Genomic DNA, 104,581 nt, shown 5'->3' on the forward strand with positions numbered 1-104,581 from the left:
TGGCCCCTTGTACAAGGTCTTCTTAGAGGGAAGAGTCCTGGAGAAGCAGTTGCTCGATCACATAGTGCTGACACGGTTCGTATATGCTTCCAGTTCCGCTCCTTTGCTGGCTTATTAGGTCTCACTCTTTCTTTTCTTATTTTAGCGACTGCTTGAGGCTTTATAACAGACTTCTGTAACTTACCACAGTCTGCCTTCAAGCGATGCCACACCTCTTTGCATTTCTTCCCTGCCGGCCATTGTGCTATTGTCATCATGCATCTTACTTTGCATGTGTCCTAAACCCCACAATCCACCGTTATTACTTTAGAAAAATCGGTCCCATGTTTCTAAAGAGACTTAAATAATAAGAAAAATCTTACATACTTTCCCAGGCAGATACCTTTTCTGTTGTCCTTCGCCCCTTTGTGTACCTCCAGATTTCCATCTGGTGGCAGTGGACTCCTTTAACATTCCTTATAGTGTGGGTCAGCGGGTGACGAATTCTTTCAGCATTTGTTTGTCTGTAGATGTCATTATTCACTTTCATTTTTGAAAGACATTTCTTGGGGAGGAGGCATAGAATTCCATGTTCTTTAAAGATGTAGCTCCACTGTCTTCTCACTGCTCCTGATGAGAAATCTGACATAGTCTTTATTTTTGTTTTATGTATATACTGTGTCTTTTCCCTCTGCTTTGAAGATATTGTTCTATTTCAATGGAGTCATGCGCAGTTTAATTACGATGTGGCTAAGTGTGTTTTGCTTCGTGTTTCTTGCACTCATAGTGTTCATTTGGCTCTTTGGAAATTTTTCTGTCAATGTTTCTTTAAAAATTGTTCCTTCTCTTCTGGTCTTTTCAGGGACTCCAACTTACTCCTATATTGGGCCTTTTAAACATACCTCACCAGTCAGTGATGCTATGTTCATTAAAAAACTTTTTTTGTATGTAGTTTCATTTTAGGATACCATCAGTCGTTCATGGCTTTATGTTCCCCGATCCTTTTTTTTTTCTTTTTTTTTAAATTCCCCCTTCAATGTCTAATCTGCTATTAATTCTATCTGGTGAATTACATAATATCAGATGTTATCATTTCCATGTCTACAGTTTGATTCTGGCCATTTGTATGTGTTCTACATTTCTACTTAACTCTTGGGACATATGCGACACAGTCATAATAACTGTCTTAACGTCCTCTCTGCTAATTTTAACATCAGGTCAGTTGTGGCTCAGTTTTGATTGATTAGTCTCCTCCTCACACCTCAAGTTTTCCTGCCTCTTTGCATGCCTGGCATTCTTTGATTGGATGCCAGACATTGTCAGAGTTTCCCTTCTTGGGCACTGGCTATTGTGGTATTCCTCTAAATCTTCTTGAGTTTTGTTCTGGGGTACAGTTAAGCGACTTGTAAACAGTTGGATCCCTTTGGATCTTGCTTTCATGATTTTGGGGGTCGGTCATTCTAGGGCTCATTATTCCCTCTACTGAAACAAGAGTTTCCTGAATGTCCTTCCCAATGACCCACGAATTATGAGTAGTCCAAGTCCAGTCTGGCTGGGGGAAGCGAGTACAATTGCCTGTCCTGTGTGAGCACCAGGCACTCTTCCATGATCTTTTTAATAGTTTCTTTCCTTGGCCTCAGGCCGTTTCTTCAGAAGCATACCCCAATCATTACTCTGCGGAGTGCTCCAGGGAGACACTTTCATAACCCTGGATTCTCTGTCTATCTCTCTTATCACTGGATCTTTGTTCTGTGAACTCTCGCTTCCTTGCTGTCCTACCAACACTCAGCTTCATCTCCACCATCCAAGGAGTTGGCCTCAGATGCCCCTCCTGGTGCCCACCCAGCCTGGAAACTCTCTGAAAGCAGTAAGCTGGGCCAGTGGCAGGCCTCACCTTGTTTGTGTCTCATCTCTCCGGGGTTGCTGTTCTTTGCTGCCTGGTTTACAGTGTCTGGAAAACTGGTATTTCATGTCTTTTATCTTTTTCATTTCTTGGGGATGGTGGTTTGGGCGGCGGTGAGATTTCAGGCAGGAGGTAAATCTGATTTCTATCACTCCGCCTTTGCCAGAAGCTGAAGGCATTCTTTATGTGTTCCTAGCTTGACTTAAATAGGAGGTGGGCTGATTTGTATCCCAATGTATTTTTCTAATGCAGAGTAAGAGCCTTTTCTTCATACTCTTGCCATCACAACAAAGTTTCTGCATCGCTAACTGACATGTCACAAGCAGAGTGCTGCCCTCCTGACTCACGTAAACCAGAGGTACAGTAGAAGGACGATGTGGGCACTGCTCAGAGATACCCTATTGCATACGTTCAGCACCTAAACTACCAAGATGTTTAGGAGGTCTTCCAACAACTGTAATTGTTTCCGGTGGTGACCTACTTAATGGGGTCCAGAGTAGACTGGCGAGAATGACCCCAGATATCTTCCTGCCAAGCAGCTTATGGACTGGAGCGGGGAGAAGCCGCTGGTCCCAGACATTTCTTCCTCTTCCCTTATCTTCTGAATTGTATTTTTGCTTTCGTTGGATGCACACAATCTAATGACTGGCCTCCCTGCTATATCACCAGCGTGCATGAACATGACCGTGACTGTCTCTGTATGATTCCTTGACAGTGTTGGGCTATTTGTACAAAAATTATCCTATTTGAGACAAACTGTTGGAACACAGGATCTTGCTCCTGGTAATGCATCTTGTGCAGACCTGGGTTCTTAGTGTTTTTGCCTTCCCTTCCCTTCCCATGGTTGTTCTGTTGAAGCTCATGAGCAAAAATCCGAGCTCTTCAGCTTTTACATGCTAAATGTGATAGGACATTTTCTCCCCACCCCCCTTGCTCTCACTCACTCTCTGTCTTGGTGTGCCTGTGTCTCTCTGTCTCTCTCTGTCCCTCATACTCTAGGCTGCCCCCAATCTTACCCACTGTCTTCTGCTGTTCAGCGTGTCAGGACCTTGCATTAGAATGCCTTCAATTGCCAAGCACTTAATTCGGTGCTTATGAGGTGCCAGGCCCCTTTCCAGGAGAGATGTTGAATTGTGAACAAACCCAAAGTCCCTGCGCCACTGCACCTGCACCTGAGGCATCCAAATGGGGCAGTCCAGTGGGAACACAGTCAGGCTCGTCCACCTGCCAGAGCCTAAGGGCAGGAGCAGTGAGTGAAACACGGGAAGCATAGGAAGGAATGGGAAAATGGATGACTTCATTTCTAGCAGGCAGGTGACCAAGAACCAGGAATTTAAAAAATAATAATAGTAAACAAACACCTCAGGAACACAGCAGGTCTCCAGTGACAGCTGCTTACTTCCTGGAGCACTTATGCCATGGGTTTTACTCTTCCTCAGGGGACATGATGGCTGCATTCACCATCATCCCCTAAAGATGCCCACAACTCCTCCTAACCTGTGAAACTTTGACCACTCTGCAGTCTATAAAAATATGCGGCTGCATTATACCGAGTTGGACAGTGTTTTGTTTTTCCTGTCTTAATTAGACAAATTAAGCAAAGATTATACATTAATTAACTCAATTTAATAATATCAGCCAGAGAATTAAAGGGAACAATAGATCTTAAAATGGCAACTCGAACCGAATCCTAATAGAAAAATGCATGTTAGAATCATATATTGGGTGACGCCTAAAACGGTTTACTCCCAAATTGTAACTGACATAATTAAGTCGCTATGATTTTACAGAATTCTGCGACATAATCTTTATTTAAAAGATATTCTAGGGCACATGTATTTTACTGGAACACATAGTCCTAAATTTTACGAACTTCAATCGCTATTGGAATTAAACTTTGCTTATTGGATCAGTAAAACCAGAAGAGGAAATTTAGGCCGTTCAGTGCCATAAGCATTTTGAAGAGAAAATAAATCCTAGACGTGTACACGCTAGAATACTGTGCCAGCAATGCTTTCCACATCATTAGAAATCCGGAAGACAACATAAAGTAGTGTTTAGACAGAAGTTCTTAAACTCTTGTGATGCACACAAAATTGTCTACCCGTGCAGACAATTCTGGGAAGCTCTTGAGAACTTTCCCCCTCCCTTTAACGCAGTTCCCACCTGCTCCCTTCATCCTCCCACCACACGTAAGATCCTTCACCTTTCTGCCCTCTGCAGGGCCCGGGGAGCCAGGCAACAGCCAAGGGGCAGCTGCACTTCCCTGAAGGGCCTTTCCCCAGGTAGGCGGTTCCAGCGCTCAGGCTGACCCAAGACCCCACTGCCCGCCAAGGCAACCGGGAGGAGACCAGAGGGCAGCCGGTCCTACTAGCGAACGTGCCTGGCCTGCACTTGGGGGACAGCCGAATCAAACACCGCCTGAAGCTTCTCTACAAGCCTGGAGAGAACGGATTCCAGGTTACTCCAAAGGCGTCGCAGTTCATATATATGGAGAGAGAGTGAGAAAGCAAACGTGGGAAAATGTTAACTCTGCGCGGTTAGGTCCAGAATATACGTTTGTATTTCAAGTGTTCTGTATGTTTCAAATGTCTTAATGAGTTTTTGGAACTCAAATCGCAGGTTGTCTTTGGATGAAAACTCTGTGAAACCATCAGGTTTCTGAGATGAAGGAAGAAAAGAGAGTCGGATTCTTCTTCCACGAAAGGAGGTTTCCCTGAGCGGGAATTGAACCCGGCCGCGGTGGTGAAAGCGCCGAATCCTAGGCACTAGACCACCAGGGAGCCGCGCAGGAGACAGATTCTCAAATTTGGCCTCTCCACTTGAAAATTGTGACGGTAAAGGTTGAATTTCTGAGAAGGGCCGAGCAGAAAAGAAGGCGATTCCCAGTGCCCCTTAGGTTGAACGCAGTAGTGCGCGGCGCCCAAGTCGCTGCCCCGCTGCCCATCACCCTTCAGCTCTCCCGACCTGGGCGACTCTGGACTCTGAGGTCAGGCCACAAGGTAACTGGCTGGGTTTCATCCTAGTCTAACTTTAGCTCTACGTGCGGCCGACCCAAAGACATGCTCTCTTTCTGAACCTCAGTGTCCTTTTAAATTAGGGGCCCATTTGGGCTCTCAGCGGGTGATGAGCGGATCCGTCTACTTCGTGATCTGTGACCCGGCTCTGGGGGGTCCCCTGATAACTGCACGTTACCGGCTCCTTTGCCTCCCCGACCCGCTCAGTTCGTGGAGCGTGACATTCTTCATCTACGTGTCTTTGGGTCGAGCACCCGGGGCGGCGTCGGGTTCGTGCTCTTTTGGCCTGTCACGCAACGTGCTCCGCGCGTGTGCTGAGGTGTGGGAAAGCCAAGGGTGCTTCGCAGGAGTGAACTCCTTGGTTTTCAGACATGATAGGTGTCAGCGTGTACAGGAGATTTAGGCGCCTGCTTAGGAGGTGAGGGGATTTCCGGATGTAAAAATGAGCCGAAGTCAGCCTTGTCCTTTGCGCACTTGGGTCAGCTGGCTGTGGCCTGGACTCCGCAGTGACTCAGAGCGGAGAAAGGAGGGCTGGCTCCTAGCGCTGAGCAGGCTCTCAGGCAGCAACGGAACTCCTGGCCTGTCCCTTGGGGATGGAAAATGCAGCTGCGCCCGCTGCCTCAGCCCCTGCCTTTCGGCCGTTTCGCTTTTTTGAAAGGGAAGGTAAAAGTTTCAGAAAGGAAGAACATTTGTTTCCGCTCGGTTTCGAACCGGGGACCTTTCGCGTGTGAGGCGAACGCGATAACCACTACACTACGGAAACGGCGCTGGGGGCTATCAGCTGCATCCATGAAAACCTAGGTCCTGCCACCAGTATCCTGGTCACCAACGTTTTAAAGCAAACAATAAACCGGGAAGCACCAGCGACCCCTCAAGCGAGAAGACTGAACTCCTGAGAGGCCCTCGCTTAACTTCGGGATCCCGCATCCAACGCAGTGTCTCCAGTTCCACAACTAAGCACCTGAGGGCAGGAGTCGCCCCCGCTGACGCCCCAGCTCCTGGAATTTCCACTGGTTCTTTAAGATTCTCTACCGTTGGTGAAAAAGACTGATCCTGTCATCTATTTTCTGAACAGTTAAAACATATCACTTTAGGTTCCTACCTGTTAACTTCAATATCTCAATCATCTGTTGAGTCAACTTCCACCTTTCCTTGCTTCTGTTCCTTTATAATCCTAGAATATTGTGACTGAAGGATGAACCTGTTGTGTGAAAAATGATAGAGTCATGATGTTATCTTTCTCTGAAGATTGTGCACCCTCTCCCCCAGCAGGCAGCAGAGGGGAAGATCACCTCAATCCAGTCCTTGACTGAGCTGATTTGCAGGGAAGTCTCAGCCCAGGGCTAGTTTTCTCACAGTGCCATGCTCTAGACGGCTAGGGCTCCCACCTGAGACCCTGAGGTGTTTCCTTGGGTCCTGCCCCTTGAGGAATTCTGAACTTCCATTTTTATCTCCTTCGTACCACGATACTGGTGGAAATTCCACTCTCCTTCAGCCACACTCTGCTTGCCCTCATAGCGTCATACATGCGCATGGCTTAATTTGCAAATGTCTTAAGGGGAAATCCTGAAGCAAGCATCCAACACACTCATCAAGCCACTCCAGGATATTGGCTCCTTAAGTCTGAATACGTGGACAGCCCACATTACTTTCTTTCTTCTTCTTCTTCTCATCTCCCTTCCCTTCTTCCTGCCCCATCTTCTCCTCCTCCCTTTCCCCTTCCCTCCACTCCTCCACCCCTCCTTTCTTCCTGGCCCTCCTCCCCCTCCTTTTTTTTTTTTTTTTTTACCAGATTTCTGACACTACTTAGAGTGTTGCTGTTTTCCCTGACCCTCAGCAGCTGCCCTGTCCCTGTCGCTTGTGCCTTGCCAAGAACTGGCAAATGCGCTAAGAGGAAAAGGTAGAGAATCAGTTTCATTCCAATAAGCTTCTTTCTCTCTCTCTCTCTTTCTCTCTCTCTCTCTCTCTCTCTCTCTCTCTCTCTCTCTCTCTCTCTCTCGCTATTCCTGGGGGTCCTAGGTGCATAGGTATTTCTCCAACGACCTCAAACAGAATTTCTTTAAGCCAGCCTGCATTTGGTTGTTTTCAGGGTCAATGCTGCTTTGCTACAAGCACTGCACCATAACCGAGAGAGGAAATCTTCTACAACTTCCAGATAAATTGTATTTCCCTCCTTTGATTTCTTACAAACAAAACAAACAAACAAACAAAAGCAACCAAAAAGGCTGGGTCACTGGTACATACTTGGACTTTTCTTATAATACTTAACCAACTGTATATTGAAAATTCTTGCTGGAAGCATGTGCAAAATATTGTCTACCGTGAGCTGAACAATCATCATGCCTGTCCAAGGTCCAAGAAATTGATGAAGTTGGATCCAGTCCCCCATTGCAGTTAGATCACCACTTAGATCAACATCAAAACCAACCACTTTTCCAGATGCAGGTCACTAATATGAGGCAGAAGAGATCAGGTAAACCATTAAACACTAATTTATCTGGGGAATGTTGAAAGTCAGCAGTGGTACAGTTAGAAGTGGAAATAATACCAGATTTCTCGGAGCTTCACTGTGTGACCAGCACTGTTCCTCGGGGCTTTACTGTGCAAGAACTTATTAAGTCCACATAACAACCCTAAAAGATAATGTAGGATATCACCACCCCCTTGTTGCAGAGAACACTGAGGCACTGAAAAGCTGAGCTAACCTTTTCAGGGTCTCACCCCCGTGACAGTGAGAGCCAGCACTCAGACCCAGGCACTTTGCCTCCAGAGCCCTTCCCCTTGGCCATCATGCTCACGGGTAACTGAGAAAACTTCAGTGAGATTTGCATCCCCTCCTTCTTGTTCAACCTCCAAGATTTCAAAGAGAAAAAGAAGATTGAAAGGAAGGCCTACAAAACACTCAGAACCAATTAATGCAATGAAGAAGAAGAGAGAGACTAAACAGAACCATTTAGTCTTCCCAAAGAAACAGACTCTATGCCTCTGGAGAGGATGCAATCACATCTCCAACCAGATGACTTTACGGGCCTTGATTTTCCTGATCTGAACTAGGGAGTTCCCAGAGGGGCTCCCAGAAAAAGGTGACAGTGCCTTCTGTGTTCAAGTTTAGAGGGAACAGCTAAGCATTCCTGCCTCCTTGACTTCAGGCGAGAGGAAGCGCTCCTCGAGGGAAAAGAGGTAGGGAGCACATCCCATAGAAATCAGACAAAAGCATGCTTTCTTAAGTTCATTAATGAACAGATCACTTTCATATTTAGCCATATCCATGTACCTTTATCATTGATTACCTGACATTTTTCATGCTTTGATTCACATTTTTATTTGGAAAATTTATTTTTAAAACTAATTACCTCTCACTACCACAACTGAAATACCACTATGAATTGCCACAAGCAGGATGTAATTCTAAAATTAAATAAAAAGAAAACAGGTGTTATTATGGCTTATAGCAGAGTTAATAAGCAAAGCTCGTGAGTTTGCACAAACATTCCTTGGAGGTCTGGGCAGGGGCGGCCTTTAGGGCAATCTAGAGCAGCACTGGGGCTGGAGTGACCGATGTGAGAAAACCCTGGTTGTGCCTGGTTTACCACTGCCCTATAGTAGCCCTTAGGGTATGGAATGCTTCTTCTTTTCCAGCCTGGGAACCATTAAGTTCCTTCTCTTAATCAGAGCTCAGAGACCACATAGAGATCAGTATAGACCCAGAAGCTACTGGTACTAGGGATGAACCAAATGGACTAGAATGAATATAATGTTGAGTGAGAAGTCAGGACCTTGAAATTTAAAAATCTTATGTGTACTGACTCGCTAGATGAATGACCTTGATCTGCATTACCTAATACAGTGGCCACTAGACACACGTGGCAACTGAGTGCTTGAAATGCCTGCCACTAGTGAGGAGATGTTGAATATTTCTTTTTTTACTTCATAATATGTAATTAATTTCAATTTAAATACTCTCATGTGGCTATTGGCTACACTACAGGACAGCACAGGTTAGAGAATAACCATTATACCATAATATCATCTGCTTTATTTCCCTGTAGCGATAAACAGATTTCATAAGATCTCACATCTAATAACAATTCTGAATGCCTTTTTCCCTCTGCTGAGATACAGTTGAATGTCAATTCAGCCGCGGGTACTCCAGGGTGGGGCCGGCTGTGCAGCTGACTTTGCTTCCTCATCAGATCCCGACACCTTCACCAAGGGAATAAGAGCCTCGGCCAGTCCTGCTCTCCCACAGAGGGGTCTCAGCCGCCTTGGCTAGTCACACAGCTCTACCCAGGTGGTAGAGCTTTCCTCCTTTCCTTCCACGTTTGATTATTATCGCTGCAGCACTGTGCAGGCGCCTATGCTGTATACTGCAGGGATTTCCTTGTTTTGGAAGGCAGCTGGGACGAGAGTAAGGCAGTCATGTCAGCAATTGCGGGACAGTGGTCGAATTTTTGTCCCATCCCCAGGACACTGCTTTTGATTCCCCAAAATGGAGATTTACTGAATTTTGCAAAGCTAATTTCTCTATTGCACAGACAAGACTGAAGAAATAGTATTATTCCTGAGCAGTCCATTGCAGAGATATTTTCCAATTTCTTTATCATTCTCCTGCTATTGGACATTTGGGTTGTTTCCAGTTTGGGCTGTTATGAATAAGCTTATATGAACATTCTTATTATACGTGTCTTTGTGAGCACATTCCCCCCCCCAGCCCCCTCGCCCCACTTCCATTTCTGTTGGTTGAATACTTAAGGAAGTAGTTGATGGAACCTAAGAGGCAGGGTGGAGATTTAATTTTATAAGAAACTGCCTAAAGTTTCCAAAGTGGTTGTACCACTTTATAGTTACATCAACATGTATGAGAGCTCTGATTGTTGACACATATTCTCTCCTGGACCAAACTGTAGGTCAGGCTCCTCTGAACTCTCTTCTCAACTAGGTCTTGATTCTCAGACTTCAGGGTTTGTGTTTGCATTGTCCAATTTTAGCAAGAATCCTGCTAAGTCATTTTAAACAGACCCCTGCCATGATAGTCTCCTCCTCCTCCACCCCGGTACCCCAGCTGATGCTTGATCACTTTGTCCGGCATTCAGCAAGAATCCCTTAGCTTGGTTTAGCCATAATCTCCCCTTACTCCTGATGTTTCCTCTTAGTAATGTTCCATTCACTAACCCTCACCGTGCTTCTTGGCTATAAATTCCCCACTTTGCTTTGTTGTATTCAGCGTAGAGCCTGATCTCTCTCGCTGTCTTACTACAAAACCGCATTGCAGTCGTCCCCCTCCGACATATAACGCATATTTCAGTGAGTTCCACAAACAATGCGTTGAAAGTAAAATGGGCCCAATCTGGGGGTCACACCAAGCCGGCTGAGGTGCCCCTGAGTGTGTGACATTCTCGACAGTATATGGTTGTTTTGTCTAGTTTCCCCACACCCAAAAATCCTCACTTTAAAACCTCTGGGCAATTGTTTTCTTTGCTAAAACTTTTAAAGTGGTCTTAACGCTAAGTGTATTAAAAAGAAACCTATCTGTTGCATCCTTGGAATCCATCAAAAGCCAACGGAGAGACGTTCAAGTGCTACAAGTTCAAGTATTGCCCATCTGGGGAGGCGGAGGGGCTGCTTATTCGCTGGTCGCCTGGCCAAGGTTGTCTGCGTGGGTGCCAACTGCTCAGGGGAACTCGACTCACCTTCACCAGCGCCGGGAGGACAGGGTCCCTGCGGACGCTGACCTCATCTTCAGGCGTTTAGATGAGGAATTCGCATAGGATTTCTTCTTTTCCCTTAATCTGTTTCCACCTCTCCCTCTGTCTCTTCAAGACCGTTTTTGGATCCTGAGTGGACAGGACTTAAAGGAGAGGCTGCCCTTCTGCTACCTGTGTCTTCCTGTCCAGACGTTACTGCCCGCGAGGGAGAACGAGAGGAGCCGGAAGGGCAGCGGGAGCCCGAGAACCACAAAGTCGCCGTGTGCGCCCGCGCGCACCGCGCCCCTGCGTCTCGCGGGCCGCGGGCAAATTGAATCAACACCGCCGGAAGCTTCTCCTCCGGCGCCACGCCAGGTGCGGGGCTCCCGACCCGGCGAGAGGGGCCCCGCTGAGGCGGCCAGGCCCTGCCCCCGGCCCTCGAGGACAGGCCCGGAAGAGGCCGATTTGGACCGGCGGAGCCAAGAAAAGTCTCAAGCGCGGCCCGGCCCCACGCTCCCGAGGTTAAAGGTCTCAAACCCTGAACCCTGGGCTGACCGAGGGTCGCGAGTTGAATCGATCTCCACGCCTTTCTCAGGAGAGTCGAGGGCCAAAATCAGACCAAGAAAAATATGTGTGGATCAAAGTGCTCAATTAATCAAAGAAAAAATACGATTTTCTGACAAATTGGAAGTGTGGTGTGAGAGAAAGACCGGCGTAAAAGAGATGTGTGTTTGGCCTGAGCATACGGATCATCAACTAAGGCGGGAAAGCTGCAATTGCCGCAGGTTTTAGGGGAAAGACCCGGAGTTTCGTTCAGAGCCCTGGGGCCTTCCTTGAAAGCCTTTTCCACCCAGGCCGTCCCCGTTCCCACATCCGTCGTCCTTTATGATACTGGGTCTCACTCTGGGAGCCTCCCGTCCCCTGCCTCCTTTTTTGGAAGACAAAATTCCAAAGGTTTGCACCACTCGAATGTTTGCTTTTCAGCTATCAGCCAAGGTCCTGAAAGCATCTGGACCACACTAATCAAAGGAGTAACTGACCAACAGCAGTCCTCTGATGTGCCTGAACTTCTGAATTCATTCAACTCAGTTCTCTGGCAGCTGGGATGGAGGCCCCTGAAGATCCCTCTAGGGAAACTCGCTAGAGGAACGTTATGGAACTTAGGCTTGGGGAATTCTTAGCAGTCAAGTCTCAGAGGTGTCATTGGAGCACCCTGACCTTTGTACAGGCACAGCTTTGGATTCCAGACCCCAGGTGGGAATTTGTAGCCTTGAGGAGGAACTGGATCCTAGTTGCAGTTCTGGTCCAGTTGGTTCTTTCCACACCACGCTCCCAAACCACAAGGGCTGTCAGTGTAGTTGGGAGCTGTGGTGTCCCCAAGTCCAGATATGGTGGTTGCAGAACGTGAACTATTGGGAGTGTTATGAGCTTGCACCCAACCTTGAATTTAGAACATCCGTAGTTCAATGGCAGTATCTGCGGTTTCATGTGCAGTACCCAGTGTTGACTCCTGGCCAAGGTATGTGTTTGCCATTCACTCTGCCACAGTTTATTTTCTGCCTCTGCAGAGCATGTGTGGGAATCTTCATTGTGCATGCAAGATTAGAAGAGTCACCCTTTTTACTACCTCTGCTGGACTGTTTATTGCACAGGTAAGTCTGTTCCATGTAGAGATCTAGCAGCCAGGAGCAATGACGCTGTCAACTGAAGAAACTGTGGAGAACCCAGCCGTGATTTGGGAATAAAAGATATTCAAGAGTTTGTCTAAACAGTAGCTTGGCAGCCTTGGGGGCCAGGTTGTGATCCTGGAGGGATTAGTGCTTGGCCTGAGGTGAAACAACCGCTGCTCCAGGTTGTATATTCCATGGGAAGTCGGTTCTGGGGTGTTTCTGTAGTGTAGAACATTTGGAACTAATCTCCTTGGCATATTCACCTACACCTCTGGCTGATCTAGACAAAGCATCCTCAGGTCACTATTTAACCCTGATTTGCAAGCTGGCCCTTGGGCTGGTCACCAGTAGCTTCTCAATGTGCTGTAGGGATGAAGGAAGTGAACCTCCAGGAAGGAGAGTAGCCCTGGGGTGGGACATATCCATCCAAAAGTGGCTGAGATGTTAGAGGCCATGGCCTCAGGGGTGTACAGAAGGGCAAGGCTTGAATGTACTAATCTATTTATTGCTGACAGGAAGCTTGAGGAGGGTACTGGGCTTTCCAGGTGAGTGGTGTTCAGAGTCTAGATGTATCAGGAGCCTGTGGCTTCCAAGCACACCAGGAGCCTGTGCTCAGCACCCCGCCCTCAACAGTGTCATTGGCTCCAGAGAGCCATACACACGTGAGAGAAGAGAAGAGGCTGAACAAAGCCCTGGCAGTTGTGTCCCCGAATTTCGACAGATGCAGTAACCTGAAAGAAGACAAGGGTGGTCAGAGGCAGTGGGAATCCGTCTGAATCTGTACAGCACGCATTCTAAATGCATTTTTAAAGTTGCCAGTGAATGTATGTAGGTAGCAGTAATTATGAAGCTGTAGGACTGAGGAATTTGTTTCTTTGCCTGTGGCTCCCCCAACCTTCAAAGCCAGCAAAGCCTCACTGAATCCCTCACAAGCTTGGACTCTCTCCAACTCCCTAGTTCTGACCTCTTGACCCAGATTTAAATGGTTCCTGTGATTAGATCAGTCCACCTGGATAATCTCCCCATTTTAAGGTCAACTGCAAAGTGCCTTTTGCCATGTAATGTAATATAATTCTGCAAATAATAGCCATAAAGAAGCTGGAGTGGCTATACTAACACCAGACAAAATAGATAGGAGACTTTACAACAATAAAATGTCACCAGAGATAAAGAGGGATATTTTATAACAATAAAAGGGTTAATCCATCAGGATGATGTAATAGATTTAAACACAGTGCATCTAACAGCGTCCCAAAATACATGAAGAAGAAACTGACAGAATCAAAGGGAGAAACAGACAATTCAACAATAATTATTGGAGACTTCAATACCACACTTTCAGCAGTGGATACAACAACCAGGCAGAAGAGCAGAAGGAGACAGAAGATTTAAATAATATGACCTAACAGACACCTATAGACACTCCACCCAACAAGAGTAGAATAGAATTTCTCTCAAGTGCACTGAGAACATTCTCCAGGAGACTAGACACTAAGACATAAAATAAGCTAAAATACATTTACAGGGATGGAAGTCATATAAAATTTGGGACATCTCACACACCAACACTACAGGCTAGAAGCAGGGTGGCGAGCGGGTTGGGTAGTCTGTCCTCCTTCCTTCACTTTGTCATGAATGTTCAGTAGAACTTATGGAGGTGGCCGTGGTCCCACATGTGTAGGCCATCAGCCTGGAAAAGCTAGGCAGCTGACGAGAAGAGATAGATATTTCAGGGGAGTTGCCCTAGTCTCAGGCTCACAAAACCAGGGACGAATTGATATCTAGGAAGTAAGCAGAGGTCAGGAGATCACTTTCTGTCCTGCCTGTCTGTGCCCCTCTTTAAAACCTCAGCTTCTATGTCACTAGATCCCACTGCTCAGGAGTGCTGTGGCCACCACCAACAACCATAGACCCATGATCTTGATGTTTACTGTGCTCTGGCTGAGAATACAACCACAGGTCAATAGCTTTGGGTCAACACAAGCTATCAGTCAGAGTTCTATGAAAACTGCTCTGGGCATAAGGAACAGCGGTCATTTCCAAGTCATCCCAAATTAGGTGGCCACTGCGTGTTTCAAAGAAACATAAAAAAAGTATTTCAGTGACTTTGACAAGTTGGAAAGAAACCCTGTGGCGCTAGGACGACATTTACAAGTGACAAGCACGACATCTTATATACAGATTAAAACACAAAGCAACCTACAGGAGAAGAAGAGCGTGGGACTGGAGGCAGGGAGGTCAAACCTGATTTCAAGTTTAATGAGAAGCCTCCATGCTTCCCTAGTGAGTGAAAAGAAGCCACCATAACATTGGTCTCCAGCAAGAAGGTAAATAAGACACAATCTGGCTGGTAATACTTATAAATTAATTATGCACACACAGAGCACAGTATTATACTCAGGATTTTTTTCCCACAATATTAAAATGGTGTGGAGAAAACTAGAGAATCAAAGAAGAGCACCAAGACTATCTAAAAGTTTTCAATTTTCCTATTTCTTTTTTTGAAATTTTAAAATTTGTGTAAGGGTTGACATGTAGTATTCATTTATAATTTAAGTTGTTTTCATATTTATTTTATCCCTTTTCCTTTTTAAAGTTTCTTTTTCTCTCCTTTTTCTTTGATTAAATTTTCCAGAAAGTTGCCAATTTTACTATATTTCATTATTTTTTTTCTCAAAAGAACCAGATTTTAAAGTGTATTTCATTCTACTGCTTTTGTCTTTACTGACTCCTTCTTTTTATTAGAGCTTTCAGATATAATTTACATATACCAAAAAGTCACCATTTTACAGTATGTAGTTAAGTGATTTTTAGTATATTCACAACATTTTGCAACCATTCGATTCATCATTTAAAAATTTTTTGCTTTATTATTTTCTTTTCTCTGCTTTCTTTGAAGTTGCACATTTTTGTTCCTTTCCTTGATAGTTAGGCTAATACTTCATTTTTATTCCTTTAAAAATAATAATATAATTTTGACTGTGTAGTTACCCCCTTAATATAACTAAAAGTTTTCAATTTTTCTGTAAGAAAAGTGTCTTCATGACAGTCCTTAAGACAATGAAAGAATTTGGGAAAATCTCGATTCCTTGGTGTTTTCTATGCTTGCAAGAATAAACAGTACAAAAATGTATTAAAGTTTTGAAAGAGACAGACCTGTGGTTTCAGTACAAGATACTGAGAGTAGCTGCTGAGCGGGTGTCCGCATCAGGGGTGACCTTCAGAACAGACCCGGTGTCCTTGAGTCTCAGTGTGGCCTAGGCAACTAGAAGACAGGGGCTCCCAAGGTTCCATGACAGCGCCACCTTCCATTTCTGTTACTGTGACGCCGCATGGTTACCTGCACACTGGGTCCTCCCTCGGGCACTCTTGTCAGAGCCTGACCTCTGAGCTTTGGCATCTTGTGCCTTATTTTTGTGGTTAAGGATTCTCAGTTGTGGAATGCTGACAAAGTCTGGCCTGAACTAAGTAATGAATTACATTTGCATTCTTTGCACCTGTTTAAATACATTTTTTCACTTAATGAAATCTTATTGAGGTATAATTTACATACTATAAAACTCACCCAATATAATTGTATGCTTCAGTGATTTTAGTAATTTACCAGGCAGTGCGGCCATCACCAGAATCCATCACTTGTTTTTAATTTATTATTTGTTTGGGTTTCTTCTCCCCAGGTTTTGGCTCTACTTCTTCCACCATAAGCTTCAGCATGGCAGTATCTCTCACCACTTTCTCTGGTCAGAGAAGTGAAATGAGCATCCTGGAAACCAACCAGTACTTGCGCTCCCAGCTGGAAAAAAGCAAACAGGACTTTCAAGACCTCACAGAGAAATTCCTCATGTCCCAAGCTACTGCCTACTCCCTGGCCAAACAGCTGCAGAAATACAGTAAGTCCTATGTGTTCACAGTCACCAAAGTGATAAATGATTGTCCATCTTCCCTCTAAGCACCTAAACACCCTCCAGACTTTCTTTTCTCTTCATCATCCAATCAAATCAAATAAATCTCATCCTTACTATACTCCTAGAATGGTGGAAGTGGGTAGTTTACCCTCATTTTGCAGAGGATGGAAACACTGAGGCACAAAGGAGTAAAGTTTGCAGTGGGAGTGTATGGAGGAATAGAGGCTGAGATCTCGGTTCAGGCGCTAAACTTTCTTTTCTCTGCCAGGAATACATGTCAGATCCTTGTTGGCTTAAACATGTCAGGATTTAATTCAAACTTTTATGAGCACCCATTTGCAAAGCACAGTTCTAGCTGCACTCAGGGAGAAAGAAGTGATAGGAGACCCCACCTACCTTAAAGGAGTTTAAAGCTCTCTGTTCCCGAGTGAACCACAGATATCTGGAGATGAGAACATCAATAACAGAGAGTGGAGGGATGGAGTTGTAGTGACTGAGGAACAGGGGAGCGAGGGCACGAGAGGGACAGGGATATAAGGGGAGGATTCTTACTGACACTGAAATTGAGTTTGCTTTCAAATTTCTACCATTATTTTTCAATAAACCAATGGGGGATAAAATTTGCTATCCAACTTACTAACATGGGCTGAAAAGTAGAAATTAAAGCCTACTTGTCAACGATGTGAAAAGACAAGCTTTGGGGTTTGGGAATGTTAGGTTTTTTAGTATCAGTTATTATAATCATAACGCAGCTTTTTTTGAAACTGCAGAAGAAAGATATCATCCAACGTCTTCTTGTAAAGGTAACACAGTGCAGTGATTAAGAGCATGTACCCTGGCGCCAGACTTCCTGGATTTAAACCCAAGTTGTTTATCTTCTCTCTGCCTCAATTTCCACATCTGTAATGGTAATAGGACTAGTGTCTACCTCCTCAGGTAGTGGTGATGATTACAGGATGATAATTCTCTAAAATCTACTAGAACAGGGCCTCGGCAAACACTGTGTATTAGTTCTGCCTCCAGACTAACACACAGCACCGTTAGCTTTTGAGCATATGTCTTTCAGACTTTTTCCCTTCATACACATTTTTACACAGTTTGTCTCCAGATAAACTTTAAAATCTTTGAGGGACTTCCCTGGTGGTGCAGTGGTTAAGAACAGGTTCGAGCGCTCGTCCAGGAAGATCCCACATGCTGCGGAGCAACTAAGCTCGTGTGTCACAACTACTGAGCCCGCTGGCCTAGAGCCCATGTTCAGCAATCAGAGAAGCCACCGCAATGAGAAGCCCGCGCAATGAAGCGTAGCTCCCGCTCACTACAACTAGAGAAACCCCGCACACAGTGACGAAGACCCAACACAGCCAAAAATAAATGAATAAATAATTTTTTTTAAATCTTTGAAATATTGGGGGATTACGGAAACTCTCAGTGTGGGACAACTGTCAGCCCTACAGTCCTTGGAGCCTTCCCCAAAACACGGGAAATTCCTACTCCATGCCCCAGGTTAATATTCTACTTAAGAGGCTGCAAGGCTTGGTAAAGCTTTGGAGTCAGAACTCAGGGTATGTGAATTCTGACTCTGCTTCATTCCAGTTGAATCATCTTGAGAAAGTTATTATACCTGCCTGTGAGCTTCTCTTTCCTCAGCTCTAACATGGGGAGGCTGAGGAATCAGATGTGGAAATCCCTGCGTAGAGCCTGCTACCGAGGTTACATCAGTCCCCGGGATGGACCCTGCCTCCTCCCTTGAAGACAGTGACCCAGCAGCCTGTCCAGCTTTCCCCTGAGGCAGCGTCTCTGTTTCCCCAGAGTGTGAAGAGTATAAAGACCTCATTGAATCTGTGCTGGAGGAGGAAGTGCTGTTTGAGGAGGGGGAGCTGGCAGAGAAGATGAGACCGGCTGCAAGGCTTGGGTAAGGAGGAAGCTGTGTGGGAAAGTGTGTGAAGTGGGGAAGCCCAGGCTGATAGAATAAAGAGCAAATCTGTGCAAGGAGAAGGGCAGAAATGTACACGGCAGGCCCAGAACTAGACAAAGACAGCCTGCGGGGCTGTGGGAACTGGATGGTGGACTAGTTAGGCCTCTGGATTCTCCCTCAAATACTATATGAATCAAATGGAGACACATGCCTGGGTTGGAATACTAGCAATGTGGCTTCTAGCTGTGTGACCTTGGGCAAATGTACTTAACTTTCCAGTGTCTGAGTTACCTCAGCTACCTCAACTGTAAAATGGGGCGGGGGGTGGGGTGGGGTGAGGAACCCTAAAGCTGAGCCTCTCGGGAGCCGCAGTTTCCTCCGCTGAGAGAGCACTGGTGGTTCCAGGTTCATTCTTTAGTTTACAAGGTTGGTGACTAGGAGAGTGGTGGCAGGACCTGAGCTTTTCACGGACATAGGTTTGAACCCACACATAGGCGATTGTTTCCATAGTGTAGCGGTTATCACATTCGCCTCATACGCGGGTGGGAACATATTTCTTTTCCCTGACATTTATATTCCCATTCAACAAACTAAAAAGGGGGGCAGAAGGTGTGTGGCAGCGGGCGGACCTGCATTTTCCCTGGCCCAAGATACTTGGGAGGAGTTTCGTTACTACCTGAAAGCCTAATCTGCACTAGGAACCAGCCCTCCTTTCTCTGCTTAGTCATATTGTAGACCAAGCCACAGCCAGTTAATCCAAGGAGCGCGCAGGACAAGACGGACTTCGGGGTACCTTTACATTCGGAAATCCCCTCACCTCCTCCTCTGGCGCCTAAATCTCCGCTACACGCTGACACGTATTATGTCTCTGAAAACCAGGTAGTAGTACATCCCTGTGAAGCACACTTGGCTTTCCCTCACCCCAGCACATGTGAGGAACAATTTGATTTGCGTGACAGAACAAAAGAGAATGAATTCAACTCTGCACCAGGGGCTCGAGCCAAAGACCCAAAGATGAAGAATGTCAGGCTCTGCGAACTGAGCTGGCCGCGGAGGAAACGGAGCCGGTAAACGTGCCATTATCAGGAGACCCTCCAGCGTCAGGTCAGAGATCAGGAAGTAGATGGACCCGCTCATCCCCCGCTGAGAACCAAGTCTGCCCCTGACTCATAAAGAATCTGAGGTTCAGAAAGAGAGCATGACCTCTCCCCAGACCTGGATTCCGGGTCTTCCCCTCACTACCTGCGGCGCCTGCCGTTCTCCCGCCTTAGATGACGCCAACTCCAGGTCCTAAGGCTCCGACCAAGAGTTGTCTCTGACGCAGCGTTTTCCTCAGACCCCACATGCAGTTAGTTAGGACTTCGTGTTTGCTTCTCAGTCCAGGTGGACTTTGGCCTACACAGTCCCTCCTTTTCACGACTCTGGACTTGGGCAAACGACTCTCATGATAAAGGCGGGGAAATCAGTGTAACGCTCGGCTCCCTCACCCTGAACTTCGGATGGGGGGTGGTGGTGGGCGACCCTTGCGTTTTTTCCTGGGCTGTGTCCCTCTTCCGGGCCAGTCCTCGAGGCCAGGGCTGGGGCCGGGTGCCCTCAGCGTGCTCCTCTCGCCGGCTCTGGAGCCCCGCGCCTTCCCTTGCGGCTGCAGGGAGGCTCCAGGGGCCGCCTGATCGGGTTTGCGGGCCCCAGCAGCGCGGGTGTGTATTTGTGGTCCCTCGGGGGCCCGCTGTCCCTCCTCCCCTGTCGGGAAAAGGACGACCGCCCCCTCGTCCTGTCCACGTGGCACGGCAGCGCGCCGGACGCGACCGAAAGACGGTGAATCCGTTCCTCTGGCTGCGCGTGGGAGGTGAAAACTGGAACCTGGAGGGGAGGGAAAAGGGGGAAAACCTCATGAAATGTCCTGATCTGAAGCTATTTTCAAGTCCGCCTCTTTGGGGACTCAGCCCTCCAGCGCTGGCGAGGATGCTGCAGTCCGGTCGCACCCTCGACGGCACTGGGAGTCGACGCGCAACAAGGCAGAGCCCCGCGGCTTGGGGGTCAGTGCGCACGCTGCCCGCGCCTTCCTCGGGGTCGCAGCACTTGAACCTCACGTGTGAAGGAAACGCGATGACCGCCACAATAAGAAAGAAGAAAAACAACGACTGGAGAAAATGGCACAAGCTTCCCCAAACTTGTAAAGCTTTACTTTTAAAGGAAACCAGACAGGGAGACACAGACACACAGACAGACGACCTTGCATTAAAGTCTTTCAGCAAAAAGAAAGTCGTCTGCCTGCTGGCCGTGTGCTGTGAGGTGAACACGAAACCCCCTCCAGACACCGGCTTTCTGGGAAAACCGCCTTTACTTCTTTGTCTTACTAGGTTAAAATTCGCTGTCCATGACCTGTTGAACCGGAAAATTGTAAAAGGCAAATAAAAGACGTTTCAGACATTGTAAAAGGTAAAACAAAACTGTTGCTCAAGAAGAATGTCACGTACGACGAGGGAGGAATGAACAGTCGTGAGATCGGCGTGGACCGTGCCTGTGTCCTCCGCGGCTGGCCCCGGTCTTCAAACGAAGTCAATACAGGCCTGCGTTGATGTTCGATGTTTTTCCAACAGCCAAATGACCTGAGACGTCAGCCTTTGCTACGGTTCCTGCTAAACGTGAAAGTGTGATTAAAGTACTGGACTTCAGCTAGACGACTAGAATAAGCCACAGCGGCAGGAACCTGAGGAAGCCCCTTTGCCGGGAGACGCCGGAGAAGGGCTGCTACGAAAGGGCTTTCGAGGAAGGAGCAGAGGGGAGGGAGGGGAGGGCGGGTCCTATGGTTCCCGGGTGGATTCGAAGCATCGATCATTTCCGAGAGCCCAGAGCACTGACCGCCTGCGCCGTGAAAAGGGCCACCGAGGCGCGGGTCCGTAGCCTTGGAGGGGTGGTGTCCCCGCTGCTGGGATGCGAGGTTGCCTGGGGCTCAGGCTCACCTAACCGCCGGCTCCTGGGGCTTCCGGGAGCTGGAGAGTCCGCGGGGACGATCCCTGCACTCGGTGCATAGCTGTGTATTGGATGCGGGATCGGGAAGTGAAGCTGTGGGGGCCCCAGGGACCTCGCTTCGGGGGAGGCGAGGAACCCTAAACTAGGGCCTCTCGGGAGCTGCAGTCTCCTTACCTGAGGGCTCGCCTGTGCTCCCAGGGTCCTTTGCTTTCGAAAATATTTGTGGCCAGTCGTGGCTAGAGATACAGTTCTTGGATGTGTCATTGGGGGCCTGAGGAAGAGTTGTTTCCGTAGTGTAGTAGTTATCACGTTCGCCTAACACGCGAAAGGTCCCTGGTTCGAAACCAGGCGGAAACACGTCGATTCTTTTTCTGAAACTTAACATTCACGTTTAAACACCAAAAAACGGGGCGAGTGGGATGGATTGAGGTAGCGCGTGCAGCTGTACTTTTATCCCCCCGAAATACATGGGGAGTTCCCTTATTGCCTGAAAGCCCGCTCAGCACTAGCAACCATCCCTCCTTTGTCTGCTCTGTGTCACTTTGAAGACAAGGCCACAGACAGACCAAGAAGGGCCCAGGACAAAGCCAAGTTAAGGTTATCTTTACATTCGGAAATCCCCTCACCTCCTCATGTGGCACCTAAATCTCCTCTACACGCTGACACGTATTTTGTCTCTGGAAACAAGAAGTTTATCCCTGTGAAGCTCACTTGCTTACCTCACCTCAGCACGCTTGCGGAACACGCTGATTTGCGTGACAGAACAAGAGAGACCGACCCAACTCCGCACCGGGTGCTCGACCCAAAGACACGTAGACGAAATTCAGCCTCCAGAATTGCAGCTGGTAGGGGCACGTAAAGGAGTCCTTACACGTGCCATTATCAGGAGAGCCCCTGTAGTGAGCTCAGAGATGAGGAAGTAGATGGAATCGCTCATCAGCCGCCGAGAGCCAAGTCAGCACCTGACACATAAGGAAACCGAGGTTCAGAAAGAGAGCATGACCTTGGCTCTGCCACACACAGCGCTAAAGCTAGACCAGGATGGAACCCAGCCAGTTACCTTGCGGCCTGGCCTCAGAGCCCAAAGCGTCACCCAGAACAGGAGAGGTGAAAAGTGATGAGCAGCGGCGCCAAGGCTGGGAGCCCTGCACAGCTGCCTTCAGCCCTGGGCCACTGGGAATCACCTCCTTTCCTGCTCTAGGCGTCTCAGGAATTTAATTTTTACTTTCACAGTTTCCACCTGAAGACACTAAGTTGGTCGTTTTGCGTGGTTCCCTGGTGGTCTAATAGTTAGGATTCGGTGCTTTCACCGCCATGACCTGGATTCAATTCCCGGTCAGGGAAGTGTCCTTTTGCTGGCATCCTGATTTTGTAGTTATGTATTCATTCTGCTGTGTCACTTCCCAAAGTGGGGCTCTGATAGAGCCTCTATACTTTAAGGATTCCAGTGGATAGCATCCAAGGTGCTTTTTACTGAACTTTCTTTCTGAAATGTAACTCCGAAGAAAAACCAAAAAGTTTAGCTTTACTGTATCATAGAGATAAATTAGTATGTACCCAGTGTGCTAGGTACAAGAAAAAAAATTCAAGTTGATAGTAAGGATAAATCTCGAATACTTTTAACACTCTAGAGAATTCTAATAATTAACATATGATTGTACAGAAAATGTTATATTTCTAGAGATGACTCCTTGTATGCATCACAACAGTTTAATAATATCAGTCTAAAAACTACTTTATGTTGTTTTACAAATATTACAATAATATGAAACATATGGGTAGCATAGTACTCTAGTTTCACAAGTCCTGGATTTATTTATTTTTTTTCCTGGATTTATTTTCTCTTCAAAATTCTAATAACATTGAACTGCCTAAATTTTTATACTGGTTTTACTTGTTTAACAAGAAATTTCTAATCCAATAAATATTTAAGTTTATGAAATTTAAAATCATGTTTTCCAGTAAATTAAATATACCATATAATATATTTTAAATGGAGATTTACTATTATAAGTCTAGAAATCAGAGTAACTTAATTATTCCACTTACAATTTGGGGTATCATTTACTGTATGATTCCAACATGCATTTCTCTATTATGTGTCAGCTCAACTTTTGATTTTAAGGTCTATTTTTATCTTTAAGTTCTTTGATATTAAATTAATTGATTTGTGGTCTTTGCCTGTATAATTGAGATAGAAATGAGAAACACTGTTCTACTATGACGCTGCCTCGTATTTTTATAGACTAGAGAATGGCCATATGTGAACAGGTTGAGAGGAGGCTCAGGTAACTTTTATGGGAGGTTGGTAACTGTGGCCATCAATGTAATTGCAAGAATTGTAGAACACATGGAATATCTGCTCCAGGAAGTAGGGAGCTGTCACTGAAAGCCTCCTGTTTTCCTAAAGTGCTTGTTTATTTAATAAAACAATGTTTCTGGTTCTAGGTTACCTACCTCTAGGCCTGAAGTCATCCATCTTACTGTTCTTCATTATGCTTCTCTTGTCTCTATCACTTCTAGAGCGCCTAGGCCAAGGTGGGCAGATAAGCCTGGGAAAAACTGCCAGGAACCAATTATGTTCCCGCTGCACTGCCTTTTTCGATGCTTCCAGATGTGGGCTCCACAGAGCAGAGACCTTGAGTTGGCTCATGATGCAGCATCTCTCTCCCCCTCCCCCCATAGCAAGGCCTGGCATCTAGTAAGTGCCTAATAAGTGCTCAGTGATTGAAGGCAATCTAGTGCAATGTCCTGAAAAGGAGAAGAAAGTAGGTATGTTGGTGGAGGCCTAGAGTATGAGGGACAGAGAAAGACAGACAAGGACACACACTAAGAGAGTAGAGAGAATGTCCAAGAACTAGATTTAGTGTGTAAAAGCCTCATGAGATTCAACAGAAGAACCCAGGGAAGGTCAACCAGTAACTCTTGGCAACCAGGTCTGCACAAGATGGATTGTCAGGTACAGAATCCTGTTTGTCACGGTGATTTGTCTCAAATTGGATAATTTTTGCAGAAACAGCCAAACACTGTCAAGGAATCATATAGAGACAGTCATTAGCATGCTAACACAGCCTTGAATAAGAGGGTGACCAATCATTAGATGTGTGCATCCAAGATGGCAAAAATATATTCATGAAGAAAAGGGAAGAAGAATAAATGTCTGAGACCAGTGTTTTTTCCCCCTCCTATCCATAAACTGTTTAGTATGAAGCAATTGGAAGTCATTCTGGTCAGTCTTCTCTGCACCTGAATAAGTAGGTCACCACCAAAAATAATTACAATTATTGGAAGACTTTCTAAACATCTTGCAAGTTTAGCTGCTGAACATGTGCAATAAGGTATCTCTGAGTAATGTCCACACTGGACTTTTGTTGTACCTCGGGCTTAGTTGAATCAGGAGGGCGCCACTCCCCTTGTTAGAGTATCATATAGATGTATACAAAGTTTGTTGTGATGGCAAGAATATGAAGAAAAAAGCTCTTTCATGGAGCTGGAAAAATAGGAATACAAATTGGCACACCTGCTACTGAAATCAAAGTAGGAACACATAAGGAGATGCCTTCAGCCTCTGACAAAGGTGGAATGACAAAAACCAGATTTACCCTCCTGCCTGAAATTTCACCCTCCCCTTCTTGCCTGCCCCCAAAGGGGAAAAAGAGGCAAATACATAATGTCAGTTTTCTAGACACAGAAAATCAGGCAACAGAGGACAGCAATCTCTGAGAGATGAGAAACAAGCTGAGTCCTGCCATTGGCCCACATTAATGCTTTCAGAGAGTTTCCAGGTTGGGCATGAGGAGGGCTATCTGAGACCAACTCCTTAGATTGTGGAGATGAAGCTGAGTGTTGGTGGAGGGCAAAGCATCTAGAGTTCACAGAACAAAGGTCCAGTGATGAGAGAGAGAGAATCCAAGAATATGAAAGTCTCCCTCAAGTACTAAGCAGAGTTCTGACAAGAGCATGCTTGTGAAGAAATGCCTGAGACCAAGAAAAGAAATTTTTGAAAAGATCATGGAACAGTGCCGGTGTTCACACAGGACAGGCAATTGTACTCACCACCACCAGCCAGACTAGACTACTCATATAATTCATGAGCCTTTGGGAAGAACACTCAGCCCTAGAATAATCAGCCCTAGACTGACCTACCTAAAAAATCATAAAGCAAGATCCAAAGAGATCAAACCATTTACAAGTCACCTAACTGTACTCCAAAACAAAACTCAAGATAATTCATAGGAATACCAAAGTAGTTAGTATCCAGAAGGGAAATTTTGACAATGTCCAGCATCCAAGCAAAAAAATGCAGGGCATGCAAAGAGCCAGGAAAATATGATGCGAAAGGAAGAATGTAATCAATCAAAATTGCACCAGAACTGAAACGATGTAAAAATCAGCGGAGAGGAGTTTAAACAGTTATCATGACTATGTTACATATGTCCAAAGAGTTCATTAGAAGTGTGGAACATACAAAAATGGCAAAAAGCAAACTTTAGAGATGAAAACTATAACATGTGTGAATCAACAACAGATTAGACATTGCAGGAAAAAAGATTAGGGAACACAAAGCCTTGAACAACTGAAAATATCCAAAATGAAACTCCAGTTAAAATTTTTTTTTTTTTTTTTTTTACTGAACATAGCATAATTGAATCGTAGAGCAACTTTAAAAGGCCTAATATAGGAGTGTTTGGAGTCTCTGAAAATACCAGGAGAAATTTTTTGAAGAAACAATTTTGAAGAAACATGACAGAAAATATTCCAATCATAATGAAAATTATAAACCTGCCAGTCCAGGGAGCCAAATGAACCCTGAGCACAAGGAACATAAAGAAAACCATACCTAGTCACATTATAATTAAACTGCTCAAATCCATTGAAAAAGAAAATGAAATTCCCCAGTGCAGCCAGAGAGAAAAGACACAGTACATACAGAAAACAAAAAGATTATGTCACATTTCTCATCAAAAGCAGTGGAACTGAGAAGACAGTGAAGCAACATTTTTAAAGGACTGAAGGAAAAATAAAGTCAAGGTGGAATTCTATGCCTCCCCCCCGCCAAAAAAAAAAGTCTTTGAAAAATGAAGGTGAATGACAACATTTACAGACATACAAATGCTGAAAGACTTCATCACCAGCAAATCCATAATGCAAGAAATGTTAAAGGAGTCCTCCAAGAAGAAGAGAGTTCACATCAGATGGAATTCTGGATGTACACAGAGGAATGAAGTCCTACTCTATAGCACAGGGACCTATATTCAATATCCTGAGATAAACCATAATGGAAAAGAATATGAAAAAGCATATATATATATATATATATTTGTATATATACATACATATGTATATATATATATAAACTGAATCACTTTACTGTACAGCAGAAATTAACACAACATTGTAAATCAACCACACTTCAATAAAAATAATTTAAATAAAAAAAGCAAAGGAATGAAAGGACAAGAGACATAGTATCTGCATGGGAAAATATATGATTTTTTATTATCAATTAAATCTCTTTAAAAACATGGGAGAGTTTAAGGAAAAGTAATAACCTTGGATCTGTGGTTCATAACATATGCTAAGTAAAATGCATGACAACAAAAGCTTGAAGGCAGGCTGTGGTAAGTTACAGATGTCTGCTCTAAAGCCTAAAGCAATCAATGAAATAACAAGAGAAAGAGTTATAACTAGTAAGCCAACAAAGGCGAGAAAATGGAACTATATGCAAAACCATGTATAAGCTATGATAGAATAATTGCTCTTCCAAGATTCTACCCTATAGCCATGTGTACAAGAATGATGACTGTAGCATTACTCTTAATAGGAAAAGCATAGTACCAAATTAATTGCAAAAGTATATGGAAAGGGTTAAATAAAGACTAGTACAAACAGTGTAAGAAACTTCATTGGTAAAAGGAGTTTACAGGGTAAAGATGATGAGTCTACTCTTTCGTGAATTCCGGGATTCCCAGTGCTTTCCTCCAGAGATCCTCTCTGAGGCTCAGTGATTATCTGGACTTAGGTCCTCCTGTGTCAGGGGGCAGGAGCCTAGTAGTGGAGCATGGGAGAGGATGCGCAGACTAGAAACCTTGGTACATCCTTTACATTCTAAAAGGATGAGACGCGTCCCTGGGTGGGCTTGAACCACCAACCTTTCGGTTAACAGCCGAACGCGCTAACCGATTGCGCCACAGAGACACGAGGAGTCCCTTGTCCTCAGGCCCACAGAGAGCAAGCAGGCCTACCAAGCTAGGCGGAGCCTCTCGCCTTTCCCAGGACAGCGGCGCCGGCTCCAAGCCTCGGACGACAGGAGAGGTGGAGTCCACGTAGCGTGTTTGTCCCATGGGGAAGCCGTGCGTTGGGCAATTCCGAAGGCAGAAGGGCAGCCAAGCGTCCCCACTGCGCCTTGCTCCACACCCGCCGATGCCAGCGCCCCGGAGACGGCCGGGGCCTGAGCCGAGTGGGGCCCAAGGGAAGCTGAACGCCCGGTGGGCTCTGTCACGGCTCCCGGCTTGCTCCGACTTCACCCGACCATCTGCCCCGCAGGTTTAGTAGGTGTGCTCGGTATGGCAGCAGCGGGAAAGAGATCAGGTCCAAAGAGAAAAGGTGAAAAGCAGCGAAAGCAAGCAGAGGCATAGATGAGACAGCGAGACCTCCCAGGAAGCCTGTGAGGAGGTTCGGGCCAGATTCTGAGATGAGAGTTGTTTTTATTAAGTAGCAGAATGGGGAGGGAGAATCGGAGAAGAGCATGAAAGAGAGAAAAGCACGAACATCTATAGGTGTCCAAGAATAAAACAGCAAAAGCAGTGTGAATATATTTATGTCAAGAAAGTCACCTGCAGGCCTGTGGTGCATTGTGATTGTATAGTGGATAACACTGCATTGTGGCTGCAGCAACCTCAGTTCAAATCCAAGCTATAGCAAGGTAGTGTCTATGACCTGTCTTTCCATTTGCTTTTTTTTTTTAATTGACTATAGTCGATTTACACTGTTGTGTTCATTTCAGGTGTACAGCAAAGTGATTCAGTTATACATACATATCTATTTTTTTCATATTCTTTTTCCTTATAGGTTATTCCAAAATATGGAGTATAGGTCCCTGTGTTATACAGTAGATCCTTGTTGGTTATCTATTTTATATATAGCACTGTGTATATCCCAAACTCCTATTTATCCCTCCCCCCTTTCCCCTTTGGTAACCGTAAGTTTGTTTTCTACCTCTGTGGGTCTACCTCTGTTTTTTATATAAGTTCATTTGTATCGTTTTTGTTTTGTTTTGTTTAGATTCCACATATAAGCGATATCATATGATGTTTGTCTTTGTCTGGTTTACTTCACTTAGTATGATAATCCCTAGGTCATCCATGCTGCTACAAATGGCCATATCTCCTTTTCTATGGCTGAATAATATTCCATCCATTTGCTTTTAATGCCAGCACCAGCTATGCCCCTTAGCAGTGGTTGGAGAGCAGAGTTTGGCACTGGCCGCAGAGCACGATGCGGTGAGGAGTAAATCCCACAGTGCACAAACCCGCGGGTACCAGTCAAAGTGAAACCTAGGATGGTTCCTTGTCTCACTGTTGAGCAGAACATATCCCCAAAGTTGAAATACCGCCTCTCAAGGATCCTTGTCTATAGCTTGCACTAACGAAATGACATGGTGATTGCCCTCTTTTCCGGTAAAGATATTTCAAATATCAGTGGGATTTTTTACACTAAAGGAGAACGAGTTTTTAATGAGTTTACAATAAAATGCAAACTAGTTGTCATGGTCTACACCAACCTGCCTTCATCCACCATGCACTGATTTTTATGGGAACAGTAAATCATTGAACTATATAGTTCACATAGTGTAAAAAGCACAAATCTTTAGGGCATAGGCACATTTTGTTGAAATTTGGCAAATGTAATCGCCACCCAGATCAAGTTATAGAAAATTGCCATCATCCTAAAAATGTCACTTGAGCCCCTTTCTAGGCAATTCCTACACTAGATCACTTAGTTAATTACTATTCTGAAGTTTATTGCAATAGATTACTATTGCCTGCTCTTGAAATTCAGATGAATGAATGTACATTTTTGGTAACTGACTTTTGTTTCATGCAACATTTTGTTCATTAAACATATTCATATTATGTATATCACTTATTAATTTTGGTATTATTGGAGTAATTTTGGTGGGGGGGGTGTTAATTAGTGTTCTTGATGAATATTCTTGGTGTTTTGATGAATATTCCATATCAATCTTTTTGTATACTTGTGCATTCATAGAAGTGTTGCAACTGCTGGGTCATGGAGTAGGTACAAGATGAACTTTATCAGAAAGTGCCAACAGTATTTTAGAATGATTTCAAACCAGCTATACTACAGATGCAATTGCTCCACACTTGTGTCAGCATTTGGAGCACGAATTCTTTTAAGTTATAGCCATGCTGGAGGGTGTGTAATGATACCTCCTTATAGTGTTAATGCTTATTTCCCTGATGAGTAAAAATGTCAATAATATTTTCTTATAACTTTTGGTCATTAAAATATCTACCTTTGTGATCCAGGAAGATCCCGGCTTAGCCTCAGAAAAAGGAAACAGGGTGGTGTGGTCGGTCGCTGCCATGCAGATGGATCCTCCAAAGCATCTCTCAGAGACAGAGACCCAGGCTCCAGGTGTTCCGAGTAGCAACAGGTTCAGATCCAATGACTGGCCCAGCATCAGCGGACATGCTGGGCCTCCCAGGCCTTTGCCATCTCCATGCACTCGTCAGTTGAGGGAGGGCGGAATATATTTTTTAAATATTCTCTTTCAATCCATTCATTCACATTCATTTCCCTGAGTAATTTGAGTTTCCAATTCATCTCACTACCACAAGGGAAAGCTGTTATCTGCGACACAAGCAGAAGGTAGGTGTAAAAATCAACACCAGAATATCAATAGGATGGTGATCTAGGTAAATGCCCCAACTTCTCCAGCTGCAGTTGTTTTGAATCCCCGTGGTCTCTACCAGGCAATGGGCACGTTTTCCCTTCTCCCTTGGACACTCACTCAGAAGACCTGTTAGGATAAATGTAAGGCAAGAGGAGGGGGAGCAGGGTGGACCAAGCCAGCAGAGGCAACAGTAGATGAGACAGCACGGTGGCTGCGGGTGTCTGTGATTCTGGAGCCGCTGCCGAAAGGCGGTCAGTCTGGTGGGCGGGCGCGTATGTTCTGCGTGTGTGGGGAGGGGCGGGGGGATTGGGAGATCTTCGCTAGAATTTCTTTGTGGAGAGTGGTTCGGTTCAGGTGGAGGGGAGGATGATGACCCTGAGTGAAAGATGGTGGCCTGTGGGGTATGTACTTAGAGTTACCTAGCAGGAGAAGTACCATGATCTTGAAGGTGCTTTCTCCAGGGCAAAGTCTTGTCCATTGCCTTCATGATGTGCTGACCTCTGTGATTCCCCTACTAGTGAGAAACTCGACTTCAGAATCTCTGCTTGATAATACCTAGATAGTAAAAAGTATATATTCGTTTATGTGAATTTGAAGAAAGAACAAGCTTAACCTGAGGGGTGGACATCAGAATAGTTTCAAGTAGCAGCAGGTGGATAGGCATTACCTGGAAAGTGTGTCAAAGGGCTTCATCCATGTATCAAAGTGTTTCATCCATACTTGGTTGGTAAAAATTTTCTATGTCGTAATCCTCATGATGATTTCACATCAAATAGCTATTCGTTAATGATTTGTGCGTTTCGTTCTGTTAATACACCTAAATAATTTCCTTTTTGGATAAAAATTAGCGGTCACATGTCTGAGAACCCAGTGTAGACCACTACCAGGTGTAAGAAAAGGGAAAGCAGACGCCAGGTGTAAAGGTAATGCCGTGACTCGGATTTGAACCGAGGTTGCTGCGGCCACAACGCAGAGTACTAACCACTATACGATCACGGCGCGCTATATTCCAAGTGACAACAACTACCCTTGATGTATGTCATATGACGTAAAAGGATTCCAGTCACTGCGCCGCTTTATTCTTGGAAATTGCAGGTATTCCTATTCTCTCTCTCATGCCCGAGCACCGGTTTCCCCTCTTTTCCTTTCAATTCTGATACAGGATGATAGAACAAAAGAAAACCAAAAACCAATTCTCATCTCCCTAAATCCGGCACGTGCTTTCTGGGAAGTCTCATTGTCCTCGTCCCCACCTCGCTGGCTTCTTTCCCGCCTCTTGCGTTTGCCCCTTTGGACCAACCCTCCCCACCCCCTGGTTCAGGCTCCCGCCCCACCGATCGCGGCCGAGCGGAGGGAGGGCAGCGCCCCCCGCGCAGAAGATCGGATGAAGGCGGAGCAAAGAACAGAAAGAACCATTACGAGCCCCTCGGGCACTCAGCTTCCCTTGGGCCCCACTCGGCTCAGGCCCGGGGGCGTCTCCGGGGCACTGGCATCTGCGGCGGGGACGTTCGGCTCCCCTTCTGCCTTCAGAATCGCCCGACGCACGGCTTTCCCACGGGACGAACGCGCTGCGTGGACTCCACCTCTCCTGTTGTCCGAGGCTTTGGAGCCGGCGCTGCTGTCCTGGAAAAGCCGAGAGGCTCCGCCCAGCGCGGAAGGAGTGATTGTTCATCCCGGGGGAAGCGGGGAAAATAATGTTCCTTTGTCTCTGTGGCGCATGGGTTAGCGTGTCACGGTTAATCGAAAGGCTACTCCTTTTTAGGAAATACTCAAAGGCATTGTGGTTTTTTCCTACACGGAACATACTTTCCGGAAAAGGCTCCGCCACTAGGACTCCTGTATGTGTCTGGTGCGTAAGAGGAGAGCCTAAGCCAAGAGCATCGAAGAAGAGATTGCCAGGACAAGTCACTGGGAGTCCAGAATTTCCTGAAAGAGTGCAACTAGTAACTGTATCTCTTCACATTTCTCTTCTGCCTGTTTTTATGGCTATTGTTGTCATGCATTTTACTTTGCATATGTTATAAACCCCACAATCCATCGTTATTTTAAAAAAATCTGTCCCACATTTCTAAAGAGATTTAAATAAGAAAAAATCTTATATTTTTCCCATGCTGATACCATTTCTGTTTTCCTTCATCCCTTTGTGCACGTCCAGGTTTCCGTCTGGTGTCCGTGTTGTTCTTCCTGGAGGACTCCTTTAACATTTCTTGTGATGTGGGTCTGCTGGTTATGATGTGTTTCAGCATTTGTATGTCTGTAAATGTCATTATTCACCTTCATTTTGGAAAGACTTTGTGGGGGGGAGTCATAAAATTCCACCTTGCCTTTTTTGCCTTCAGTCCTTTAAAGAGGTTGTTCCACTGTCTTCTCACTTTCATTGCTTCTGATGAGAAATCTGACATTTATTTTTGTTTCTGTATGTACCCTATCTTTTTCCTCTGGTCCCTTTGGGGATTTTATTCTTTTTCAATGGATTTGAGCAATTTAATTATGATGTGACTAGATGTGGTTTTTTCATGTTTCTTGTGCTCATTCATTTTGTTCATTTGGCTCATTGGATTGGTGGGTTTATAATCTTTACTATGACTGGAATTTTCTGATATTGTTTCTTCAAAGATTGTTTCTTCTCCCTATGTATTTTCAGGGACATCAGTCACGCGTGTATCAAGTCTTTTAATGTTGCCCTACCACTCAATGACACTATGTTCATTAAAAACATTTTTTTTGACAGTGAGTTTCATTTTGGATCTTGTCAGTTGTTCATGGCTTTGTGTTCCCTAATCTTTTTTTTTTTCCTGCAATGTCTAATCTGCTGTTCAACCTGGTGAATTTATTGTCTTAGATGTTATAGTTTTCATCTCTAGAGTTTAATTTTGGCCATGTTCCATATTTCTAGTTAACTTTTTGGACATATGTAACAGTCATGATAACTGTTTGAAGTCCTCTCTGCTGATTTTTACATCATGTCAGTTGTGGTTCAGTTTTGATTGATTGATTAGTCTCCTCCTTATGCATCATATTTTCCTGCCTCTTTGCATGCCTGGCATTCTTTGATTGGATACCAGACATTGTCAAAGTTTTCCTTCTTGGGCACTGGCTATTTTGGTATTCCTATAAAACTTCTTGTGTTTTGTTCTGGGGTACAGTTAAGTGCCTTGTAAACAGTTTGATCCCTTTGGATCTTGCTTTGATGATTTTTTAGGTAGGTCAGTCCAGGGCTGATTATTCCCACCACTGAAACAAGAGTTTCCTGGGTGTTCTTCCCAATAGCCCATGAATTATGTGTAGTCCAGTCTGGCTGGGGGGAGCAAGTACAATTGCCTGTCCTGAGTAAGCACCAGGCATTGTTCCATGATCTTTTTAAAAGTTTCTTTCCTTAGCCTCAGGCAGTTTCTTCATAAGTATACCCTGCTCATTACTCTGCTGAGTACTTGAGGGAGCCCCTGTCATATCCCTGCATTCTCTCTCTCCCTCTCTCTCTTATCACTGGATCTTTGTCCCGTGAACTCTAGCTGCCTTGCTCTCCACCGACACTCAGCTTCATCCCCACAGTCCAAGGAATAGACCTCAGATCCCCCTCCTGGGGCCCAGCCTGGAAACTCTCTGAAAGCAGTAAGCTGGGCCAATGGCAGGGCTCATCTTGTTTGTTTCTCATCTCTCAGGGGTTGCTGTCCTTTGCTGCCTGATTTCCAGTGTCTTGAAAACCAGTATTTCATGTCTTTTATCCTTTTTTTTCCCTTTAGGGGTGGGGAAAAGGGGAGAGTGAGATTTAGGCAGGAAGGTAAATCTGATTTCTGTCACTCCACCTTTGTCAGAAGCTGAAGGCATCTCTTTATGTTCTTATTTTTACTGCAATAGGTGGGCTAATTTATATTCCAGTGTATTTTTCCAACTCAGGGAAAGAGCCTTTTTCTTCATAGTCTTGCCATCACAACAAACTTTCTGTACATCTACCTGTTACTCTAACAAGGGGAGTGGTGCCCTACTGACTCAACTAAGTGGGAGGTACAACAGAAGGACAATGTGGGCATTACCCAGAGATACCATATTGCATATGTTCAGCAGCTATATTCTCAAGATGTTTGGAAAGTCTTCCAATAATTATAATTGTTTTCAGTGGTGACCTACTTAACTGAATCCAGAGAAGACCAGCCAGAATGCCTATGGATTGCTTCCTGTCAAGCAGCTTATCAGTTAGAGAGGAAAAAAACAAACAAACAAACAAAAAACACTGGTCCCAGACATTTATTCCTTTTCCCTTTTCTGTATAAGTTTCATTTTTGCTTTGGTTGGATGCATACGATCTAATGACTGGTCTCCCTCCTATACCAGGGTGCATTTGCATGCCCATGACTGTCTTTATCTGATTTCTTGACAGTATGTGGCTATTTGTGCAAAAATTATCCCATTTGAGACAGGTTGTAGCAACCTACAGAATTCTGCACCCAATAATGCCTCTTGTGCAAACCTGGATCCTTAAAGTTATTGATTCAACTTCCATTGATTCCTCTGTTGAATCTCATGAGCAAACAAGAGGTCTTTGGTTTTCACATACTAAATCTAGGATGTTTCTAGGTTCTAGGATATTTCCCTGGCTCTCTCTTTGAGTGTTTGCCTATCTGTCCCTTATACTCTAGGCAGCTGTGGATCTTATCCACTTTCTTCTCCTCCTCTTCAGCTTTCCAGGACCTTGCAGTAGGTTGCCTTCAATCAGCAAGCACTTATTAGGTGCTTACGGTACCAGACCCCTCTCCAGGAGAGATGCTGCATCAGGAGCAAACTCAAGGTCCCTGCCCCTACTGCATCCATATCTGGATGACTCCACATCTGGAGTCATCAAAAATAAGAATCACAGCGGGACCAAACCCCGTGATGTCTTTCCCAGGCTTATCCACCTTCCAGAGCCTAAGGGCACCAGCAGTGAGTGAAACAAGAGATGCATAGCACAGGGGGAAACGGGTGACTTCAGATCTAGAAGGCAAGTAACCAAGAATCAGGATTTTAAAAAAATAAACAAGGACCTCAGGTAAACAACAGGTCCTTACTTCCTGGCTTAGACAGTCCATGTGTTTTACACTTCTTCAAGTGACATGATGGCTGCATTCACCAACATCTCCTAAAGGTTCCCACACATCTTAATCTTTTAACCTATGGCCACTCTATAATCTATAAGAATATGAGGCAGCATATTAAAACAGTGTTTTGTTATTTCTACCTTAATTAGAAATTCTCCAGGCAAAGATTACACATTAATTAACCCGATTTAGTATCAGTCAAAGAACTTAAAGATAATGATAGATCTTAAAATCGCAAATTGAGCTGAATTGTAACACAGAAATGCAAGTTGGAATCACATATTAGATGATACCTAAAAACATTTACCCCAAAATTGTAAGTGGAATAATTAAGTCACTATGATTTCTAGAATTATAAGAGTTAATCTTCATTTAAAAGATATTATATGAGGGGCTTCCCTGGTGGTGCAGTGGTTGAGAGTCTGCCTGCCAATGCAGGGGACACGGGTTCGTGCCCCGGTCCAGGAAGATCCCACATGCCGTGGAGCAGCTAGGGCCGTGAGCCATCACCCCTGAGCCTGTGCGTCCGGAGCATGTGCTGCGCAACGGGAGAGGCTGCAACAGTGAGAGGACCGCGTACCACAAAAAAAAAAAAAAAAAGATATTATATGGTATATTTAATATACTGGAACATAATTTTTTTAAACTTTTATTGGAGTATAGTTGACTTACAATGTTGTGTTAGTTTCAGGTGTACAGCAAAATGAATCAGTTATACATATACATATATCCACTCTTTATTAGATTCTTTCCCCATATATGTCATTACACAGTATTGAGTAGAGTGGAACACATAATTTTAAATTTTGAAAACATAAATATTTATTGGAATTAAAGTTTGCTTAAGGGATACTAAAACCAATACAGGAAATTTAGGGAGTTCACTTTCATTAGGATTTTGAATAGAAAATAAATGCAAGACTTATACAAACTAGAATACTGTACCACCCATATTTTCCACATTGTTAGAAAATCTGGAAGACAACATAAAGTAGATTTTAGACCAAAATTATTAAACCGCTGTGATGCATACAAGCAGTTCTCTCTGGAACTATGATAGGACATAAATATTTTCTATGCAGTTATACATCAATTATTAGAATTCTCTAGTGTGTTAAAAGTATTCGAGATTCATCCTAATTATCAACCTGAATTTGTTTTCTTGTACCTAGCATGGAGAGCACTAATTTATCTAAAGCGAAACCTTTTTTCTTTTCCTGACGTACATTTCAGCAAAACAGAAAGTTCAAGGAAAAAAAAAAACCCATGGTTGCTATCCACTGGGATCCTGGAAATAGAAGTTGGATCACTACCTCACTTTGGAGGGAGGCACAATGGAATATGTACAGTAAACCGAGATGCCTCTGAGCTTGGATTCAGACTGGACCTGGGACTGGGTCAAGGCCAGGACAAGACACGATTAAGCACTATTATCATAGGGCAGACAACCACCTGACAGCGCCCATGCAGGCAATTCTGGAAAGCTCTTGAGAATACTCCCCCTCCCTTTGACTCATTTCCCATCTGGTCTTCTCATCCTCCCACCACAGGGAAGGATTTTTCACCTTTGTGTTATGTCAGAAAACTTTACGTTTCCTGCAGGGCAACGAGAGCCAGGCAAGAGCCAGAGGGGCAGCTGCACTTCCCTGAAGGGCCTTTCCCGAGGTAGGCGGTTCCAGCGCTCAGGCTGACCCAAGACCCCACTGCCCGCCAAGGCAACCGGGAGGAGACTGGAGGGCAGCCGGTCCGGGGTGACTCCTACTAGCACAGGGCGTGCCTGGCCTGCACTTGGGGGAGAGCCGAATAAAACACGACCTAAAGCTTCTCTACAGCCTGAAGAGAACAGATCCCAGGTTCCTGAAAGGGCAACGGGGCGTCCCTGCGAGGACAAAAGCTTCCCCTGGTCTTGGAGGACAAGTCCCACAGAAACTGGCTTTGAGAGACACGCCAAACGAGAGGAGCAATCTTGAGTGGAGATGTCTGCAAGGAACTCTCAAGTGGTGTCGCCATTCTTATATACGGAGAGAGAGTGAGAAACCCAACGTGGGAAAATGTTTACTGTGTACTTACGTATAGAATATACGATGTTATTACTCTTGCAACTTTTTTGTATGTTTCAAAGGGTTTTGGTTTTGGTTTTAATGAATTTTTGGAACTCGAGTCCCCGATGCTCTTGGGATGAAAAGTCTGTAAATAAGTCTCCGGGTTTGTAACATGCAGGGAGAAAAGAGCCGAGGTGAGAGCTGGCCAGCGCAGGCTGTTCTTTACATCTCACCTCCTCAGCCTGCGCGATGTCAAGGACCCTGAGGCCGGGACTCACCGGCATTTGGGGACTCAGTGCAGAAGCTCTACTGCATCTGAACCTTGAAATAAAACACAGCTCTGGTCGGGGCAGGAAGAGGAAGACTCCTGCCAGTGGAGATACTGAAGGGGAAAAAAAAGGAAAAAGAAAAAATAGGCTTCCCTGACCGGGAATCGAACCCGGGCCGCAGCGGTGAAAGCGCCGAATCCTAGCCACTAGACCACCAGGGAACCATTGAGGGGCCTCGACTTCGACTCTCCAGATGAAAACTGTAAAAGTAAAGATTACACTTCAGAGACCCGGAGAGCAGGAACGGAGATTTCCCAGAAGCCCAGGGCTGAATGCAGCTGTGCAAGGCTCCCAGCCCTTGCCCGGCTGCTCATCACCCTTCACATCTGCAGTCTTGGGCGACGCTGTGGGCTCTGACACAGGACACAAGGTCCGTCCTGGTCTAGCTTCAGTGCTGTGTGCTGCCGAGCCAAGGTCATGCTCTCTTTCTGAAGCTCGGTTTTCTCTTGATCAGGTGCCGACTGGGATGTCAGCAGGTGATGGGCGGATCCGTCCACTTCCTGATGTCTGCCCTGGCTCTGGGGGCTCTCCTGGTTAACGGCACCGGTACGGGCTCCTTCCCCTCCGCGACCAGCTCAGATACGGGAGCCTGACATTGTTCATTTCCGTGTCTTTGGCTCGAGTCCCCGGTGCACAGTTGGGTTCGGTCTCTTTTGTTCCGTCACGCAAATCAAACTGTTGCTAAGTGTGCCGAGGTGGGGGAAAGCCAAGTGTGAAGGGATGAACTTATGTGCAGCCAAGCCAGGGATGAACTCCTTGGTTTCCAGAGACATAACTCGCGTGAACATGTGCAAGAGATTTAGGCGCCTGCTTAGGAGGTGAGGGGATTTCCGGATGTAAAAATGAGCCGAAGTCAGCCTTGTCCTTTGCGCACTTGGGTCAGCTGGCTGTGGCCTGGACTCCGCAGTGACTCAGAGCGGAGAAAGGAGGGCTGGCTCCTAGCGCTGAGCAGGCTCTCAGGCAGCAACGGAACTCCTGGCCTGTCCCTTGGGGATGGAAAATGCAGCTGCGCCCGCTGCCTCAGCCCCTGCCTTTCGGCCGTTTTGCTTTTTTGAAAGGGAAGGTAAAAGTTTCAGAAAGGAATAACGTTTGTTTCCGCCCGGTTTCGAACCGGGGACCTTTCGCGTGTGAGGCGAACGTGATAACCACTACACTACGGAAACACGGCGCGCGCTACAGCTCAGTGACACATCCCTGAAATCCGTAGGTCCTGCCACCACTGCCCTACTCGCCAACTTTTTAAACTGAAGAATGAACCTTGAAGCCCCAACACCTCTCAGGCAAGGAGTCTGCGGCTTCCAAGAGGCCCTGTTTTTCGGGTTCCGAGCCTGCCCCGAAGGGAGAACCCCCGAGCCTCCCACAGTCGGCCTTTGGGCTCCCGCAACGACCGCAGAGTCCTCGGATCCACAGCTATGCCCCCGAGTGCAGGGGTCGCACCCGCTGACTCCTCAGCTCCCAGAAGCCGCGGGAGCCGGGGGTTCGCGCATGTGCCCTTTGGGCCTAAGGGGGAAAAGTAGAGAATTAGGTTCATTCGAGTGAGCTTCTCTCTCTCTGGAGCTGATCCTGTGGGTCCCAGCTGCATTTCTCCAAAGCCTTCAAACAAAATTCCTTTAATCCACACTTGACTTAGTCGTTTTCAGGGTGAATGCTAGCTTGCTACAAACACCCCATCATAACTGAAGGAGGAAATCTACAACTTCCAGGTAAATTCTATTATCTTCCTTTGATTTCTTCAAACAACAACAACCAAAGAGACATGTCACTGGTACATACTTGCACTTTTCTTATAATACTTAAGGTATGTCTGACTATCTATGGAAAGCTCTTGCTATAGATACATGTGCAAGAGATTGTCTACCATGAGCTAAACAATCGTCATGCCTGCCCAGGGTCCAAGAATCTGATGAAGCTGGATGCAGCGCCCCACTGTCTTTAGATCACCAGTTAGATCACCATCCAAACCAGCCAGTTTTCCAGATGCAGGTCACTAATATGAGGGACAAGAGGTCAGCTAAACATTTAAACAATCGTAATTTGTTCTGGGGAATGTTGAAGGTCAGCAGTGGTACAGTTAGAAGGGGAAATAAAAGACTTCATAATAAGGATAATAGCAGCTTTCTCGAGCTTTACTGAGTGACCAGCACTGTTCCTCAGTGCTTTACTGTGGAATTTACTAAGTCCACATAACAGCCCTGGAAGATAGTGTAGGACTTTACTACCCCTTGTTGCAGATGAGAACACCGAGGCACTGAAAAGCTGAGCTAACCTTTTCACGGTCTCACCCCCGTGACAGTGAGAGCCAGCACTCAGACCCAGGCACTTTGCCTCCAGAGCCCTTCCCCTTGGCCACCATGCTCACGGGTAACTGAGAAAACTTCACTGAGATTTGCATCCCTTCCTTGTTCAACCTCCAAGATTTCAAAAGGAAAAGAAGTTTGAAGGGTAGGCCTACAAAACTCCCCAAACTAATTAATGAAATGAAGAAGAAGAAGAGGAGATAGAGGAAATGGGCCCTTTGGAGAAGCAACGACGTTAGACGCAGAGAGAATGACAATGAGCTTGTTAAAGACATACTAACTGGAAACTATTTAAAGACTAAGAAGGACCTATCTTCCAACAATTGAAGGCCTAAACTGTCCCTTTCCGTGGCAGTCTCCACCCAACAATACATTTCAAAGCTACCAATATAATATATACAGTTGTGCATATGAAAATCATACTTCAACATTAGTAGTAAAGAAGATTATTTTTGAATTTTCTTTATTTTTATACAGCAGGTTCTTATTAGTAATTTTATACATATTAGTGTATATATGTCAATCCCAATCTCCCAGTTCACCCCACCACCACGAACCCGTCTGCCACTTTCCCCGCGTTGGTGTCCGATGTTTGTTCTCTACAGCTGTGTCTCTCTTTCTGCGCTACAAACCGGTTCATCTGAACCATTTTTCGACTTTCCACATATATGCGTTAATATACGATATTTGTTTTCCTCTTTCTGACTTACTTCAAGTACTAAAGAGACTTTGAATGAGTTAGCTCACATGGATCCTAATAAAAATGGGAAACAGTTATTAGGATGTTGTCATTAAAAAAAGACAGGATTTATAAAAGAGCCAGAAGTGAGAAGGGAGGAAACACACACACACACACACACACACACACACACACACTCACACACACACACACAAAGCCTGAGAAAGGGGAGTTTTCCCTTTCCTTGAGGAACAGATAGCTGAAAGCCATCAAACACCTAGTCTGGACGGGTTAATCTCGTGACGTTCCGAACTAATCAGGTAAACGCTTTTGGCTATGTGTGGAGGCTCCAAAACTTCTTCAGAGTTTAGTGGTGACGTGAATGTGGCGGCTTTTCTTTGTGGACGACCTGCCGGTGTCCTCCCTTTGGCACCTCTGAGTTACTTAAGCCTAATTGAACTACTTTCCTCATCAGAATTTCTCAATTTCATATACCCTCCCCCTTCCTTGACTCATATTGATTCTTAACAGAGCAAGATTTGATCATGAACTCTTGCTTCTCTCTTTGCCGCAGTATGAACAGTGGAATGTCAGCTTAGGGTCATGGTTGTGAGCAACATACAAGTAAGTAGTCAGACATCCGATACTGAAGGGAAGCCAGAAATCTGAGGACAACAAAAGTATCCCAGTAAGTACTTTGAACTTACTTTTCCTCCTAGCCCAGGATAAAGCAGAAGAAAAAGTATCAACATCACTTTAACAATAACCAAGTGGGATTAAACTTTTAAAAATGAGGCATAATATGCATAAAGTACAAAGAGTGTACAGTTCCCAAACCATTACCTGTGTACACCAACGTGAATAACTGATGAAGCAACCTGAATAACTAAGGTATGGAAATTACCAGACCACAAGAGGCTTCCTCATGACTCTTCCCATGCAGGAGCTCAGAGGACTCACGCACATACCCCTCCCAACCTCTCTGCCTGTCACTTTCACATAAATTGCATCACAGGGCATGCACTGGGGTTGGGGGCCTGGGGGGGCATGGGTCTGACTTCTTTCACTCAGCATCATGTCTATGAAATTTAACCCTATTTTTCACGTAGTTCTTTGTCTCTGTGTAGTCGTTGTAAGAATATAACTCTCCATAGATTTCTACTGTTGGACATTTCAGTTGTTTCCAGTTGAGGATATTCTGAAATGGTACAAAAATTTTTTTGTGTGTGACTTTTGGTGGACATACACATTTTTCTATGGCACCCCATTCCAGCAGAATAGTGCCAGTGTTGATTTTAAAAATAATACTTTTGGGGGCTTCCCTGGTTGCGCATTGCTTAAGAATCCGCCTGCGAAGGGAGGGGACATGGGGTCGAGGTCTGGTCCGGGAAGACCCCACATGTTGTGCAGCAACTAAGCCCGTGCACCCCAGCTACTGAGCCTACACTCTAGAGCCCGTGAGCCACAACTACTGAGCCCTCATGCCACAACTACTGATGCCTGTATGCCGACAGCCCATGCTCCACAACAAGAGAAGCTACCACGATGAAGAGTAGGCCCCAATCATTGCAACTACAGAAAGCACTCCCCCAGCAAAGGAGACCCAACGCAGCCAAAAACAAAGAAGCAAAATAAATGTAAAAACTTTATAAATATAAAAATATATAAAAGTTGGGGGTTTTTTTGTTTTTTGTTTTTTTCCAGCAAAAAGGGTTTATGCAGGAATAGCAGAAGAATTGCAATTCAGGACAAGCAAGCTATAGCAAAAGCCATAGGCAAGTCCCACAAACAAAGGACAGGAAGGAAACTTACTTTACACAGAAAGAGGAGGAAGCTGAGGGAGGTTGTTGTGAACCCAAGCCCATTGGAGAAAAGTGAAAGTTCAGGGTGATGACGGTTTCTCATTGCCAAACTGCTGATTTCTTGCAGGAGATGCAACGTACATGTTTTTCTGTTGGGGCCTGTAATCGATGATTCTTTCCTATTGATGCTTCTTCTGTTTGGGTCTGTAATTGATGATACTTCCTGTCTTTGGACTTGAGTGGTACCCCATGGGAGCTCCCACTTCTGGTCTCCCGACTTCATTTTAGCAACGTTTCCCTTTTTAGTTTTCAAACCCGTTACAAGGAATTTTGAATTTTCTAGTTTAATCTACTTTAATATTTTAGGAGACTTACTACATCAAAATATTAGCATTACAACCTGTGGCCCTAGCAACTTTCAAGTGTTTAGTAGCTACATGTGGCTTGTACCTATCATATTGGAGAGCACAGGTCAAAGGTGTAGCACAGCTAAAAGTACGATTTCTGGGCCACAGCATATAACTGTGTATGTATGACCCTCAGCTGATGCTGCCAAATTTTTTCCAACCTGTTGAACTTTTTTATACCCTTTCCAGAAATGAATAAGAATTTCCAGTGCTCTCCATCCTGTCAACATTTGGTTTTGTTTGTCCTTTTTTGTTAAAAGTAAGCTTTAGGGCTTCCCTGGTGGCGCAGTGGTTGAGAGTCTGCCTGCCAATGCAGGGGACACGGGTTTGTGCCCCGGTCCGGGAAGATCCCACATGCTGCAGTGGCTGGGCCCGTGAGCCATGGTCGCTGAGCGTGCGCGTTCAGAGCCTGTGCTCCGCAACGGGAGAGGCCGAAACAGTGAGAGGCCTACGTACCACAAAAAAAAAAAAAAAAGTAAGCTTTATTGAGGTGTAATTTACATAGTAAAATCTGCCAACATTAGATTATCCTACATTCTTTTCAATGATATCATTTCTGTGCAAAGCTGGATTTTGGTGCTTGCTGTGATAAAAAGCAAGGACCATGCAAAAATGAATGTGTAACGAGAAGCAAGGAGGCGACTGAGAAGGTTTCAGAGGTTGTGCAGTGCGCAGCATTAAGGTTATGATTCTGCCGTGTCACAGCAGTGAAAACACAAGCCACGCTACTGAACTTTTGTCAAGCGAACACATAAGAATAGCCACAGCACCAGCCAGAAACCTACAAAATATAGAAACATATGTGAACCCAGAAAACAACAGCATTCCCCAAAGAAAGCGCTCTTGTCAGCCAACCTATCAGGAAATCAGGGCAAACGGGAAGCACAAAGACAGAGAGAATTTGCAGGCAACCAAAGATGATTCGTTAATTAAATCAATTTAATGTTAGTCAAAGGATTAAAGTTAACTCTAGGTCTTGAATTTGTAATTTAAGCTGACACATGATGGAACATGAGAATGTTGGAATCATATATTCGTATATATGGAATCACATATTAGATGACACCTAAAAATGTTTGCCAGAAATTGTAAGCGGAATAATTGAGTCGTCTGGTTTCTAGAATTACAAGTATTCATTCCTCTTTAAAGATATTAGTATATTTAATCTACTTGGCTAGTATATTTAATATACTTCAACACATAAATTTAAATGATTTTTTCAATGACATTGAAATCTTCCTGAATGTTTCCTTATTTAACTGGTACAACCAGTATAAGAAATTTAGGAAGTCCAACTTAACTCAGATGTTCAAGCTAAAATAAAGCCAAGACTTACATTCCAGAATATTATACCACCATTATTTTCTACATTATAAGATAATCTGAAAAAAAATATGTAGTCATTTTTAGACCAAAATTATTAAACCAATCTAAGTTTTATGAATAACCTTGATAAAAACACACCACATGACATAAACATTTTAAATTTCGTTATATATAAAATGTATAAATTATTTAAATTGCTTAAAAGTATTAAGGGTCGTCTTTGTAATCAATTTCATTTCATTTCTCACTGTTCTTCCCAGTAATCAAGACCATTAATTTACTCTACAGCTAAATCTGTTATAGTTCCTTGTCACCAATTCAACAACAAAATTTTTCTTCATATAAATACCACATTGAAAGCATAATTAGTAATGCATTTTTCCCAGAAATTCTTAATTCTCTTATTTTATATTTACATAAGTGATTATTACTTTTCTGAAATTAATTGGGAAATTAATTTTTAATTAATTTAAATTTTTAGAGGCCAAATTTGTCTATTCTATCCTAAGGAATAGAAAGTATATTGTTTTGTTTCTGAGAAAATATATTTAAAGGTAAAAAAATTTATCAAACTAGTGGGCATTATTTAAGGTGAAAGCAGAGGCAATGATATGTATTAACAGCAACAGACAGTGAGGGAAACAAAATGAAATAAGTAAGCCACATTAGGTCCTTGAAGGAAGCTCATTAGTGAAAATCGGAGTACTTCTGTGATATGCTTTTGAGTCTCCAGGGTATGTATCTGTGCATGACGTCATTGCTCCTCATCCATCTGTATTAAGGACTGAACTGGCTTACAGTTCTGGAAGGTTTAAACTTGACTTGTAGGGTTGCCACAAGTGCTCATGTTGCTGACTTGGTTGCTTGTTTGTAATGATGTGTCTTTCCTCTGCTTACTGTAGTCTGAAGTAAGCAATCCCTAAAGGACATTTGTTTGAATTTTTTCAGTTATTTAGAAACTTGAGTATACCAATGAAAAGAAACCTGCGTATTCCAAGCTAAAAATTCAATACTCTTCCTGTAATAATCCCCTTATTACTGTGGAGCTCCATTTGAGGGAAACATTGCATATTAAGATCATCCTTATTGTAGCTACTATACTTTTGCAGTTATTGACAAGGATTGCCTTGGCCCACGCGGTTTTTACCAAATAGTGGAAAGACAAGAGGTGGACAGCTTCTCACTGCTGCGGTGTCACATACCAGGAAATACCAGAATCCTCAGGACAAGCATCAGACAAAAAAGACTCATGGTCCAGATTAGCTGTCATCTTCTACCTAACAGGGAATGGATCCCTGTCAACCACCACCAAACAGGGATTATCCCCAGAAGTTCACTTCCTAGGATTAAAACCAGAATCCTGCACTGAGAGGAGAAATTAGTGATGCACAAATGAGACGGAGAGAGAGAAAATACCCTTGTCCAGTAACCACACAGTATGTAAAAGCCAAAATACTCAATTTCTGCACATGAGATTTAACAGAACAGAGGAAACATGAGCTAATAACTCTAAGGGTCCAGGTCTGAAGCAGGAACCTGTGGGGGGCAGGATTCTGTTGGCTCCCACAATGTGTCTTACATGGGCTAATTTTTATAGTCACAGCCAAAAAACACAGAAACAAACAAACAAACAAAAAAGCTGACAAGGAATAACATAGAAACACTTATTCCCATGCTAATTCCCCTTTTTATACGAGGAAGGACAGGCATTAGATTGTTTTCATCAAATTAAAATTATAAGCAAAATTTATAAATAAAAGAGAAAAGGGGAGAAGGAAAAAACCTCTGGGATCAGTGAGATTCTTCTCTTTGGATAAGTTGCTTGGCAGGACGTTATCAAAGAGGTCATTCTGGGCAGTCTTCTCTGGACCCTGTTGGCTAGGTCAGCAGAGAAAACAATTACAGTTCTTGGAGAATTTTAAAAATAATCAATGTTGAGCTTTTGAACATATGCAATAGAATATCTCTGTGTAATGCCCACAATGTCCCTCTGTTGTCCTTCCCCTTAGTTATGTCGGGAGGGCACTGCTCCCTTTATTAGTTAGACTATCATAGAGAGATGTATAGAAAGATTTCCGTGTTGGCAAGTAAATGAAGAAAGGGACATTGAAAGACTGGAAAATAAAATGGAATATGATTTAGTCCCAATTCTGTGGAAGGAAAATTTGAAGGATTTACCAACATTAGAAACACTAAAGGTAGCACTTGGACTTCCAGGTCCCTACGCTATGGAAACACATGCTCGAGTGGTCAGAGCTGTGTGTACGATAATGAGGGTTGCAGCATATTCGTCATCGTGAAACCATGAAACCAAGTAATACACAACCATGGAAGAAAGGCCTTTATCAAAAATAATGCAGAGGAGAATTATGATGATGAGTTCACTGCTAACATCATTCATAGAACAATTACTAACGTTCACACATGAAAAGTTTAAGACACATAAAATATGGCTTTCTTGTCCAAGTCTATAGACTTGGCCGAATAAAGACTATCCCACCAGACCGTGGATTCCTGAATCTCTTTCAGGAGGCCGTAAATTAGGCAAGTATAGAGGCCAATAGAGACGATAGACAATAGAGCTGGGAAGGGGAGTGTGGCCCAAGACTGGCAGCAGTCAGGAGGTGGACAGGACCCCAAACTGCATTCGGTAAATTTTGTGGGAGCAGATGTACAGGTAATAATCAGCATGGAACACCGGGAATGGTAATCAACACGGAAAACGCTGAATGAGTTCTAAAACTTCTCCCACCGTCCCTGGGTGGGCTCGAACCACCAACCTTCCCATTAACAGCCGTTCGCGCTAACCCACTGCACCACAGAGACAGCAGCACGTGACTCTTCCGGACTCTCTGTGGAGTAGACACTTACGAATTCCCAGGATGTGCCGCCTTTCTCGCAGGAAAATTGTACCAGTTCCACAGCCTCAGAAAAAAGGACGGTTTAGAGCAGTTAATCACACTGGACCTGAGACTGGGTCAAGGTCAGGAAAAGACAACACTAAGCCCTATTATCATAGGGCAGCCACCCAGGCAGACAATTCTGACAAGCACTTGAGAATACTCCCCCTGCCTTTGCCGCATTTCCCATCTGCTCCTCTCATCCTCCCACTCACTACAGGGAAGGATTCGTCCTCACCTTTGTGTCCTGTCAGAACCCTTTACGCTCCCTGCAGGGCACAGAGACCCAGGCAACAGCCAAGGGGCAGCTGCACTTACCTGAAGGGCCTTTCCCCAGGTAGGCGGTTCCAGCGCTCAGGCTGACCCAAGACCCCACTGCCCGCCAAGGCAACCGGGAGGAGACCGGAGGGCAGCCGGTCCGGGGGGATTCCTACTAGCACAGAACGTGCCTGGCCTGCACTTCGGGGGGAGCTGAATAAAACTCCTCCTGAAGCTTCTCTACAGCCTGAAGAGAACGGATTTCAGGTTCCTGAAAGGGCAAGGGGGCGTCTCTGCGAGGACAAAGGCTTCCCCTGGTCTTGGAGGACAAGTCCCGCAGAAGCTGGCTTTGAGAGACACGCCAAACGAAAGGAGCAATCTTGAGTGGAGATGTCTGCAAGGAACTCTCAAGTGGTGTCGCCATTCTTATAGACGGAGAGAGAGTGAGAAACCCAACGTGGGAAAATGTTTACTGTGCACTTACGTATAGAATATACGATGTTATTACTCTTGCAACTTTTTTGTATGTTTCAAAGGGTTTTGGTTTTGGTTTTTCATGAATTTTTGGAACTCGAGTCCCCGATGCTCTTGGGATGAAAACTGTGTAAATAAGTCTTCGGGTTTGTAACATGCAGGGAGAAAAGAGCCGAGGAGAGAGCTGGCCAGCCCAGGCTGTTCATTACATCTCACCTCCTCCAGCCTGCGCGATGTCAAGGACCCTGAGGCCGGGACTCACCGGCATTTGGGGACTCAGTGCAGAAACTCTTCTGCATCTGAACCTTGAAGTAAACACAGCTCTAGTCGGGGCAGGAAGAGGAAGACTCCTGCCAGTGGAGATACTGAAGGGGAAAAAAAAGGAAAAAAAAAAAAAAAAGGAAAAAAGTCTTCCCTGACCGGGAATCGAACCCGGGCCGCAGCGGTGAAAGCGCCGAATCCTAGCCACTAGACCACCAGGGAACCATTGAAGGGCCTTAATTAGCGTTTCCGGTTGAAAGTTGTAAAAGTAAAGATTACACTTCAGAGACCCGGAGAGCAGGAACGAAGATTTCCCAGAAGCCCAGGGCTGAATGCAGCTGTGCAAGGCTCCCAGCCCTTGCCCGGCTGCTCATCACCCTTCACATCTGCAGTCTTGGGCGACGCTGTGGGCTCTGAACCAGGACACAAGGTCCGTCCTGGTCTATCTTCAGCGCTGTGTGCTGCGAGCCAAGGTCATGCTCTCTTTCTGAACCTCGGTTTTCTCTTGAGTCAGGTGCCGACTGGGATGTCAATAGGTGATGGGCGGATCCGTCCACTTCCTGATGTCTGCCCTGGCTCTGGGGGCTCTCCTGGTTAACGGCACGGGTACGGGCTCCTTCCCCTCCGCGACCAGCTCAGTTCGTGGAGCCTGACATTGTTCATTTCCGTGTCTTTGGCTCGAGTCCCCGGTGCACAGTTGGGTTCGGTCTCTTTTGTTCCGTCACGCAAATCAAACTGTTGCGTAAGCGTGCCGAGGTGGGGGAAAGCCAAGTGTGAGGGATGAACTTGTGTGAAGCCAAGCCAGGGATGAACTCCTTGGTTTCCAGAGACATAACCCGCGTGCACATGTGCAAGAGATTTAGGCGCCTGCTTAGGAGGTGAGGGGATTTCCGGATGTAAAAATGAGCCGAAGTCAGCCTTGTCCTTTGCGCACTTGGGTCAGCTGGCTGTGGCCTGGACTCCGCAGTGACTCACGGAGAAAGAAGGGCTGGCTCCTAGCGCTGAGCGGGCTCTCAGGCAGCAACGGAACTCCTGGCCTGTCCCTTGGGGATGGAAAATGCAGCTGCGCCCGCTGCCTCAGCCCCTGCCTTTCGGCCGTTTTGCTTTTTTGAAAGGGAAGGTAAAAGTTTCAGAAAGGAAGAACGTCTGTTTCCGCCCGGTTTCGAACCGGGGACCTTTCGCGTGTGAGGCGAACGTGATAACCGCTACACTACGGAAACACGGCGCGTGCTACAGCTCAGTGACACATCCCTGAAATCCGTAGGTCCTGCCACCACTGCCCTACTCGCCAACTTTTTAAACTGAAGAATGAAACTTGAAGCCCCAAGACCTCTCATGAAAGGAGACTGCGGCTTCCGAGAGGCCCTGCTTTTAGGGCTCCGAGCCTGCCCAGAAGGGAGGACCCCCGAGCCTCCCCCACAGTCGGCCTTTGGGCTCCCGCACCGACCGCAGAGTCCTCGGATCCACAGCTATGCCCCCGAGTGCAGGGGTCGCCCCCGCTGACTCCTCAGCTCCCAGAAGCCGCGGGAGCCGGGGGTTCGCGCAAGTGCCCTTTGGGCCTAAGGGGAAAAGGTAGAGAATTAGGTTCATTCGAATCAGCTTCTCTCTCTCTGGAGCTGAAACTGTGGGTCCTAGCTGCATTTCGCCGAAGCCTTCAAACAGAATTCCTTTAATCCACACTTGACTTAGTCGTTTTCAGGGTGAATGCTACCTTTCTAGAAACACCCCGTCATAACTGAAGGAGGAAATCTACAACTTCCAGGTAAATTCTATTTTCTTCCTTTGATTTCTTCAAACAAGAACAACCAAAAAGACAGGTCACTGGTACATACTTGCACTTTTCTTCTAATGCTTAAGATATGTCTATCTATGAAAAGCTCTTGCTATAGAAACATGTGCAAGAGATGGTCTACCATGAGCTAAACAATCGTCATGCCTGCCCAGGGTCCAAGAAGCTGATGAAGTTGGATCCAGTCCCCCACTGCCTTTAGATCACCAGTTAGATCACCATCCAAACCAACCAGTTTTCCAGATGCAGGTCACTAATATGAGGGAGAAGAGGTCAGCTAAACAATCGTAATTTGTTCTGGGGAATGTTGAAGGTCAGCAGTGGTACAGTTAGAAGGGGAAATAAAAGACTTCACAATAAGGATAATAGCAGCTTTCTCGAGCTTTACTGAGTGACCAGCACTGTTCCTCAGTGCTTTACTGTGGAATAACTTCCTAAGTCCACATAACAACCCTGGAAGATAGTGTAGGACTTTACTACCCTTGTTGCAGATGAGAACACTGAGGCACTGAAAAGCTGAGCTAACCTTTTCACGGTCTCACCCCCGTGACAGTGAGAGCCAGCACTCAGACCCAGGCACTTTGCCTCCAGAGCCCTTCCCCTTGGCCACCATGCTCATGGGTAACTGAGAAAACTTCACTGAGATTTGCATCCCTTCCTTGTTCAACCTCCAAGATTTCAAAGGAAAAGAAAATTGAAAGGTAGGCCTACAAAACTCCCCAAACTAATTAATGAAATGAAGAAGAAGAAGAGGAGAAAGAGGAAAGAGGACCTTTGGAGAAGCAACGACGTTAGACGCAGAGAGAATGACGATGAGCTTGTTAAACACATACTAACTGGAAACTGTCTATTTAAAGACTAAGAAAGACCTATCTTTCAACAATTTAAGGCCTAAACTTTCCTTTTCCATGGCAGTCTCTACCCAAGAATACATTTCAAAGCTCCCAATATAGTGTATACACATGTTAGTATGAAAATCATACTTCAACATTAGTGGTAAAGAGATTATTTTTGAATTTTGTTTATTTTTTATACAGCAGGTTCTTATTAGCAGTTTTATACATATTAGTGTATATATGTCAATCCCAATCTCCCAATTCACCCCACCACCACAAACCCCTCTGCCGCTTTCCCCGCGTTGGTGTCCATACGTTTGTTCTCTACAGCTGTGTCTCTCTTTCTGCCCTGCAAACTGGTTCATCTGTACCATTTTGCTAGGTTCCACATATATGCGTTAATATACGATATTTCTTTCCCTCTTTCTGACTTACTTCAAGTAGTAAAGAGATTTTGATTGGGTTAGCTCACATGGTTCCTAATAAAAATGGGAGACAGTTATTAGGATGTTGTCATTAAAAAAGACAGGATTTATAAAAGAGCCAGAAAAGAGAAGAGAGGAAACACACACACACACACACACACGCACACGCACACGCACACACACACACACAAAGCCTGAGAAAGGGGAGTTTTCCCTTTCCTTGAGGAACAGATAGCGGAAAGCCATCAAACACCTAGTCTGGACGGGTTAATCTCGTGACCTTCCGAACTAATCAGGTAAACGCTTTTGGCTATGTGTGGAGGCTCCAAAAATTCTTCAGAGTTTAGTGGTGACGTGAATGTGGCGGCTTTTCTTAGTGTACGACCTGCCAGTGTCCTCCCTTTGGCACCTCTGAGTTACTTAAGCCTAATTGAACTACTTTCCTCATCAGAATTTCTCAATTTCATATACCCTCCCTCTACCTTGACTCATATTGATTCTTAACAGAGCAAGATTTGATCATGAACACTTGCTTCTCTCTTTGCCGCAGTATGAACAGTGGAATGTCAGCTTAGGGTCATGGTTGTGAGCAGCATATAAGTAAGTAGTCAGACAACCAATACTGAAGGGAAGCCAAAAATCTGAGAACAACAACAATATCCCAGTAAGTACTTTGAACTTACTTTTCCTCCTAGCCCAGGATAAAGCCGAAGAAAAAGTATCAACATCACTTTAACAATAACCAAGTGGCATTAAATTTTTTAAAAATGAGGCATAATATGCATAAAGTACAAAGAGTGTACAGTTCCCAAACCATTACCTGTGTACAGCAACGTGAATAACTGATGAAGCAACCTGAATAACTAAGGTATGGAAAATGACCAGACCACAAGAGGCTTCCTCATGACTCTTCCCATGCAAGAGCTCAGAGGACTCACGCACATACCCCTCCCAACCTCTCTGCCTGTCACTTTCACATAAATTGCATCACAGGGCATGCACTGGGGTTGGGGGCCTGGGGGGGCATGGGTCTGACTTCTTTCACTCAGCATCATGTCTATGAAATTTAACCCTATTTTTCACGTAGTTCTTTGTCTCTGTGTAGTCGTTGTAAGAATATAACTCTCCATAGATTTCTACTGTTGGACATTTCACTTGTTTCCAGTTGAGGATATTCTGAAAAGGTACGAACATTTTTTTTTTGACTTTTGGTGGACATACACATTTTTCTAGGGCACCCCATTCCAGCAGAATAATGCCAGTGTTGACTTTAAAAATAATACTTTTGGGGGCTTCCCCGGTTGCACATTGGTTAAGAATCCGCATTGGTTAAGAATCCGCCTGCCAAGGCAGGGGACACGGGGTCAAGCCCTGGTCTGGGAAGATCCCACGTGTTGTGGAGCAACTAAGCCCGTGCACCCCAGCCACTGAGCCTATGCTCTAGAGCCCGTGAGCCACAACTATTGAGCCGTCATGCCACAACTACTGACGCCTGCGCGCCAAGATCCCATGCTCCGCCACAAAAGAAGCCACCACGATGAAGAGTAGGCCCCAATCACTGCAACTAGAGAAAGCCATAGCCGAGCAACGGAGACCCAACGCAGCCAAAAACAAAGAAGCAAAATAAATGTAAAAACTTTACAAATGTAAAAATATATAAAAGTTGGGATTTTTTTTGTTTTTTTCCAGCAAAAACGGTTTATTCAGGAATAGCGGAAGAATTGCAATTCAGGACAAGCAAGCTATAGCAAAAGCCATAGGGAAGTCCCACAAACAAAAGACAGGAAGGAACTTTACTTAACAGAAAGAGGAGGAAGCTGAGGGAGGTTGTTTTGAAACCAAGCCCTTTGAAGAAAAGTGAAAGTTCAGGGTGATGATTGTTTCTCATTGCCAAGTTGCTGGTTTCCTGCAGGAGATGCAAGGTACATGTTTTTCTGTTGGGGCCTGTGATCCATGATTCTTTCCTATTGATGCTTCTTCTGTCTGGGTCTGTAATTGACGATACTTCCTGTCTTTGAACTTGAGTGGTACCCCATGAGAGCTCCCACTTCTGGTCTCCCGACTTCATTTTAGTGACGTTTCACTTTATTAGTTTTCAAACTTGTCACAAGGAATTTTGATTTTTCTAGTTTAATCTATTTTAATGCTTTAAGAGACTTAGTACATCAGACTAGTATCATTACACCTTGTGGCCCTAGCAACTTTCAAGTGTTCAGTAGCTACATGTGGCTTGTCCCTATCATATTGGAGAGCACAGGTCAAAGGTGTAGCACAGCTAAAAGTACGATTTCTGGGCCACAGCATATAACTGTGTATGTATGACCCTCAGTTGATGCTGCCAAATTTTTTTCCAACCTGTTGAACATTTTTATACACTTTCCAGAAATGAATAAGAATTTCCAGTGCTGTCCATCCTGTCAACATTTGGTTGTGTTTGCCCTTTTTTGTTAAAAGTAAGCTTTATTGAGGTGTAATTTACATAGTAAAATCTGCCAACATTAGATTCTCCTACAATCTTTTCAATGATATCATTTCTGTGCAAAGCTGGATTTTGGTGCTTGCTGTGATAAAAAGCAAGGGCCATGGAAAAATGAATGTGTAACGAGAAGCAAGGAGGCGATTGAGAAGGTTTCAGAGGCTGTGCAGTGCGCAGCATTAAGGTTATGATTCTGCTGTGTCAGAGCAGTGAAAACACAAGCCACGCTACTGAATTTTTGTCAAGGGGACACATAAGAATAGCCACAGCACCAGCCACAAACCTACAAAATAGGTGAGCCCAGAAATCTGTGAACCCAGAAAACAACAGCATTCCGCAACGAAAGCACTGTTGTCAGCCAACCTATCAGGAAATCAGGGCAAACGGGAAGCACAAAGACAGAGAGAATTTGCAGGCAACCAAAGATGATTCGTTAATTAAATCAATTTAATGTTAGTCAAAGTTTTAAATTTAACTCTAGATGTTGAATTTGTAATTTAAGCTGACACATGATGGAACATGAGAATGTTGGAATCATATATTCGTATATATGGAATTACATATTAGATGACACCTAAAAATATTTACCAGAAATTGTAAGCGGAATAATTGAGTTGTCTGGTTTCTAGAATTACAAGTATTCATTCCTCTTTAAAGATATTAGTATATTTAATGTACTTGGCTAGTATATTTAATATACTTCAACACATAAATTTAAATGATTTTTTCAATGACATTGAAATCTTCCTGAATATGTTTCCTTATTTAGCTGCTACAACCAGTAGAAGAGATTTAAGAAGTCCAACATAACTCAGATGTTTAAGCCAAAATAAAGCCAAGACTTACATACCAGAATATTATACAACCATTATTTTCTACATTATAAGATAATCTGAAAAAATATATATAGTTATTTTTAGACCAAAATTATTAAACCAATCTAAGTGTTCTGAGTAACGTCGATAAAAACACACCACATGACATAAACATTTTAAATGTCATTATATATAAAATGTATAAATTATTTAAATTGCTTAAAAGTATTAAGGGTTGTCTTTGTAATCAATTTCATTTCATTTCTCACTGTTCTTCCCAGTAATCAAGACCATTAATTTAATCTACAGCTGAATCTCTTATAGTTCCTTGTCACCAATTCAACAACAAAAATTTTCCTCATATAAATACCACATTGAAAGCATAAGTAGTAATGCATTTTTCCCAGAAATTCTTAATTTTCTTATTTTATATTTACCTAAGTGATTATTACTTTTCTGAAATTAATTGGGAAATTAATTTTTAATTAATTTAAACTTTTAGAGGCCCAATTTGTCTATTCTATCCCAAGGAATATAAAATATATTGTTTTGTTTCTGAGAAAATATATTTAAAGGGAAAAAAATTTATCAAACTAGTGCTCATTATTTAAGGTGAAAGCAGAGGCAACGACATGTATTAACAGCAACTGACAGTGAGGGAAACAAAATGAAATAAGTCAGCCACATTAGGTCCTTGAAGGAAGCTCATCAGTGAAAATCGGAGTGCTTCTGTGATATGCTTTTGAGTCTCCAGGGTATGTATCTGTGCATGACGTCATTGCTCCTCATCCATCTGTCTTAAGGACTGAACTGGCTTACAGTTCTGGAAGGTTTAAATCTTGACTTGTAGGGTTGCCACAAGTGCTCATGTTGCTGACTTGGTTGCTTGTTTGTAATGATGTGTCTTTCCTCTGCTTTCTGTAGTCTGATGTAAGGAATCCCTAAATGACATTTGTTTGAATTTTTTCAGTTATTTAGAAACTTGAGTATACCAATGAAAAGAAAGCTGCGTATTCCACGCTAAAAATTCAATATTCTTTCTGTATTAATCCCCCTCATTACTCTGGAGCTCCATTTGAGGGAACCATTGCATATTAAGATCATCCTTATTGTAGCTACTACACTTTTGGAGAAATTAGTGATGCAAAAATGAGAGGGAGAGAGAGAGAGAGAGAGAGAGATAATACCCTTGTCCAGTAACCACACAGTATGTAAAAGCCAAAATACTCAATTTCTGCACATGAGATTTAACAGAACAGAGGAAACATGAGCTAATAACTCTAGGGGTCCAGGTCTGAAGCAGGAACCTGTGGGGGGGCAGGATTCTGTTGGCTCCCACGATGTGTCTTAGATGGGCTAATTTTTATAGTCACAGCCAAAAAACACAGAAACAAAGAAAAAAACAAACAACTGACAAGGAATAACATAGAAACACTTATTCACATGCTAATTCCCCTTTTTATACGGGGAAGGACAGGCATTAGATTGTTTTCATCAATTTAAAAGTATAAGCAAAATTTATAAATAACAGAGAAAACGGGAGAAGGAAAAAACCTCTGGGATCAGTGAGATTCTTCTCTTTGGATAAGTTGCTTGGCAGGACGTTATCAAAGAGGTCATTCTGGGCAGTCTTCTCTGGACCCTGTTGACTAGGTCAGCAGAGAAAACAATTACAGTTATTGGAGGATTTTAAAAATATTCAATGTTGAGCTTTCGAACAAATGCAATAGAATATCTCTGTGTAATGCCCACAATGTCCCTCTGTTGTCCTTCCCCTTAGTTATGACAGGAGGGCACTGCTCCCTTTATTAGTTAGACTATCATAGAGAGATGTATAGAAAGATTTCCGTGTTGGCAAGTAAATGAAGAAAGGGACATTGAAAGACTGGAAAATAAAATGGAATATGATTTAGTCCCAGTTCTGTGGAAGGAAAATTTGAAGGATTTACCAACATTAGAAACACTAAAGGTAGCACTTGCACTTCCAGTTCCCTATGCTATGGAAACACTTTCATGAGTGGTCAGAGGTGTGTGTACGATAATGATGGTTGCAGCATATTTGTCATCGTGAAACCATGAAAGCAAGTAATACACAACCATGGAAGAAAGGCCTTTATCAAAAATAATGCAGAGGAGAATTATGATGATGAGTTCACTGCTAACATCATTCATAGAACAATTACTAACGTTCACACATGAAAAGTTTAAGACACATAAAATATGACTTTCAGTCCAAGTCTATAGACTTGCCGAATAAAGACTATCCCACCAGACCGTGGATTCCTGGATCTCTTTCAGGAGGCCGTAAATTAGGCAAGTATAGAGTCCAATAGAGACGACAGACAATAGAGCTGGGAAGGGGAGTGTAGCCCAAGACTGGCAGCAGTCGGGAGGTGGACAGGACCCCGAACTGCATTCGGTAAATTTTGTGGGAGCAAATGTACAGCTAATAATCAGCATGGAACACCGGGAATGGTAATCAACACGGAAAACGCTGAATGAGTTCTAAAACCTCTCCCACCGTCCCTGGGTGGGCTCGAACCACCAACCCTTCTATTAACAGGCGATCGCACTAACCCACTGCACCACAGAGACAGCAACACGTGACTCTTCTGGACTCTCTGTGGAGTAGACACTTACGAATTCCCAGAATGTGCCGCCTTTCTCACCGGAAAATTGTACCAGTTCCACAGCCTCAGAAAAACGGACGGTTTAGAGCACTTAATCACACTGGACCTAGACTGGGTCAAGGTCAGGAAAAGACAACACTAAGCACTAGTATCACAGGGCAGCCACCCATGCAGACAATTCTGACAAGCACTTGAGAATACTCCCCTGCCTTTGACGCATTTCCCATCTGCTCCTCTCATCCTCCCACTCACTACAGGGAAGGATTCGTCACCTTTGTGTCCTGTCAGAACACTTTACGCTCCCTGCAGGGCACAGAGATCCAGGCAACAGCCAAGGGGCAGCTGCACTTACCTGAAGGGCCTTTCCCGAGGTAGGGGGTTCCAGCGCTCAGGCTGACCCAAGACCCCACTGCCCGCCAAGGCAACCGGGAGGAGACCGGAGGGCAGCCGGTCCAGGGGGATTCCTACTAGCACAGAACGTGTCTGGCCTGCACTTCGGGGGGAGCTGAATAAAACTCCTCCTGAAGCTTCTCTACAACCTGAAGAGAACGGATTTCAGGTTCCTGAAAGGGCAAGGGGGCGTCCCCGCGAGGACAAAGGCTTCCCCTGGTCTTGGAGGACAAGTCCCGCAGAAGCTGGCTTTGAGAGACACGCCAAACGAAAGGAGCAATCTTGAGTGGAGATGTCTGCAAGGAACTCTCAAGTGGTGTCGCCATTCTTATAGACGGAGAGAGAGTGAGAAACCCAACGTGGGAAAATGTTTACTGTGCACTTACGTATAGAATATACGATGTTATTACTCTTGCAACTTTTTTGTATGTTTCAAAGGGTTTTGGTTTTGGTTTTTCATGAATTTTTGGAACTCGAGTCCCCGATGCTCTTGGGATGAAAACTCTGTAAATAAGCCTTCGGGTTTGTAACATGCAGGGAGAAAAGAGCCGAGGCGAGATCTGGCCAGCCCAGGCTGTTCATTACATCTCACCTCCTCCAGCCGGCGCGATGTCAAGGATCCTGAGGCCAGGACTCACCGGCATTTGGGGACTCAGTGCAGAAGCTCTTCTGCATCTGAACCTTGAAGTAAACACAGCTCTAGTCGGGGCAGGAAGAGGAAGACTCCTGCCAGTGGAGATACTGAAGGGAAAAAAAAGGAAAAAAAAAAAGAAAAAATAGGCTTCCCTGACCGGGAATCGAACCCGGGCCGCAGCGGTGAAAGCGCCGAATCCTAGCCACTAGACCACCAGGGAACCATTGAGGGGCCTCGACTTCGACTCTCCAGATGAAAACTGTAAAAGTAAAGATTACACTTCAGAGACCCGGAGAGCAGGAACGGAGATTTCCCAGAAGCCCAGGGCTGAATGCAGCTGTGCAAGGCTCCCAGCCCTTGCCCGGCTGCTCATCACCCTTCACATCTGCAGTCTTGGGCGACGCTGTGGGCTCTGACACAGGACACAAGGTCCGTCCTGGTCTAGCTTCAGTGCTCTGTGCTGCCGAGCCAAGGTCATGCTCTCTTTCTGAAGCTCGGTTTTCTCTTGAGTCAGGTGCCGACTGGGATGTCAGCAGGTGATGGGCGGATCCGTCCACTTCCTGATGTCTGCTCTGGCTCTGGGGGCTCTCCTGGTTAACGGCACGGGTACGGGCTCCTTCCCCTCCGCGACCAGCTCAGTTAGGGGAGCCTGACATTGTTCATTTCCGTGTCTTTGGCTCGAGTCCCCGGTGCACAGTTGGGTTCGGTCTCTTTTGTTTCGTCACGCAAATCAAACTGTTGCGTAAGTGTGCCGAGATGGGGGAAAGCCAAGTGTGAAGGGATGAACTTGTGTGAAGCCAAGCCAGGGATGAACTCCTTGGTTTCCAGAGACATAACCCGCGTGCACATGTGCAAGAGATTTAGGCGCCTGCTTAGGAGGTGAGGGGATTTCCGGATGTAAAAATGAGCCGAAGTCAGCCTTGTCCTTTGCGCACTTGGGTCAGCTGGCTGTGGCCTGGACTCCGCAGTGACTCAGAGCGGAGAAAGGAGGGCTGGCTCCTAGCGCTGAGCAGGCTCTCAGGCAGCAACGGAACTCCTGGCCTGTCCCTTGGGGATGGAAAATGCAGCTGCGCCCGCTGCCTCAGCCCCTGCCTTTCGGCCGTTTTGCTTTTTTGAAAGGGAAGGTAAAAGTTTCAGAAAGGAAGAACGTCTGTTTCCGCCCGGTTTCGAACCGGGGACCTTTCGCGTGTGAGGCGAACGTGATAACCACTACACTACGGAAACACGGCAGGTGCTGTGGCTCAGTGACACATCCCTGAAATCCGTAGGTCCTGCCACCACTGCCCTACTCGCCAACTTTTTAAACTGAAGAATGAACCTTGAAGCCCCAAGACCTCTCAGGCAAGGACACTGCGGCTTCCTAGAGGCCCTGCTTTTAGGGTTCCGAGCCTGCCCCGAAGGGAGGACCCCCGAGCCTCCCACAGTCGGCCTTTGGGCTCCCACACCGACCGCAGAGTCCTCGGATCCACAGCTATGCCCCCGAGTGCAGGGGTCGCCCCCGCTGACTCCTCAGCTCCCAGGAGCCACGGGAGCCGGGGGTTCGCGCAAGTGCCCTTTGGACCTAAGGGGAAAAGGGAGAGAATTAGGTTCATTCGAGTGAGCTTCTCTCTCTCTGGAGCTGATCCTGTGGGTCCCAGCTGCATTTCTCCAAAGCCTTCAAACAGAATTCCTTTAATCCACACTTGACTTAGTCGTTTTCAGGGTGAATGCCAACTTGCTACAAACACCCTGTCATAACTGAAGGAGGAAATCTACAACTTCCAGGTAAATTCTATTTTCTTCCTTTGATTTCTTCAAACAACAACAACCAAAAACACAGGTCACTGGTACATACTTGCACTTTTCTTATAATACTTAAGGTATGTCTGACTATCTATGAAAAGCTCTTGCTATAGAAACATGTGCAAGAGATTGTCTACCATGAGCTAAACAATCGTCATGCCTGCCCAGGGTCCAAGAAGCTGATGAAGCTGGATCCAGTCCCCCACTGCCTTTAGATCACCAGTTAGATCACCATCCAAACCAACCAGTTTTCCAGATGCAGGTCACTAAAATGAGGGAGAAGAGGTCAGCTAAACAATCGTAATTTGTTCTGGGGAATGTTGAAGGTCAGCAGTGGTACAGTTAGAAGGGGAAATAAAAGACTTCACAATAAGGATAATAGCAGCTTTCTCGAGCTTTACTGAGTGACCAGCACTGTTCCTCAGTGCTTTACTGTGGAATAACTTATTAACTCCACATAACAGCCCTGGAAGATAGTGTAGGACTTTACCAACCCTTATTGCAGATGAGAACACTGAGGCACTGAAAAGCTGAGCTAATCTTTTCAGGGTCTCACCCCCGTGACAGTGAGAGCCAGCACTCAGACCCAGGCACTTTGCCTCCAGAGCCCTTCCCCTTGGCCACCATGCTCACGGGTATCTGAGGAAACTTCACTGAAATTTGTATCCCTTCCTTGTTCAACCTCCAAGATTTCAAAAGGAAAAGAAGTTTGAAAGGTAAGCCTACAAAACTCCCCAGACTAATTAAAGAAATGAAGAAGAAGAAGAGGAGAAAGAGGAAACGGGACCTTTGGAGAAGCCACGACGTTAGACGCACAGAGAATGACGATGAGCTTGTTAAACAATACTAACTGGAAACTGTCTATTTAAAGACTAAGAAGGACCCATCTTCCAACAATTTAAGGCCTAAACTTTCCCTTTCCATGGCAGTCTCCACCCAAGAATACATTTCAAAGCTCCCAATAGAGTGTATACAGATGTGAACATGAAAATCATACTTCAACATTAGTGGTAAAGAGATTATTTTTGAATTTTGTTTATTTTTTATACAGCAGGTTCTTGTTAGTAATTTTATACATATTAGTGGATATATGTCAATCCCAATCTCCCAATTCACCCCAGCACCACGAACCCCTCTGCCACTTTCTCTGCGTTGGTGTCCATATGTTTGTTCTCTACAGCTGTGTCTCTCTTTCTGCCCTGCAAACCGGTTCATCTGTACCATTTTTCTAGGTTCCACATATATGCATTAATATACGATATTTCTTTCCCTCTTTCTGACTTACTTCAAGTAGTAAAGTGATTTTGATTGAGTTAGCTCACATGGTTCCTAATAAAAATGGGAGACAGTTATTAGGATGTTGTCATTAAAAAAGACAGGATTTATAAAAGAGCCAGAAAAGAGAAGAGAGGAAACACACACACACACACACACGCACACGCACACGCACACGCACACACACACACACAAAGCCTGAGAAAGGGGAGTTTTCCCTTTCCTTGAGGAACAGATAGCTGAAAGCCATCAAACACCTAGTCTGGACGGGTTAATCTCGTGACGTTCCGAACTAATCAGGTAAACGCTTTTGGCTATGTGTGGAGGCTCCAAAAATTCTTCAGAGTTTAGTGGTGACGTGAATGTGGCGGCTCTTCTTTGTGGACGACCTGCCAGTGTCCTCCCTTTGGCACCTCTGAGTTACTTAAGCCTAATTGAACTACTTTCCTCATCAGAATTTCTCATTTTCATATACCCTCCCTCTACCTTGACTCATATTGATTCTTAACAGAGCAAGATTTGATCATGAACTCTTGCTTCTCTCTTTGCCACAGTATGAACGGTGGAATGTCAGCTTAGGGTCATGGTTGTGAGCAACATATAAGTAAGTAGTCAGACATCCGATACTGAAGGGAAGCCAGAAATCTGAGGACAACAAAAATATCCCAGTAAGTACTTTGAACTTACTTTTCCTCCTAGCCCAGGATAAAGCAGAAGAAAAAGTATCAACATCACTTTAACAATAACCAAGTGGCATTAAATTTTTTAAAAATGAGGCATAATATGCATAAAGTACAAAGAGTGTACAGTTCCCAAACCATTACCAGTGTACACCAACGTGAATAACTGATGAAGCAACCTGAATAACTAAGGTATGGAAATTACCAGACCACAAAAGGCTTCCTCATGACTCTTCCCATGCAGGAGCTCAGAGGACTCACGCACATACCCCTCCCAACCTCTCTGCCTGTCACTTTCACATAAATTGCATCACAGGGCATGCACTGGGGTTGGGGGCCTGGGGGGGCATGGGTCTGACTTCTTTCACTCAGCATCATGTCTATGAAATTTAACCCTATTTTTCACGTAGTTCTTTGTCTCTGTGTAGTCGTTGTAAGAATATAACTCTCCATAGATTTCTACTGTTGGACATTTCACTTGTTTCCAGTTGAGGATATTCTGAAAAGGTACGAACATTTTTTTGTGACTTTTGGTGAACATACACATTTTTCTAGGGGACCCCATTCCAGCAGAATAATGCCAGTGTTGACTTTAAAAATAATACTTTTGGGGGCTTCCCCGGTTGCACATTGGTTAAGAATCCGCATTGGTTAAGAATCCGCCTGCCAATGCAGGGGACACGGGGTCAAGTCCTGGTCTGGGAAGATCCCACGTGTTGTGGAGCAACTAAGCCCGTGCACCCCAGCCACTGAGCCTACGCTCTAGAGCTCATGAGCCACAACGACTGAGCCCTCATGCCACAACTGCTGACGCCTGCGCGCAGAGAGCCCATGCTCCGCCACAAAAGAAGCCACCACGATGAAGAGTAGGCCCCAATCACTGCAACTAGAGAAAGCCATAGCCGAGCAACGGAGACCCAACGCAGCAAAATCAAAGAAGCAAAATAAATGTAAAAACTTTATAAATATAAAAATATATAAAAGTTGGGATTTTTTTTGTTTTTTTCCTGCAAAAAGGGTTTATTCAGGATTAGCGGAAGAATTGCAATTCAGGACAAGCAAGGTATAGCAAAAGCCATAGGCAAGTCCCACAAACAAAAGACAGGAAGGAACCTTACTTAACAGAAAGAGGAGGAAGCTGAGGGAGGTTGTTTTGAAACCAAGCCCTTTCAAGAAAAGTGAAAGTTCAGGGTGATGATGCTTTCTCATTGCCAAGTTGCTGGTTTCCTGCAGGAGATGCAATGTACATGTTTTTCTGTTGGGGCCTGTAATCCATGATTCTTTCCTATTGATGCTTCTTCTGTCTCGGTCTATAATTGACGATACTTCCTGTCTTTGAACTTGAGTGGTACCCCATGAGAGCTCCCACTTCTGGTCTCCCAACTTCATTTTAGTGACGTTTCCCTTTATTAGTTTTCAAACCTGTCACAAGGAATTTTGAATTTTCTAGTTTAATCTATTTTAATGTTTTAGGAGACTTACTACATCAAAATATTATCATTACAACGTGTGGCCCTAGCAACTTTCAAGTGTTCAGTAGCTACATGTGGCTTCTCCCTATCATATTGGAGAGCACAGGTCAAAGGTGTAGCACAGCTAAAAGTACGATTTCTGGGCCACAGCATATAACTGTGTATGTATGACCCTCAGCTGATGCTGCCAAATTTTTTTCCAACCTGTTGAACTTTTTTATACCGTTTCCAGAAATGAATAAGAATTTCCAGTGCTCTCCATCCTGTCAACATTTGGTTTTGTTTGTCCTTTTTTGTTAAAAGTAAGCTTTATTGAGCTGTAATTTACATAGTAAAATCTGCCAACATTAGATTATCCTACATTCTTTTCAATGATATCATTTCTGTGCAAAGCTGGATTTTGGTGCTTGCTGTGATAAAAAGCAAGGGCCATGCAAAAATGAATGTGTAACGAGAAGCAAGGAGGCGACTGAGAAGGTTTCAGAGGCTGTGCAGTGCGCAGCATTAAGGTTATGATTCTGTCGTGTCAGAGCAGTGAAAACACAAGCCACGCTACTGAACTTTTGTCAAGGGAACACATAAGAATAGCCACAGCACCAGCCGCAAACCTACAAAATATAGAAATATATGTGAACCCAGAAAACAACAGCATTCCCCAAGGAAAGCGCTGTTGTCAGCCAACCTATCAGGAAATCAGGGCAAACGGGAAGGACAAAGACAGAGAGAATTTGCAGGCAACCAAGGATGATTCGTTAATTAAATCAATTTAATGTTAGTCAAAGATTTAAATTTAACTCTAGATGTTGAATTTGTAATTTAAGCTGACACATGATGGAACATGAGAATGTTGGAATCATATATTCGTATATATGGAATCACATATTAGATGACACCTAAAAATATTTACCAGAAATTGTAAGCGGAATAATTGAGTCGTCTGGTTTCTAGAATTACAAGTATTCATTCCTCTTTAAAGATATTAGTATATTTAATATACTTGACTAGTATATTTAATACACTTCAACACATAAATTTAAATGATTTTTTCAATGACATTGAAATCTTCCTGAATATGTTTCCTTATTTAACTGGTACAACCAGTATAAGACATTTAAGAAGTCCAACTTAACTCAGATGTTCAAGTGAAAATAAAGCCAAGACTTACATACCAGAATATTATACCACCATTATTTTCTACATTATAAGATAATCTGAAAAAATATATATAGTCATTTTTAGACCAAAATTATTAAACCAATCTAAGTTTTCTGAGTCACCTCGATAAAAACACACCACATGACATAAACATTTTAAATGTAATTATATATAAAATGTATAAATTATTTAAATTGCTTAAAAGTATTAAGGGTCGTCTTTGTAATCAATTTCATTTCATTTCTCACTGTTCTTCCCAGTAATCAACACCATTAATTTAATCTACAGCTAAATCTATTATAGTTCCTAGTCACCAATTCAACAACAAAATTTTTCCTCATATACATACCACATTGAAAGCATAAGTAGTAATGCATTTTTCCCAGAAATTCTTAATTTTCTTATTTTAAATTTATATAAGTGATTATTACTTTTCTGAAATTAATTGGGAAATTAATTTTTAATTAATTTAAATTTTTAGAGGCCCAATTTGTCTATTCTGTCCCAAGGAATAGAAAGTATATTGTTTTGTTTCTGAAAAAAAATATTTAAAGGGGAAAAAATTCATCAAACTAGTGCGTATTATTTAAGGTGAAAGCAGAGGCAACGATATGTATTAACAGCAACTAACAGTGAGGGAAACAAAATGAAATAAGTAAGCCACATCAGGTCCTTGAAGGAAGCTCATTAGTGAAAATCGGAGTACTTCTGTGCTATGCTTTTGAGTCTCCAGGGTATGTATCTGTGCATGACGTCATTGCTCCTCATCCATTTGTATTAAGGACTGAACTGGCTTACAGTTCTGGAAACTTTAACTCTTGACTTGTAGGGTTGTCACAAGTGCTCATGTTGCTGGCTTTGTTGCTTGTTTGTAATGATATAAATGTCTTTCCTCTGCTTTCTGTAGTCTGATTTAAGTAATCCCTAAAGGATATTTGTTTGACTTTTTTCAGTTATTTAGAATCTTGAGTATACCAATGAAAGAAATCTGCGTATTCCATGCTAAAAGTTCAATATTCTTCCTGTATTAATCCCCTTATTACTGTGGAGCTCCATTTGAGGGAAACATTGCATATTAAGATCATCCTTATTGTAGCTACTATACTTTTGCAGTTATTGACAAGGATTGCCTTGGCCCACGCGGTTTTTACCAAATAGTGGAAAGACAAGAGGTGGACAGCTTCTCACTGCTGTGGTGTCACATACCAGGAAATACCAGAATCCTCAGGACAAGCATCAGACAAGAAAGACACATGGTCCAGATTAGTTGTCATCTTCTACCTAACAGCGAATAGATCCCTGTATACCACCACCCAACAGGGATTATCCCCAGACGTTCACTTCCTAGAATTAAAACCAGAATCCCGCACTGAGAGGAGAAATTAGTGATGCACAAATGAGACGGAGAGAGAGAAAATACTTGTCCAGTAACCACACAGTATGAAAAAGCCAAAATGCTCAATTTCTGCATATGAGATTTAACAGAACGGAGCAAACATGAGCTAATAACTCTAAGGGTCCAGGTCTGAAGCAGGAACCTGTGGGGGGGGCAGGATTCTGTTGGCTCCCACGATGTGTCTTAGATGGGCTAAGTTTTATAGTCACAGCCAAAAAACACAGAAACAAACAAACAAACAAAAAACTGACAAGGAATAACATAGAAACACTTATTCCCATGCTAATTCCCCTTTTTATACGAGGAAGGACAGGCATTAGATTGTTTTCATCAAATTAAAATTATAAGCAAAATTTATAAATAAAAGAGAAAACGGGAGAAGGAAAAAACCTCTGGGATCAGCGAGATTCTTCTCTTTGGATAAGTTGCTTGGCAGGACGTTATCAAAGAGGTCATTCTGGGCAGTCTTCTCTGGACCCTGTTGGCTAGGTCAGCAGAGAAAACAATTACAGTTCTTGGAGAATTTTAAAAATATTGAATGTTGAGCTTTCGAACGTATGCAATAGAATATCTCTGTGTAATGCCCACAATGTCCCTCTGTTGTCCTTCCCCTTAGTTATGTCGGGAGGGCACTGCTCCCTTTATTAGTTAGACTATCATACAGAGATGTATACAAAGATTGCTGTGTTGGCAAGTAAATGAAGAAAGGGACATTGAAAGTCTGGAAAATAAACTGGAATATGATTCAGTCCCACTTCTGTGGAAGGAAAATTTGAAGCATTTACCAACATTAGAAGCATAGAAACACTAAAGGTAGCACTTGCACTTCCAGTTCTCTAAGCTATGGAAACACCTGCACGAGTGGTCAGAGGTGTGTGTACGATAATGATGGTTGCAGCATATTCGTCATCGTGAAACCATGAAACCAAGTAATACACAACCAGGGAAGAAAGGCCTTTATCAGAAACAATGCAGAGGAGAATTATGATGATGAGCTCACTTATAACATCATTCACAGAACAAGTACTAACGTTCAGAGATGAAAAATTTGAGGCACACAACATATAACTTTCTTGTCCAAGTCTACAGACTTGGCAGAATAAAGACTTTATCCCACCAGACCGTGGCTTCCTTGATCTCTTTCAGGAGGTCGTGAGTTAGGCACGTATGGAGTCCAGTAGAGACGATAGACAATAGAGCTGGAAAGTCGGGGTGGTCCAAGACTGGCAGCAGTGGTGAGGTGGACAGGACCCCGAACACAGTTCGGTAAACTTTGTGGGAGCAGATGTGCAGGTAATAATCAGCATGGAACACCTGGAATGGTATTCAGCACCGAAAACGCTGGATGGGTTCTGGGGGAAAAGAAAAAAGAAAAGAAAACTCTCCCACCGTCCCTGGGTGGGCTCGAACCACCAACCTTTCGGTTAACAGCCGAACGCGCTAACCGATTGCGCCACAGAGACAACAGCACATGCCTTTTCTGGACTCTCTTTGCAGTAGACACTTACTAATTCCCAGGATGTGCCGCCTGTCCCGCAGGAGAACGGTGCCCGTTCGAAAGCCTCGGAAAAACGGAAAGTTTAGAGCGATGAATGATGTTCTTTATCCTGTTTGAAACTGGTGCCTCAGGTGCCTTATCCGAAACTAAAAGGGCAGCAGAATGGCCTGACCCCGCCTTGCCCCTCACTCGCCTCAGACGCCAGCGCCCCCGGAGACACCCGGAGCCCGGGCCGGGACCCTCCGGGCCTGAACCGAATGGGGTCCAAGGATAGCTGAACTCCCGGTGGGCATCCATGACGGCTCTTCCGGTTTCCTCGCCGACACCCAATGAATGTGACTTTGCCCACCCTCCCGAGAGGCCTCCGGGGGCCGGTGTGGTGTTTTGGTTTCCTGTGTCCGTCACGCGATTTCCACAACGGCAGCAGTCGCCGTGATGGTCGCCCCTGCGTCCCCACGCCCAGAACAGGGTCTGGCACTCAGCAGGACGCTCCGGGTTTCCCGGCCATTCTGTGATCCCTCAACGTCCTTTCCACGGATTTCTTTTCTTCCTGTATCAGCCAGAGACCCCTTGTGGTCCTTGCACTCATAAACCTTGACTGACCTTGAAGTTCTCCTGGAGGAGCGCTTCGTGTTGTTTGTTGCCGCCCAACTTCTTGATTTTCCAGAAGGAAGTTTCATCTTCTCCTCAGCCCGGTGCTGTGAACTTCCTGCTGGTAACAAGGGCCTCCTTCCTCCTTGAGTCAACTCTTGTCCAGTCCCTGGGACGTCTCCCAGCAACACTGGGCATCTTACTGACTCTGTTTTTTGGCCGACGGCTCTTTTCTTTTAATGCGAATTTTTCTGTTCTGTGTATTGGATAAGGGGAGGAATGGCTTTGGGAGAAAATGAAGAAGTAAAGGGGAAATGAAACAACGCAGATTATTATTTTGAGACATAGTGTGGACTTATACCTATTACACATGTGAATATTTAGTGTGGTGGTATTTTGTGTACATAAATACTGTATACACTGTCAGACAACTCGGATGCACGTGCTCTATGACCCAGCAATGAGTGCTCTTGGGTACCTGGGTATGTGTACACTTCTTTTAAGCCGTGCAACTTCTGGGTCATGATATATTAAGAAATTGGAATGAAACTGACTTGCCCACGCTGTGAGGAAAGAGTCTGTGACTGCCGAAGTGTCAGAGCGCTGCCTTGTGGCCTCCACAGCATGTCGTTGATTTTGAGTCACCCCTGGTGAGTATGGCCTGGTTTGTCTCAGTGTTTGGTGTAAACGTTAATTTTCACTTGCGCGGTAAATCTAACGAAGCTACAGTGGTTGTAAGAAAAACTTAGCCCCCCTTCATCAGAAGTGTATGAAGAAGAAAAGGAGAGGTCTCCTGCCTCCCATGCCCACTCCACTGCGGACACACTTTATATATTACACGTAGGAGGTGGTGGCAGCTTTGGAGTGTCATCGGTGCTGTGTAGCCAAGGGACCCAGGAAGTCCCAAGTCCTGCCCTGACAATCGTCTGCCCTCTCTGGGCAATGGGAAAAGTGTGAAGGCGAAGAAAAGTAACACTATTATCTGCAGAAATTTTACCTCAGGATGGGACACTCTGGCAAAGTGAGGCAGAATATGTGGTTTATGATGGAGACTTTCAGGGGCTCTTCCCTGGCCCGAAGCCCAAAGTGGATTTTACCTCGTTTTCTGAGGTGCAAGTGAACTGAGAGAAGTCAATCAAAGGAGAGGAGCAGAGAGAAAGCAAGACGGAGGACCACCCACGCGGGTCAACCGTATTCAAGTCTTGTCGGGACCGTAGAAGAAATGCCCTGGGATTATCGCTGGGACGCGTGGAGGCTGAATAAGTACTTCCCCATCTCTGGCGGCATAGAGCGAGCACGTTTCGAGCAGGTTCCATGGTGTAATGGTGAGCACTCTGGACTCTGAATCCAGCGATCCGAGTTCAAATCTCGGTGGGACCTTTCTGCTTAGTTAGAAGAAGGACTTTTTTACTCCTCAGATGGGACGTGCTTTCCCGCTCCCGCGTCCCGGAGAGGCGCGGTCCGCGCGCTCCACGCGGACGTGGAGGGCAGGTGAGGGGACGAGCCCGCGGCGTCCCCGCTGGACCCTGGCGACTCTGCCCGTCGCTGGCCACCGGAGGCCCCGGCCCCGCCGCCCAGGGGCGCAGCGACCGAGCCGGTGGCACCCCCTCGTCGGGTCACCCTGGGTCTCGGGGGCAAAAGGCAGAGGCTGCGCCCACTGACTCCTGCCCCGCGAGAGGGGTTCGCACCGCACGTCCTGTAACTAACTGCGCGCTTGTCCCTGTGAGTAAAGGGTCGCGGTGCGGGGCTGTGACGTCGCTGAGCAGCCAGGGTGACAGCGTCTTAGCTTTCGGGTCGAGGGTTCCAGACCTGGATGGGAAGTACTGTATTGTATTCAGGTGCCCTATTTATTATTCCGAATATCAATGGATCCTATCCCAGTTTATACCCATTTTATTCAGAACTGCTCGCTCCTAAGTCTCCGTTGGACACGAAAAGCTGCTGTTAGGCTAAGATTTGAACCTTCACTCCAGGAAACCTCGTCCTTTCTTTCCAAGCTCAGCCAGAAAGGGGAGCCCCGGCCGCGGATTCCGGCGTCTGAGGAGACTCCAAGTCCCTGACCCACGGCCGCCCGGCCCGGCTCCTCCGGGGCCGAAGGTGAGACGAGCCGGGGCCGCTCCGAGTCCGGGACCGGCGGGCGCCCCTTCGTCCTGCCGCGACTCTGCTCCACCGAGAAGACGCCCCAGGACGTGACCGGATGGAAACACTTTTGTCCTCTACTGCTCGGTAGAAGCGTATGGATGAGGCTTGTGATGGACTTGAATAGCTAATTAAAACGTTCTCTTCCAGGTGCTAAGGAGCATCTCTCTGAGTTTGAGATTTTGGAACTTTCAGAGGTTACGAAGGACCGAACGACACAGGTGTCTTTGGAGGACTTGACGAGAAAGGTGTGAGGCCGGCGAAAAGATCCGAGGAAGGGCAAGAGCAGGAAAGAGGAGAGAATGACACAGAAGGGAGAAAGGGGCTGGAAGGGAGAGGAGCTGGGCGGGCACTGCAGCGGGGGCAGTCGCTGGGTTTGGGCGACCACAGCTCCTCACTCTGGAGCGCTCCCACCCTTTACCGACCTACCCGAGAACCCGGTTCCACCCCAAATCGCCAAGCTGCTTGCCTGGCATTTGTTCTTGCAAAGTTTCCTTCGCCGTTGGGTTTGGAGGGGTGAGGTGGGCTGTGTTGGTTTGCAAGCCAGTGGAAGTCCTGGCGGCTGCCTTGGAGACGACTGGCGGGTAGGGAAACACACAAACTCCACTCTTCCCTTTGCAGGCCGGTCTGCAGGGCCTGGGGTGGGAAACTGGAAAATCAGAGTCTCAATATTTATTTAGAGATAAGGAGATAAATAGCCAAACAGTAGGTTATGTGAGTTGAAAGTGGTTATCCCTGGAAAAAAAGAAATGTGGGATGGGATCAGGGGACTGCTGTTTCCCATAACAAGTTTTGGGGCATATGTAACTTTGTACCACATGTATGATATTTTTAAAGTTCATTGCTTGTATTTTGAATATAAATTTTTATGTAGTCATATGTATCACTCTTTTAAAATTCTGGGTCTTGTGTCATGTGTAGAAATGTTTTCCACTGTAAAATCATGATTTTTATTTTTTTTTACATTGGGGCATTCTTGAAGCAAGGAATTGGACCATTATTCCCCCTTTGATGAGCTGATCACATGAGCTAATATACTTGCAGATCCTCCCAGCCCAGGAGGTTACTGCTGGTCAGAGAGGATTGCTTTACTCTCTCTAGGAGGGTCCACAGCCACTCAAAAGTATCAGTAACTTAAATAAAATCCCACCGAGTCTTTATGCAGTGCTGTGCCCAAAACACAAGAGCTTACACTCAATGATTACATGTTAGTGCCGTGTGCCCAGGCATAGTCTACAAGTTTCACATGGGTTTACTCATTTGATCCTTTCAACAGGCCTATATCATATCATCGTCCTCACTTCCCACATGAGAAAACTGAGGCGTGGAAAGGTTAAGTAACTTGTCTCATCGCTCAGTCAGTGAGCGGGATTTGAAAGCAGGAATCTGAACGGAAGCCCGCCTGGCTCCACAAGATACGCTCCCAATCAAAGAGGAACAAAAATGGTAAAGATGCTTGACAAGAAATTTAAGTCTGTATATTTCTTTTGAAAAAAACACCAAGGAGGAGTCACGTAACGGGCATAAAACTGTCCTAAATATCCTCATGACCCACCTGCCTCCCAAACATCCTTCTTATCCCAACAGCTGCTCCCCGCACATCTCCAACTTAAACACAATTCCTGCCAGAACTAGGTTTTTCCTTCCCTTTATCTTTTCCTCTCACCTACGCCATACTTCTTCCATAGCTATTCTGTTCCTTCACTTCCAGGTCATTCATTTTCTTTAAATTTAAAAATGTTAAATATATATATAAAGAAGTAAATAAGCAGCCATCCATAGTCCCACCTCCTGGAATTAACTGCTGGTAACATCTTTACGTATTTTTCTTCGATTCTATTTTTAAGTTACTCTAATTTTTGCAAAAATTATATATGCTTATTATGTAAAATTCAAATGATGCAGAAAATGCAAATATGTAAAATTTTGAAACATCTGAAATTCAAAAATAACTTCTGTTAAGGTAGGTAAATATTGATGGAGTCATTTTGGTATATCTATATCTATATTTGTTTTTATAAAATTGAGCTCTTATAGATTCTAGTTTTATTTTAAAGTATCCAATTTAACAGTGCATAAAGTTAATGGAAGAAAAAGATACAAAAATGAAGAAATTGCTGAAATTTCAATCAAATTGTTTACCACAAGAGAGAGATTTTTCTAAAAGAACCCTCTAAGGCTAATAATAATAATGATAATAATTAAGACATGAAAATTTGGAATGATTCTTATTACTTTTTAAAATCAAATTTCTTGAGTTGTAATTTGAAAATAATACAATGCATCCATTTCAAGTTTGATGACTTTTGACAGATGAATGTACCCACGTAACCACTACCCTGTTCAAGAAGGAAGAACATTTCCAGTACTCCAAAATGTCCTCTGCCGTCGATCCCCCTACCACTTCCTGTCCCACGAAATCAGTGATCTAGTTCCTGTCACTATGGATTAGTTTTGCCTGTTCTAGAAATTCACATAAATGGAACCACAGACTATGTACTCTTTTCATCACTCAGCATGATGTTGTCGGGAGTAATGCATATTGGGGCCCTGTATCAGGAATCTGTTTCATTTCATCAAAGAGTAGTTAGTATTCCTTTGAATGAATATATCACAATTATATCCGTTCACCTCGTGCTGGACATTTGCATTGATGAACAAAGCTGCTATAAACAAGTCCCGTTTGTGGGCATATGTTTCATAAATTCCATATAAAATCTTTTCTTCTTTAATACGAATTTATTTTGTGAATGGATGTTACATCCGCAAATACAAAATGTATTCAAATGTTACAAAAACCTGAAGTACAAGCTTATCTTTGATTGTTTCCTATCAGGACATACTTAATATAAGCCACACACTATGCTAGGTGTGTTATTAGATTATCTCATTTAATCTACACAAGTTCACGAAGTACGTAATATTATTTTCATATGACGCTTGCAAAATCGGCCTAGCAAATCGGAGTTGGCCCAAGCTCCAACAGAAGGCACCAGGACTGAAAAGGAGCCCTCCCCCGGAGCACCCCCCCCCCCCCCCGCGAGGTTGGGCTCCTAACCCCCGAGGCAACCCAATGTCTTCGTAATAACCTCGCTATGTCTGATAGGCCTGGAAACCAATATCCAAGCAGTTCCTAGTCCCGGTATTTATTGTTCGGCTTCTTTTGGTCAGAAACTCCTCGATCCGGGATCCAGAGCATAATACTGTGGACAACCTTGAGACTAAGGAAATCTGTTAAAAACTCTAAAAACCCGTTCTCTCATCAGTAGGGCATTGAAAGTTAACTTTCGTCTTGGTTCAGCTATTTTATATTTGAGCAGGGAAAACGCCCGCTGCTGGGGAGAAGAGCACTTTTGTTTTTTACTTTCACTTCCAATGATCTACATACTCGACCTGGGTCCTGTGCTTCTCAGTTAGTTTTCTTTGGACCTAGTTTTCTTTAGACCTACCCTTAAGTATCACCCCTTCCCCCACCTCCATCTCCATCTCCACCTCCACTCGCCCATCTTCACTCCCCCTCTTCCTGACAGCACCCCCACGGGTCGCAGAGGCTTCCGGAGCTCAGCGGATCTAGGAGTGCCGTCCGCGAGGTAGCCACGCGGGGGCGACAGTCTTTTCGTCCATGGTCCCACCTTGACTGTTTGGCCCAGCAGATTCTGTTTGCCAGGACTTCGTGGATCAGCAGTGACGGTGAAGCAAGGGAATACCACATCCTGGGAAAGGAGTTTGTGAAAAGCCCACAACTGCCAACGCTGGGCCTGGGGTTTTTTCCTAAACTGTAGTTCAATAGGGAAAAAACTAAAACTACTCCTTAGTAAATGAAAAAATGTTATGTACAACTCCTGCGGCTACTTACCGAAAACGGATGTGAAGGTAATTTCTGAACTTGCCAGGCCAGTGAAGCAGATCTCGTGCAAACTGAAGACTGAAAGAGAACTGCTGTTTTTTGTCTATGCAAGTAAGTAGTGAGAGAAGGACTGAAAAGAAAGGCTAAAGGAAGGAAAAGGAACAGGACTGAGAAATACGAAGAGACTGCTTGAGACGGAAAAAAGGAATGAGTAGGCGGGTACCTACCGAAATCCCCAGCCATGATTGCAAACGATGCAGCTGATCACTTCAGAATATTACTTCAGAATTACAAAAGCATGGAACCGGTCAGAAGCGCATCTATCTGCTCTTTGGCTTACTCACCACACAAACCGGTAAAAAACCGGTTACGCGGCCCCCGGTTATTTTCTTCGGGTGCGTTCGCGCAGCGAACGCTGACGTCCCAGTGTAGATCTAAACTTTAACCACAGTTGCGTTTCACGTCGTTTACACACGAAAAGCGTTCTGCGTACCGCAAAGCACAGCCGTGGTTTCGTACGACAGCCCGAATTTTCGCCGCTCAGCGGTAAAAAACTCAGTACACCACATACAGGCGAGTCGCGCGGGCGCCGCCATTTTCAGCGCAGTAACGCTGGGATCGTATTCCAGTGATAACAACCGAAACCCTCACGAGACCAAATCGCGTTTTTAGTAACTCAGCTGCCGGCACTTTATAGAACGTACTGCTAACAGCTAAACCCAAGCGCAGTCTCCAGTCGAGTCGCACTCACGTGTTCAGCACGTAAACAAACATCATAACTGACTACACAGCCAGGTACGTCACAGCACCGCTCCAACAACAACAATCTATAAACCACGAAACTCGGTACACCCCGCACGCAATTCCATAAATCTCATTTTATACCTCATAAATATCAGGGGAGAGCGCGAACGCAGTCCCCCACTATCACAAATTTTGCAGTCGAGTTTCCCACATTTGGGGAAATCGCAGGGGTCAGCAAATCCGAAGTGCAATGGATAAGCCTCACCCTGGGAAAACCACCTTCGTGAATCATGGTATCTCCTCTGCCAGGTAAGTATGAGCTATAGTAGCTTCGGCCCTGACACACCCTCAGACGCCTTATACTGTACACACACGGTCACTTTCCTCCCCGCAGCCCCGAGCCTTCCTGCCCCTTGCAGACAGCTGATCCATGCACTTGCAACCAACAGCCCTCGATTCGCTCCCATACCACGGGACATCATGTGTCTTTCACCACCAGATCACGAACCAGCAGACCCTGCGCTGAGATATCTACATACGACACGCCCCATCCGTCAAGCCAACGGGAATTACCGCTCCCATCCAGCCCACGCCCCGCCCTACTCCGCGCCTCCCTCCTCCCACGCCGTCCAGCCAAGCCTACCAGAGGGCGGGCGCCCTCTGGGGGAAGTGACGTCGACCGCTCGCTCTTTTCCTCCCACCCGCCCCCACCCGCCCCCACCCGCCCCCACCCGTTGGGGCCGTGCGCGCGTGGCTGGCTGCTTAATCTCTGTCCTGCCGAGCACCTGTCTGGCGGCCTGCTGAAGCCTGAGCACCTTTTGGGAACTGTAACGGCTTTCAATGCGCAGAATAGAGAACATTCAGGAGTCCAGGGGAAACCGGTTCCTTTCAAATCCAGTTGTCTTTGTGATGTACTATTGTGTGTACGTCTAGTAAAACGCATTAACCATTATGACTGGCGGTGAACTCTATTCCATTCTTGAAAGTTCAATTTCGTTCATCGGAAATTTCATTCCTTTTATTCCCCGTCTTCAGGTGTTGTTTTGACTCTGTCCTTGAACAGATTTTAACACCTATCTGCTACCCTCTGACTTCGGAGTCAAATACCTTCTTTAACACAGGTTCATTTGTTAATTATTTTAGGTCTAAGTAAAAAGAGAGTCTTTCATTTTGAAATGTCACTTTTCCATAAATTATTGTTTTTCATGTGTGCAGAGAGCATGGCCTAGGGGTCATTAACTTACTGAGCTCACTGGGCAGGATGTGGCTCTCATGCCAGGATTATTTTATTGTTTTGGGGCATATCTCATGCTCTGTTGCATGGTTTTGTTGCTAAGCAGGCCTGCTTGGTTTTGTGGTTGAGCAAACCCGCTTTCTTGAGTGATCATTAACTTTCGGGGGTCTCCCATACTTTTTTCTTTACCAACAAACCCCTGGTGGGATTAACTATTTAATTACCTACTTTGTCCCTTTACTCTGTCCCTATCACTATCATATAAGTTAGTTTCAAGTTACCAAAATTTGGAGAGACTAATAGCCTTTCTTTCTTTTTTAAAAAAATTTTATTTATTTTTGGCTGTGTTGGGTCTTTGTTGTTGTATGCGGACTTTCTCTAGCTGTGGACAGCGGGGGCTACTCTTCATTGCAGTGCGCGGACTTCTGATTATGGTGGCAAGGGCTCTCGGTTTGCGGGCTTCAGTAGTTGCAGCACTGGGCTCCGTAGTTGTGGCGCATGGGCTCTGTAATTGTGGTGCGCGGGCTCCAGAACGCGTGGGCTCTGTAATTTGTGGCACATGAGCTCTTTCACTGAGGCGCACGAGCTCGGTAGTTGTCGTGTGCAGGCTTAGTTGCCCCATGGCATGTGGGATCCCCTACCAGGCATGAAACCCACATCCCCTGCATTGGAAGGAGGATTCTTTACCACTGGACCACCAGAGAAGTCCCAGATCTGTATTTATTTTTGAAATCTTTTTTTTCACCTTAGGTCAAGGAATAATTGTATCATAGCAACCTACGATTGATTCTATCTGACCAGGTGTTTTAAAACTTTTTGAGATTTTTGACAGACTTCCCAAGTATCAAATTCTAACTAAAGTTCTTTTGACCTCCAGCTAACTTTGGGGTGCTTCAAAGGGCACCTGGAACATCCCAAAGAGAGATCCTAAACATACTGGGTTCATTTGATATGTTAAATTACATGGGAAACATTGTCCAAACTCGCTGTTGCCTGTGTCAGCTGGAATCATCAGGCTCTCCCCAATCTTATTGCAGCTGCCAAACAGATAGGAGAAAGGGTTTTGGGTTCTTTTGCTGTCTAGTCTCTCACCTTACTCTATGTCCAAAAAATCCCCTGTGGGAATACTCCCACCTCTAGGCCTTCGGGTCCTGACCCCTCCGTGACATTTTCCATTGCACCCAACTCCAATTCCTGTAGGAGTTCCTTTTTGCACCTCTAGGACCCTCTTCACTCCAGGCCTTGGCAGCCCATACCTTTACAGACTACCTATTGGGCTCGCCACTTCCAAGCAGCCCACATCCTAGGCTTTATAAATGCTCAATCTCAAGGAATACACCCCAACATAGGGAAACTTGTTATAGGACATAAGCTTTATAGACAACAGATCCTCCTCAAGGAGAGTCCTGGCAATGCACTGGCACTGGTTCAAACGTCCCCTATCGGGGACCCCTCACGCAAGGGACTGGGTCGACCTGAGAATTCTGGTTAGGAATTGATGGGAGAGTAGACGACGCTCAAAATCCCATTAGGTAAGAAGTGTATTCAGAGGACACTCCGACCCGCTTTCAACAGAAGCCTCCTGGTAAAATGTCTCTGGGACGCCAGACTTCATTTCTAGGAGTGCTCTCAGTTGCAGGTTACTCAGCATGGGAGGGTCCTCTTCTAAGCCAGAAGAAATACCTCTGGAATGTATCCTTAAAAACTGGAAAATTTTTTTAAATAGATGGGCTGAAAAGGAAAATACTTAAACTCTACCGTAACACGGCCTGGACTTTATATAAGTTGGGGGGGTGGGGGGGGGATGGAGTTAAATGGCCTGAAAATTGGTCTCTAAATTACAATACCATCTTGCAATTGGATCTTTACTGTCGCAAGATGGGAAAATGGACTGAGATTCCATATATCCAAGCCTTCATAGTCCTTTACCAAAACCTGCTCTATGTGACTCCTGTAATCAAAAGCCTGAGGAATCAGAAAGCACTCCTGACATTTCAGATGATCCCCTTCTAAGCTTCCCCAGCTCCCGGGGGTGGGGGTGGGGCGCGGGGAGCCAAGTTTCCCCTGCTTCTCCGGAGGCACCTACTTCTCCAGATCCTCTGACCAATCCCAAACTCCACCTTCCTATGTCCCTTTATACCCGCTGTTACCCCAGGAGGGAGAGACTAGTCACTCCGGAGTAACTCATAGTGGAACTTCCTATCACCCAGGATCGGGAAAAGGATGCCCTCTTAGGGAAGTGGCAAATGGCAAAGGGACAATCGGAGTACATGTGCCCTTTTCTTTAACCGATTTAGCCCAATGCAAACAGAGAACGGGCCGATTTTCTGAACACCCTAGTAAGTTTGTTGAAGGGTTTCAGGCCCTAACTGTGGCCTTCGATTTAACTTGGAAGGATGTCCAAACAGTCCTATCAACTTTCTGTGCCCGTGAGGAAAAACAGAATTGGGCAGCAGCACAGGGGCACACTGACCAGCTTGCCAGGGACCAGCCTGAACATTTTGTTATGGGTGGAGACACAGTCCCAAATCAGAAGGCTTGTTGGAGTTATAATTCCCGGGAGGGAACAGAAGCCAGGAAACACACGATACAGTGTGTATTAGAAGGGATGAGAAAGTGTATCAAAAAGCCAGATAAGGGCTTCCCTGGTGGCGCAGTTGTTGAGAGTCCGCCTGCCGATGCAGGGGACACGGGTTCGTGCCCCAGTCCGGGACGATCCCACATGCCGCGGAGCGCCTGGGCCCGTGAGCCGTGGCCGCTGAGCCTGCGCATCCGGAACCTGTGCTCCGCAACGGGAGAGGCCACAACAGTGAGAGGCCCGCGTACCACAAAAAAAAAAAATAAATAAATAATAATTAATAAAAATAATTTACAGAGAAAGGTAAAATTATGAGTCGCGTAGTGATAACAAATGAACCTGTGTTAAAGAAGGTATTTGACTCCGAAGTCAGAGGGTAGCAGATAGGTGTTAAAATCTGTTCAAGGACAGAGTCAAAACAACACCTGAAGACGGGGAATAAAAGGAATGAAATTTCCGATGAACGAAATTGAACTTTCAAGAATGGAATAGAGTTCACCGCCAGTCATAATGGTTAATGCGTTTTACTAGACGTACACACAATAGTACATCACAAAGACAACTGGATTTGAAAGGAACCGGTTTCCCCTGGACTCCTGAATGTTCTCTATTCTGCGCATTGAAAGCCGTTACAGTTCCCAAAAGGTGCTCAGGCTTCAGCAGGCCGCCAGACAGGTGCTCGGCAGGACAGAGATTAAGCAGCCAGCCACGCGCGCACGGCCCCAACGGGTGGGGGCGGGTGGGGGCGGGTGGGGGCGGGTGGGAGGAAAAGAGCGAGCGGTCGACGTCACTTCCCCCAGAGGGCGCCCGCCCTCTGGTAGGCTTGGCTGGACGGCGTGGGAGGAGGGAGGCGCGGAGTAGGGCGGGGCGTGGGCTGGATGGGAGCGGTAATTCCCGTTGGCTTGACGGATGGGGCGTGTCGTATGTAGATATCTCAGCGCAGGGTCTGCTGGTTCGTGATCTGGTGGTGAAAGACACATGATGTCCCGTGGTATGGGAGCGAATCGAGGGCTGTTGGTTGCAAGTGCATGGATCAGCTGTCTGCAAGGGGCAGGAAGGCTCGGGGCTGCGGGGAGGAAAGTGACCGTGTGTGTACAGTATAAGGCGTCTGAGGGTGTGTCAGGGCCGAAGCTACTATAGCTCATACTTACCTGGCAGAGGAGATACCATGATCACGAAGGTGGTTTTCCCAGGGTGAGGCTTATCCATTGCACTTCGGATTTGCTGACCCCTGCGATTTCCCCAAATGTGGGAAACTCGACTGCAAAATTTGTGATAGTGGGGGACTGCGTTCGCGCTCTCCCCTGATATTTATGAGGTATAAAATGAGATTTATGGAATTGCGTGCGGGGTGTACCGAGTTTCGTGGTTTATAGATTGTTGTTGTCGGAGCGGTGCTGTGACGTACCTGGCTGTGTAGTCAGTTATGATGTTTGTTTACGTGCTGAACACGTGAGTGCGACTCGACTGGAGACTGCGCTTGGGTTTAGCTGTTAGCAGTACGTTCTATAAAGTGCCGGCAGCTGAGTTACTAAAAACGCGATTTGGTCTCGTGAGGGTTTCGGTTGTTATCACTGGAATACGATCCCAGCGTTACTGCGCTGAAAATGGCGGCGCCCGCGCGACTCGCCTGTATGTGGTGTACTGAGTTTTTTACCGCTGAGCGGCGAAAATTCGGGCTGTCGTACGAAACCACGGCTGTGCTTTGCGGTACGCAGAACGCTTTTCGTGTGTAAACGACGTGAAACGCAACTGTGGTTAAAGTTTAGATCTACACTGGGACGTCAGCGTTCGCTGCGCGAACGCACCCGAAGAAAATAACCGGGGGCCGCGTAACCGGTTTTTTACCGGTTTGTGTGGTGAGTAAGCCAAAGAGCAGATAGATGCGCTTCTGACCGGTTCCATGCTTTTGTAATTCTGAAGTAATATTCTGAAGTGATCAGCTGCATCGTTTGCAATCATGGCTGGGGATTTCGGTAGGTACCCGCCTACTCATTCCTTTTTTCCGTCTCAAGCAGTCTCTTCGTATTTCTCAGTCCTGTTCCTTTTCCTTCCTTTAGCCTTTCTTTTCAGTCCTTCTCTCACTACTTACTTGCATAGACAAAAAACAGCAGTTCTCTTTCAGTCTTCAGTTTGCACGAGACCTGCTTCACTGGCCTGGCAAGTTCAGAAATTACCTTCACATCCGTTTTCGGTAAGTAGCCGCAGGAGTTGTACATAACATTTTTTCATTTACTAAGGAGTAGTTTTAGTTTTTTCCCTATTGAACTACAGTTTAGGAAAAAACCCCAGGCCCAGCGTTGGCAGTTGTGGGCTTTTCACAAACTCCTTTCCCAGGATGTGGTATTCCCTTGCTTCACCGTCACTGCTGATCCACGAAGTCCTGGCAAACAGAATCTGCTGGGCCAAACAGTCAAGGTGGGACCATGGACGAAAAGACTGTCGCCCCCGCGTGGCTACCTCGCGGACGGCACTCCTAGATCCGCTGAGCTCCGGAAGCCTCTGCGACCCGTGGGGGTGCTGTCAGGAAGAGGGGGAGTGAAGATGGGCGAGTGGAGGTGGAGATGGAGATGGAGGTGGGGGAAGGGGTGATACTTAAGGGTAGGTCTAAAGAAAACTAGGTCCAAAGAAAACTAACTGAGAAGCACAGGACCCAGGTCGAGTATGTAGATCATTGGAAGTGAAAGTAAAAAACAAAAGTGCTCTTCTCCCCAGCAGCGGGCGTTTTCCCTGCTCAAATATAAAATAGCTGAACCAAGACGAAAGTTAACTTTCAATGCCCTACTGATGAGAGAACGGGTTTTTAGAGTTTTTAACAGATTTCCTTAGTCTCAAGGTTGTCCACAGTATTATGCTCTGGATCCCGGATCGAGGAGTTTCTGACCAAAAGAAGCCGAACAATAAATACCGGGACTAGGAACTGCTTGGATATTGGTTTCCAGGCCTATCAGACATAGCGAGGTTATTACGAAGACATTGGGTTGCCTCGGGGGTTAGGAGCCCAACCTCGCGGGGGGGGGGGGGGGGTGCTCCGGGGGAGGGCTCCTTTTCAGTCCTGGTGCCTTCTGTTGGAGCTTGGGCCAACTCCGATTTGCTAGGCCGATTTTGCAAGCGTCATATGAAAATAATATTACGTACTTCGTGAACTTGTGTAGATTAAATGAGATAATCTAATAACACACCTAGCATAGTGTGTGGCTTATATTAAGTATGTCCTGATAGGAAACAATCAAAGATAAGCTTGTACTTCAGGTTTTTGTAACATTTGAATACATTTTGTATTTGCGGATGTAACATCCATTCACAAAATAAATTCGTATTAAAGAAGAAAAGATTTTATATGGAATTTATGAAACATATGCCCACAAACGGGACTTGTTTATAGCAGCTTTGTTCATCAATGCAAATGTCCAGCACGAGGTGAACGGATATAATTGTGATATATTCATTCAAAGGAATACTAACTACTCTTTGATGAAATGAAACAGATTCCTGATACAGGGCCCCAATATGCATTACTCCCGACAACATCATGCTGAGTGATGAAAAGAGTACATAGTCTGTGGTTCCATTTATGTGAATTTCTAGAACAGGCAAAACTAATCCATAGTGACAGGAACTAGATCACTGATTTCGTGGGACAGGAAGTGGTAGGGGGATCGACGGCAGAGGACATTTTGGAGTACTGGAAATGTTCTTCCTTCTTGAACAGGGTAGTGGTTACGTGGGTACATTCATCTGTCAAAAGTCATCAAACTTGAAATGGATGCATTGTATTATTTTCAAATTACAACTCAAGAAATTTGATTTTAAAAAGTAATAAGAATCATTCCAAATTTTCATGTCTTAATTATTATCATTATTATTATTAGCCTTAGAGGGTTCTTTTAGAAAAATCTCTCTCTTGTGGTAAACAATTTGATTGAAATTTCAGCAATTTCTTCATTTTTGTATCTTTTTCTTCCATTAACTTTATGCACTGTTAAATTGGATACTTTAAAATAAAACTAGAATCTATAAGAGCTCAATTTTATAAAAACAAATATAGATATAGATATACCAAAATGACTCCATCAATATTTACCTACCTTAACAGAAGTTATTTTTGAATTTCAGATGTTTCAAAATTTTACATATTTGCATTTTCTGCATCATTTGAATTTTACATAATAAGCATATATAATTTTTGCAAAAATTAGAGTAACTTAAAAATAGAATCGAAGAAAAATACGTAAAGATGTTACCAGCAGTTAATTCCAGGAGGTGGGACTATGGATGGCTGCTTATTTACTTCTTTATATATATATTTAACATTTTTAAATTTAAAGAAAATGAATGACCTGGAAGTGAAGGAACAGAATAGCTATGGAAGAAGTATGGCGTAGGTGAGAGGAAAAGATAAAGGGAAGGAAAAACCTAGTTCTGGCAGGAATTGTGTTTAAGTTGGAGATGTGCGGGGAGCAGCTGTTGGGATAAGAAGGATGTTTGGGAGGCAGGTGGGTCATGAGGATATTTAGGACAGTTTTATGCCCGTTACGTGACTCCTCCTTGGTGTTTTTTTCAAAAGAAATATACAGACTTAAATTTCTTGTCAAGCATCTTTACCATTTTTGTTCCTCTTTGATTGGGAGCGTATCTTGTGGAGCCAGGCGGGCTTCCGTTCAGATTCCTGCTTTCAAATCCCGCTCACTGACTGAGCGATGAGACAAGTTACTTAACCTTTCCACGCCTCAGTTTTCTCATGTGGGAAGTGAGGACGATGATATGATATAGGCCTGTTGAAAGGATCAAATGAGTAAACCCATGTGAAACTTGTAGACTATGCCTGGGCACACGGCACTAACATGTAATCATTGAGTGTAAGCTCTTGTGTTTTGGGCACAGCACTGCATAAAGACTCGGTGGGATTTTATTTAAGTTACTGATACTTTTGAGTGGCTGTGGACCCTCCTAGAGAGAGTAAAGCAATCCTCTCTGACCAGCAGTAACCTCCTGGGCTGGGAGGATCTGCAAGTATATTAGCTCATGTGATCAGCTCATCAAAGGGGGAATAATGGTCCAATTCCTTGCTTCAAGAATGCCCCAATGTAAAAAAAAATAAAAATCATGATTTTACAGTGGAAAACATTTCTACACATGACACAAGACCCAGAATTTTAAAAGAGTGATACATATGACTACATAAAAATTTATATTCAAAATACAAGCAATGAACTTTAAAAATATCATACATGTGGTACAAAGTTACATATGCCCCAAAACTTGTTATGGGAAACAGCAGTCCCCTGATCCCATCCCACATTTCTTTTTTTCCAGGGATAACCACTTTCAACTCACATAACCTACTGTTTGGCTATTTATCTCCTTATCTCTAAATAAATATTGAGACTCTGATTTTCCAGTTTCCCACCCCAGGCCCTGCAGACCGGCCTGCAAAGGGAAGAGTGGAGTTTGTGTGTTTCCCTACCCGCCAGTCGTCTCCAAGGCAGCCGCCAGGACTTCCACTGGCTTGCAAACCAACACAGCCCACCTCACCCCTCCAAACCCAACGGCGAAGGAAACTTTGCAAGAACAAATGCCAGGCAAGCAGCTTGGCGATTTGGGGTGGAACCGGGTTCTCGGGTAGGTCGGTAAAGGGTGGGAGCGCTCCAGAGTGAGGAGCTGTGGTCGCCCAAACCCAGCGACTGCCCCCGCTGCAGTGCCCGCCCAGCTCCTCTCCCTTCCAGCCCCTTTCTCCCTTCTGTGTCATTCTCTCCTCTTTCCTGCTCTTGCCCTTCCTCGGATCTTTTCGCCGGCCTCACACCTTTCTCGTCAAGTCCTCCAAAGACACCTGTGTCGTTCGGTCCTTCGTAACCTCTGAAAGTTCCAAAATCTCAAACTCAGAGAGATGCTCCTTAGCACCTGGAAGAGAACGTTTTAATTAGCTATTCAAGTCCATCACAAGCCTCATCCATACGCTTCTACCGAGCAGTAGAGGACAAAAGTGTTTCCATCCGGTCACGTCCTGGGGCGTCTTCTCGGTGGAGCAGAGTCGCGGCAGGACGAAGGGGCGCCCGCCGGTCCCGGACTCGGAGCGGCCCCGGCTCGTCTCACCTTCGGCCCCGGAGGAGCCGGGCCGGGCGGCCGTGGGTCAGGGACTTGGAGTCTCCTCAGACGCCGGAATCCGCGGCCGGGGCTCCCCTTTCTGGCTGAGCTTGGAAAGAAAGGACGAGGTTTCCTGGAGTGAAGGTTCAAATCTTAGCCTAACAGCAGCTTTTCGTGTCCAACGGAGACTTAGGAGCGAGCAGTTCTGAATAAAATGGGTATAAACTGGGATAGGATCCATTGATATTCGGAATAATAAATAGGGCACCTGAATACAATACAGTACTTCCCATCCAGGTCTGGAACCCTCGACCCGAAAGCTAAGACGCTGTCACCCTGGCTGCTCAGCGACGTCACAGCCCCGCACCGCGACCCTTTACTCACAGGGACAAGCGCGCAGTTAGTTACAGGACGTGCGGTGCGAACCCCTCTCGCGGGGCAGGAGTCAGTGGGCGCAGCCTCTGCCTTTTGCCCCCGAGACCCAGGGTGACCCGACGAGGGGGTGCCACCGGCTCGGTCGCTGCGCCCCTGGGCGGCGGGGCCGGGGCCTCCGGTGGCCAGCGACGGGCAGAGTCGCCAGGGTCCAGCGGGGACGCCGCGGGCTCGTCCCCTCACCTGCCCTCCACGTCCGCGTGGAGCGCGCGGACCGCGCCTCTCCGGGACGCGGGAGCGGGAAAGCACGTCCCATCTGAGGAGTAAAAAAGTCCTTCTTCTAACTAAGCAGAAAGGTCCCACCGAGATTTGAACTCGGATCGCTGGATTCAGAGTCCAGAGTGCTCACCATTACACCATGGAACCTGCTCGAAACGTGCTCGCTCTATGCCGCCAGAGATGGGGAAGTACTTATTCAGCCTCCACGCGTCCCAGCGATAATCCCAGGGCATTTCTTCTACGGTCCCGACAAGACTTGAATACGGTTGACCCGCGTGGGTGGTCCTCCGTCTTGCTTTCTCTCTGCTCCTCTCCTTTGATTGACTTCTCTCAGTTCACTTGCACCTCAGAAAACGAGGTAAAATCCACTTTGGGCTTCGGGCCAGGGAAGAGCCCCTGAAAGTCTCCATCATAAACCACATATTCTGCCTCACTTTGCCAGAGTGTCCCATCCTGAGGTAAAATTTCTGCAGATAATAGTGTTACTTTTCTTCGCCTTCACACTTTTCCCATTGCCCAGAGAGGGCAGACGATTGTCAGGGCAGGACTTGGGACTTCCTGGGTCCCTTGGCTACACAGCACCGATGACACTCCAAAGCTGCCACCACCTCCTACGTGTAATATATAAAGTGTGTCCGCAGTGGAGTGGGCATGGGAGGCAGGAGACCTCTCCTTTTCTTCTTCATACACTTCTGATGAAGGGGGGCTAAGTTTTTCTTACAACCACTGTAGCTTCGTTAGATTTACCGCGCAAGTGAAAATTAACGTTTACACCAAACACTGAGACAAACCAGGCCATACTCACCAGGGGTGACTCAAAATCAACGACATGCTGTGGAGGCCACAAGGCAGCGCTCTGACACTTCGGCAGTCACAGACTCTTTCCTCACAGCGTGGGCAAGTCAGTTTCATTCCAATTTCTTAATATATCATGACCCAGAAGTTGCACGGCTTAAAAGAAGTGTACACATACCCAGGTACCCAAGAGCACTCATTGCTGGGTCATAGAGCACGTGCATCCGAGTTGTCTGACAGTGTATACAGTATTTATGTACACAAAATACCACCACACTAAATATTCACATGTGTAATAGGTATAAGTCCACACTATGTCTCAAAATAATAATCTGCGTTGTTTCATTTCCCCTTTACTTCTTCATTTTCTCCCAAAGCCATTCCTCCCCTTATCCAATACACAGAACAGAAAAATTCGCATTAAAAGAAAAGAGCCGTCGGCCAAAAAACAGAGTCAGTAAGATGCCCAGTGTTGCTGGGAGACGTCCCAGGGACTGGACAAGAGTTGACTCAAGGAGGAAGGAGGCCCTTGTTACCAGCAGGAAGTTCACAGCACCGGGCTGAGGAGAAGATGAAACTTCCTTCTGGAAAATCAAGAAGTTGGGCGGCAACAAACAACACGAAGCGCTCCTCCAGGAGAACTTCAAGGTCAGTCAAGGTTTATGAGTGCAAGGACCACAAGGGGTCTCTGGCTGATACAGGAAGAAAAGAAATCCGTGGAAAGGACGTTGAGGGATCACAGAATGGCCGGGAAACCCGGAGCGTCCTGCTGAGTGCCAGACCCTGTTCTGGGCGTGGGGACGCAGGGGCGACCATCACGGCGACTGCTGCCGTTGTGGAAATCGCGTGACGGACACAGGAAACCAAAACACCACACCGGCCCCCGGAGGCCTCTCGGGAGGGTGGGCAAAGTCACATTCATTGGGTGTCGGCGAGGAAACCGGAAGAGCCGTCATGGATGCCCACCGGGAGTTCAGCTATCCTTGGACCCCATTCGGTTCAGGCCCGGAGGGTCCCGGCCCGGGCTCCGGGTGTCTCCGGGGGCGCTGGCGTCTGAGGCGAGTGAGGGGCAAGGCGGGGTCAGGCCATTCTGCTGCCCTTTTAGTTTCGGATAAGGCACCTGAGGCACCAGTTTCAAACAGGATAAAGAACATCATTCATCGCTCTAAACTTTCCGTTTTTCCGAGGCTTTCGAACGGGCACCGTTCTCCTGCGGGACAGGCGGCACATCCTGGGAATTAGTAAGTGTCTACTGCAAAGAGAGTCCAGAAAAGGCATGTGCTGTTGTCTCTGTGGCGCAATCGGTTAGCGCGTTCGGCTGTTAACCGAAAGGTTGGTGGTTCGAGCCCACCCAGGGACGGTGGGAGAGTTTTCTTTTCTTTTTTCTTTTCCCCCAGAACCCATCCAGCGTTTTCGGTGCTGAATACCATTCCAGGTGTTCCATGCTGATTATTACCTGCACATCTGCTCCCACAAAGTTTACCGAACTGTGTTCGGGGTCCTGTCCACCTCACCACTGCTGCCAGTCTTGGACCACCCCGACTTTCCAGCTCTATTGTCTATCGTCTCTACTGGACTCCATACGTGCCTAACTCACGACCTCCTGAAAGAGATCAAGGAAGCCACGGTCTGGTGGGATAAAGTCTTTATTCTGCCAAGTCTGTAGACTTGGACAAGAAAGTTATATGTTGTGTGCCTCAAATTTTTCATCTCTGAACGTTAGTACTTGTTCTGTGAATGATGTTATAAGTGAGCTCATCATCATAATTCTCCTCTGCATTGTTTCTGATAAAGGCCTTTCTTCCCTGGTTGTGTATTACTTGGTTTCATGGTTTCACGATGACGAATATGCTGCAACCATCATTATCGTACACACACCTCTGACCACTCGTGCAGGTGTTTCCATAGCTTAGAGAACTGGAAGTGCAAGTGCTACCTTTAGTGTTTCTATGCTTCTAATGTTGGTAAATGCTTCAAATTTTCCTTCCACAGAAGTGGGACTGAATCATATTCCAGTTTATTTTCCAGACTTTCAATGTCCCTTTCTTCATTTACTTGCCAACACAGCAATCTTTGTATACATCTCTGTATGATAGTCTAACTAATAAAGGGAGCAGTGCCCTCCCGACATAACTAAGGGGAAGGACAACAGAGGGACATTGTGGGCATTACACAGAGATATTCTATTGCATACGTTCGAAAGCTCAACATTCAATATTTTTAAAATTCTCCAAGAACTGTAATTGTTTTCTCTGCTGACCTAGCCAACAGGGTCCAGAGAAGACTGCCCAGAATGACCTCTTTGATAACGTCCTGCCAAGCAACTTATCCAAAGAGAAGAATCTCGCTGATCCCAGAGGTTTTTTCCTTCTCCCGTTTTCTCTTTTATTTATAAATTTTGCTTATAATTTTAATTTGATGAAAACAATCTAATGCCTGTCCTTCCTCGTATAAAAAGGGGAATTAGCATGGGAATAAGTGTTTCTATGTTATTCCTTGTCAGTTTTTTGTTTGTTTGTTTGTTTCTGTGTTTTTTGGCTGTGACTATAAAACTTAGCCCATCTAAGACACATCGTGGGAGCCAACAGAATCCTGCCCCCCCCACAGGTTCCTGCTTCAGACCTGGACCCTTAGAGTTATTAGCTCATGTTTGCTCCGTTCTGTTAAATCTCATATGCAGAAATTGAGCATTTTGGCTTTTTCATACTGTGTGGTTACTGGACAAGTATTTTCTCTCTCTCCGTCTCATTTGTGCATCACTAATTTCTCCTCTCAGTGCGGGATTCTGGTTTTAATTCTAGGAAGTGAACGTCTGGGGATAATCCCTGTTGGGTGGTGGTATACAGGGATCTATTCGCTGTTAGGTAGAAGATGACAACTAATCTGGACCATGTGTCTTTCTTGTCTGATGCTTGTCCTGAGGATTCTGGTATTTCCTGGTATGTGACACCACAGCAGTGAGAAGCTGTCCACCTCTTGTCTTTCCACTATTTGGTAAAAACCGCGTGGGCCAAGGCAATCCTTGTCAATAACTGCAAAAGTATAGTAGCTACAATAAGGATGATCTTAATATGCAATGTTTCCCTCAAATGGAGCTCCACAGTAATAAGGGGATTAATACAGGAAGAATATTGAACTTTTAGCATGGAATACGCAGATTTCTTTCATTGGTATACTCAAGATTCTAAATAACTGAAAAAAGTCAAACAAATATCCTTTAGGGATTACTTAAATCAGACTACAGAAAGCAGAGGAAAGACATTTATATCATTACAAACAAGCAACAAAGCCAGCAACATGAGCACTTGTGACAACCCTACAAGTCAAGAGTTAAAGTTTCCAGAACTGTAAGCCAGTTCAGTCCTTAATACAAATGGATGAGGAGCAATGACGTCATGCACAGATACATACCCTGGAGACTCAAAAGCATAGCACAGAAGTACTCCGATTTTCACTAATGAGCTTCCTTCAAGGACCTGATGTGGCTTACTTATTTCATTTTGTTTCCCTCACTGTTAGTTGCTGTTAATACATATCGTTGCCTCTGCTTTCACCTTAAATAATACGCACTAGTTTGATGAATTTTTTCCCCTTTAAATATTTTTTTTCAGAAACAAAACAATATACTTTCTATTCCTTGGGACAGAATAGACAAATTGGGCCTCTAAAAATTTAAATTAATTAAAAATTAATTTCCCAATTAATTTCAGAAAAGTAATAATCACTTATATAAATTTAAAATAAGAAAATTAAGAATTTCTGGGAAAAATGCATTACTACTTATGCTTTCAATGTGGTATGTATATGAGGAAAAATTTTGTTGTTGAATTGGTGACTAGGAACTATAATAGATTTAGCTGTAGATTAAATTAATGGTGTTGATTACTGGGAAGAACAGTGAGAAATGAAATGAAATTGATTACAAAGACGACCCTTAATACTTTTAAGCAATTTAAATAATTTATACATTTTATATATAATTACATTTAAAATGTTTATGTCATGTGGTGTGTTTTTATCGAGGTGACTCAGAAAACTTAGATTGGTTTAATAATTTTGGTCTAAAAATGACTATATATATTTTTTCAGATTATCTTATAATGTAGAAAATAATGGTGGTATAATATTCTGGTATGTAAGTCTTGGCTTTATTTTCACTTGAACATCTGAGTTAAGTTGGACTTCTTAAATGTCTTATACTGGTTGTACCAGTTAAATAAGGAAACATATTCAGGAAGATTTCAATGTCATTGAAAAAATCATTTAAATTTATGTGTTGAAGTGTATTAAATATACTAGTCAAGTATATTAAATATACTAATATCTTTAAAGAGGAATGAATACTTGTAATTCTAGAAACCAGACGACTCAATTATTCCGCTTACAATTTCTGGTAAATATTTTTAGGTGTCATCTAATATGTGATTCCATATATACGAATATATGATTCCAACATTCTCATGTTCCATCATGTGTCAGCTTAAATTACAAATTCAACATCTAGAGTTAAATTTAAATCTTTGACTAACATTAAATTGATTTAATTAACGAATCATCCTTGGTTGCCTGCAAATTCTCTCTGTCTTTGTCCTTCCCGTTTGCCCTGATTTCCTGATAGGTTGGCTGACAACAGCGCTTTCCTTGGGGAATGCTGTTGTTTTCTGGGTTCACATATATTTCTATATTTTGTAGGTTTGCGGCTGGTGCTGTGGCTATTCTTATGTGTTCCCTTGACAAAAGTTCAGTAGCGTGGCTTGTGTTTTCACTGCTCTGACACGACAGAATCATAACCTTAATGCTGCGCACTGCACAGCCTCTGAAACCTTCTCAGTCGCCTCCTTGCTTCTCGTTACACATTCATTTTTGCATGGCCCTTGCTTTTTATCACAGCAAGCACCAAAATCCAGCTTTGCACAGAAATGATATCATTGAAAAGAATGTAGGATAATCTAATGTTGGCAGATTTTACTATGTAAATTACAGCTCAATAAAGCTTACTTTTAACAAAAAAGGACAAACAAAACCAAATGTTGACAGGATGGAGAGCACTGGAAATTCTTATTCATTTCTGGAAACGGTATAAAAAAGTTCAACAGGTTGGAAAAAAATTTGGCAGCATCAGCTGAGGGTCATACATACACAGTTATATGCTGTGGCCCAGAAATCGTACTTTTAGCTGTGCTACACCTTTGACCTGTGCTCTCCAATATGATAGGGAGAAGCCACATGTAGCTACTGAACACTTGAAAGTTGCTAGGGCCACACGTTGTAATGATAATATTTTGATGTAGTAAGTCTCCTAAAACATTAAAATAGATTAAACTAGAAAATTCAAAATTCCTTGTGACAGGTTTGAAAACTAATAAAGGGAAACGTCACTAAAATGAAGTTGGGAGACCAGAAGTGGGAGCTCTCATGGGGTACCACTCAAGTTCAAAGACAGGAAGTATCGTCAATTATAGACCGAGACAGAAGAAGCATCAATAGGAAAGAATCATGGATTACAGGCCCCAACAGAAAAACATGTACATTGCATCTCCTGCAGGAAACCAGCAACTTGGCAATGAGAAAGCATCATCACCCTGAACTTTCACTTTTCTTGAAAGGGCTTGGTTTCAAAACAACCTCCCTCAGCTTCCTCCTCTTTCTGTTAAGTAAGGTTCCTTCCTGTCTTTTGTTTGTGGGACTTGCCTATGGCTTTTGCTATACCTTGCTTGTCCTGAATTGCAATTCTTCCGCTAATCCTGAATAAACCCTTTTTGCAGGAAAAAAACAAAAAAAATCCCAACTTTTATATATTTTTATATTTATAAAGTTTTTACATTTATTTTGCTTCTTTGATTTTGCTGCGTTGGGTCTCCGTTGCTCGGCTATGGCTTTCTCTAGTTGCAGTGATTGGGGCCTACTCTTCATCGTGGTGGCTTCTTTTGTGGCGGAGCATGGGCTCTCTGCGCGCAGGCGTCAGCAGTTGTGGCATGAGGGCTCAGTCGTTGTGGCTCATGAGCTCTAGAGCGTAGGCTCAGTGGCTGGGGTGCACGGGCTTAGTTGCTCCACAACACGTGGGATCTTCCCAGACCAGGACTTGACCCCGTGTCCCCTGCATTGGCAGGCGGATTCTTAACCAATGCGGATTCTTAACCAATGTGCAACCGGGGAAGCCCCCAAAAGTATTATTTTTAAAGTCAACACTGGCATTATTCTGCTGGAATGGGGTCCCCTAGAAAAATGTGTATGTTCACCAAAAGTCACAAAAAAATGTTCGTACCTTTTCAGAATATCCTCAACTGGAAACAAGTGAAATGTCCAACAGTAGAAATCTATGGAGAGTTATATTCTTACAACGACTACACAGAGACAAAGAACTACGTGAAAAATAGGGTTAAATTTCATAGACATGATGCTGAGTGAAAGAAGTCAGACCCATGCCCCCCCAGGCCCCCAACCCCAGTGCATGCCCTGTGATGCAATTTATGTGAAAGTGACAGGCAGAGAGGTTGGGAGGGGTATGTGCGTGAGTCCTCTGAGCTCCTGCATGGGAAGAGTCATGAGGAAGCCTTTTGTGGTCTGGTAATTTCCATACCTTAGTTATTCAGGTTGCTTCATCAGTTATTCACGTTGGTGTACACTGGTAATGGTTTGGGAACTGTACACTCTTTGTACTTTATGCATATTATGCCTCATTTTTAAAAAATTTAATGCCACTTGGTTATTGTTAAAGTGATGTTGATACTTTTTCTTCTGCTTTATCCTGGGCTAGGAGGAAAAGTAAGTTCAAAGTACTTACTGGGATATTTTTGTTGTCCTCAGATTTCTGGCTTCCCTTCAGTATCGGATGTCTGACTACTTACTTATATGTTGCTCACAACCATGACCCTAAGCTGACATTCCACCGTTCATACTGTGGCAAAGAGAGAAGCAAGAGTTCATGATCAAATCTTGCTCTGTTAAGAATCAATATGAGTCAAGGTAGAGGGAGGGTATATGAAAATGAGAAATTCTGATGAGGAAAGTAGTTCAATTAGGCTTAAGTAACTCAGAGGTGCCAAAGGGAGGACACTGGCAGGTCGTCCACAAAGAAGAGCCGCCACATTCACGTCACCACTAAACTCTGAAGAATTTTTGGAGCCTCCACACATAGCCAAAAGCGTTTACCTGATTAGTTCGGAACGTCACGAGATTAACCCGTCCAGACTAGGTGTTTGATGGCTTTCAGCTATCTGTTCCTCAAGGAAAGGGAAAACTCCCCTTTCTCAGGCTTTGTGTGTGTGTGTGTGCGTGTGCGTGTGCGTGTGCGTGTGTGTGTGTGTGTGTGTTTCCTCTCTTCTCTTTTCTGGCTCTTTTATAAATCCTGTCTTTTTTAATGACAACATCCTAATAACTGTCTCCCATTTTTATTAGGAACCATGTGAGCTAACTCAATCAAAATCACTTTACTACTTGAAGTAAGTCAGAAAGAGGGAAAGAAATATCGTATATTAATGCATATATGTGGAACCTAGAAAAATGGTACAGATGAACCGGTTTGCAGGGCAGAAAGAGAGACACAGCTGTAGAGAACAAACATATGGACACCAACGCAGAGAAAGTGGCAGAGGGGTTCGTGGTGCTGGGGTGAATTGGGAGATTGGGATTGACATATATCCACTAATATGTATAAAATTACTAACAAGAACCTGCTGTATAAAAAATAAACAAAATTCAAAAATAATCTCTTTACCACTAATGTTGAAGTATGATTTTCATGTTCACATCTGTATACACTCTATTGGGAGCTTTGAAATGTATTCTTGGGTGGAGACTGCCATGGAAAGGGAAAGTTTAGGCCTTAAATTGTTGGAAGATGGGTCCTTCTTAGTCTTTAAATAGACAGTTTCCAGTTAGTATTGTTTAACAAGCTCATCGTCATTCTCTGTGCGTCTAACGTCGTGGCTTCTCCAAAGGTCCCGTTTCCTCTTTCTCCTCTTCTTCTTCTTCATTTCTTTAATTAGTCTGGGGAGTTTTGTAGGCTTACCTTTCAAACTTCTTTTCCTTTTGAAATCTTGGAGGTTGAACAAGGAAGGGATACAAATTTCAGTGAAGTTTCCTCAGATACCCGTGAGCATGGTGGCCAAGGGGAAGGGCTCTGGAGGCAAAGTGCCTGGGTCTGAGTGCTGGCTCTCACTGTCACGGGGGTGAGACCCTGAAAAGATTAGCTCAGCTTTTCAGTGCCTCAGTGTTCTCATCTGCAATAAGGGTTGGTAAAGTCCTACACTATCTTCCAGGGCTGTTATGTGGAGTTAATAAGTTATTCCACAGTAAAGCACTGAGGAACAGTGCTGGTCACTCAGTAAAGCTCGAGAAAGCTGCTATTATCCTTATTGTGAAGTCTTTTATTTCCCCTTCTAACTGTACCACTGCTGACCTTCAACATTCCCCAGAACAAATTACGATTGTTTAGCTGACCTCTTCTCCCTCATTTTAGTGACCTGCATCTGGAAAACTGGTTGGTTTGGATGGTGATCTAACTGGTGATCTAAAGGCAGTGGGGGACTGGATCCAGCTTCATCAGCTTCTTGGACCCTGGGCAGGCATGACGATTGTTTAGCTCATGGTAGACAATCTCTTGCACATGTTTCTATAGCAAGAGCTTTTCATAGATAGTCAGACATACCTTAAGTATTATAAGAAAAGTGCAAGTATGTACCAGTGACCTGTGTTTTTGGTTGTTGTTGTTTGAAGAAATCAAAGGAAGAAAATAGAATTTACCTGGAAGTTGTAGATTTCCTCCTTCAGTTATGACAGGGTGTTTGTAGCAAGTTGGCATTCACCCTGAAAACGACTAAGTCAAGTGTGGATTAAAGGAATTCTGTTTGAAGGCTTTGGAGAAATGCAGCTGGGACCCACAGGATCAGCTCCAGAGAGAGAGAAGCTCACTCGAATGAACCTAATTCTCTCCCTTTTCCCCTTAGGTCCAAAGGGCACTTGCGCGAACCCCCGGCTCCCGTGGCTCCTGGGAGCTGAGGAGTCAGCGGGGGCGACCCCTGCACTCGGGGGCATAGCTGTGGATCCGAGGACTCTGCGGTCGGTGTGGGAGCCCAAAGGCCGACTGTGGGAGGCTCGGGGGTCCTCCCTTCGGGGCAGGCTCGGAACCCTAAAAGCAGGGCCTCTAGGAAGCCGCAGTGTCCTTGCCTGAGAGGTCTTGGGGCTTCAAGGTTCATTCTTCAGTTTAAAAAGTTGGCGAGTAGGGCAGTGGTGGCAGGACCTACGGATTTCAGGGATGTGTCACTGAGCCACAGCACCTGCCGTGTTTCCGTAGTGTAGTGGTTATCACGTTCGCCTCACACGCGAAAGGTCCCCGGTTCGAAACCGGGCGGAAACAGACGTTCTTCCTTTCTGAAACTTTTACCTTCCCTTTCAAAAAAGCAAAACGGCCGAAAGGCAGGGGCTGAGGCAGCGGGCGCAGCTGCATTTTCCATCCCCAAGGGACAGGCCAGGAGTTCCGTTGCTGCCTGAGAGCCTGCTCAGCGCTAGGAGCCAGCCCTCCTTTCTCCGCTCTGAGTCACTGCGGAGTCCAGGCCACAGCCAGCTGACCCAAGTGCGCAAAGGACAAGGCTGACTTCGGCTCATTTTTACATCCGGAAATCCCCTCACCTCCTAAGCAGGCGCCTAAATCTCTTGCACATGTGCACGCGGGTTATGTCTCTGGAAACCAAGGAGTTCATCCCTGGCTTGGCTTCACACAAGTTCATCCCTTCACACTTGGCTTTCCCCCATCTCGGCACACTTACGCAACAGTTTGATTTGCGTGACGAAACAAAAGAGACCGAACCCAACTGTGCACCGGGGACTCGAGCCAAAGACACGGAAATGAACAATGTCAGGCTCCCCTAACTGAGCTGGTCGCGGAGGGGAAGGAGCCCGTACCCGTGCCGTTAACCAGGAGAGCCCCCAGAGCCAGAGCAGACATCAGGAAGTGGACGGATCCGCCCATCACCTGCTGACATCCCAGTCGGCACCTGACTCAAGAGAAAACCGAGCTTCAGAAAGAGAGCATGACCTTGGCTCGGCAGCACAGAGCACTGAAGCTAGACCAGGACGGACCTTGTGTCCTGTGTCAGAGCCCACAGCGTCGCCCAAGACTGCAGATGTGAAGGGTGATGAGCAGCCGGGCAAGGGCTGGGAGCCTTGCACAGCTGCATTCAGCCCTGGGCTTCTGGGAAATCTCCGTTCCTGCTCTCCGGGTCTCTGAAGTGTAATCTTTACTTTTACAGTTTTCATCTGGAGAGTCGAAGTCGAGGCCCCTCAATGGTTCCCTGGTGGTCTAGTGGCTAGGATTCGGCGCTTTCACCGCTGCGGCCCGGGTTCGATTCCCGGTCAGGGAAGCCTATTTTTTCTTTTTTTTTTTCCTTTTTTTTCCCTTCAGTATCTCCACTGGCAGGAGTCTTCCTCTTCCTGCCCCGACTAGAGCTGTGTTTACTTCAAGGTTCAGATGCAGAAGAGCTTCTGCACTGAGTCCCCAAATGCCGGTGAGTCCTGGCCTCAGGATCCTTGACATCGCGCCGGCTGGAGGAGGTGAGATGTAATGAACAGCCTGGGCTGGCCAGATCTCGCCTCGGCTCTTTTCTCCCTGCATGTTACAAACCCGAAGGCTTATTTACAGAGTTTTCATCCCAAGAGCATCGGGGACTCGAGTTCCAAAAATTCATGAAAAACCAAAACCAAAACCCTTTGAAACATACAAAAAAGTTGCAAGAGTAATAACATCGTATATTCTATACGTAAGTGCACAGTAAACATTTTCCCACGTTGGGTTTCTCACTCTCTCTCCGTCTATAAGAATGGCGACACCACTTGAGAGTTCCTTGCAGACATCTCCACTCAAGATTGCTCCTTTCGTTTGGCGTGTCTCTCAAAGCCAGCTTCTGCGGGACTTGTCCTCCAAGACCAGGGGAAGCCTTTGTCCTCGCGGGGACGCCCCCTTGCCCTTTCAGGAACCTGAAATCCGTTCTCTTCAGGTTGTAGAGAAGCTTCAGGAGGAGTTTTATTCAGCTCCCCCCGAAGTGCAGGCCAGACACGTTCTGTGCTAGTAGGAATCCCCCTGGACCGGCTGCCCTCCGGTCTCCTCCCGGTTGCCTTGGCGGGCAGTGGGGTCTTGGGTCAGCCTGAGCGCTGGAACCCCCTACCTCGGGAAAGGCCCTTCAGGTAAGTGCAGCTGCCCCTTGGCTGTTGCCTGGATCTCTGTGCCCTGCAGGGAGCGTAAAGTGTTCTGACAGGACACAAAGGTGACGAATCCTTCCCTGTAGTGAGTGGGAGGATGAGAGGAGCAGATGGGAAATGCGTCAAAGGCAGGGGAGTATTCTCAAGTGCTTGTCAGAATTGTCTGCATGGGTGGCTGCCCTGTGATACTAGTGCTTAGTGTTGTCTTTTCCTGACCTTGACCCAGTCTAGGTCCAGTGTGATTAAGTGCTCTAAACCGTCCGTTTTTCTGAGGCTGTGGAACTGGTACAATTTTCCGGTGAGAAAGGCGGCACATTCTGGGAATTCGTAAGTGTCTACTCCACAGAGAGTCCAGAAGAGTCACGTGTTGCTGTCTCTGTGGTGCAGTGGGTTAGTGCGATCGCCTGTTAATAGAAGGGTTGGTGGTTCGAGCCCACCCAGGGACGGTGGGAGAGGTTTTAGAACTCATTCAGCGTTTTCCGTGTTGATTACCATTCCCGGTGTTCCATGCTGATTATTAGCTGTACATTTGCTCCCACAAAATTTACCGAATGCAGTTCGGGGTCCTGTCCACCTCCCGACTGCTGCCAGTCTTGGGCTACACTCCCCTTCCCAGCTCTATTGTCTGTCGTCTCTATTGGACTCTATACTTGCCTAATTTACGGCCTCCTGAAAGAGATCCAGGAATCCACGGTCTGGTGGGATAGTCTTTATTCGGCAAGTCTATAGACTTGGACTGAAAGTCATATTTTATGTGTCTTAAACTTTTCATGTGTGAACGTTAGTAATTGTTCTATGAATGATGTTAGCAGTGAACTCATCATCATAATTCTCCTCTGCATTATTTTTGATAAAGGCCTTTCTTCCATGGTTGTGTATTACTTGCTTTCATGGTTTCACGATGACAAATATGCTGCAACCATCATTATCGTACACACACCTCTGACCACTCATGAAAGTGTTTCCATAGCATAGGGAACTGGAAGTGCAAGTGCTACCTTTAGTGTTTCTAATGTTGGTAAATCCTTCAAATTTTCCTTCCACAGAACTGGGACTAAATCATATTCCATTTTATTTTCCAGTCTTTCAATGTCCCTTTCTTCATTTACTTGCCAACACGGAAATCTTTCTATACATCTCTCTATGATAGTCTAACTAATAAAGGGAGCAGTGCCCTCCTGTCATAACTAAGGGGAAGGACAACAGAGGGACATTGTGGGCATTACACAGAGATATTCTATTGCATTTGTTCGAAAGCTCAACATTGAATATTTTTAAAATCCTCCAATAACTGTAATTGTTTTCTCTGCTGACCTAGTCAACAGGGTCCAGAGAAGACTGCCCAGAATGACCTCTTTGATAACGTCCTGCCAAGCAACTTATCCAAAGAGAAGAATCTCACTGATCCCAGAGGTTTTTTCCTTCTCCCGTTTTCTCTGTTATTTATAAATTTTGCTTATACTTTTAAATTGATGAAAACAATCTAATGCCTGTCCTTCCCCGTATAAAAAGGGGAATTAGCATGTGAATAAGTGTTTCTATGTTATTCCTTGTCAGTTGTTTGTTTTTTTCTTTGTTTCTGTGTTTTTTGGCTGTGACTATAAAAATTAGCCCATCTAAGACACATCGTGGGAGCCAACAGAATCCTGCCCCCCCACAGGTTCCTGCTTCAGACCTGGACCCCTAGAGTTATTAGCTCATGTTTCCTCTGTTCTGTTAAATCTCATGTGCAGAAATTGAGTATTTTGGCTTTTACATACTGTGTGGTTACTGGACAAGGGTATTATCTCTCTCTCTCTCTCTCCCTCTCATTTTTGCATCACTAATTTCTCCAAAAGTGTAGTAGCTACAATAAGGATGATCTTAATATGCAATGGTTCCCTCAAATGGAGCTCCAGAGTAATGAGGGGGATTAATACAGAAAGAATATTGAATTTTTAGCGTGGAATACGCAGCTTTCTTTTCATTGGTATACTCAAGTTTCTAAATAACTGAAAAAATTCAAACAAATGTCATTTAGGGATTCCTTACATCAGACTACAGAAAGCAGAGGAAAGACACATCATTACAAACAAGCAACCAAGTCAGCAACATGAGCACTTGTGGCAACCCTACAAGTCAAGATTTAAACCTTCCAGAACTGTAAGCCAGTTCAGTCCTTAAGACAGATGGATGAGGAGCAATGACGTCATGCACAGATACATACCCTGGAGACTCAAAAGCATATCACAGAAGCACTCCGATTTTCACTGATGAGCTTCCTTCAAGGACCTAATGTGGCTGACTTATTTCATTTTGTTTCCCTCACTGTCAGTTGCTGTTAATACATGTCGTTGCCTCTGCTTTCACCTTAAATAATGAGCACTAGTTTGATAAATTTTTTTCCCTTTAAATATATTTTCTCAGAAACAAAACAATATATTTTATATTCCTTGGGATAGAATAGACAAATTGGGCCTCTAAAAGTTTAAATTAATTAAAAATTAATTTCCCAATTAATTTCAGAAAAGTAATAATCACTTAGGTAAATATAAAATAAGAAAATTAAGAATTTCTGGGAAAAATGCATTACTACTTATGCTTTCAATGTGGTATTTATATGAGGAAAATTTTTGTTGTTGAATTGGTGACAAGGAACTATAAGAGATTCAGCTGTAGATTAAATTAATGGTCTTGATTACTGGGAAGAACAGTGAGAAATGAAATGAAATTGATTACAAAGACAACCCTTAATACTTTTAAGCAATTTAAATAATTTATACATTTTATATATAATGACATTTAAAATGTTTATGTCATGTGGTGTGTTTTTATCGACGTTACTCAGAACACTTAGATTGGTTTAATAATTTTGGTCTAAAAATAACTATATATATTTTTTCAGATTATCTTATAATGTAGAAAATAATGGTTGTATAATATTCTGGTATGTAAGTCTTGGCTTTATTTTGGCTTAAACATCTGAGTTATGTTGGACTTCTTAAATCTCTTCTACTGGTTGTAGCAGCTAAATAAGGAAACATATTCAGGAAGATTTCAATGTCATTGAAAAAATCATTTAAATTTATGTGTTGAAGTATATTAAATATACTAGCCAAGTACATTAAATATACTAATATCTTTAAAGAGGAATGAATACTTGTAATTCTAGAAACCAGACAACTCAATTATTCCGCTTACAATTTCTGGTAAATATTTTTAGGTGTCATCTAATATGTAATTCCATATATACGAATATATGATTCCAACATTCTCATGTTCCATCATGTGTCAGCTTAAATTACAAATTCAACATCTAGAGTTAAATTTAAAACTTTGACTAACATTAAATTGATTTAATTAACGAATCATCTTTGGTTGCCTGCAAATTCTCTCTGTCTTTGTGCTTCCCGTTTGCCCTGATTTCCTGATAGGTTGGCTGACAACAGTGCTTTCGTTGCGGAATGCTGTTGTTTTCTGGGTTCACAGATTTCTGGGCTCACCTATTTTGTAGGTTTGTGGCTGGTGCTGTGGCTATTCTTATGTGTCCCCTTGACAAAAATTCAGTAGCGTGGCTTGTGTTTTCACTGCTCTGACACAGCAGAATCATAACCTTAATGCTGCGCACTGCACAGCCTCTGAAACCTTCTCAATCGCCTCCTTGCTTCTCGTTACACATTCATTTTTCCATGGCCCTTGCTTTTTATCACAGCAAGCACCAAAATCCAGCTTTGCACAGAAATGATATCATTGAAAAGATTGTAGGAGAATCTAATGTTGGCAGATTTTACTATGTAAATTACACCTCAATAAAGCTTACTTTTAACAAAAAAGGGCAAACACAACCAAATGTTGACAGGATGGACAGCACTGGAAATTCTTATTCATTTCTGGAAAGTGTATAAAAATGTTCAACAGGTTGGAAAAAAATTTGGCAGCATCAACTGAGGGTCATACATACACAGTTATATGCTGTGGCCCAGAAATCGTACTTTTAGCTGTGCTACACCTTTGACCTGTGCTCTCCAATATGATAGGGACAAGCCACATGTAGCTACTGAACACTTGAAAGTTGCTAGGGCCACAAGGTGTAATGATACTAGTCTGATGTACTAAGTCTCTTAAAGCATTAAAATAGATTAAACTAGAAAAATCAAAATTCCTTGTGACAAGTTTGAAAACTAATAAAGTGAAACGTCACTAAAATGAAGTCGGGAGACCAGAAGTGGGAGCTCTCATGGGGTACCACTCAAGTTCAAAGACAGGAAGTATCGTCAATTACAGACCCAGACAGAAGAAGCATCAATAGGAAAGAATCATGGATCACAGGCCCCAACAGAAAAACATGTACCTTGCATCTCCTGCAGGAAACCAGCAACTTGGCAATGAGAAACAATCATCACCCTGAACTTTCACTTTTCTTCAAAGGGCTTGGTTTCAAAACAACCTCCCTCAGCTTCCTCCTCTTTCTGTTAAGTAAAGTTCCTTCCTGTGTTTTGTTTGTGGGACTTCCCTATGGCTTTTGCTATAGCTTGCTTGTCCTGAATTGCAATTCTTCCGCTATTCCTGAATAAACCGTTTTTGCTGGAAAAAAACAAAAAAAATCCCAACTTTTATATATTTTTACATTTGTAAAGTTTTTACATTTATTTTGCTTCTTTGTTTTTGGCTGCGTTGGGTCTCCGTTGCTCGGCTATGGCTTTCTCTAGTTGCAGTGATTGGGGCCTACTCTTCATCGTGGTGGCTTCTTTTGTGGCGGAGCATGGGATCTTGGCGCGCAGGCGTCCGTAGTTGTGGCATGACGGCTCAATAGTTGTGGCTCACGGGCTCTAGAGCATAGGCTCAGTGGCTGGGGTGCACGGGCTTAGTTGCTCCACAACACGTGGGATCTTCCCAGACCAGGGCTTGACCCCGTGTCCCCTGCCTTGGCAGGCGGATTCTTAACCAATGCGGATTCTTAACCAATGTGCAACCGGGGAAGCTCCCAAAAGTATTATTTTTAAAGTCAACACTGGCATTATTCTGCTGGAATGGGGTGCCCTAGAAAAATGAGTATGTCCACCAAAAGTCAAAAAAAAAATGTTCATACCTTTTCAGAATATCCTCAACTGGAAACAAGTGAAATGTCCAACAGTAGAAATCTATGGAGAGTTATATTCTTACAACGACTACACAGAGACAAAGAACTGTGTGAAAAATAGGGTTAAATTTCATAGACATGATGCTGAGTGAAAGAAGTCAGACCCATGCCCCCCCAGGCCCCCAACCCCAGTGCATGCCCTGTGATGCAATTTATGTGAAAGTGACAGGCAGAGAGGTTGGGAGGGGTATGTGCGTGAGTCCTCTGAGCTCTTGCATGGGAAGAGTCATGAGGAAGCCTCTTGTGGTCTGGTCATTTTCCATACCTTAGTTATTCAGGTTGCTTCATCAGTTATTCACGTTGGTGTACACAGGTAATGGTTTGGGAACTGTACACTCTTTGTACTTTATGCATATTATGCCTCATTTTTTAAAAGTTTAATGCCACTTGGTTATTGTTAAAGTGATGTTGATACTTTTTCTTCTGCTTTGTCCTGGGCTAGGAGGAAAAGTAAGTTCAAAGTACTTACTGGGATATTTTTGTTGTCCTCAGATTTTTGGCTTCCCTTCAGTATCGGATGTCTGACTACTTACTTATATGTTGCTCACAACCATGACCCTAAGCTGACATTCCACTGTTCATACTGCGGCAAAGAGAGAAGCAAGTGTTCATGATCAAATCTTGCTCTGTTAAGAATCAATATGAGTCAAGGAAGGGGGAGGGTATATGAAATTGAGAAATTCTGATGAGGAAAGTAGTTCAATTAGGCTTAAGTAACTCAGAGGTGCCAAAGGGAGGACACTGGCAGGTCGTACACTAAGAAAAGCCGCCACATTCACGTCACCACTAAACTCTGAAGAATTTTTGGAGCCTCCACACATAGCCAAAAGCGTTTACCTTGTTAGTTCGGAACGTCACGAGATTAACCCGTCCAGACTAGGTGTTTGATGGCTTTCCGCTATCAGTTCCTCAAGGAAAGGGAAAACTCCCCTTTCTCAGGCTTTGTGTGTGTGTTTGTGTGTATGTGCGTGTGTGTGTGTGTTTCCTCTCTTCTCTTTTCTGGCTCTTTTATAAATCCTGTCTTTTTTAATGACAACATCCTAATAACTGTCTCCCATTTTTATTAGGAACCATGTGAGCTAACTCATTCAAAATCGCTTTACTACTTGAAGTAAGTCAGAAAGAGGGAAAGAAATATCGTATATTAACGCATATATGTGGAACCTAGCAAAATGGTACAGATGAACCAGTTTGCAGGGCAGAAAGAGAGACACAGCTGTAGAGAACAAACGTATGGACACCAACGCGGGGAAAGCGGCAGAGGGGTTTGTGGTGGTGGGCTGAATTGGGAGATTGGGATTGACATATATACACTAATATGTATAAAACTGCTAATAAGAACCTGCTGTATAAAAAATAAACAAAATTCAAAAATAATCTCTTTACCACTAATGTTGAAGTATGATTTTCATACTAACATGTGTATACACTATATTGGGAGCTTTGAAATGTATTCTTGGGTAGAGACTGCCATGGAAAAGGAAAGTTTAGGCCTTAAATTGTTGAAAGATAGGTCTTTCTTAGTCTTTAAATAGACAGTTTCCAGTTAGTATGTGTTTAACAAGCTCATCGTCATTCTCTCTGCGTCTAACGTCGTTGCTTCTCCAAAGGTCCTCTTTCCTCTTTCTCCTCTTCTTCTTCTTCATTTCATTAATTAGTTTGGGGAGTTTTGTAGGCCTACCTTTCAATTTTCTTTTCCTTTGAAATCTTGGAGGTTGAACAAGGAAGGGATGCAAATCTCAGTGAAGTTTTCTCAGTTACCCATGAGCATGGTGGCCAAGGGGAAGGGCTCTGGAGGCAAAGTGCCTGGGTCTGAGTGCTGGCTCTCACTGTCACGGGGGTGAGACCCTGAAAAGGTTAGCTCAGCTTTTCAGTGCCTCAGTGTTCTTATCTGCAACAAGGGTGGTAAAGTCCTACACTATCTTCCAGGGTTGTTATGTGGACTTAGGAAGTTATTCCACAGTAAAGCACTGAGGAACAGTGCTGGTCACTCAGTAAAGCTCGAGAAAGCTGCTATTATCCTTATTGTGAAGTCTTTTATTTCCCCTTCTAACTGTACCACTGCTGACCTTCAACATTCCCCAGAACAAATTCCGATTGTTTAGCTGACCTCTTGTCCCTCATATTAGTGACCTGCATCTGGAAAACTGGCTGGTTTGGATGGTGATCTAACTGGTGATCTAAAGGCAGTGGGGGACTGGATCCAACTTCATCAGCTTCTTGGACCCTGGGCAGGCATGACGATTGTTTAGCTCATGGTAGACCATCTCTTGCATATGTTTCTATAGCAAGAGCTTTTCATAGATAGACATATCTTAAGCATTAGAAGAAAAGTGCAAGTATGTACCAGTGACCTGTCTTTTTGGTTGTTCTTGTTTGAAGAAATGAAAGGAAGAAAATAGAATTTACCTGGAAGTTGTAGATTTCCTCCTTCAGTTATGACAGGGTGTTTGTAGCAAGTTGGCATTCACCCTGAAAACGACTAAGTCAAGTGTGGATTAAAGGAATTCTGTTTGAAGGCTTCGGCGAAATGC

General features: G+C 44.6%; 1 long non-coding RNA gene and 14 other non-coding genes across 15 annotated transcripts; 5 read left to right on the forward strand and 10 right to left on the reverse strand.

Moving 5' to 3' along the window:
- Nucleotides 1-5,589: 5,589 nt before the first annotated feature.
- Nucleotides 5,590-5,662, reverse strand: TRNAV-CAC (transfer RNA valine (anticodon CAC)). Its single transcript has one exon. It is a non-coding gene; the product is annotated as a tRNA-Val (tRNA).
- Nucleotides 5,663-21,330: 15,668 nt separating this feature from the next.
- Nucleotides 21,331-21,403, forward strand: TRNAV-AAC (transfer RNA valine (anticodon AAC)). The gene has a single exon. It is a non-coding gene; the product is annotated as a tRNA-Val (tRNA).
- Nucleotides 21,404-27,170: 5,767 nt separating this feature from the next.
- TRNAN-GUU (transfer RNA asparagine (anticodon GUU)) lies at nt 27,171-27,244 on the reverse strand. Its single transcript has one exon. It is a non-coding gene; the product is annotated as a tRNA-Asn (tRNA).
- A 3,649-nt stretch (nt 27,245-30,893) lies between these two features.
- TRNAH-GUG (transfer RNA histidin (anticodon GUG)) lies at nt 30,894-30,965 on the reverse strand. Its single transcript has one exon. It is a non-coding gene; the product is annotated as a tRNA-His (tRNA).
- Nucleotides 30,966-38,502: 7,537 nt separating this feature from the next.
- Nucleotides 38,503-38,575, reverse strand: TRNAV-CAC (transfer RNA valine (anticodon CAC)). The gene has a single exon. It is a non-coding gene; the product is annotated as a tRNA-Val (tRNA).
- A 6,416-nt stretch (nt 38,576-44,991) lies between these two features.
- Nucleotides 44,992-67,212, reverse strand: LOC117198773 (uncharacterized). The gene is made up of 3 exons (XR_007478700.1): nt 67,080-67,212; nt 65,457-66,923; nt 44,992-45,200 (listed from the first exon to the last, which is right to left on the reverse strand). It is a non-coding gene; the product is annotated as an uncharacterized LOC117198773 (long non-coding RNA).
- Nucleotides 48,964-49,036, reverse strand: TRNAV-CAC (transfer RNA valine (anticodon CAC)). Its single transcript has one exon. It is a non-coding gene; the product is annotated as a tRNA-Val (tRNA).
- On the reverse strand, nt 58,963-59,035 carry TRNAV-CAC (transfer RNA valine (anticodon CAC)). The gene has a single exon. It is a non-coding gene; the product is annotated as a tRNA-Val (tRNA).
- TRNAN-GUU (transfer RNA asparagine (anticodon GUU)) lies at nt 66,961-67,034 on the reverse strand. Its single transcript has one exon. It is a non-coding gene; the product is annotated as a tRNA-Asn (tRNA).
- Nucleotides 67,213-68,968: 1,756 nt separating the features above from the next.
- Nucleotides 68,969-69,040, forward strand: TRNAQ-CUG (transfer RNA glutamine (anticodon CUG)). The gene has a single exon. It is a non-coding gene; the product is annotated as a tRNA-Gln (tRNA).
- Nucleotides 69,041-74,542: 5,502 nt separating this feature from the next.
- On the reverse strand, nt 74,543-74,707 carry LOC125962784 (U1 spliceosomal RNA). Its single transcript, XR_007474535.1, has one exon. It is a non-coding gene; the product is annotated as a U1 spliceosomal RNA (small nuclear RNA).
- A 4,638-nt stretch (nt 74,708-79,345) lies between these two features.
- On the forward strand, nt 79,346-79,509 carry LOC117198780 (U1 spliceosomal RNA). The gene has a single exon (XR_004480028.2). It is a non-coding gene; the product is annotated as a U1 spliceosomal RNA (small nuclear RNA).
- A 5,503-nt stretch (nt 79,510-85,012) lies between these two features.
- TRNAQ-CUG (transfer RNA glutamine (anticodon CUG)) lies at nt 85,013-85,084 on the reverse strand. The gene has a single exon. It is a non-coding gene; the product is annotated as a tRNA-Gln (tRNA).
- A 1,934-nt stretch (nt 85,085-87,018) lies between these two features.
- Nucleotides 87,019-87,092, forward strand: TRNAN-GUU (transfer RNA asparagine (anticodon GUU)). Its single transcript has one exon. It is a non-coding gene; the product is annotated as a tRNA-Asn (tRNA).
- Nucleotides 87,093-95,017: 7,925 nt separating this feature from the next.
- TRNAV-CAC (transfer RNA valine (anticodon CAC)) lies at nt 95,018-95,090 on the forward strand. Its single transcript has one exon. It is a non-coding gene; the product is annotated as a tRNA-Val (tRNA).
- The last annotated feature ends 9,491 nt before the right edge of the window (nt 95,091-104,581 follow it).

The sequence above is a fragment of the Orcinus orca genome, chromosome 1 (genome assembly GCF_937001465.1).
Source record: "Orcinus orca chromosome 1, mOrcOrc1.1, whole genome shotgun sequence".
NCBI lineage: Eukaryota > Metazoa > Chordata > Mammalia > Artiodactyla > Delphinidae > Orcinus > Orcinus orca.